The sequence below is a fragment of the Rhinolophus sinicus genome, chromosome 7, assembly GCF_057876585.1.
Source record: "Rhinolophus sinicus isolate RSI-liver-muscle chromosome 7, RSI-T2T, whole genome shotgun sequence".
In the NCBI taxonomy this organism is placed as follows: domain Eukaryota; kingdom Metazoa; phylum Chordata; class Mammalia; order Chiroptera; family Rhinolophidae; genus Rhinolophus; species Rhinolophus sinicus.
Genome location: NC_142507.1, coordinates 51,298,018 through 51,406,249, shown reverse-complemented (window position 1 = coordinate 51,406,249; position 108,232 = coordinate 51,298,018). Strand labels below are relative to the sequence as shown.

The window sequence follows — 108,232 nt, the reverse complement described above, 5'->3', positions numbered from 1 at the left end:
CAAGTGTAAAACATGCAATCACGTGCAATGTCTGCTCCAGGAAGTAAGGAGTTATCACTGGAATCACTGGAGGCCTGCTGTTTTCCTGAAGTGCTTGCATATTAAACATACATATATATGTTTAACATACATGTATATGTTAAACATACATGTATATGTTAAACATATATATATATATATATATATATATATATATATATATATATATATATATATACATATACATACCCACTGCTAGTGCCCCTAGGCCAAGGCAGGCAGGTGCACCTGGAAAGGTCACAGCACCAACCGGTTGTGCTCCCACGGTGGTGCCCCTTTGAGGCCTCCAAATGTGGATTCCACAGGGCAGGGACCTTGGGTCTGCTCATGATGCATCATCTCTCCCAGAGCAGGGCCTGCCACCTACTAAGTGCTTAATAAGTGCACAGTGATTGAAGGTTTTCTAATGCAAGGTCCTGGAAAGCTGAAGAGGAAGAGAATAAAGTGGGTAAGATTGGAGGCCGCCTAGAGTATGAGGAACAGAGACAGACAGAGATAGATAGATAGATAGATAGATAGATAGATAGATAGATAGATAGATAGAATAGAAAATGTCCAAGAACCAGATTTAGTGTGCAAAAGCCAAAGAGTTCATTTTTGTTCAAGAAATTCAACAGAAGAATCAGGGAAGGTGAGCCAATAACTCTAAGGAGCCAGGTCTGCCTGCACAAGATGCATTGCCAGGTGCAGGGTTCTGTTGGTTCCAATGATTTGTTTCAAATGGGATACTTTGTACAGAACCAGCCAAACACTGTCAAGAAATCATATAGAGATAGCCATCAGCATACCCATGCACACTTGAGTTAGGAGAAAGACCAGTCAGTAGATCGTGTGCATCCAAAGAAGGAAAAAACACAGTTCAAAAAGGAAAGGGAAAAGGAACAAATGTCTGGGACCAGCTTATACACTCCCCTCCAATTCATTAGCTGCAAAATCCCGGGATATTCTGGCCAGTCTTCTCTGGACTTGATTAAGTAGGTCACCACCGAAAACAATTACAATTGTTAGGAGACTTTCTAAACATCTTGGAAGTTTAGCTGCCAAACATGTGAGATAAGGGATCCATGGGTAATGTTCACATTGTCCTGTTTTACCTCAAGAGGGCTTAGTTGAGTCAGGAGGTCACCACTCCTCTTGTTAGAGTATCAGGTAGGTGTGCAGAAAGTTCGTTGTGCTGGTAAAAGCAATACAAGGGAATAGAAATTGGCATAGCTTCGAGTGAAGTCAAACTAAGAACATACAAAGAGATGCCTGCAGCTTCTGGCAAAAATGGAGTGACACAAATCAAGTTTACTCTCCTGCCTGAACTCTCACCCTTTCCTCTCCCCTCAAAGGAAAGAAAAAGAAAAATACATGAAAGACTGGTTTCCCAGGCACTGGAAATCAGGCAACAAAGGACAGCAACCCTGAGAGATGAGAAACAAACAAGGTGAGCCCCACTGTTGGCCCAACTTTGCTGCTTTCAGAGAGTTTCCAGGGTGGAAATGAGGAGGGGGCCCTGAGACCAACTCCTTGGACTGTAGAGGTGAAGCCGAATGTCCATGGAGAGCAAGGCAGCTGGAGTTCATGGGACAAAGATCCAGTGATGAGAAATGGACACAGAGAGAATCCAGGCATATGGAAAGTCTCTTTCAAGTATTCAGCACAGTAATGATCAAGACATGTATGTAAAGAAATTGCCTGAGGCCAAGGGAAGAAACTTCTGTAAAGATCAGAAGGTTCACTGCCTGAAGCTTGCACAGGACAGGAAATCATACTTATTCCCACCAGCCAGACTGGACTACTCATAATTCATGGGCCACTGGGAACAACACTCAGGAAAGTCTTGCCTCAGTTGTGGAAATAATCATCCTGAGACTGATCTACCTCAAAATTCATAAAAATAAGCTCCAAGGGAATCAAACTGTTGACAAATCACTTAACTGTACTCCAGAACAAAACTCAAGAAGAGTTATAGGACCACCAAAACAGCCAGTACCCAAGAAGGTAAACTATGACAATGTCTGGCATCCAATCAAACAATGGAAGGTAGGCAAAGAGGCAGGAAAACAACCCACAATGAGGAGAATAATCTATTAAAACTGACCTAGAACTGGAACAATGTAAAAAGTAGCAGAGATGATTTTAATACAGTTATTATGACTGTCTCCTGCCCAAAGATTCATTAGAAACGTGGAATCCAACTTTAGAGATGGAAACAATAACATCTGAAAATAAATTCACCAGGTGGAATTAACTGCAGATTAGAAATTGCAGGGGAAAGATAGGGAGCATAAAGCCATGAACAACTGAAAATATCCAAAATGAAACACACAGTCCTAAAAAAAAATTTTTTTGAAATGAACATAGCATCAGTGAATGGTGGGACAACATTAAGAGGCCTAATATACGAGTAACGGGAGTCCCTGAAAAGACTGGGGGAGAAGAGACAATTTTTGAGGAAAGCATGACAGAAAAATGTCCCATCCTGACAAAAACCCACCGATCCAAGGAGACAAATGAACACAACCAACGGAGCCCAAGAAACATGAAGGAAACCGCATCTAGTCAGCTCGCAATGAAGTTGCTCAAATATATTGAAAAAGAAAAAACAGTCTCCAAAGCAGCCAGGGGAAAGAGACATGGCACATTCAGAAACCAAAAATTAACATCACGGCAGATTTCTCATCAGAAGCACCGCAAGTGAGAAGACAGTGGGGCAACATCTTCAGAGGACTGAGGGGGGGAAGTCAAGGTAGAATTCTATGCCTCCCCGCCCCACACCCCCAAAAAAGTCTTTCAGAAATGAAGGTGAATGATAACATTTACAGAGGCACAAGAAAAGACTTCATCACCTGGGAAGAGGTGCGACGTCGCTTGAAGGCGGGCCGTGGTACGTTACAGATGCGTCCTCAAAAGCCCAAAGCGGTCGCTGACGTAACAAAGGAAGCGGGAAGCGATGGAATCCTTTGGAAACTTCCTTGGAAATCTCGTAAATGCCTCGATGGAGCAATGGCTCTTCCGGGGTTCTACCCTACAGAAATCCCCGTACGAGTGGCCAAAGACGCGTGTGCAAGAATGATGGCTGCAGCACGCTTGGTAACCCTAAAATCGCAGAACCAGCTCAACTTGAAAAGTCTATGGAAAGGGTTCAGTCAACTAGTACAAATGAAGACTTCCGGATGCCCGCCCGAGCTCTTTCTGCGAGGATCCTGTCTGTGGCGCACAGGACAACAGAAGACAGGAGGGTAGGGGTGGTGGAGGAGGCCTCTGTCCGCCTTTACGAGAGGGGACGTGCAGAAGAGAAAGACCCGCAGCGGCTCTACTTCCAAAAGTTACAGACGCGTCCCTGGGTGGGCTCGAACCACCAACCTTTCGGTTAACAGCCGAACGCGCTAACCGATTGCGCCACAGAGACCACGGCGACCGCACCCTCAAGCCAGCAGAGAGCAAGCGCTCCGTCACTGCCAGGTGGAGCCACTCGCCTGTTGCCCGACGGCCGTGCCCCCGGCTCCAAAGCCTGGGAAAACCCGACACGTGGGAGTCCACGCTGCACGTTGGTCGCCTTTGAAACCCGTGCTTTGGGCGATTCAGACGGCAGCGGGGCAACCGGATGGCCTCGCCGGGCCTTGCTCCCCACCCGCCTCAGTACCAGGGCCCCGGCGGACGCCGGTGTCCGCGACCCCCCGGGGCCTGAGCCGAGTGGGGCCGGAAGGAAGCTGAACGGCCCGTGGGCTCCCGTGATGGCTTTTTCCGTTTGCTCCGGCTGCACCCGACCGTCTAGGGCGTTCTGTTTTATCATCACCTGTCAGAATTGACGGGAAGGGAGGGGAAACGGAGAGCGGGCACGGAAGAGACAAGCATACGAGCACCGGCGGTTGTCCGAGAACCAGGCAGCGCGGTGATTCGGGTGGTTTTACGTCAAAAGTCACCGAGCGAGGCCCAGTGCCGTCGCCGAGGCTGCGGCGCGCCGTGATCGTATAGTGGTTAGTACTCTGCGTTGTGGCCGCAGCAACCTCGGTTCGAATCCGAGTCACGGCAGTGTCGTCTGTCGCACCTGGCGCTGGTTTCCCTTTTACACGAGTTCGAACCCGCCCAGCCTGCTCCTTTCCTTATCCGGTGGCCACAGGCCCAGCGCTTTCCGCTGCCCATCACGCGCCACCTCGTCGCGGGAAGGGAAGGACCCCCTACACCGCACCGACCTGGGGAGCGGGTCCTCCTCCACTCCGTCTCTCGGCACAAGGAAACTCAAGCACGTCCTTTCCCTCCGCTGGGGCCCCCAAAATGCCCGACTCCTTCGTGCCCCCAACTGCCCGGCAAGGACGCTCATGCGTTGTCATTGCTGGAAAGTGGTGCTTCTGTCTTACTCAAGTTCCGAAGGATCTTAAAGACCCGATTTTTAAATTTTTTTTTAAAGTTTTCATCAGATAAGCGGCACCTCCTCCGCAGACCTTGTTCAGCTGTTTCAACCTTGGCTCCTGGGACTGCTCGGGGGACTTCGGCAGTCCTGGGCTATCGGTCTCCTTATTCTCACCGTATCAACCTCTCTACGTAGCCGCCTCTCAGGGGTTTTTAAATGCTGCGGGCCGCCACTCACGCGCCGAATGGTAGCGGTCAGGATCGCGCAACTGGAAGGGTAGGGCTTTCACCCACTAAGGTGGGGGCAGTGCGGGTGAGGCAGGGGGCGGGGTGGGGTGCGGTGGGGGAAGAGCCCGCCTCCAGGTCGGGGCCGCGGAGCCTCGCTGAAAGCGCGTTCCGTCCCCGGCCTCTCGCTTCCCGCACGCTTCCCTACAGCCGGGAAGGAAAAGTGCTGCGGCGTAAGGTGTAGCGCAGCCGGTCTCCTCGAGGCGCAGCGCGGTGCCACAGGGGAGGCGTCGTCTATCATGAGCCGCGGGGATACCAGGCGAGAGGGGGGATTTGACTGTGGTACCTGATGCCTGGACATTCTGGTGTTGATTTCTGCTCCTGCCTTCCGCTTATGGCAGCGGTCGGCGTTTCCCACTTTGTGCCTATTTCACGCGGTGCCTTTGTTGGGTCCACTCACGTCACCTCCCTACACCGTTTAGTCGACGGACAAGACAGCCCTGGAGGACTTGACCCAGCCAGCGCTCGCCTCCCTGTCACCTTCCGGGCGGGGGTCGCCCTCGGGCCCCTCTTCCGAAGGCTTAGTTCGCGTTTCCTGTGCGGGCCCCGCCCGTGGCTAGGGCGCGCGACCAACTCGCCACCCTCTCAGTTATTCGGGGCTCCGCCTGCTCGGCGCCCCTGCGGAGGCCAGGAGCGCGGGCTCGCGTGCCGCCCACCGGGATGTGACCGCTACACGGCCGTGTAAACCTGATCGAGACGCGGAGGAGCCCCTGAAGTCCCTCGTGCGGGTCGCTGGCACGCAGGAAAAGCAAGAGCGGTGAGCCCCTAGAAGCGGCCCGCCCCTGCGTCCCTTCCCCTGTGCGATTGAACACTCGGTGCGGGGAGCACGCGCCATCACACCTCGGGTGGGGTGGGGTGGGGCGATGAAGGCACATTGTTGCCGGAGGGCCGCTGTCTGGGCGTAAAAAGCTTCCCTGACCGGGAATCGAACCCGGGCCGCGGCGGTGAAAGCGCCGAATCCTAGCCACTAGACCACCAGGGAGCCGTAGGGGACTCTCTTGCCTCCTTAATTCAGAGCCGACGAATACCCCCCCTGCGTTCCGGGAGGCTTTGGGGCGGGGGGCGGGTAACGGCTCCCGTCGTCCAGGAATCTTTTCATAAGGCGGAGTTCCCTCCCTGCCCTCTCCACCAAAGGAGCCCGCAGACAGCCCACCGAGCGCCCCGAAGCCCCCCAGGTCCACACGTCCCGGAGCGAGTTGTCCCGTCCTGGCCGCCTCTCCGAACCGCCCGGGGACGCGCCTTTGCGAGGCGGCCGCATGTGGAGGGAAGGTCGCCGGCGCCGGGCAGTGGACTAGGGGCCCGGGGAGAGGTGCCGGAGGGTGAGACCCCGGGATCGCCAACCTCAGAAAAGATTCTGAGGCGTGCGGGAAGCGAGAGGCCAGGGACGGAACGCGCTTTCAGCGAGGCTCCGCGGGCCCGACCTGGAGGCGGGCTCTTCCCCCACCGCACCCCACCCCGCCCCCTGCCTCACCCGCACTGTCCCCACCTTAGCGGGTGAAAGCTCTTTCCTTCCAGTTGCGCGATCCTGACCGCTACCATTCGGCGCGTGAGTGGCGGCCCGCAGGCATTTAAAAACCCCTGAGAGGCTGCTACGTAGAGGGGTTGATACGGTGCGAATAAGGAGACCGATAGCCCAGGACTGTCGAAGTCCCCCGAGCAGAGTCCCAGGAGCCAAGGTTGAAACAGCTGAACAAGGTCATGGGAGGAGGTGCCGCATATCTGATGAAAACTTTAAAAAAAAATTTAAAAATCGGGTCTTTAAGATCCTTCGGAACTTGAGTAAGACAGAAGCACCACTTTCCAGCAATGACAACGCATGAGCGTCCTTGCCGGGCAGTTGGGGCACGAAGGAGTCGGGCATTTTGGGGGCCCCAGCGGAGGGAAAGGACGTGCTTGAGTTTCCTTGTGCCGAGAGACGGAGTGGAGGAGGACCCGCTCCCCAGGTCGGTGCGGTGTAGGGGGTCCTTCCCTTCCCCCGACGTGGTGGCGCGTGATGGGCAGCGGAAAGCGCTGGGCCTGTGGCCACCGGAGAAGGAAAGGAGCAGGCTGGGCGGGTTCGAAGTCGTGTAAAAGGGAAACCGGCGCCAGGTGCGACAGACGACACTGCCGTGACTCGGATTCGAACCGAGGTTGCTGCGGCCACAACGCAGAGTACTAACCACTATACGATCACGGCGCGCCGCAGCCTCGGCGACGGCGCCGGGCCTCGCTCGGTGACTTTTGACGTAAAACCACCAGAATCACCGCGCTGCCTGGTTTTCGGACAACGGCCGGTGCTCGTATGCTTGTCTCTTCCGTGCCCGCTCTCCGTTTCCCCTCCCTTCCTGTCAATTCTGACAGGTGATGATAAAACAGAACACCCCAGACGGTCGGGTGCAGCCGGAGCAAACGGAAAGAGCCTCACGGGAGCCCACGGGCCGTTCAGCTTCCTTCCGGCCCCACTCGGCTCAGGCCCCGGGGGGTCGCGGACACCGGCGTCCGCGGGGGCCCTGGCACTGAGGCGGGTGTGGAGCAAGGCCCGGCGAGGCCATCCGGTTGCCCCGCTGCCTTCTGAATCGCCCAAAGCACGGGTTTCAAAGGCGACCAACGTGCAGCGTGGACTCCCGCGTGTCGGGTTTTCCCAGGCTTTGGAGCCGGGGCACGGCCGTCGGGCAACAGGCGACTGGCTCCGCCTGGCAGTGACGGAGCGCTTGCTCTCTGCTGGCTTGAGGGTGCGGTCGCCGTGGTCTCTGTGGCGCAATCGGTTAGCGCGTTCGGCTGTTAACCGAAAGGTTGGTGGTTCGAGCCCACCCAGGGACGCGTCTGCAACTTTTGGAAGTAGAGCCGCTGCGGGTCTTTCTCTTCTGCACGTCCCCTCTCGTAAAGGCGGACAGAGGCCTCCTCCACCACCCCTACCCTCCTGTCTTCTGTTGTCCTGTGCGCCACAGACAGGATCCTCGCAGAAAGAGCTCGGGCGGGCATCCGGAAGTCTTCATTTGTACTAGTTGACTGAACCCTTTCCATAGACTTTTCAAGTTGAGCTGGTTCTGCGATTTTAGGGTTACCAAGCGTGCTGCAGCCATCATTCTTGCACACGCGTCTTTGGCCACTCGTACGGGGATTTCTGTAGGGTAGAACCCCGGAAGAGCCATTGCTCCATCGAGGCATTTACGAGATTTCCAAGGAAGTTTCCAAAGGATTCCATCGCTTCCCGCTTCCTTTGTTACGTCAGCGACCGCTTTGGGCTTTTGAGGACGCATCTGTAACTTACCACCGCCCGCCTTCAAGCGACGTCGCGCCTCTTCCCAGGTGATGAAGTCTTTTCTTGTGCCTCTGTAAATGTTATCATTCACCTTCATTTCTGAAAGACTTTTTTGGGGGTGTGGGGCGGGGAGGCATAGAATTCCACCTTGACTTCCCCCCTTCAGTCCTCTGAAGATGTTGCCCCACTGTCTTCTCACTTGCGGTGCTTCTGATGAGAAATCTGCCGTGATCTTAATTTTTGGTTTCTGAATGTGCCATGTCTCTTTCCCCTGGCTGCTTTGGAGACTGTTTTTTCTTTTTCAGTAGACTTGAGCAACTCATTGCGAGCTGACTAGATGCGATTTCCTTCATGTTTCTTGGGCTCCGTTGGTTGCGTTCATTTGGCTCCTTGGATCGGTGGGTTTATTATTTTTGTCAGGATGGGACATTTTTCTGTCATGCTTTCCTCAAAAATTGTCTCTTCTCCCCCAGTCTCTCAGGGACTCCCGTTACTCGTATATTAGGCCTCTTAATGTTGTCCCACCATTCATTCACTGATGCTCTATGTTCATTTCAAAAAAATTTTTGTTAGGACTGTGTGTTTCATTTTGGATATTTTCAGTTGTTCATGGCTTTATGCTCCCTATGTTTCCCCTGCAATTTCTAAACTGCAGTTAATTCCACCTGGTGAATTTATTTTCAGATGTTATTATTTCCATCTCTAAAGTTGGATTCCAGCCCTTTGTGTATGTTCCAAGTTTCTACTTAACTCTTTGGACATATGTAACACAATCATAATAAGTTTTAAAATCCCCTTGCTATCTTTGACATCGTGCCACTTCTGGATCGGTTTTGATTAGTTGATTATTGTCCTCATTATGGGCCCTGTTTCCGTGCCTCTCTGCATGGCTGGCATTCTTTGACTGGATGGCAGACATTGTCAAAATTTACTGTCTTGGGTACTGGCTATGTCGGTAGTCCTGTAAATCTTTAGTTTTGTCCTAGGGTCCAGTTAAATGACTTGTGGACCGTTTGATCCCTTTGGAGCTTGCTTTTACGTTTTGTTTTTTGTTTGTTTTGTTTTGTTCTTAGGTAGGTCAGCCTAGAGCTGATTATTTCCACGACTGATACAAGACCTTCCTGAATGTTGTTCCCAATGGCCCATAAATTATTAGTCCAGTCCAGCTGGTAGGAGCGAATATGACTTCCTCTGTGATCTCAGCCTGTGCAGAAGATGTAGGAGATAGATCATGATCATTGTCATGGGCGATTCTGGATCTAAAGGTAACCTGAAGTGGGCTTGGTCTGTAATGTGACTCAAAGGAGAAAACCGAGTCCTGCTTCGTTGTGGTGAGTAGTCTTTCAGGTAACAGTAGAACTCCAGCCATGGTTTTTCCGAATGGAAAAATGCAGCGTGGCACATTCCCCTTTTTGGTTCCAACAATAAATTTCGCGAAAAAGAGGCTGTTTCCGCCCGGTTTCGAACCGGGGACCTTTCGCGTGTGAGGCGAACGTGATAACCACTACACTACGGAAACAAAGCTTATGGGCCGCCCTAACGTTGTATCCACGAAAACTTTAGGACCTGTCACAACTACCGTATTCTGGCCAATTTTTGAAATGAAAAACGCTCGGAGAAGTATCAGTGATCCCTCAGACCAGGACACAGGGGCTCCCAAGAGACTCTTGCTTGGGGTTCCACGCTTACCCCCGAAGCAAGGACCCCGGGGACCTCTCAGTTTGGCTATGGGATCCCGCATCGATCGTGGGTTTCCATTCCTGAACTCATCCCAGTGGTGGGGGGCACAAATCGCCCCCGCTGATGCCTCGGCTCCCGGCAGCTGCAGGAGCCGGCGGGTTGGGTGTGTCGCCCCCGCGCCCCCAGCAGTGTGGACCCAGCCCCTCTCGGGCTGGGGACACACGCCGCCGGGGCCCTTTTCACAGCGCCGGCGGTCAGTGCTCTTGGCTCTTGACGGTCGGCCGGTGCCTGGAATCTACCCAGGAACCGGAGGTCCCGCTCTCCCTGCCCTCCCTCTCCTCTGCTCCGACGCGCGGAACCTGCGCGCTCTTTCCACGCAAGCCCTTGCGCGTCTGTGCTTCTCCCGAGTCCTCTTGATAACAGTGTGTGTGTGGTGGGGGGTTTATTTGGTATACTTTGGGTAAAACGGACCCCTCCGGTTCCTTCATGGGCTGCTTGCTCTAAAGCCATTGACAGAGGCCTGTGGCCATGACCATCTAACCGGTCCAGTAAAATCTAGGGCAGGGAATGGAGGCATGGAAAGCAAGCACAAGAAACCGTTTTAAATGGCACAGAGCTAAAGAGTGGCACAGCCGTGACTGGGCAGGGGGGCATCACCTGATACTCCTCATTTCATAGGCACCTATTCCTACCTGGAATTTCTGAGTCTGAGACTTGAGTGCGCTGTCCTGGAGTAACCCTCTTTGGCTCTGCTGCCAGACCTGAATAGGCTAGGGTGACACTTGATGTGACCACAGTCACCTTCATAGATGCAATTAAGAATTTGAAACAAGGTGAAGACAAAAGCCCTAGAAAACCAGATTTTTAAAGTTGTTCCCTCTTTTTTTTTTAAACAAGGCACAACTCAAAGTGGCCCATGCAGGGATCCAATGGGCAACCTTGGTGTTAGCAAGGCTCTCTACCAACTGAGCTATCCCGCCACTCTCAAGTTGTTCTCTCTCTTTCCTACATCTGAATGCATGTATTACTGTGTGATATTGATTGGATTGTACTTTAGCACAACCACTTTCCTAATATTTGGCAGTTTCTCTTTATATTCTTAAAGTTATACCTTCCCTGTTACCTGGTAATATTACTTCTATTTACTTCCCATGAAAAATGAATGCGTACATCAAAAAAGGAGCATCTACAAAAACATTTATAACAATGCCATTTGTAGTAGGCAAAAAATGGATAAAACTCAAATGTACATCAACAGGAGAAGTGATATACAAACTATTGTATATTCACATAATGGATCAATACTCCCTCGTTAAAATAACCAACTATAGATCAGGCAATAATATGGATAATTCCCCTCAAACAGAATGTTCAGCAAAAGATGCCTATCAATAAATATTTTTGCATTATGCTAAATGAAATAAGTCAGTCGGAGAAAGACAAATACCATACGATCTCACTTATAGGTGGAATCTAAAGAACTGAATAAATGAGCAAAGTAAACAGAAATAGTCTCAGAGATACAGAGGAGTTTTAATACAGAGTTCTTTAATTAGGGATTAGACAGCATAAATTGGTGAGTACTATATTGCCACAGGGATACGAAAGACAGTTTGGGGAATATAATCAATAATATTGTAAAGATTTTGTAGGTGTCAGCTGGGCGCTTGTCTTATTAGGGAGACCTCTTCATGGACGGTGTAGATGCTTGACCACTGCACTGTACACCTGAAGATGAAGCTGAATAATATTGTTTGTCCGCTATAATTTAATATATATATAGTCACGGGATATGGAGTATAGTATAGGGAATAGAGTCAATGGACTTGTAATAGATATATACGATGTCAGAGGGGCAATAGATTGGGGGAGGGGGGTTATCACTTTGTGAGGGATGAAATGTCTAACTATTGCATTGTTTGGTACACCTGAAACTAATAAAAAAAAGAATTATTTTTGAACACTTAAAACATCTATTTTAATGTACCTGTTTGATAGTCCTATGTGATTCCATGTTTGTGAAGTATCAGAACAAAAGAGTGGTTCCCTCTTGGAGATATTTTGACGGGAAACTTCCTGGGTTGATAGAAATGTTCTATACACCCATCTGATACTTATAAAGATTTATACATTTATCACGTTTCACTGTATACTTTTTATATTTATATTTTTGACATAAAAAATAAGGTCAGTTATTTTTAAAACTAGAGAATTCTCAAAAAGAATAATTGTTTTAGGTTTTGGTTTTACTCTGAGTTATATATCTATATATATACATATATAGATATAGAGATATATACATATATAGATATATACAGATATGTACAGATATCTATATATAGATATATACATATATATATATATAATGTAAAATCTGTGCAAAAGACTTTGATATAAATTAGAACTTTTTACATTTCCTAGGCAATGCTAGGACTTTGGGACATGTTAATTCCACTTACTCTCCTCCTGATTTTTGAGCTATTGACACTGATTTTATTTCAACATATATGTATTTAAAATCACATAGGCATTATTCTTATTGTTCAGAGGGTAATATTTGTTTGCTCATATTTGACCCATCCATTGCTCTTCATTCCTTCCTTCCTTTTCCACATTTCCCTTAGGATCATTTATTAATAACTTCTTCCCGAAGAGTGGCCTTTTGCATTTCCTTTGGTTAGGGCCTGCTGCTTACCAGGTAAGACTTTCAGTTCACTTTCCCTTGACAGGTCGTACTAGGTCAGGGATTAGGAGCCCCATGGTGGGCTGGAATTACACTACGGTAGCCCTTTTAAATGTCTTCTTTTTCATTGTTTTTGCTGAGAATTCAGCTCCCAATCTCTGGACGATGTAATGGGAATTTCCCCCTCTGGGTGCTGCCATGATGTTTTTCATTTGTCTTTGTTGTTCCGCAGTTTTGGGTGTAGTTTTCTTGTCCTGTACCTGCTTGAAGTTCATCGATCTGCTTGCACATGTGGTTTGATAGATCATCATGTTTTCTCCTCAATGGCCCATACTATCTTTCAATATTGTTTCTGTCCCATTTTCTGGCTTCTCCAACCTCTGAGATTTGAATTACATGTATATTAGGCCTTTATGACATAACCTATATCTTTTTTATACTCTTGTCTCAATTTTTTCTTCCTTTTAGCCCTCTCTTCTTTAGTCTGGAGAGTTTCTTTCTACTTACATATTTCAGGTTAATAATCTCTCTTCAAATGGGTCCAAACTGCTATTAAACTGATCTACTGACATTGTAAAATGATAACCAGTATACATTTTATCTCTATAATTTCCATTTGCTTTTTAAAATAGATTCAATTGCTCTGGTGAAAATTTTTATCTTGGCATCTACTTTCTGAACAGCTAAAACATATCATTTTAAGTTCCTGTCTAACAACTTCAATATCGCAACCCCCTGTGTGTCAGTTTCTACGGTTTGCTTTTTGCCTCTTGCTTCTGTTCCTTTATGGTTCTAGAATGTTGTGACTGAATGATGAGCCCGTTGTGTGAAAATTAATGGCTAGTTTGGATGATTTCCTTCTCTGAAGATTCTTCGCCTTCTCCCCCAGGGCGAGGGGCGGGGTGGGGGGGGCAAGGGGCAGCAGGGCAGGTCAGCTCAATCCAATCCTTGACTGAGCTGATTTGCAGCTGGTTGGCACTCCTGGGAAGTCTCAGTCTACACTGAGTTTGCTCATGCACTGTGCTACAGACCTCTAGGGCTCCCACCTGAGACCTTGGGGTATTTCCTAGCACCCCTCCTCCTTCATGGTGAATTCTGAACTTCAATTTATATCTCCTTAGCACCATGATACTGCTGAAAATTCCACTCTCAGCCACACTCTGCCTGTCTTCATAGCCTCTTATGTGCACATACCGTGTTTCCCCGAAAATAAGACCTAGCCGGACAATCAGCTCTAATGTGTCTTTTGGAGCAAAAATTTACATAAAACCCAGTATATTATATTATATTATATTATATTATATTATATTACCTGGTATTATGTTATGTTATACTACATTAGATTACATTATATTATATTACATTATATTATATTATATTATTATATAAGACCGGGTCTTATATTAATGTTTGCTCCAAAAGATGGATTAGAGCTGATTGTCCAGCTAGGTCTTATTTTCAGGGAAACACGGTAGCTTAATTTGTCAATATGTGAAGGGGAAATCTTGCACCAAGCATCCAGCTCACCTGTTAACCCACTCCAAGTCTTGGCTCCTCAAATCTGAACCCTTGCACAGCTCCACCTGTCTTTCTTCTTTTCCGTCCAGAAGCATGAGATTACTTCAAGTGTTGCTGTTTTCTCTGACTCTTAGCAGCTGCCTTCTCCCCAGTTTCTCCGTCTCTTGTTCTTTGCCAAGAACTGGCAAACGTCCTGAGGGGGAAAGGCAGAGAGTTACTTTCATTCTAATGAGCCCTTCTCTGAAGCTGGTACTGTTTGTCCTAGCTACATTTGCAATTCTCCAAAGACTTCAACAGAATTCCTTTAAACCAGACTTTACTTACTTATTTTCAGGGTGAATACTGGTTTGCTACAGATATTCCATCATAACTAACAGAGGAAACCTACAAATTCCAGGTAAATTAAATTTTCCTACTTTGATTTCTTAAGAACAACAAAAAAGAAGGGGTCATTGGTACATACTTTGACTTTCCTTATAATACTTGGTTAAGTCAGACTGGATATTAAAAGCTCTTGCTAGACTTGTGTGCAAAAGTTTGCCTACCATGAGCTAAGCAATCGTCACACCTGTCCCAGGTCCAAGGATTTGATGAAGTTGGGTTCAGTCCCCTTGTGCATTGTCTACACCTCAGTTAGATCACCATCAAACCTTTCAAGTAACCAGTTTTTCAGATCTGGCCACTAATACTAATATGGGGGAAAAGAAGCCAACCAAACCATTTAACACTCCTCGTTTATTCTGGGGAATGTTGAAAGTCAACAGTGGTGCAGTCAGACGTGGAAACAAAAGACATAATAAGAACAACAGTTTCCTTAGAGCTTTACTGTTTGACCAGCATGGTTCCTCAGTGCTTTACCCTGTAATCAGTTATTTAGTCCACATAACAATCCTGGGGTAGTGTGGCCATTACCAGCCCTTGCTGCAGATGAGAACACTGTGGCACTAAAAGGCAGCTAACCTGTCCAAAGGTCCCACCCCTGTGATGGTGAGAGCCAGCACTCGGACCCAGGCAGTTTGCTTCCAGAGCCCTTGCTCTTAGCCATCATAGTAACTGAGAAGACTTCACTGAGATTTGCATCCCCTCCTTCTTGCTCAAGCTCCAAGATTTTGAAGAGAAAAAGATTAAAAGGCCTACAAAACACTCAGAACTAATTAATGAAATAAAGAAGAAGAGGAGGAAGGGCAAACAACCATTTAGTCTTCCCCAGAAACAGACTCCATGGCTCCAGGGATGATGCAATCACATCTCCCATCCCGAAGTATTTATAAGCCTTGATTATTTGTTTTTAATTTAAATTTTTTTGTTGGGATATAATTGACATATAACACTATATTGGTTTCAGGTGTACACCATAATGGTTCGATATTTGTGTATTTTACAAAATGATCACCACAATACGTCTATTTAACATCTAGACGCATACATTTTTGTTTTTATTCTGGGGAATGTTTAAAGTCAGAATGTTGTAATGAGAACGCTAAGATCTACTCTTTCAGTAACTTTAAAATATACAATACAGTATTATTAATTACATGGCTATGCTGTACAGTACACGCCCAGGACTTATAAGTGAAAGTTTCTACCTTTTGATCCCCTTTACCCACTTTGACATCTACCCCCACCTCATGCCTTTGGCGACAATGAATCCACCAATTGAAGGAATAGGAAATAGATAGGTGTGGGCGAATGCATTCCCTGAGAAACATCCTTCCCCTCCTGCCTCGTCCCACTATTCTTCCTACTAGAGGGTCTTTCCAGATGTGCATGTTTTCTTTGGACCTGAGCTTGTCTGCAGTACCGGCAGGGTCTGTGGCCACGACGGCTGAGGTGCTCCTTCCCGAGAACCACCTCCTTTTTCTTGGTCGAATAAGGATTTCAGCCGAATTATTATACATTCCCCCAAACTTTGTTGGTCAAATGTGAATGGTGCTAGAACGGAGGTTCCTTAAATTTAGTCACCACCGCCTCGGGGTCGTTCTGGGTCATCCTAAGGCCTGAGCCGCCCAGACCTCGACAAACCAGCTGTGGAAACTCAGCAGCCCCACGTTGGAGGCATCTCACTCAGTGTCCTCACGACCCTCCAGTCTCCTCCTGACCAGAGAGAAACGCATCCGTGCATCCGTGCTTCTTGCATTGATGGAAAAATATACCCTGGTCTTCCTCTGAGACTGTGGAAACCCATTAGAATGTTCTGCTGGCATTCATGCAAGGGGCGGAGGAGGGCAGGAAAGCGATAGGAAGGAAAGATGGTGAGGTGACAGGGGCTGGGGCAAGGGGATGAGGAGAAAGAGAGCAAGAAAGGAGAGATGAGAGAGAGGTGGAGCAATAGAACGGGGGGCGGAGGGACAGGGAAGAGGAGGAGGAGGAAGAGTGACATTCTCAGGGTAGTTCAGTTCACCGGCCCCATCACAACAGTTCCCCACCACATCCCCACCTCTGACCTTGGGCTCCCAGACCCGACAGGCCCCTCAAGGGCAGTCTCCCCATCAATCGCAATGCCCACCTCATTTTATTCTCTCCCTGACCCTTGTCAGAGCCCGGTTCTCCGACTTTCCTGGCCATTCTGTGATCTTTCAAGACCCTTCCAAGAGATTTATCTTCTTCTTAAATGAACCAGAGTCCATTTCTGTTCCTTGCAGTCATAAACCTTGACTGATCTTAAAGTTCTTTTGGAGAAGATCTTTGTGGTTTGTTACTGCTCCGCTTCTTGGTCTTCCAGAAGGAAATTTTGTCTTCTGCAAGTTTAAGGAGAAAAAGTTCCTCTCCATAACGAGAGTAGCCTCTGTGCCTCCTTCCTCCTTGATTCGACCTTCATCTAGTCTCTAGGAACAAAATACCTCTTCCAGTCACACCGGGTGTCTTTCTGTTTTTTACTCAGCAGATTTTTCTTCTTTTAATGCTAATTTTTCTGTTCTGTGTACTAGATAAGGGAAGAAATGGCTTTGGAATAAAATAAGTAAAGGTGAAATGAAATACACAGATTATTATTTTGAGATATAATGTAGATTTATATCTATTATACATGTAAATATTTAGATTGGTGTATTTTGTGTACATAAGTATTATATACACTGTAAGACAGCTTAGGTACACATACCCTATGGCCCAGCAGTGAATTCCATGAGTACCTTATTATACGTTCATTTAAAAAAAACAAACATGCAATTTCCAGGTCATGATATATTGAGAAATTGAAATGGAATGAACTTGGCCAAGCTCTCAGAAAACAATCTGTGGCTGTATAAATGTTGATGGTATGTAGTTGGTTTTGAGTCACTACAGGTGAGTATGGCCTGGTGTGTCTGAGTGTTTTATATGAATGTTAAATGGTTGATCAAATTATATTGTAAATTTAACAAATGTACATTTGTCATAAGAAAAAATTACAATAATGAAAAAACCCCAGACGTGTATGAAGAAGACCTCTGCCTCCTAATCACTCTCCACTGCTGACACACCTTTATATATCACACGTAGGCTGTTATGGTGGCTTTAGCGTTTGATGGGTGTTATGTGGCCAAGGGACTCAAGAAGTCCCACGTCCTGCTCTGGGACAATCATCTGCCCTCTCTGGGCAGTGGGAAAAGTCTGAAAGCAACGAAAAGGAAAATAACATTATTATTTTCAGAAATTTCACCTCTGGACAGGAAACTGGTAAACTGAGGCAGAATATGTGATTTATGGTGGAGGCTTAGCGGGCTCTTCCTGGCCCTAAGCAGAAAGTGAATTTTACCTCATTTTCTGAAGTGCAAGTGAAATGACAGAAGTCAAAGGAGAGAAGCAGAGGAAAAGCAAGTTGATAATCACCCAGGCAGGTCAACTGTACTTTTAAGTCTTGTCTAATCAGTAGAAGCAATGCCTTGGGATTGTTAGTAGAAACTATGGGTGTAAACACTGCAAACTGCTTATACATGTCTGGTGAGTAAAGCAAGCACTCCTGGCAAAGGTGGTATATGGTATAGTGGTGAGCGTTCTGGACTCTGAGTCCAGCAATCTGAGTTCAAGTCGCCGTAGGGCCTTTCCCCTTAGTTAAAATAAAGACTACTTTTTACTTCTCAAAGAGGGCCTGCCTTCCCGCCCCCACGTCCACCCTCGGGTCCTCTTTCGGTCCTGGAGGACGCCCCGCGGGACATACGCTGCTCCAGGCCCCGTGTCCTTCTGCTCCCGCCGCCGACTGCGCTCTTGCCTCCTGCTCAGGAGCAGAGTCCCGGACACCCGGTCCTCACAGTGGCGCGCTCCCTACGGACATGGCAGGGAATGCCGGTGACCGAGCCTGTGGGGCTTCATGCAGCTCCGCCTGCTGCTGGGCAACGGAGGCTAAGGCCTAGCGACCGAGCTAGTGCCAGCCTGTCAGGGTCACCCTCAGGCCTCGGGGATAAAAGGCAGGGGCTGCGTCCACTGAGTTCTGGCCCACGAGGGGGTCTGCACACAGCACGTTGTTTATTGCGCAGATTGTCTCTTTATGAGTAAATGGGAAGCTTGAGACACTGTGACCTGGCAGTGCTGTCATTGGTGACTAATTATGGGAGTCCAGGGGTTCGAGACCTAAATTGGAAGTACTGTAATTTACTTAAATGACCAATTTTATTCTGAATTTTAACTTATTTTATTCTAATTTATTCAGATTTTATTCAGACTTTCTAGCCCTTAGTCTCCATTGGACACTAAAGCCACCATCACACTAAACTCAGTAACCTGACTCCAGGCAATTGCATCTTTGGTCCCCAGCTTGGGGACTAGTATAAACAAAGCTGCTATGAAGTCCCTTTTGTGAACATGTTTTATAAATTCCATTTTTAATTCTTTAATACTAACTTATTTTGTGAATGGATTTTCCATTGACAATACAAAACTCATTTAAATGTTACAAAAGCCTGAAGCAGAAGTCTACACTTTTTTTTGTTATATTTCATAATGTAAACAATAATATAAATGGAACCAGAGCTGTCTTACCAGAACCGTCTTATACATCTTATGTCTCAAATCTTTAGAATGTTAAAACAGCAAAATAACCTCTGGGCTGGGCCTAAAGCAACCTTGTGCCTTGCAAAAGAACTGTTCACAAAGAACAAGAAAGCAGATATATTATGATTACTGGAGTGATGACTACTGAACTGAAAATGTAAAACTTTGTTTAGAATTAACATCACTATATTATGTATGTTATCTGCATCAATAGAAATTTCTTCCTTCTATTCATGTAATTGTTCCCTTTCGTTTCTCATAAATACCATTGCCTTTGTCACCTAATTGGAACATTGTTTGGGCTTCTGCCTGACTCAATGATTCCTGAAGAGCTATTTGTATTGATCTGAAATAAATGCTTGTTTGCCTCTGACTTTGAAAGGCCTTTTTATTTTTAGGTTAACAATAATTAAAGGGAAAAAGCTTATTTTGGATAGTTTCCTATCAGCACATAATATAAGCCATACACTATGCTAGGTGTATTATTAGATTATCTCAGATAACCTATGCAACCGTATGAAGTACTTAATATTGTTATTTTCATATGAGACTTGCAAAACTGAGCCCTAACATTAAGGACCTGGCAGAAGGTCAAACAGTAGACAAGTGGTGGAGCAAGACTTGAAAGGAGGCCTCCCAGAAGTTGTGCTCCTAACCACAAGCCCAACCTAATGTCTCTGTAATAACCTCAGGATGTCTCACAGGCCTGGAAACCAATATCCAACCAGTACTGGTCTGCAACTTTTGGTCAGAAACTCCTCCATCAGGGATCCGAAACATAGTGCAGACAGCCCCAGGACTGAGGAAATCCTTAAAAATCCTAAAAACCCAGTGTTCTCAGCAGTAAGGCACTGAACGTTGACTTCTCGGTTCAGATTTGTACATATTACATGAACAAGGAAACCTCCCGCTGCAGGGAGCTCATGCTCTTCATCACGCTGGATCAGTCCGTAGGACATACAGTTTTCTACTGGCAATGTCCTGAATACTCGATCGGCTTCCTGTGTGTCTTAGTTGGTTTTCTTTGGACTTACCCTTATGTGCCACCCCTTCCACATCCCGGCGCACACTCCCAGACCGCGGGGGTCTCAGCAGTTTCTGGGGCTGAGCGGACCTGGGGTGCCATCTGCGAAATAGCCACGAGGGGGCGCGATACTCCTTCCTAAGTCCCTGATTTTCTGTTTGGACAGATAATTATTTGCCAGGATGTGGTGGATCAGAAGAGGAGGTTAAGAGAACACACCCCGGGAAATGCCCACAACTGCGAACACTGGATCTGGGGTTTTCTTCTAAACTAGCTCAATATTCCGACATTTTCAGATAGGAAAAAGCTAGTTAGGGGGGAAGACCGCCCAGTTGCAGCCTCTGGACAGGGTAGGCAGGTGAGCATGTGGTCTGGCTCCTCGCGGGACTTCTTGTCACATGTCTCTGGGAGTGTCACAGGGAATTGTATCAAGACTCACATCTGACTGCGACTCAGCCGCTTGGCCCATGTGTGCAGCATCTCCCGGGCACCTGGGTCGGGCTGCTCCCTACTGGACAAGATGTGCGTGTTGTGTGTCCGCGTAAACTTTCCTCGGGCCAACGGCCCTCTGGATGCTCTCATCAAGCTTTCGGTGTGAAAAACACAGTGATTTTCGCCGTGCGGGTAAGGCGGGGATAGTAACTCAGACGAAACAAGCGCAAGAACGCTCCGCGAAAACTTTAGCAACGCGACCTAAGAAGTCAAAGCAATAAGCATCTATAGCATGTAGTGAATCTGTGTTTTAAACCTCAAAATCAGGGGAGAGCGCGAACGCAGTCCCCCACTACCACAAATTATGCAGTCGAGTTTCCCACATTTGGGGAAATCGCAGGGGTCAGCACATCCGGAGTGCAATGGATAAGCCTCGCCCTGGGAAAACCACCTTCGTGATCATGGTATCTCCCCTGCCAGGTAAGTATGAGTTGGACACCTTCCGCCCCACCACAGCCTCATACCCTTACACTGTTCACGCACGGTCACTTTGCTCCCCGCACGCCGGAGCCTCCCTAGCCCTTCCGCACAGCTAGGACACGCAGTTTCAAGCAACAGTCCGGGACTCGCTCCCACAGCACGGGAGATCGTGCCGTGTTCAAGCAGCAGATGCCGAAACAGCAGCCCCTGCGCTGCCACATCTACATAGGGCACTCCCTACCCGTGGCGTCACCGGAATAGTCCATGCTCGTGGCCCTCGGCTGGCCGGTGGGGGAAGTGACGTCAGCCTCTCCCACTTTCCCTCCCACCCTTTCTGCCCAGGCTTCTTTTGCCGTTTTGTCCTGTGCAGGATTTTGTCCGAGACTGTTGAAGCCGATGTCTTTCTTGAAACTGCTTGGCCAGGTGGCCTGGTGGCCGGCGTAAGAGAAGAGAGCAGCGATCAAGGGCGGGACGTGGGCTGAAAGGAAAGGCTATTCCAGTGACGCCACGGGTAGGGAGTGCCCTATGTAGATGTGGCAGCGCAGGGGCTGCTGCTTCGGCATCTGCGGCTTGAACACGGCACGATCTCCCGTGCTGTGGGAGCGAGTCCCGGACTGTTGCTTGAAACTGCGTGTCCTAGCTGTGCGGAAGGGCTAGGGAGGCTCCGGCGTGCGGGGAGCAAAGTGACCGTGCGTGAACAGTGTAAGGGTATGAGGCTGTGGTGGGGCGGAAGGTGTCCAACTCATACTTACCTGGCAGGGGAGATACCATGATCACGAAGGTGGTTTTCCCAGGGCGAGGCTTATCCATTGCACTCCGGATGTGCTGACCCCTGCGATTTCCCCAAATGTGGGAAACTCGACTGCATAATTTGTGGTAGTGGGGGACTGCGTTCGCGCTCTCCCCTGATTTTGAGGTTAAAAGACAGATTCACTACATGCTATAGATGCTTATTGCTTTGACTTCTTAGATCGCGTTGCTAAAGTTTTCGCGGAGCGTTCTTGCGCTTGTTTCGTCTGAGTTACTATCCCCGCCTTACCCGCACGGCGAAAATCACTGTGTTTTTCACACCGAAAGCTTGATGAGAGCATCCAGAGGGCCGTTGGCCCGAGGAAAGTTTACGCGGACACACAACACGCACATCTTGTCCAGTAGGGAGCAGCCCGACCCAGGTGCCCGGGAGATGCTGCACACATGGGCCAAGCGGCTGAGTCGCAGTCAGATGTGAGTCTTGATACAATTCCCTGTGACACTCCCAGAGACATGTGACAAGAAGTCCCGCGAGGAGCCAGACCACATGCTCACCTGCCTACCCTGTCCAGAGGCTGCAACTGGGCGGTCTTCCCCCCTACCTTTCGTCCTTTAAATGTCTAATCTTTTCTCAGGCTTTTTTCTTGAGTGTCAGCCGCCTTGCTTGATGTCTTGCTTCCACGAAGCCTTACCACCATTGCTAGCCAGTTCCCTGGACACCAGCCCACCCTTCCTTCCCACCCCAGAGCAAACCTCCTCATGCTTCTCGTTTCCTCTCCCTGCACTTCTCTCAGGCCCTCTCTTGACTTTCATAGGCAGAAAACAGTGGCTCTCACCCTTCTCGGAATAAGGCTTTTTATAATACAGTACATTGAAAGTTACAAGATTAAGTAATTTCAAATCCGGAGGCTACCACAGTCTGATGGCAGAGAGAATGAGGTAGCTAGTACTCAAGCTGGGTGGCTGAGCTTATCCCAACCCACCTCCCAGGCCTGTACCCCAGCGGACCCTAGAGTTGACGTGGACAAAAACAAGAAACCCTGGGTTCCGCCAGTCTCAGAGAAATTGAAACTACTGGACATTATTATTCTTTACTATCCAAACAGAAAAAGTAGTGGTCTCTGGGCCAGTTCCAAAAGGAAGGACTACGCGTCCCTTCGAGGCCACCGCGGGTACCCAATCCAAAGAAAACCTAATAAAACGCAGTGGCCGCTGGGTCACGCTCAAGACCTTGAAATTAGGACTCGTGCGCGCTGCAAACTGAGTTTTGGATGACGCGAAGAGGGTGAGCTTTTCCCCCTTGTAGCTTGGGCTCAGTTGCCCAAATGTAAATTTTCTGAGCCCGGACAGAAAGCAGACTTGGTACATTGCTGATGAGGAAAAAAGATTTGTACAGAGTTTGCTCCCGCCCGGGCCTCCTGATCAGCACTAAATCACGGTCCAGGCCTGTGATCGTCCTACTTCTGAGTTCAAGCAGAGACCCGGGTGGTGAACTGAATGCTGCGCCGAAGTGAGGTCGGGCCTTTTAGAATGGGCTCTCTTAGTGCTCAAGTCCACCCAGACGGAACCTCGGACGTTCAGGAGAAAAGGATCTTTTTCAGTCCATCCCAAGAGGTCCCACCAAGACTTCCCACGGATCCACCTCCTTGGTCCTGTAACTGGGGTTTTCCAACTTTCCAAGACAATCGTCGGTGCTTTTCTCCGGGGTCTTTAGACACAAGCGAAAGTTCACAGGGCGCCAAGTGCACTTTCTGTACCTCAGCCCTGCGCGTTCTCGCCTCTTCTCTCGGGGCTGTTGGGGAAATGAAAAATCTAGACTCAAAGGAACATGCATATGGATAGGGTACTAGCTGAATTTATTATTGGGGTAAAAAATATCAGAATGCACGCCTGCTGGCAGCCCGCACGTGGCTATAAAGCTATAGGGGACCTTCAACTCTATTTACGTGGAATTACTGACACAGTTGTCATCGTCCTACTCTTAGTAAACAGTGTTACTCAGTTTGTTCCTCTGACGTTGTTCTGTACAATCCTTTATTACGTAGTATCTCTCACAGTTGCCTCCAATAGCACATCTATATGGTACAAACGGTCTTGTCACTTTCTCCAACATTCCCCTGCAAGGCACGCCCCGGGAGGGCTGGGGCGGAGTCAGGGTCCCCCTGGCGGATGCTTTGCAGCCTTTCCTCCCCTCCTTGCGGTACGCCGGGGTTGTGCGTCCCCACCGCGAGGATCGCAGGTGCCTCGCCCACCTGCTCGGAGGTATGGGCTCGGGAAGTCGCCAGGGTTAAGGGGCGACATCTCAAGGCGTTGCCGTCTTTAACCAAGCGAGAAACATCGTGTTTCGGACTCGAAAGCATGCACCGTACACGCTCACGGTCGGAGCGGTGGCAGACAAAAAGACGGCAAGGGGCAGGTGATCGACTTACTTAATAAAACTGGCATTTTAGGGTTTCTGTTGGCCTTTTTCTTTAGTGGCTAGAACGCTCGCTCGCTCTCCCTGCCCCTCACCAGCCCCCACTCCCCGCTTTCTTCTCTGCTGCAGCTTTCCCTGTTCAACACCCGCCCCCCCACCACCCGCCCGCCACCCCGAGGACCGACGATCCCAGACAGAAGCTGCGTCACGGTCTAGGGTAGGGAGCTCAGTTCGGTCCCAGCGCGCACGTATCCAAAGTCGGGACCTTTGCTGTGCTCTCAATCAGCTCCGGGAATAAAAGCGTCTGCCTTGGAAAAACCTTTCTGGTTTTCGCATTTCGGGGGGCCTCGTAGAACTAAAAAGCTCTTGGTTTCCCTAGGAATGCAACCTTCCTCGAGCATTTATTGAGTGCCAGACTCTCCTCGGGGAAAGGGGGTGAAGGGGGTGCGGGTGCGGGCTTCATCGCGAGCAAATTCCAGGTATTGCTGGCTGGAATCCTAGAGGCATCGAAGCCGGGAGAGCGGCGGGGGGGGTGGGGGGGAGAAGGGGGAGGCACAGGCGGTTGGTGTCCTTCCCACCCGCGCCCGCCAGGTCCTGCGGGGGCCCACTGTTGGCGCGACGGGTGAAGCGAAGCTAAGAAAGGGAGATGAATGACTTCAGCGGGAGAGGCTGCCGTTGTCACCTGGGGCCCGGCGACTGAGGCGGCGAAGAGCGGGCGGAGAGGCCGTGGATCCCCCAGCTGACTCCCGCCAGGTATCAATGTCCAAACGTACTCAACGACACGACTCTTAGTCTCGGCGTCTCCCGCGACCCGATTTCTAGAATATTAGAACGAGGATGTGCCCGGCCAGGAGTTGCAAAAGAAATTTATGGGATCAGGGAAGGAATTTGAGAAGACAGTTCTTTGTGTCTCTGTGGCGCAATCGGTTAGCGCGTTCGGCTGTTAACCGAAAGGTTGGTGGTTCGAGCCCACCCAGGGACGGTCCCTTTTACTTCCTCGAAGTCCTTCCTATTTGCAATTGTAGATACTAATCTCTGAGTGACCTTACCCTTGGAGTCCTCTGGACCTCTGTCCCCTTTAAATCAGACTCCAAATTATGCTGTCCCAAGACTCAAGTTAAAAAAAAGTGCCTAAGAGAAGGAATTTTTCAGCAAAGGTATTTTTTTCAAGGGAGCAGTGTCTCGGGCTTCAGAGTTTACATCCCAGAGCCACTGCGCTGATTCCCTCACTTCCTGAAGCTGGGTTTTACAACTGCACATTCTGAAACCTGAACTTCCCAAGAATTGGGAACAAAACCCCAGTCTTCACTTGTGGTGAAGCTTCAAGTTATGGGTGGAAATTTTGTTTTTTCCACGATGTGATTTTTGACCCAGTTATTGAATTTTCTGTGCCTCAAGTTCTTCCTCTATAAAAGGGGGCAAATAGGAGTACTTCCCTCATGGGTTAATCTAAACTTTAATGAAATTGACACATAAAGCATTTGACTACTCATTAAACATTAGGTACTATAACTCTTTTCAATGGCATCTCATCACTCTTTTCATTATTTACCTCGTCCTTCTAAACAACTGCATATCCTTTCGTGGTATGGATGGCCCATTATTTATTTAAACATTCCTCAATAAATGGTCATGACATTGGATCTAATGTTTAGTGTTACAACAATTCCTTAAGAACATTTTTATACAAATATCCTTATCACTTCCCTAAAATCGATTCCCGGAAGTGAATTTACCTGATCAGAGCATTTATGCATTTCTAATTTTGCTAATTCCTGACTACCCTGCAAAGAACTTGCACCTAGTCACATTCACACATTCTACGGGAACACCTCTTTGGCAACCCTACCTGGCATGTAACAGCAGTACAAACCCATCACTTTGCTTGGGGAATGTATTGCTTGTTGGTCCCACACATTGCTCTGACTCTTGTAGGTGAGGGGCTGGTGCTGTGATGGTCCCCTTTGTTCTCTGGATCCCTGGGGATTCTGGGGAAGGAGTTCACAAGGTTGGACTCAGCAGACTGTAGAGGCACTCGCTGTCCCCAATGTTCCTGTGACAGATAGCCCAGGCTTGTCCTGCTGAACAAGAACCCAGAACAAACTCTACAGAGTGGGCCCTTCATGGTGGGTCCTGAGCCAAATAAAAATTGGAAGGCGGATACTTGTAACATTTTCGTCAGATTGAGATGTTAGATAATGGATCTGATTTTCTTGTCACAGCTCTCCATGAGACTCCGGTCTCAAGGACTTGAGTTGCTCAAATCCCTGGCCTGGATTACTCTTTTTTGTTGAATTTGGGGCGAATAGAGGCAGTTCCTGAAGTCATTTATAGCAGTTTAAAACAATAGTGACCACAAAGGCTAGTTAGAAAGCAGCTGATGTCTGTCGGAAATTAAGTAAACACAGATGGGAAGAAAAAACTGAGCTACGCCCAACGTGGGGCTCGAACCCACGACCCTGAGATTAAGAGTCTCATGCTCTACCGACTGAGCTAGCCGGGCGCCGCTGGAGAAGCCCTTCTTATATTGGTATACCTTCTTTTAAGGGACCGGGTGTGCAGTCAGGATGTGATCCAGAATTTTGTAGACGCAACACCAGCCTTTACTACCAAGGAACCCGAAGCTTTGACAGAGTAACGGGACTGCGCAGAGCCAGGCGGGCTTGCGGAGGACGCAGGGTCACTGATCCCGACGCCTCGATGTTTCCGCCAATTTTTTTGGGCCGGGTCACTTTGAGAAGAACCTGGCATCTGGGACCCGCAGTCCTGAGGAGGCGGCGAAACAACGCCAGGGAACCAGGATAAGAGGCGCAGACAGCTCGGCACGCGGAGCGGCGCCGGGACTAGTGCTCCGGATCCTTGGGGCTGCTTGCAGCCCCTGCTTCCTTCTTCTCCACCCGAAGCCCCTTTTCTCTCCTAATCTTGACGACCCGCGGGTGTTGACACGACACTGTGGAAAACAGATCCAATTCGCTATTCATCTGGGGCACGAGTTTGGTTTTAAATACTAGAATTTTTAAATACCATATTCATTACATACAAAAGTACCGCGGATGTCAACGCGGACAGGATTCGGAGCCTCAGGCGCACGGGCTCGTGGGAGGTCTCCCGTCCCCTAAGCGTTCCTTTCTCCAGCCTCTGGAAGAGGCACTGAGCGGGGGAGTCCCTGCTCCGCTCAGGTGCAGCAGAAGGTACCTGACTCTGCAGCCTGGGTCGCCGCTCCAAGGCTCGGGATCCCGCCCTGAACACTCTCGCCAGGACTGGTTAAGCTCCCCTAGGTTGGCGAGACGCGGCGTGAGCTGAGTGGAGACAATTATTCACCCACTGCATTGGCTGCACTTCTGGGACGCTGCCTCGCGCAAAAGCGGAAATATAAACGTTTTCCACCCTTAAAAAGTTAAAATACAGAGCCGCCAAAGCCAGCTACACCCATGTGCCGTGACTCGGATTCGAACCGAGGTTGCTGCGGCCACAACGCAGAGTACTAACCACTATACGATCACGGCGCGCCACCCGCAAAGCGACGGATTGGGGCTGAATTTAATGCCTTTTGAGTCAAATACATACTTTGTGCTGCTACTTCACTTGTTCAGTTCGAGAGATCCGTTTAGGTCAAAATCCCATACAAACGTTTCCATTCTGCAATCTCCAACCCCAGACGCCTGAATCTGGTTCTGAGCCCCTGAATCCCGCGGTGCCGGCGCCAGCATCACCCCCTCCGCCAGGCGGCGGCGCGCCCAGGTCCTGACTGAGGCCAGAGAGCGGCGGCTGCGGCCGGGGGACAGTCCCCAATCGCCCCTCCTCATGTATCTATCTTCTCTCTATCCCCTCCAAAGAATCAACTTCCCCCCCACCCCCCCGAGGATTTCCCTATTTACATCTCCAGCTTGGACTCTGGAATTGAGATATCTGTCCCCGGAATGGTGGAACCGGAAAATAAGTGGAGCTGGTGAGCTGCGGAAGGGGGTGATGGCCACCCTTTATTTTTTCTTGCTTCCCGAACTGCGGGAGGTAACTCCGCGAGCTCTGTCTCGGTAACGCGGGTGCTTGGGCTGACTTCCTTACTCTGACTCAGTAAATCAGAAACTTTGCCTCCGAGAATTAAGTAAAACAAACCTGCCAATCGTCTATTTCAGAAACTTCCTTAAAGACCCCCAAAAAGGCTATTATCACAAACTGGTGCGAAGCCAGCAGCCGAACTCAGCAGACGGACTTGGCTTGGGGGTGCAGCTACAAAAAAACCTGGAGATTCACTCTCGGGAGAGATTCTCGCAAGGACGCGTAGGGTGGGCAAAGACCCTTTGGGGGGTGGGGGTCTACTCAATTTGGGAGAAAAGCAAAAAGCTAAGGATGCGTTGGCCGGGAATCGAACCCGGGTCAACTGCTTGGAAGGCAGCTATGCTCACCACTATACCACCAACGCACACAACAAACATTGTTGGTTTGATTTCTTATGAGGACTAGCTCGTCAACTTTTGGTCCCACATTTTCTTTCCTATTTTGAGATTCATGTTAAAAGGAATTTTCAACACAGAGCGAAAGAAGAAAGAGGAAAAGAAACTCTAGACTTTCTCTTATAATCATAATGAAAATTCTGTGGTAGTTTCTTATTTCACCGGTTTAAGGAAAGTCAATTCTAGTTTATCGTTTGAAGGGGACCTCTGAAACCCAGGGGAAGAATTAAGGCTCTACTGCGCGAGTTATTTCTATACACTTGTGATTACGCATTTGAGAATGTTTTCTTAGGACAAATGCATACTGGTAAAGTTGCAGTTGAAAATATATGCACATTTTTAAGCTTTAGATACATATTACAAAATTGCTGGGTGGAGAGAGATCACCAATTTTCACTATTCGATGAAGTATTACCAAATTACATCAGTCAATTGGATATCGTCATTCTTTTCATCTTTACAAAAATGCAAGATAAAAATATGGAGTGCCATTTAATATTCATATATTCTATTACTATTGAAGTTGATCATTTTTCATACCTTTACCAGTTATTTGTATTAGTTTTGACACTAAGTCATATGCTTTGTCTATTTTTTCTATTGGGTATTTGTTAATATAATTAATTTATATTACTGATTATACCAGTTTATCATTTGTCTTTTCATATTATTTATAGGATTTTTAAATAAGCAGAAGTTTCCTGTTTTTATGTGCTCTGATCTGTCAGTTTTATCCTTTATGATTTCTGTGTTTGCTTTTTTATCTTGGAAAAGTCTTCTCTGGCCCAATATTAAGGTAACTAATCCTTTTTTTTTTTTTGTAGCTTTTGTTTTAGTTCTTGCATTTAATTCTTTAATCCATTAATATGAAGTAGTAATTCCACTTCAAAGAATTTATCCTAAGAAAATATCTAAGGATACACACAAAGATGTATCTACACAATGTTCATCAAAGTGTTATCTATAAAACCAGAATTTTAGGGGGTGGGGGGCCTAAAAGTCCAGAAATACAATTGAATAAATCAATTTTGATGAAAACCCACATGAGTTTTTTTTAAATGATTTTTTACATTGTCCATTGCTGGTGGGAACATAAATTGGTCTGACCTCTGAGGAGGGCATACTGGCACTATCCACAAATGGCCATACCTTTTGAATCAGCATTTCAATTTCTCACAGATATTTCCTATACGTGCAAAATGATATATATGCAAGGTTATTTATGGCAGCATTGTTTGTAATAACAAAGGTTTATAAAGAGCCCAAGTGTCCATCAATAGGAAGCTGGTTCGATTAATTATGGAATATTCATACAATGGAATACTAGTGCCATGAGACAGAATGAGGAAGTTCTTTATGTCTAACCTGGAATCAGTTTTAAAATACATCGTTAAATCAAAAAGGAAAAGTGCAGAAAAGATTGTATAGATTTGATATCATTTATGCAAGGGGAGGAACATATTTAAATATATACTTATTTATGCAGGTACTTCCATTTGCATAAAATATTAATGACATTATAACTAGGAAAAACAATACTAATCATTTAAAAGGAATTCTATAGATTACTAAAGAATAAAAACATTGTTCCCTGACCGGGAATCGAACCCGGGCCGCGGCGGTGAGAGCGCCGAATCCTAACCACTAGACCACCAGGGACGCTGGTAGGACTGCCTGATAGAATGTATATAGTTCCAATTCGTGTTTCTATTTATTCTTATTGATATTGTTTCAATAAGGTAGGTTTCTGAGGTGTTTTTTGGTGGTAATACTTGGACCTTCCCCATGTCGAAACTACTTCCTCCTATTTCTTTTTTGGAGTAGAAACCCCGTGAGAGAACTGCTAGGCCTGGCTCCCAGAGCTGAGGGAGGATCGTTTACACATGATCAGTCCCCACAACCAGAGACGAATGTTCGGAGAAAAGAGCAAGAAAGTGAGAAAGGAAGCTCTCAACTTCACGTAGTTGCAGTGATTCCCTGAATTGTGATCAGCAGGAAAATAAAGGTCTCCAGTTGGGGCTTTGACAATTGACCAGGAACTTTTCCTTAAGGAATATAAAGGCTGTTGTGTGAGTGCCACTAGGAGAACCAGGTCTCACACCAGCTTTTTTCCATCTGCTGTGAATTTAGACCAAATTCTGTTGGCCAAAGCGATATTACAGACCAGTGAAGTTGCTCATCCTACGGATGCTTGGTGGTCAGCAGGATCTGAGTATAACTCACTGATGGGCAGGGTTTTGGAGCTTTAAAATTTTTAAATAAGGAGAAGGAAGAGAGGGAATGAGGAGAAAGAAAACTGGGGTGCAAGTAGGCATGTAGTCTAGGGAATGAAGGAACTTTTAAAACCAAATCCATCAATGTATGCAAATTAACTTCATATGAGAGGGAAAAGAATGCAAATGTGGAAAAATGTTAGTTATGAATCTAGGAGAAGGAAGATGAATAATGAACTAATTAAGTGTTCATTAGTCTATCCTTTCAGTTTTTCTGTAGGTTTGAAAGTTTTAAAAATAAAAAGTTGAGAAAAACAAAAATGAAACAAATAAACAATCAAAAGCCTCCATTAAGATCTTGTTTGGTCAGATGACTGCACTGTGATTAACTCTTTGCTCAAGTTCGAATAGAAATTTTTAATGGCAACACCTCCCCATCTTAACATCAGAAAATACTTTTGATAATAAATGAAAAAGAGAATTCGAAATTAAATAATCAATGATGTGTACATATCAGCAGGGTCTGATAGGCAAAAAATGGGTGGTAAAATTATGGGGTCTTTGTGGGAGTTTTTTGTTGTTTTGTTTTGCTTTTAAAGTATCAGTGTTAAAATTTTGTTTAGGAAAAATAGTAATCCTCAAGTCATCCAATCTTCACCTTCCTATGGGTTTAAACGCCAAAAATTAGGGAAAAGAGTAACTAAATGCTAGACATTTATTTTCACAAAAACCAAGTTATCCTGTTGTTACATGTCACCAAGGAGCCCAAGAGAACCCACCTCCTCTTACTGCAGCTCTGTTCCCACTGGACAGCTACCTGTAGCCCCCGCCAAAAAAAAAATGCATAACCTTCAGAGTAGCATCTTGGAATTGTACCCAGGCTGGGTACAAGGTAACGGATTTTTTTCTCCATGTCAGAAATCGGCCTCTTTAAGTTGTAGTCAAGTTCATTTTCCTCGATTCTTCTGCCACCTGCTGGTAATTTTTGGTAGCACATGAGAACCTAAGAAGGAGCTCTGGGAGCTAGACCACCTTTCAACACCAAAGCACCAGGAGTAATCTCATCATGCAGGATGGGATTTAAGCCTCCTCTTCCTGGCACTGCACACCTAAAAATGGATGAGGGAGGAGTGTGATTCATTCATTTTATTCCACCATCTGTTTTATTTTTTCCTTTTTCAAACATTTACAGATTATGTGCCAGACTAGGTACTGAAGATACAAAAATATACTTAAAAGAGCTCACAATCTAGTGGAAAACAAGATAAACAAGTGAATAAAAGAAAACAGATCAGGGAAGATTGATTAGATATACTTTTCTCTAGTCCTCCTACTACCATGTTTCCCCGAAAATAAGACCGGGTCTTATATTAATTTTTGCTCCAAAAGACACATTAGGGCTTATGTTTAGGGGACGTCATCCTGAAAAACCATGCTAGGGCTTATTTTCTGGTTAGGGCTTATATTTGGAGACACATGGTAATACAATGAAAAACTCTGGACACTCCATATGAAATAAACATAAGAGGCTCTGAAAGATGGAGAGAAAGAGGAAGACCAGCTAAGGGCCTCAGAACTCAAGGAACCACACAGTGGTGATTTCCTGGGGTTGCTTTTTGTTTGCTTTTTTGTTTTGTCTTTTTTGCCTCATATATCACAGACTTGGAGCTGACGAAGCCAGAAACCTGGAAATGCCAATGGGTGCAGCCAAAAAAAACAAAACAACCAACAACAAAAGCCTGCTCTCTTTAGCCAAAGGACCAGGACAGAGGCAGCCTAGCAAAACTGAAAACTTTTAGATAATAACCACTCTACTCCAGCCAAACACCACAGAAAAAACTGTGGCTCACCCCTACCCACACCAGCAAAAACTGAATGGGGTGCCTAGACTTCACCCTCACCAGGCCTATAAAGAGATGTTTCTCCCCTTCCCTGCTGGATTGGTATCCAGGGAAAATTAGTAGAGAGTCAGTACTTTTACCAACACCTGGTGATAACAAGGCCACCCCCATTCCCCAGTCAGTGGAGGCCATGTAGGGAGCAATAAAGAGGCACTCATCTCTCTCAGACAGGCTGGTATCAATGAAGGCCTAGTGGGGAGCTGGAACTCCTACTCTGCCCAGCAGTAATGAGGAACCCCTCTCCTCAGGTGTAAATGGAGGTCAAATGGGGAACCTGGACACCTACATCTACCTGGCACTCCCTTCCCCGCCCCCAGCACACACGTTTCCTCTGCCTAAGTAGTATCAGAGAAAGCCAACTAAACCTAAACTTTTAAATATGATCCAGAGCACAAAATGCTCAGGTTTTAATTAAAAAGCACTCAGCATACCAAGAATAAAAAATATCTCAAACTGGATGAAAACAGACAATACCTATACAAAAGAGATGTTAAAATTATCTGACAAAGATTTTAAGGCAGTCATCATACAAATGTATCAACAAGCAATTACAAACATGCTTGAAACAAATGAAAAAATACACTGGCCCAGCAAATAAATTGAAAGTTTCAGCAAAGAAATAGAAGATATAAAGAAGAACAAATTGGACATTTTAGAACCAAAAAGTTAAAAAACAAAAACCCACCCAATGGATGTGCTCAACATCAGAATGGAGGGGACAGAAGAAAGACTCAGTGAACTAGAACACAGAACAACAGAAATTACTTGATCTGAACAACAGATGAAACAGAATGGAAAGAAAAGAACGAAGTGACAAGGACTTGTGGGATTATAACAAAAGACCTAACACTGTGTCATTGGATTCCCAGGAGAAGATAAAAAGAATAGGACTGAAAAGAGACTATAAAAAGTAAGGCTGACAACTCCCCCAAATTTGCAAAAGGGATAAACCTACAGATTCAAGAAGCTGTGAAAACCCCAAAGAGGATAAACCCAAATAAATTCATGCCTAGACACATCATCGTCAAATTGCTGAAAGCTAAAAACAAAGAAAAAATCTTGAAAGCAGTGAAAAATGACACCTTATCTGTGGGGGAAAAACAATTTGAATGACAGCAGATTTCGTATCAGAAACATGGAGGCCAAAAGAAGTGGCACAAAATTTTTCAACTGCTGAAAGAAAGGAACCCAGATTCCTATATCCAGAAAAAATATCCTTCTAGAATAAAGGGGATACAACTCAAGAACAAAAAGACAAGCAATTCAATTTAAAAATGAGTAAATGATTTGAATAGAATTTCTCCAAAGAAGATATTCAAATGACCAGCAAGCACATGAAAAGAGGCTCAATGTCATTAGTCATTAAGGATATGCAAATCAATACCACAATAAGTTACCACTTCGCACTTTCCAGGATGGCTGTAATTTTTTAAAATGGAAAATAACAATGTTAGTGAGAATGAGAAATTAGAACCCTTGTACATTGCTGGTGGGAATGTAAAATGTTGCAGCTGCTGTCGAGAACAGTTAGGCAGCTCCTCGATAAGTTAAACATAGAACACAATCCAATAATTTCACCCCTAAGTATTTATTCCAAAGAACTGAAAACACATACTCAAACAAATAGCTGTACATGCACATTCATAGCACATGCTATTCACAATATCTAGAAGGTAGAAACAACCCAAATGTCCATCAAGGAATGGACAGTTAAACAAATTGTAATATATACATGCAATGGCATATTTTTTGGACATAAGAATGAATAAAGTACTGACATGCTACAACTTGGATGATATCAAAAGCATTATGATATATAATGAAAGAAGCCAGACACAAAGGTCACATATTATATGATTTCATTTGTATGCAATGTGCAGAATGGACAAACCCATTAAGACAGAAAGCAGATTGGTCATTGCCAGAGGTCTGGGTGTGACTGCATAATGGGTACAGGGTTTTCCTTTAGGGCGATGAAAATGTTCTGGAACTAGATATTGGTGATGGTTTCACATTTTGAATGTACTAAATGCCATTGAATTGTGCACTTTAAAATGGTTAACATTGTGAAATTTATATTATGTGTATTTTACCACAATAAAAAAATTAGTAAAGCGGAAATCCTAGAAAGATGTTTTTTTTTTAGATGTAGACAAAATTATTCCGAAAGTTATATGGAAAGGCAAAGGAACTAGAATAGCTAAAACAAATTTTGAAAAAGAAGACTTAAGTGGGAGGGATCAGCTTACCTGTTTTACTCAGGATTTTACCCAAGACTTATTAAAAGGCTACACCTGTCAAGATGGTGTGGTAGTGGCAGAAGGATAAATACACAGATCAATAAAACATAACAAAGGACCCAGCAGTAGACCTACACAAATATGTGCAACTGATTTTTTTTTTTTACAAAAGTACAAAAAGTAATTCAATGGAGGAAGAATGATTTTCAATACACATTGCTGTAGAACTTGGACATTCATAGGCAAACAAACAAAAAACCCTCCCTGAGTCTCAGAGGTTACATAAAAACTAACTCAAAGTGGATCACCAACTTAAACGTGAAGCATAAAACTTAGGAAGAAACTCTTCATGATCTAGAGCTAGACAAAGATTTAACATCAAAAACACTTTCTGTAAAAGGAAAATCTTATAAAATAGACTTCATCAAAATTAAAACACATTTGCTCTGCCAAAGACCGTTATGAGGATGAAAAGACAAGCTAGTGATTGGGAGAAAACATGTGTAAACCACATATCTTAGGAAGGAGTACTCTCTAGAATAATATATAAAGACCTCTCAGACTCAACAGTAATAAAACAACCCAATAAGGAATGGTCAAAGACATGAAGAGACATTTCACTGAAGAGGATATGTAAATAAATAAGCATATGAACAGATACTCAGCATCATTAGCCATTAGGAAAATACAAATTAAAGCCACAATTAAATATCATTACATACCTATAAGAATGGCTAGAAAAATAATGACATCAAATGCTGGTGAGAATAATACAGAGAAGCCAGATCATCCATATATTGCTTGTGGGACTATAAAATGGTACAGCCACTCTGGAAAACATGGCAGCACGACGGAATTAAGTTCTACCCAAATAGTTAATAGAGAGTTTTTCCCTCTGCAAGACCTCAAGATAGAAACAAACATAAATTAAATAAACAGAACAAAATCTAAGAAGGCACACACTGTAATGGAACTACTTGATGGTCAGAATAGAATTACTTCAAAGTCAATGTGAAATACTCTTGGAGCTGGAAGAGCAGAATCTGTTTGCCTATGGTTCTGTTACAGCTCTGAGCTAAGTATTGACTGAGTACTCAAGGTCGATTTAGCAAATGTCTACCTTGTTCTCACTGCTAGCCACAGTAAAAGGTGGTTCCCCGGTGATCCAGTGGCTAGGAGAGGTTCCCTCTTCATCTTTTTTCTTTCTTCCAATTTACCGTGTTAATATAAGACCCAGTCTAATTTTACTATAATATAAGACCCGGTCTTACGTTAATTTTTGCTCCAAAAGACACATAAGAGCTGATGGTCCGGCTAGGTCTTATTTTCCAGGAAACACGGTCTGTTGAAGACCCCAGGACATTTGTGCTCTAAAGTATTCCCACAGTATGGATTTGCATCATTTGATGTCTGCTGTATTTCCTGTAAATTTTGTAGTTAGCTCTAGACTAGAGCTTGATCAGATTCAGACTGAAGGGTTTCTTTACAAGGGTACCTCATAGGTCGAATTGTATACTCCACCTATGACCAGCAGGACATAATGTTTGTTGCTTCTCTTGTGATGGATAACAGCCAGTGTTGATCACTGCCTAGAATTATTAATTCAGTAGAAGTTACAAAAATGTTGATATTCTAACTATGCCATTCCTTCTTCATTCATTTGCTGGAAATTTTCTATCAAGAGAAATTTCCCCCTCATCATGAGTTCTCACAGGGAAAAAACAGGATCGGATCAATGCTTGATTCTTTCCAATTACTAGCAGTTTTCAAAATGATGAGTTGATCTCCTAGCATTCTCCAACAGTAACCAATAAATTTGTATTTTTAAGTATCACTGTGAACTCACAGATTTAAATATATCAAATATGTTGCTGATAGTGTCCATTTTGACACTCAAATTGCCCATGTTTGGCCAGTGGAAATTATTCTAGAAGCTTCTGAGTCCTTTTAATACAATTTTAACAGTCCGTTGAAAGCTTCCTTGCTTATCTTGGACAATTCCTGCACCATACCTGAAGTTAGTCATTTCTCCAAGGAGTTCCTTTTAGTGGGAAATAGTATTTAGAGAGCTCAGTCTGAACACTAGGTGTGTTCATTGCTACTGAGTTATTATTTTTAGACCTTTTTAGGATAAAGCTGGGAAACGCTTTAGGATAAAAACACCATGAGCTCCAAGTTATATTTCCCATTTAAATTCAGAATTACAGAGTTTTTACTTACTTTCATCAACCATAAGTCTGTATCTCTTTATTCTACACCAAAAATCCTAGTTCACAAAGACACTAATATTAACACTCATTCATTTTACCCCACAACACATCTACAATAGTTTCAGAATAATAATACCAACACTACCACCAACAATGTGACTACTTTAAAATATTTTCACATTTCTTTGTGTCCTTAGGGTATATCTCACTTGGGATGACATGGTCAAATTACTGTGTTTTGAAGTCACTTAAATAGCTGGACTGGGGGCATTTTACATTTTTGTGATAAAAGCCTTATGATATGGCCTCATGTGATTGAGTGAAAAACTGTATTTGTCAGATATGTATGTATAATAAAAAGAAGGGACTTGTGTGGGCCTCTAGATTCTGAATTAAATGTAGAGTCAATGAATGCAGAGGCCTATGTGACACTTTCTGGAATTAGCCTTGTGTTAATTTCACTTGGCAGGTACTGAGAGATGATCCCAGATGCCTATGGCTGCAAAAATATGACATGGCTGAATTCTGTGGGTTCAATACATTAAAAGGTCACAAGAATGTGTTACTTCACAAAATCATCTGAGTCTCGTTTTCTCTCAGTGTATCTCACCAAGTCCACTCCCCTGTGAATTAGCAACCTTCAGAAAATTATATCCCCATTCTTTATCCACCTCTTTGCCTCTGTTAGTCTCCCCCTACCCTCACTCCTAGCCACTCAGAAGGGGTGTGTGTGTATGTTTATGTGTGTGTGTGTGTGTGTATTGGAGAAAAGGAGGGAGGAGAAATTTGCTTTATAACTAAGGGAATGAAATGGAGGCAGTAGGGGGATAGACAGCTGCGAGGACCTGAGCTGCAGGACTGAAACAAACTCTCATCTTAAACAACTTAGAGCTCAGATTTCTTCTTTGGACAGCTGGCTTTTTCAGTCGTTCTGCAATATTCTGCAAAGATGGGGGAAGGGCTGTGAACTATACCTCTGCTACCGTGTTTCCCCAAAAATAAGACCTAGCTGGACAATCAGCTCTAATGCATCGTTTGGAGCAAACATTAATAAAAGACCCGGTCTTATTTTAGTATAATATAAGATCGGGCCTTATATTAATGTTTGCTCCAAATGACGCATTAGAGCTGATTGTCCAGCTAGGTCTTATTTTCAGGGAAACACAGTATCAATCGTATTTAAAGTCAGCTACCTCCTAGATATACTCCGTAGAAACTAAATGCATATTCAATATAGTAAGAAAGACAGTGGTGAATGAAAGGCATACAAATTGCCCACTCTAATTTTTAAAGGCCAGGAGCTCACTATTGACCATGCTGGAGGGCTGCCTGGAGTAGGCAATGACTAGTCTCATATAAGTTGGAATGAGAGATCCGACTTGCCTGTCCTATTTCTGTCCCCTCTCCCCCGCGTGGCACCTTATACTTCATATTCTCTCTAATCCTCCCATCCTCCCCACTCCCACACCCTACCCCCACCAACACTCCTGGAATTTTGGACTTAGCTATTTTTAAAACAGTCAACTCAGTAGCCACCTCCCTCCCCCACTCAGCTGTCCAGTGCTCCTGCCAGCCATATACTCCCCCTTCCCCCCCACACCAGACCTTCTCTGGCTCCCTGACCTCACTGAGATTGCAGCCGGTTTGGAGACCTGGGGGAGACATGGAGAAAGACGGGGATCCCCTGACTGGAGATGACTAACAGAGTAGGCAGTCATGGCTGGAGAATTGGACATCAGAGTAATGTCTGACCTCTGGAAACAGTAAGTCAAAATGAAATTGCAATTCCTTTAATAAGCTTTTGGTTTGAAGTTAAGACTTTCATAAACTTACGACATCTACCTGGATGTCTCTGGTCCAAAAGCTAGGATCTCTTCCATGCTAAGGTGCCCCAATCTCCATTTCTCCTGTCTTTCTTTCTGGCCTCGGGCCTCTGCCCATTTGAAGTTTCATCCTCAGGCTCTCCTCTGGCAGCCTTAGCTCTCTTCTCATCTTGTTACCTCAAGACTTCTGATGAAGTGTCCTTCTTTCGGAGGAGTTTCCCACATCCCCTAGTCTGTGGTTTTCTCACCAAGGCCAAATTTAGCCTCAGATGATTAGTCACTGATACTCTACCTTGCCCCTGCTTAGCAGTGCCCTCCACTCTGGGCTTCTGAGGGTGGGGGCCACTCCTTGTTGTAAATGCTTTCTCCCCACAACTCTAGTCCTGCCATCGTATTCTCCCTCCTGCATGACTGTCCCCCCATCATTTCCTTACCCTAAGGGGAGCTGGCAGCAGTGAGCTGGCCCCTCCCCAAGCTCTGTCCTCAGCCAAAGCCTGACAACGTCCACGTTTTCAAAGGGAAGATTAATGGAAAGAGTGATTCTTCAGTCAGGTTTGAAATATTCAAGAACTGCATGCTTGGGTTGCACCCCATTATTCCACAAGCGAGGGGGACTTATAATTGCAGCTCTCTAGAATAGATGAAAGAGATCGGTTCCCTTTCCATTTGAATACGGAGGAGATGGCTATTCCACCCTTACTCCTTCTTGCTGAACATTCTGACACAAATGAAAAAAAGAAATGAATGATCCCTGGAAGGTGTCCCCTCCTGATGAGGAGGAGCAAATAAGAGGTATGTTTCTGAAGTATTTCCAGATCTTTATTCTATTGGGGAAACCACTGGAATGACTGAGATCTGATCAGTCCCCATGATTCCTCCTTTTTTGATATTTCTGCTGTTTGGTAGCTTAGAATGGGGCAATACAGTGGACTCTGCCCCTCCAGTCCACTCCACGCTCCTTCCACCCCCACCTAGGGGTATTGCATAAGGGACCTGAAAGTGGCCACAAGAACAGGGCACAGAGGCTTAACAGCCACACTTATAGTCTGCTTAACCTCTCGTCTGTTTATCCTCTTCCTGATCTTTCCAGATTCTCTTCGCATCATCCTGAACAATCTTCACCTCTCCTCTTTCCCCAGGCCCAGCCAAATTTCTTTTTTCAGTCACTTACAGGTCGGCGGGTCAAAATTCACTAGGTAGGAGGGCCATCAGCTGGAAAGAACTGGAGCCCGGGGGAACCTGGCTGGATAGGTATGGGGGAGCCAGGCCAGTCCCCTAGTCCGCGGTTCCCCCATGGCAGTCCCCCAACTCTAGGCGCTCTCACTCTCCTGCTGCTGCTCTGTGGATATGGTAAGGCAGGGCTAAGGAAGGGTCTGGGATGCTACGGGGTAGGCTGTATGGAGGGGTGGGCCTGTGTCAATTAAGAGATGGGTGCTGAGGGCTCACAAGCCCCACTCTCAAACAGGAGCATACTATTTCCCATTCAACTTGGGGAAGGCCACTAGGAAAGCCCTTGATGGCCAGGGACAAGAGATCTAGCGGGTTTACACACTTTTAGCAAAACTGAGTGAAGACACGACTAGGGAGCTGGGGAGTGGGGACGGGAAGACCTTCAGTGGTTCTAGGAACGGATGGAACCCCCTGATGCGATGTGGGAGAGCAGGGCCCTGGGGACCGTCTCACCATCCTCTGTCTCCTACCCTCAGCTAATTCTCAATGCAAGATCCTCCGCTGCAACGCTGAGTATGTATCGTCCACCCTGAGCCTCAGAGGTGGGAGCTCCCCAGGAGCGCTGGGAGGAGGGGAAGGAGGCGGCGGCCGGGGCGCAGGGCTGGGCTCGGGCGGCCTCTGTCGAGCCCTCCGCTCCTACGCGCTCTGCACTCGGCGCACGGCGCGCACCTGCCGCGGGGACCTCGCCTTCCACTCGGCGGTGCACGGCATCGAAGACCTGATGATCCAGCACAGCTGCTCCCGCCAGGGCCCCACGGCGCCGCCCCCGCCCCGCGGCCCTGCCCTTCCCGGCAGCGGCCCGGTGCGCTCCTCCGGCCCCCCCGCCCCGGACCCCTGTGACTATGAAGGCCGGTTTTCCCGGCTGCACGGTCGCCCCCCGGGCTTCTTGCATTGCGCCTCCTTCGGGGACCCCCATGTGCGCAGCTTCCACCACCACTTTCACACCTGCCGTGTCCAAGGAGCTTGGCCCCTGCTGGATAATGACTTCCTTTTTGTCCAGGCCACCAGCTCCCCCGTGGCGTCGGGGGCCAACGCCACCACCACCCGGAAGGTCAGGACTCGTGCTCCCCCAGGCCCTCTCATGGTGCCCCCACGGTACCACTCCCTCCCACCCACTGGTCTGCATCTCCCTCAACCACTCCCACAGCGGGAACCACTCCCTCCTACCAAACACTTGCTCTTGCAAATCACTTTCCCCTGGTGGGAAGTGCACTCAAATTCAGAAAACACTGAACAGAAAGTTGGTGGGGAGAGAGCTGAGGAGCCCTGGATTGGCGTTCCAGAAGGGAACCTTTTCCTTCCCCTGTGGGAGTGGCTCAGCGGGAGGCCAAAAAGGAGAGAGGGGTTGAGCCGGGATGAGGCAATACTACAACGTTAAAGAGAAGAAGGGATCCCGGAGTGAGGGCCACGCTAGGCCTGGCATCTCTGCGGGAATCAGACCCCTGATTGGGAGGAGGGGAGGGGGCAGGATGCCCTGAGCCCAGAATGAACTGCTTTCCCTCTTGCCTTCACAGCTCACCATCATATTTAAGAATATGCAGGAATGCATCGATCAGAAGGTCTACCAGGCAGAGGTCGACAATCTTCCTGCAGCCTTTGAAGATGGTTCTGTCAATGGAGGTGCCCGCCCTGGGGGCTCCAGCTTGTCCATTCGAACTGCTAACCCCGGGAGCCACGTGGAGATCCGCGCTGCCTATATTGGCACAACCATAATCGTTCGGCAGACAGCTGGGCAGCTCTCCTTCTCCATCAAGGTAGCGGAGGACGTGGCCAGGGCCTTCTCAGCTGAGCAGGACCTGCAGCTCTGTGTTGGGGGGTGCCCCCCAAGCCAGCGACTCTCTCGCTCAGAGCGCAATCGTCGGGGCGCTATAACGGTTGATACTGCCAGACAGCTGTGCAAGGAAGGGCTGCCAGTCGAAGACGCTTACTTTCATTCCTGTGTCTTTGATGTTTTAATCTCTGGTGACCCCAACTTTACGGTGGCAGCACAGGCAGCTCTGGGGGATGCCCGAGCCTTCCTGCCAGACTTAGAAAACCTGCATCTCTTTCCCTCAGATGCCGGGGTTCCTCTTTCCTCAGCGACCCTCCCAGCCCCACTCCTTTCCGGGCTCTTTGTTCTGTGGCTTTGCATTCAATAATTAGGCCAAGCCCGTTTGGAAATGATTTGGGGGCAGAGATTGGCAGGGAAGAATATAAAGAATCACTGAAGGGAACAGTGGGGACTAGGAGACACATGACACAATGGCATGTGTCCAGAGTCAGATAAGGCTGTAGTCCAGGGTCAAATGATCGCAGAATAAGGATTCTGGATAAGGTTTCTGCATTCCAGACCTCTGTCGGGATTCTCCACCACTTTCCCCAGGCCCCTTTATAATAAGCAAATTGTTCCAGTCCATCTACTCCTGAGCGCACCCCTAGAAGCTTAGAGGTTATGGGGGTCCTGATGGTCAGCAGAAAACTGAAGGATGGAGACTTTTAAGGGGAAAGCACTGAAAGAGGAAGACACGACTGTTACCTGTAAGAAACTCAAAATCTAATGAGATTTTTCTCTTGGAAGGTGGAAAGAGGAGGACATGATTCTAGAAAAGAGTCTATTTGATGAATATATGTGGGTAAGATGTGGTCTGCTCTCTCAGGTCACAAATGCAGTGGGGATTGTCTAGGTCTTAGGTGGAGGGAATCTCTGCCTTTGGAGAATGGTACGGACAGGAAAGAAACTACCATCCCCACCCCTAAGTAATCTGTTATTAAAACTATGAATTCTTCACATCCTCCTCTGTTGCCTATGTTGAATCTCTTTACAGATGCTTGGATTGGAGTAAAGGCAATGTATTCACTCCACTGAAAGAGGGCTCAGAAGCATCAGATACCGTTTCTGCCCTCAGAAAGTTTACCAGCTGGAAGGGAGACAAAACTGATTCACATGAAGGAGGGATGAGTGTGTAATTATTCACTAAATTCTACGGGACTGAGAATTCAGATGGGAAGATGGTGGATGAGAACTCAAGAAATAATAAGTAATAAGAGGTGGTTGAGGAGATGGGATTTGAAGTGATCTTTGACGATTGGGGAGGGTTTGAATTATTAACATTAAGGATCTTCCAGGCAATGGAAACCTCTGGAGTTATGCATAGATCCATGACGCAGTGAGGAAACCCGCAACACTCACATGAAGTAGAAAAGAAGTAATGGGATAGAAGGGCAGAAGCCTGTTTAGGAAGCTCCTTGAAAGTGGGGCCAAGGAGTTTAAATTCAATTAACAGCTAACGTTTACTGAGAGCTTAAAACCTGCCAAGCAATGTTTCGAACACTTTTAAATTATTCATTCATTTAATGCTCACAGCTCTCTAAGGGAGTTAATATTCTCCTCTCAATAGAAGGAAACTGAGGTACAGGAAGATTAATCAACTTGCCCACAGTCATACAGCTAATAAATGGTAGAGCCGGACACTAAACCCAGCCATTTGGCTCAAGAGCCTTAACTCTTAACCACTACACTACCTTGTCAAGGTTCTCTGTCACGGTTGTAGAGCTGGGCAGGAAAGGGGAGCTGCAGCGGTGGCTGCCACCACACAAAAGCTACTTTTTCCTTGTCATATGAAACCCAAAAGGGAGAACTCAGGGGAGGGGGGGAAACCCAAAGTTGAAGGAATCGAGTTTGTAGAAGAGAAGACAGAATAGAGGCTGTTCTAGTCCAAGACGCTCTATAGTAACAGTGCTGCTCTCTACAAAACTACGAAGGATGTTACTTGCACAGTCAGTGTTTCCCCCTTTTCCCCGGCCTCAGTCTCCCCCTTCAGGGACTCCACCATCTAGGGCCTGCCCTTGATCTAATCACATATTGACACTTACCTTCCCCCTCTTCTCTCAGTCTCACTCACCTGACCATATACACACTGGCCAGTGCTTACCAGACAGTGGCATCCTACCCGGTCTGCCACTTCAAATTTCTTTTGCAATTCTTCATCCCCCACTCTCTCCTCTCCACCTCCTCTAAGGACCACAGCCACTCTACCATTTCCTCAAAGCACAGTCTCTTTACTTTCTGAAATGACTTTCAGCTAATCTAGAAAACAATCTAATGGAAGAAAATGGGAGGAAAACTATCTAAGGCTCTCCCTTCACTTACAGATAACATAGGCATTCTAATTCAAAACATCTTTTTTCAGAAACTGCTCCTTATGTTGGTTCTCTTAACTCAACAGTAATTTTATCCCTCAGGTGTAGGAATTTCAAGTAAGTTAAGAAGAATTCATAGCCAACTGGTGAATGAGATTCTTTTATGGCACCTGTCATGTAATACTGCTTCCTTTGCCCAAATTTAGGGTTAGCTCTGTTACTAATGGAGCATTTAAAAGGGGTAGCTCAAAATAAGTACATGAAAAGATGCTCAACATCATCAGGCATTAGGGAAATGCCAATCAAATTAAAACCACAATGAGAAAATACTACAAACCCACCAGAATGGCTTAAATTAAAAAGCTTGACCATATCAAGTGCTGACAAGATATGGAGCTTTCACATGCTGCTGGTGGGAATGTAAAACAGTAGAACCACTTTGTAAAACAATTTGGCAGTTTCTTTAAAAGCTAAGCATACACTTACCATACAATCTAAACATTCCACTCCTGAGTATTGGCCAAAGATAATAACATGTATCTGTACAAATGTTCATAAAAATCCTGTCTGTAGTAACCAAAAACTGGAAACAAGCTAAATCTCCATCAACAGGTGAATGGATACACCAGTTGTAGCAAATCCATAAAGAAAATACCACTAAGCAATAAAATGAAATAAACTACGATATACAAGTACACAACAACATAACGAATCTCAAAATAATGAGAGTGAAAGATGCCAAACAACAACAAAAAAAGAGTACATACTGTTTGCTTCCATTTATATAAAATTACAAAAAATGAAAACTGTAATGACAGAAAAGAGATCAATGGCTGCCTGGGGTTGGGTGGAGAGAGGGAGGAATGGATTACAAAGTGACATGAGGAAATTTTGGGGAGTAACTTGTTCATTATCGTGAGTGTGGCAACAATTTCATGGGTATACATATGTCAAAACCCATGACATTATACACTTTAAATAGGCGTGGTTTATCATACATCACGTATGCCCAATAAAGCTGTCATTTTTAAGAAAATGGGTAGCCCACCTTTCCCTCCTCCTTTGGTGGATCAGATGAAGGCTTAGAATGACCACAGCATAAAAAGAAAGATTAGAACAGACTTTCCTTTTTCTAGGAAAACGGAAAAGAAGGGGATGACGGGGTAAGGGAAGAGAATGTTTAATGATTTTATATTCTTTCTGTCACAAGAATTACATTCCTTTCTCCAGACTGTCATTCTCTAGGTCAGAGACCATAGAAAAGACATTTTCCAGTTTAAAAACGTCCATCCTGTGCCTCATAATTCTGTCTTTCCACTCTACCAACAGTCAGCAGGTGGCGTTGGTGACTAAAAAGCATTAGTGGGGATGGAGTAAGTCTCCAGGAAAAAGAAAATTAATTTCTTAGCTCATCTGATATGTTGCCCATTTGAGAGAAAATATTAATAAGCATTTGGCAGAATTGGCATTTCAGAAACAAACTGAAGATAGGTTCATAGGACACTAAATGAATTGTTTAAATAAATTATTATAACTTCACAACAAAGGGGTGTTCAAGACATGAAACAATCAAAATACTCTACTTGGCGCCACATGGATATTATTTACACAGTGACAATAACGTAAACACTGACTATTGATTTAGTCAAAATTGTGATATAACTCTACTGGGAGGATGAGGTAAGAGAAAAGGGAAGGCAGGGATACAAGATGTAAAATGCTTAACATTTCAATTATTATAACAAAAAAAAATAGATATGTCTAATATTTCCAAACTAAGAAATATATGGTTTAGAAATATGAAGTAAATACCAGATGAAAAAGCTGACAGAACTGGAAGAGACGATCTCAGTCGAGGTACCGGAAGACTGCTATTTTTTGTGTAAGCATTAAATACTATGTGATTTCAACTACATTATAGTAAATTATTTTGACCTTTAAAAGGGAGAGTATTTCCACCTTGGATGTCCTGAACTTTTCCCCTTCACTTCTTAAACTGTGGCCACCTCAACCGCTTCTCAGATCCACACAACCCTTCCCAACCCACTTTACCTCACCTTGTATGCTTCATGGCAAGTTCCTTCCCACATTTCTTCTCAAGGAAACAGAAGTCATTTCCGCGGTCTGCAGCAGCACCTAAGGAGAGGAAAAGGCAGAACGTTACAAAATAAAAGGCCTTCCTTAAGTTTTCTGCCTGCTTCCAAACCACGTTATTCCTCATCCTCCCAACAGTTAATAGGAAGGAGTAAATTAAATATGTTTCCTGAGATAAAATTTGTGTGTGAATGGAGAGTGGGAAAGTGAAAGAGAAATCAGGAAGGTTAACTAGATTCTCCACTATGGGCTATTTTGTAATCATTCTTTGCTAGTGCTGTATCAAAGAACTAATATTTTTAATATCCAGCGTTTTGTGTAATCAGTCTTTGATACAGCACTTTCCTTCTACTCTGACCTCTGAGAAATTAGTAAGTCGGATTTAAAACAAATGAATCAGCCTTTTCATTTTGCCTTCTCACCCCACCTTACCCCAGCCAAGAATTGAAAGGCCCTTTACTGAAATAGAAAATGTTCTGTCATGGTTTTATGTTCTCTTTATGGCAGTCACTGACCTGGATCTACCACAGCCAAGCCTACAGCCAGGGCAGTACCATCAGCTTCAGAGAGAAACCAAAACCAGAAGGATGAGCAATGCCATGGGTTATATATGCTACACATTAGCTGATCAGGCTAGAATAATCCTATGGATTGAGTTTGGAACCTTCTGTAGAATTTTTGAAGCACCTAAACTATGCCAGACCATAAGACAAGATGGTTCCCACCTTTGGGGAGCTCAGTTTGCTGGGAAGGAACAGACAGATAAACAGATAATCACAAGATAAATGACCAACATCATAACATACAGATGTATGTCCAACATGCTGTGGGAATATAAAAAAAGTAACAAATCTGCTTGGAGAAATCAGAGAAATCTTTACAAAGGAGATGACTTTTTAAGAATCAGAGCTGCTCTAGTGGAAAGATCTGTGAACCACAAATCAGATGAATTTTGTCCTAGCTGTGTGAACTTAGGCAAGTTATTTGAGCTCTGTGAATCGCAATATACATTCTACAAAATATCTGCCTGCCTATCTAGTGAGAATCAAATGTTTGTGCAATTGCATTATAACACACATGCATAGCTAGCTCTACAGACACTATAAATGTTAACAAAGAAAGTATTGTTAAATGTTAGATAAAAAAAATGTTGGATAAAAAACAAAAAACTGTTTTAATATGCGGTTTCTTCCTCTCGGTCGTGAACACCACATTCCTTCCTCTACTTCTTTTTCTCGTAATCAAAGAATCATCTTCACCACTCAGAGGAGCAGGTTGGGTCAAGTTTCAGGTCTCAGAAAAGCATGTGTTTTTGAGACAATTCTTGGCCGAAGGATCTTGACAGTACATTCATTTACCCACTGGGTGGCAGGACTGAGCCAACTGGATCACTGAATTGTGTAAGAAACTAAGAATTTCTCAGAAAAAGGGAAGTCGGGCTAAGTACGAAATGTACCATTTCCTTCATATTTATAAACATCAGCACAGTCCAATTTTCCCCTCAGAAAAACAAGTCATTACCTCTCACCTCCTTACCGCCCTAGGCTTTGAAGAGGGACTGGTTATAAGTTACAGTATAGCAGAAGGAACTCAAGTTCAGGTTTAAAGCCTAACATTGATAAGAAACAATACTAAATTCTGAATGAGTGGTACATTCTACTCCCGAGACATACCTTTATTTATCAATTCAATTTGTAGTTAATAATATATTTACTCTATGAAATGTAATCTGCTAGATGCTATGAAGAATACAGAGATAAAAAAAAAAATAAGGACATAGTTCCTGCTCTCCAGGAATTCCTTATCTACGAGAGAAAAGGAAATTTACATGTAAGTTCTATGTGAGAAATATAAACAACGTGCTATCGAGTACTCAAAAGAGAATGAGATCCTATTTGGTTGCAAGGTGAAAGATGAAGGGATTGGGAATCGAGAAAGGTTTCGTAGAAGAAAAGTCATTTGACTGTCTATTGAAGAATGGGAAGGATTTCAAAAAGCAGAGATGGGCGGAAAGTCAGGCATTCCAGGTACAGAGAAAAGCATTTTTAAAAACAGCAGAGAAGGATGTATTAGGGGAACACTGAGTACTCAGTGTTACTAACATTTATAATGTACGTACAGCCAAACACTGAAGTTTGGCTGAGATATAGGGTACATACAGGAGGAAGTAGTGGAAAATGAGACTGAAAGTTTGGTTTATGCCAAATGTGAAGGCTTTAAATGCCAAGTTGAAGTATTTGAATTTGATTGTTAAGCAATAGGTTTTGGAACCTTGCAGGAACAGATTGGAACTCAATTTTGTTAGATTAGTCATAGTCTATAAATTACAGCAGAAACATCAGTTAAAAGCTATTAAAATAATCTCGGCAAAACTAACAAGGACATGTACCAGAGTGGAGGCAGTGGAATAAGAAATAAGAGATGCATTCTAGAAACACTGGAAAGGTGATCTCTACAGAATTTCCTTTGCTAGTTGACTGGATGTGGGGAATGTCACAGAGGAAGGCACCAAAGACAACTCCTGGATTTTAAGCCTTGATAACCGAGAGAATGTATAATGGTTCCATTTAAAAAACAAACAAAGCGGGGAGCCCTGCGGTTGCCATCTGCTCACGGGGCCTGGCCATGGCACTGTAGCTCTCCTGGGAGCAGGGCATCACACCGAAATCGAAATCGTGGCAGAATTCTTCTCATTTGGCATCAACAGCATTTTAGATCAGCGTGACATACGCATACATCCATCTGAAACCTTTACTCCAGTGCAGAAATACAGACTCACCTTACTTGTAACTACTGATCCTGAGGTCATGAAATACCTAAATAATGTGGTGAAACAACCAAAAGATTGGTTTCACAAGTGTTCAGTTCAGAAACTGGTGGTAGTCATCTCAAATACTGTGAGGTCCTTGAAAGATGGCAATCTGGTATTAAGTGTGACAAGAAGTCAAAGAGGACAGTACACCCAGAGAAAAGTCTCAGAAAGCTATCCAAGATGAAACCGGTTCATTGATCAGACAGATCACAGCTACAGTGACATTCCTGCCATTGTTGGAAGTTTCTTGTTCATTTGATCTGATTTATACAAAGATTTGGTGGTACCTGAAAATGGGAAGAGTCGGGACCACAGTTCATTACCAACTCTGAGCGAGTCTGTGTTCCTTCCTCGCTACCACAATCCACACAGTAAACAGCATGGTGACCTGCAGAATCCCTGTCAATGACTGAAGATGAGATGAGAACAACAATGCAATTCTCAAATGTGATTTTCCTGAAACCAAGTCAAATGTAGTTCATATGTTTTATTTCATTGGTTAATTTTCAGATGTGGAAAACTTAATGCATTTTACTGAACTGTGCATAACTGTCCCATTTTTTGGTTCCTGTTTAACTTTCCAGAGGGTTGACATAATTTTTTGTACACTGTTCAAAATGGAACCAGCAGACTACATCAGCACTGTAATGTCAATTCCTTTTAAAGGTGGTAACTGTAGATGGAACAACTTTTCCTATAAAGCTAAATGCCTTCCTAAATCAGAACTTTTGGTTAAGTAGCTTGACTCAGAATATAGGTAGGGAGATAGCTAAATATGAAACACCACAAAAGAAATCTGAATATTCAGAATGTTTGTTTAGGTCCTAAAGTGACAGATAAGCCATAAATAACAAAATATTGCTACTAGGTCCTTTTGCCATTTATTTCATTTGTATAGTTTCCATATTGAAAAAACACCTCCAGTTATTTGATTTTAATTTATATTACTTACACCTACAAAGCTATCAATATTTCTACTATTTAAATTCTGGTGACCCAGAACTCAAAAACGTCTTTTTGTGTTTTATAAAATCAAGCTTTAAATGACAATGATAAATAAAGTTAAATATGTATGTTAAAAAAACAACAACAACAACAACAAAGGGAAGAAATGAGTTTGAGCACAGGAGGAAGATTATGAATTCCATAATGGACAAATTAAGTCTGAAATGCCAGCTGGAATTTTGGAGACAGACTAAAAGTATAGTATAGATTTTATACAAGTGATGTACAGATAGGCTGTGCGGAAGAGCAAACTTTAAAAAAAAAAAGAGAGAAGGACCAAAGACAAGCCCTTGAGTAAAGCTTTCAGGAGGCACAGAAAAAAGGAATTGCTACAAAAGGAGAAAAGGATAAAATCCAAAATTTTTAAAAGATGGCAGTTTTCAAATTATACAGGAGTCAAGAAGAATGAGGCCTAAGAAACCACTCTGGTTTCCTCTGGAAACCCTGAAAAAACCATTTCAGTGGTAGAAGTCAGATTACAAAGGGACAAGTTTAGTCAACAGAGAAAGAAGTGTAAGTTATTTATTCTCTTGAGAAATGTTACAGGAAAGAAAACAGATGTGGTGATAGCATTGAGAAGGCATTAAGATTTTTTAAAATATAATAACAAATTTAACAAATATCTTAAATGAGTCTGCAATAGTTCTGAATAAATTAATTCATCTCTTTTCCCCAGCTTTCTCTGAAGTCGGACAACTCCTAGACCTCCATTCTTTCCTCACCGTAGTAGAGAAATAGTCCCAATAAACATGAAATTTGGTTTTCCAAATGAGGTGGGTTTTTTTGTTTTGTTTTTGGTACAGTAAACATACGTATTAGTTTCAGGTGTACAACGTAATGATCCAAGATTTATACATATCGTGAAATGATCACCACAATAAGTCTAGTTAACATCTGTCAACATAATTACAGGATTTCTTTTCTTGTGATGAGAACTTTTAGAATCTATTCTCTTGGCAACTTTCAAATATGTGATATAGTATTTTTAACTGCTATACATTATATCCCCAAGACTTATTTTATAACTAGAAGTTTGTGCCTTTTGACTTCCTTCACCCATTTCACCCAGCAGCCCACCCCCCACCTGTGGCAACAACCTACCTGTTCAGATGAGGTATTTTTAATAATTAAAGCTAAACTAAAAAAATAAAAATATCCTCACAAAGCATCCTAGAGACATGAACTCTAGATTAAGTATTAAGAAGCCTGGGTTTGGAGAGTGACTCCACTAGCTGTTTGTCCTAGGGCAAATCGCTTAAATAAAATAAGGGAACTGTTGATGTTTTTAAAAGAATGCTAGTGTCGTCTTTAACTCTAGAGCTTTATGTCTTGCCCTGAATCCTTTATACTGGAGATCAAACAAGATACGATGTGCTTAAGCACTGCTCAGGTAGGACAACATATTGAAAAGAGTACATACAGTACTTTAGATCACACACAGCTGGGTTCAAGATCTTGCTCCATTTACAAAATCCATGACTTCCGGCAAGTTACTTAACCCTTTGAGCCTGAATTAATCAACCCTGAGTCACAGGGTTATTGTGAGAATTAAATGAACAATGTAACCTTAAATCCTTTCTGGAACAACATGACAGATGAACTTACAAATAAAATATCATTGAGATAATTATGTAAAGGGCTTTGTCCATTACAGGTGCTCAATAAATGCACTTTGGACTCAAAATGCCATACAATTATTAATGCATTCCTATTTATCTGAGTGGGAGGCACACACACAGTTGGGGAGTCTCAGTTCTACACTACCTTTCAAACCTTTATTTGCCTCTAATCTGGAGGTGACAGAAGTGATTAAAAGGACAAAGAAAGGAGTTTGTTTTGCCTTAGGAACTGAGTCTTTAGAGGTCTTAAAGGTTTGTCAGGCCAGAGGTTAAAGAAAAGAGAAGTGCAACCAGCCTCTGTCTCTGACTGGTAACAGAGTGCTGAGGGCGCGTCCCTCCCTTTGGCTTCACAACTCAATCACCTCTGGGAAGGCAAACAACAGTCACCACTTTGTTTCCTGTTGGCACTGGGATTGAACAGAGTGGGGAAGGAACAGGTAAAGATGATCTCACTTGCAAAACTCCTGCACTCAGCCCTACTTAGCTCCTGTCCTTTTTCTCCCCTGCACCCCACAAGTGTTTGCATCCTATTTTCAGGATAGGAGTTTACAAGATTCTTTCTTCCTTCCAACCAGGAACTGAGAAAGAATCAGGGGGCAGACTTGTATCAGAATACCGGGCTACTAGGTGAAAGGTCGTGAACAACCCTGTCCCAGAGAGCTCCATTTCAGAACATGCCTTGGCTACAAGCCTGGTAAGGCAGTTGCTGCTGCCAAAACAAAATAGTTTTTTTGGCATTTAAGGGAACCCAGACATAACAGAGAGCAAAGTGATCTGTACTGAATTCTGCAAAATGGGAAAGAAAGAAAAAACTGAAGCCCAAGAGAGGAGCTTAGAGCAAGACAGAATCATACTCAGATTTTTTAAAACTCAAAAATTCAGCATTCAGAGATGCCCAAATAAATATCAGCATTCTCTTTTTCTAAGATGTCCTAAATCAACACCACCCTGGTCTATTAGGTTAGTGCAAAAGTCATTGTGGTTTAAAAGGTTAAAAATAGTTGAAAAAAACGCAATTACTTTTGCACCAACGTAATATTACTACTCTGGCTCTCCTCCCATCCTCTCAAAATGTACATGGGTACATATCACCGCGTTTAACAATATTGAGTCATGTATTTCTTTGTAAATATTTTGATGTTTCACCTTTATGTACACTTTCATACCCATCAAACTAAAAATTCTCCCAAAAGCCATAATTTTGAATTTCAAAAATCTCTTTAGTGAGTTCCACCTTCCCTGCTCCAGAAAATTCAGTCAATGTTGCATACTGATTGAAAACTCAGGCTTCACTGGTTAACTTTCTAGAACAGGGTGTTGCCTCAAATTCCCACAGTCTAAGGATCAACATGTTCCCTTTTCTGTTGGTGGTGATTGGGGTGTGTGTGAGTGTGAGTGTGTGTGTGTGTGTGTGTGTGTGTGTGTTCTCCAACAGTTTTGATGCCTGATTCTTGGGCTTGCTTAATATTGGAGTTGAGCTATAACTTGTTAGCCATAGGGTGTCAACCCAGTAGGAGGTGCGAAGAAGAGGATCTTTCAGAACCACAAACAGCCTTCTTTTTGCTGAGAGGGTAGGATTTCTGTACATTTTAATGCTTCTTTTACTTCCCCATCCCCATTGGGGACATTACCTTCCTCTTTCCAGCACAAGAAATGAGGTAATAATCTCCTGATGCCCCACACAGAAATGAGAGGGTCTCAGGAATCAAAGAAAAGGGGGGGAGAATCCCTGTATCTCTGCAACAGTCACCTTCCTGCATTTATGAAGACGTTCTCAGGAGTCAGCTCCTAAAGACATCTCATGGCCAGCTAGGGGACAACCTTTCTGACAGAAAGCCAAATGACAACACAGGATGAGTCAGGGTCTCTTTTAATTTGAACATATGATGTTCTAGTGACTCACCTCTCTTCTTTCATTTCTTACAGATTTCTAAACGGCTTAGGAAAGGAAACTTTGAAAAAAGAGGGAAGTTCTTCCTTCAAACAGGAACACAGCTATCTCCCCACTGGACACTTGTCATAAACAAGAGAACGTTCCTGCTTTTAATTCGTAGGCTGTGAGGTGTGCGGGCTACAGATACACGTACATGCCATTGATGGAGTTGGAGAGGGGGGATGAAGACAAAGAGTGAAAGTAACTCGGAAGAAAGTGAAGAGTGAAGCACCCATCCTCCCCCTTCCTGAAGCTGTGTGGGGGGTGGGAGTGAGAAATAATCAGAGCCTTCAGAACGCACCACACTAAAGAGGTCAAAAGGTAGCTGGGAGAACATAAAGTGTTCCCCAACTTTGCAGGTAGAAACTAAAAAGATGAAGGAATAGCAACAGGATGTGAACACGCCCTTACTATTTCCGTTCAAGAGAACAGTCTGCAAAGTACAGGGTAGGGGGGGCTGAGAAACAGCACAGGCAAGAGGGCTAGAAAGGGAGGAGGCCAATCGTTTACACATACCCGCTTTCCAATGAGGGCTGAAGCGAGACTTAACATCTGTGACCAGTTCTGGTTTGTTTTGTTGTTTAACAAAGATGGGGAGCAAGAAGACAAAGGGGATCTTCCCGAACAGTAACATCAACATTCCCTGTCCTCCACCCCATCCTCAAGTATTCTTGGAGCTCTGGGATTGCTTTTCACACGACTAGCGATTTGTGGGCCGGGAATAAACGGGCGCTTCTAAATTAATTCTCCTGGCTAAGGCGAGGCACGAAATCCCTCCTAAGCACGTTCTCCTTTTACCTTCAAACACCGCTCCCCGCCCTGAATCATCTGCACCCGCCTTGCGAAGGCCGCTGGCCCTGGACACATTTTTAGGGTCAGCGAGGTCCTCTTTCCTCCGGGACCCAAGGGAAACCGCGCCGCAGCCCTCCGCCCCCTCCCGCCGGCGAGGCAGCGGTGCACAACAACCATTTTCCCCGCCAGGAGCACACCGTGTCCACGCGCCGCTGCGCCCTCGCTGATTGGCCGGGCTCCTGGTAAACAAGGCCCGGGCAGCCAATGGGAGGGCTGTGCACGAGGGCAGCACGAGCCTCCGGGCGAGCGCTCGCGTGGCCCAGCCAGCCCCGCGGATATATAGCGCTGTTTCCGGCTCTCGCTGGGAACTCCACTCTCGTTTTTCCAGACGGAGTGTAGTCAGCCAGCCGGCCGAAACCCAGCGCGCTTCTCCAGCTATTGGGGAAAGCAAGCTTACTTTTTTCCTTGAAATTCCTTGGCAGAACCAGCAGCTTACGTGGGTTTTGACATCTTTTCAAAAATTGAGTAGAATTGAAGAGTGAGATAATCTTAGATTATTGCAAAAGGTTCTTGGATTTAGGGTTTGTTTTTTTCCTTTCTTTGGTTTCTAATTCTTAAGCCAACCCAGCCCAATCATGGTGATGTTCAAGAAAATCAAGTCTTTTGAGGTGGTCTTTAACGACCCTGAAAAGGTGTACGGCAGTGGTGAGAAGGTGACTGGCCGGGTGATAGTGGAGGTGTGTGAAGTCACTCGGGTCAAAGCTGTCAGGGTCCTGGCTTGCGGAGTGGCCCGAGTCCTCTGGATGCAGGGATCCCAGCAGTGCAAACAGACCTTGGAGTACCTGCGCTACGAAGACACGCTTCTCCTGGAAGACCAGCCAACAGGTGAGTAACCCAGACGTGCTCTGCTGGAGGGTGAAAGCTGATGTGAGAAGAAGATTGAAATGAATAAATGGAGCCTGTCCTAAATATTTTAAGTTGCTCCGGTGGAGTGCTTTGAGTTCTGTGCTGCGGCTCTCTTGTAGTTTTAATTTGCAACCCCCCTAACCGGAAAAAGTGATTAATACAACTTCTTAGGGTGCTGTGTTCTGGTCCTGCAGGATGTTGCCTTAGGTCTTTAAAAATATTTTGTGCGCATAAGTTGCTTATTCTTTGTTTCCTGTTTGAGATGATAGTAGTTTAACCCTCAACCTTGCAGGGCTTTGCAACTTTCTGCCCAACAACATGTATCAGAATTTCTCATTTAAAAATATAAGGGTGAAAACTAGGGTACTACAATACTCTTGCATGCCACCCAAGAATGCCTTATCACAGGGATGCATTTTAAGTGTAACAAGAAACCTAACAGCTACTCACTTTTCTCTCCCTTCAGGTGAGAATGAGATGGTGATCATGAGACCTGGAAACAAATATGAGTACAAGTTCGGCTTTGAGCTTCCTCAGGGGTAGGTATCAGCTAAATGCATCTTTGGACTTTCTGTCTGTAAAAATCTTCCCCTCCTTTGATCACCTTCTGTTCCTGGAGAGCGTGTTTAAGTTAATTATAATATTTCTTTTTACTTGACACAGGCCTCTGGGAACATCCTTCAAAGGAAAATACGGGGGTGTAGACTACTGGGTGAAGGCTTTTCTTGATCGCCCCAGCCAGCCTACGCAAGAAACAAAGCAAAACTTTGAAGTGATGGATCTAGTGGATATCAATACCCCTGATTTAATGGTGAGGTTCATTTGAAGATTGTATGGGTCTCAGGGATAAGTCAAATGTCTTGGGCATTAGATTGAAGCACCTCAGGGAATCAAGTCCTAAGTCATCAAGGTGGGAGGGCTGCCTACTCTAGGTAGGCAGGGGAAAGGAAAGAGAAGCAGAGAAAAGGATCTCTAGAAATTCTCAAAAAATCTTTTCTCCTCCATTCTACTTAGGCGCCTGTGTCTGCTAAAAAGGAGAAGAAAGTTTCCTGCATGTTCATTCCTGATGGGCGGGTGTCTGTCTCTGCCCGAATTGACAGAAAAGGATTCTGTGAAGGTAAAAACCTAGAGCTTAAAACAGTAAACTGATAGAACAGAAACGGTGGGTTTGGGGGTGAGGACAGGGATAGAAGAAAAGTCATTAACTCTACTAAGCATCCATTTTTATCTTTCTGATCGCTAGGTGACGAGATTTCCATCCATGCTGAGTTTGAGAATACATGTTCCCGCATCGTAGTTCCCAAAGCTGCCATCTTAGCCCGCCACACTTACCTTGCCAATGGCCAAACCAAGGTGCTGATGCAGAAGTTGTCATCAGTTAGAGGCAATCATATTATCTCGGGCACTTGTGCGTCATGGCGTGGCAAGAGCGTTCGAGTGCAGAAGATCAGGCCTTCCATCCTGGGCTGTGACATCCTTCGAGTTGAATATTTCTTGCGGGTGAGTGAGTGGGGCTAGAGAGAGACATTGTTCATCTGTCAAAAGACCAGGGATGTCTTCTCTAGACCTGTAGTCTAACAAAGTGTCTTCTTCCTTTTATAGGTCTACGTCAGCGTCCCTGGCTCCAAGAAAGTCATTCTTGACCTACCCCTGGTAATTGGCAGCAAGTCGGGTCTGAGCAGCCGGACGTCCAGCATGGCCAGCCGTACCAGCTCTGAGATGAGTTGGGTGGATCTAAACATCCCTGATACCCCAGAAGGTGAGCCAGACCTCATGTCTTTTCTACCCCTCTGGCCTGCTTGGGTTTGTAAAATTGTGAAAATCCTTGGCCAGACTTCTTATCCCCATACTTTTTCTCTCCAGCTCCTCCTTGCTATATGGATATCATTCCTGAAGATCACCGACTGGAGAGCCCCACCACTCCTCTGTTAGATGATACAGACGGTTCTCAAGATAGCCCTATTTTTATGTATGCTCCTGAGTTCAAGTTCATGCCACCACCTACTTACACTGAGGTGAGAATTGTCATTTTACCACTATGTTTATCCCAGGCCTTCTATAGCATGTTCACTTGGAGGGATTGCTAAACTGGGGGTTTTCTTTTATTTCTAAAAACTGAAGGATCTTTTGTTTCTTCCTCCCTGCAGGTGGATCCCTGTATCCTTAACAACAATGTGCAGTGAGCATGTGGAAAACAAGAAGCAGCTGTACCAAGTGTTTCTTTCCACCTCTCTTCCTGGACTCGAACTTTTCCAGAGACTGAACAGTCTCTACAGTGGGCGATGGGTCCACCCTAATCTCTGACTCCCCAGTGTAGGAGATCAGCAGGCAATCTCCTGGGCCCTTAAAGGGTGTGCACTCGTCCTCAGCCAGCGAGATGTGATATCGGGGTGTTTGCTGGATGGGTTTAAAAACGCTAGAAGAACTCAGGCCCACCCCCTCCTCTCAGATCTCCTTGAAAATTGAGGCATCTTCAGTAGTTTCGAATAATGGGTAGAAGTGGCCTTCTGTCATGGTCTTCCCAAGTTTTTTTGGAGGGGAGTATCGATTGTTATCACAATATCAGATCTCGAACTTTGTACCATCAGGACCATGGCCAATTTAGCAAACTGGGAAAATGAAAAAAGTCATGGCCAAAACTTTGGAAAAAGGAGGTTCTCAAAATCATTGTTGCCCTTTGTCTCTACACTTAACAGAAAAAAGAAAAAAAGAAAAGAAAAAACTTGGCCTAGACTTGGGGGAGAGCTTCTTATGTGAATTACAGGGAAGAAGCTCTAAGGTTGTCTTTGCTTACAATGTACTTCAATCTGGTTTAAAGTAGTTGTAACTATGCCCCACCAAAGGTCTTAAAAGCCATTTTTAGAGCCTGTTGCACTGTGTTCTGTTGCAAACATCTTCATGTGGGAGAAGGTGTTTTTCTTACCATGTGACTCCTTGGAATTGATTCTGAGGGGATGTTTTTAGCACTTTAGTTCTTGTCATATATTTTTTTTAATTTTTTTTACTATCTCAAATGTAAGATAAAACTGGTCTATGTCTCTAAGGGTAAGCACAAGGACAAAAAAAAAAAACAAAAAAAAAGTATTACTTTTGAGACTCCCAGTGTATAGAATTCTGTAATTGTGACTAATTATATGAGAAGGGTTGCTGCTATCAGCTATCAGCTGTGCCCACTGTGACGTTTCTAAACCTTAGGAGGAACTCGAGATCGAGATGCTCCAACACTGATCAGAGCCTCCAGCCTTGCCATAAGAAACTAGAGGGCAGGTGTTCATAGAAGCCCCAGGGACCCCTTCCTGCTCAGTGTTAGGGGGCCCGGGATGTTGACAGCCCGCTCACTGAAGCCACTAGCACTTAGATTCTCCCTCAGCCTTAGCACTTTGTTCACTAATCTGTGTCAGCACTGAGCTTCCACCCTTTTCTGAGAAAGTATGTGGGCTGAAAGTGGTTTAGCTTTTTGTTTGTTAATTGTGTACCTTTTTTGTATGATAAGAAACTATATTTTGTACTTTACCAGATATATTTTCACCCCAGGTGGGGGTATTCTTTGTAAAAAAAATAAATAAATAAAGGTGTGTTTTTTTTAATGGCAAAAACTTGTTTTCTTGTCTGTGAGATGATGCTGGAAAAGTTTACTGGCAAGTGTGCCCGAAGGAGCATTTCCCTACTTCACAATTCATTCTTGAAAATTCTGTAGAGAACATTACAGATTAACCCTAATGATTCTACTCAGAGTGAGGGGTGGAAGGTGAAAAGGAGGAGGAATCGGAGCTACATTTAGTCTTTTCCAATTCACTAAAGAACTCGCTGGGATTCTGGTGGTCTCAGCTATTTTCTACATCCATAGCTAAATCATTACTGGATTCCTTCAATTTTGGAATGTGTGAGCTGCTTTAAAAGGAGCTCTTGAAATACAGGGAAATGAGGTTTGTTGAGGGTATTTGGTAGGAAAGGTTTATGGTTCCATGTTTTACAATTTGGCTTCAGTTTCCAGTGTAAACCTGGTTTATACATAATAAGACAAGGTAATTACGATTTAAGGATTTAGAGTTAGGAGTATTAAATTATTTGAAGGCTGCTCCCATTTTTATCTCTGCAGTTTCTACCACAGTTCTATCTAAGCACATAATCATAACTCAGTAAATGTTTGTTGAATATTCAACCCCACCCTAATCCCTTAGGCTGTGTATGCTTCAGCAGTTCCTATTTCTTGTAGGGTAATAATAGATTGATACCATAATCCCACCTCTTATTTGAAATGATTTTTATTCCTAAAGGAGTGACTAGGATGAGAAACCTTGAGATCGCAGGAGTTAATGTACTTTTCTGATTTCTGGGTTGTTTAAACATTTTAGATCCAGTCCTAGTCCTTATGTGGGGTTTGGCTTTTCTGTGGGCCTCTGCATAACTAACTCCAAACGTCAGACTTCTGGAAGTTCATAAAATCTATGTGAATTGAACAGAAAGTGAAATTGATTCTTTTCCACTTCAATCTTTGTTTGTGTCTGTCTCATTCTCAGTAGCTCTTTTGCCTTTTCCTGGCTCTTTGTGGGTTTTTCCTTACCAAGGTGTCAAAGTCTCTAGCTCTTATCCCATGATGACTCTCACCTTTACTCTCACCTCTGCTTCCTCCTTTAACTTACCTATTGAAGAATTTAGTGGCTCCTCCCTTTTCAAATCTGTGACCAGGAAACTAGGTCAAAGTTGATGGAAAAGTTTTTTTCTGCAGCTGATTTTGCAGAGTCTGGAGGCGTGGAACAAATAGAAGAGCAAGCCAGAGGGCAGGACAAAGGGATGGAGACACCATGGCGTAAATTGTGTGCATGGCCTAGCTGCTGGTACTTGATCTGAGAAGAGGATGGCATGGAGAGGATAGATACCTTACACCCAGATCTGCTAGAGATTTGATCCTCCAAGGGCCAGAACACATGCATCCCCTCCTGATACCTAATACCTCAAATCCAGTACCTTATGAGAGAACATTCGATAGTCATGGAAATGTTCTATATTTGCAATAACACAGTAGCCACCAGCCACGTGTGGCTATTGAGCTCTGAAATATGGCTGCTGTGACTGATGAACTGAATTTTTTTTTTTAATTGGGGAATATTGGGAACAGTGTTTTTCCAAAACCCATCAGCTCCATGTAAAGTCGTTTTTCAATCTACTGTGTTTCCCCAAAAATAAGACCTAGCCGGACAGTCAGCTCTAATGCATCTTTTGGAGTGAAAATTAGTGTAAGACCGGGTCTTATATTTTCACTCTAAAAGACGCATTGGAGTTGACTGTCGGCTAGGTCTTACTTTCGGGGAAACATGGTGGTTGCAGGGGAGCGCAGCTCAGCTCCAAGTCAAGTCGTTTTCAATCTAGTTGTGGAAGGCACAGCTCACTGGCCCATGTGGGACTCGAACCAGTGATCTTGCTGTTCTGAGCACCAACCTCTAACCACTTTACAAACCTGCCGCCCACCTGTGGCTCAGCTCCCAGCTCAAGCCATTGCTTCTCACTGGGCCATGTGGAAATCAAACCGGCGACCTTAGTGCTATGAACACCCTTCCCTAACCACATAGAACCAACCGGCTGCTCTGAATTTTAATTTTTGTTCAACTTCGTTAATTTACATTTAATACGCTCCATGTGATTAGTGACTACCATATTGAACAGTGTGGCCAAGATTTAAGGAAGGAAATAAGTAGCTCTAGCTGTTCATCCAGATGAAACTCACCCTTCCCTTACAGACTTCAAAAAGCCCCACTAGACTTCCTTTGCCTTCTGTACACAGCTTCTACCTACCCCAGGACTTTCCCTGCGTATGTGCTCACTTAAATCCACTTCCCTGGGTACTGGCCCAGCTGATTCTCCACTACCGAAAGTGGGCAGATATTTTGGGTCTTCCTTCACCATGCTCTTCTCGTATGCCTTTTAATTTTTAAAGTGCTATCACCTGCATGTACCGCCATTCGAGGAGATCCAGTTCTTGGTACCATTTATTCATTAGGTCCAATCTGGTACAGGAAGATTTGAGACAGGACAGGAAGAAAACTACCTAAAGAGAGAAGAGAGCTAGAGAAAGTGAAATGAACAAGAGAAGGGTAGTTACTTCCCCATCCTGGGTCCTTGGCTACCTGGATATTCCTGAACAGACTGGAAACATAAGGATGTAGTAACTTGGCTGAGGCACTGGGAGACAAAAGTGAGTGGAAAGGACCTGACTGAGCACCTGGTCAACAAAAAGCAATCCTGGGAGCTGCAGGGTACAAAGTGGGGTGAATGAGTGACTTTTGTGCAGTTCTTTCAACAGCATACAGCGCTTTTCCTGGCATTCTTTCCTTGAACCACCTCTAGATGACGGAATGCACAAGATGGATATGGAAAATATTTTACCGACCTTCCAACGGCTGAGTCCCTGTCCCAAGCACCCTGACCTCAATAGTTTGGGGCTGGGAGAGCAGAAACTTGTGTCCTATTCTCTGTTCTGACTCTACCTCTGCCTCCCTTTCCTAAGCTGAAAACAAAACAAAACAAAAACCCCTCGGAGATGGCTGCAGACCCAATAGATAAGTCTACAGCCTAGAAAACGTCCAAGGATCAGCCTTCCTATTAATATTAATGAGAGATAGTACAGTGTGGGAGTTAAGCACGTGTATCCTGAGGCCCAACTGTCTAAATTCAAATCTTACTTCTACCACTTGACAAGCTGTATGACTTTGGGCAACTTTTTAAAGCTCTCTGCTCCAGTTTGTAAAACGAGTGATCGATTGTTACAGTACCTTCCTCGTAGATTACTGTGAAGATTTTAAAAACATATGTGAGGTGTTAGAAGAATAGCAAGTAAAGTGCTTGTTATCTAAAATAAAAGAGGAGGGATACCCACCGCCACTGGCACCTTGAGGAGTTCACTGCCAGGCATGTCCCAAATTGTTCTTCCTCTCTGACCTGTCAGAAGCAAGGCCGTTCTTTCTTTGTTCCTCTGGATTCCCTTCCTGTGGTTGGGGGACAAAACAGTCTGAGAAGAGGTCAGTGTCTAGAAGCTAACTCAGCCTGGAGTTTATTTGGTAGGGGACAGGTAGCCCACTGTTGGGACTGCCATCCCCAGGCCGGGATGGGCCCTCTACCCATCCCTGGCATCTCATGGTATGTAGATCTGGGGGCACTAGAATGTGCTTCTCAGGCCCCTGGGACCTTCTGAATTTAACTGAGCTTTCTTAACTTTTTAGTATACAACTCCAGGGGAAAGCTTCCCACCATTTGGAGTGATAAACTGAGGAACAGAGAGTGTTGCATATACAATGTGACACTACAAAGAACTCTCAGACTCCTTATTTGAAGGTATTGCATCTGATTGGATTTTCGCCCCCTGAGGTGGACTAGACTGAGTAGCACAAAAACCAGTGGAGATGAGCCCACTGATGAGACCCAAGTCAGCCTATTTAGACTATTCCTGTTTTGTCCTGACCTTGGCTTGACCCTGTTGTACTCTCCATTGGGCCTGTTATGTAAGAAGAATAAAAATAAACAGACTCTGAAGGCTGGGATTTTTCTGATTACCAAGTGTTTGGTCATCCCCGCAATGAAGTGATGGGAGAAAGAGGAGGACGGAGAACACAAGACATAATTGTGAATCCCACGTGCTTTGAGCCCTGGGATGTCAAACAAGGTCTATTCTCATTCCTTATTGGGTGACGAAGCTGCCAACTATCTTTCCAAGTCAATCAAAGGGTCAGTAAACAGGTTCTTGGAAATGTCTGGCTGGGCGCCTAGTTTGGATATTTTTAACCTCCTGGACAGATGGACAGATGAAGGGTTTCGGTTGCTGGGAGGGGAGTTGGGGTTAGGGTCATGAGAACTGTGTTTCCCTTTTATGGCTCTCTGGCTAAAGTGCCCTCCATCGCCACTTCACCTGTCTAAAATTCGGACTTCCTCCTTCATTTATCCAGACTCACAGGATTTCTCTCCATTCCTGGTTTTTCATGCTTGACTCCCCTTCCCACTGTGAGGAATCTTTGATTTCTGTTCCAGACCACAAGATATGTTTTCAGCTCCCTATCCGTGTAGATCAAGGAAAGGGTGGTTGGCCAGTGACACATGCTTCTTTGCTCCCCTGGAGAAAGGTGTATTCTGCCAGAGGCTTCTCTTCAGCTCTAAACTCTCCAAATTCTCCTGCAACCTCATGCACCCCACTAACCCCACAACTCGTGGGAACAGAATTTGAGACCTTGGGAGCCCAGATCTGGGCCTCATATTCCTTTGGAAAGTAGAAGAAATGTTGGTAGAGGTCAGAGGCAGCAAACAGGGGGTCCATAAGTGGAATCAGCTTGCAGACATTTAGAAACCTGTACAGTTTCTCCCTAAAAACTTCAATTGGTTATAAACATTGAAACACCAAATTTCACTAAACTCTACTGTTCGGGCTTCTCTTAAATGGCAATCATTTGCTAAGACTGAGCCCACATTCCTTCACGGCACCAACCTGCGGGAGCTGAAGGGGCCAGGCAGGCTCTTATTTACAAGTTCTCACCGCTCCCTGCTGCATTGCACTCACCTGCTTCACTCCTTTGTACCTACCTGCCTGACTACTGTCTGGTGCCTTAGATTTGTCTGAAGTTGTCACCTCTGCTCTAAGTCGTGCTTCTCATATATTTCCTCTGAAGGACCCCTAAGATTAGGGAGAATGAACTATTTTCCCCGGGGTTTCCAGAGCAGTCCAACGTAGCCTGTCACAAGCCAGAAATCTCTTCGAAATATGTATTTTAGATTTCAAAAGTGCACTATTTCATTTATGCCATATAATGTATTTGTGTAGTTTAAGTATAAATATACTTTATCTCCCCCACCAAATCTCAAAAGTAAAATTGACATTCTGGAAGATGGGCCATGTGTATTCTGTGGCTCCAAGTATTCCTCACCACGTCACCCATGAATAATCCAATAATCACCCATGAATAAGCAACATGTGAAGCAAAGACATGACACTAAAGACATGAGGCAAAGAGGGACATGGAAAGAAAGATATGGAGAGAGAGTGGAGAAGAGGAAAAGACTCTCACAGTCATTAAGGATGTGTCTGAGAGACACGCTCTCTCTCTCTGGCCATAAGTCACACCTCCTGGCCTGGCCCAGGCCAGCTCCTGAGGGGTCCGTGGACACCCCTGATAAATCTGGACAGGTGTTAGAGTGGTTGCTCAGAGTGAAAAGCAAGTCTCAAAACAGAAGCCAGGCCAAGTAAGGGAAAGGTGAGAGGCCAAGAGCAGCCAAGTATGATTAGACAGGAAGGATTGTCAGGGGTCAGGAGAGAGGCTTGGGGACAGGGAGAGGAGGGCCTTGAAAAGGGCTGGTCAGCATTTGCCCTTTCTCCCACTGAGCCTATCTTTGTTTCACCTCCTCTTACCACCCCTGCTGGAGGAAAATGAGGTAAACGAGTTACTTTGACCACCTTAGATGATGGAATTTCCTCTCCAGAATAGCTACATCTCTGGCCATAACAGAGTTTAGGAGGATAAGTCCCGGGGCATCTTTCCCTGTCCAAATGGGATTTCACCTATTCTCTGCCAGATAGGAATCCCCCAGATCTGTGTCCTGGACTTAGGTGAATTCCTCCCCCGACCCCCACACCCCCCTTCCCTTTTAGTAAGGCTAAGACAGGTCTAACTAATCTCCCTCCTATTCTAGTACTTTCAATGCCGCCTTGAGTGTAACGATGTCAGGGATAGGGTGGGGATATTTTCTCCCTCTGTTCATTGTATACCAAGAGAAATGGAATCACAGGATGTGAAGATGCAAGGATAAGCAGGGGTCCAGGTTTGGGAGGTCTAGCCTACATCTGAGATCTGGGAGGACAGAGGTTTGAGAACTGAGACTAGTCCCACACTCAGAGGTCAGGGGGACATAGCCCCACCGTGCATTGGTCAGGACTAGGTTTGAGGAATCTCTGGATTCCTTCCCCCAGAGTCCTGGGTTCCCAAGGTGATCACACTTAGCCCCTCAGGTCCTGCAGTTAGGGTTGTTCGATTGTTTTCCCAGTGATTCCCATTAGGGTTCCTGGGGGACCCTCCCTCCGTTCCCTCCAGGATGCAAAACAGCAAATTAAGTCCTGTTGGGTTTTTCTAAGGTAACGCTAGGCAACTGGAACTTCTTATTTCCAGCTTTCTCATCTCAAACGACCTTGGGGAGACAGTGCACCTCACTAGGGAAAAGGTTAATAGAGAAGGGGTCACCCCTGGTCTGGCCAGACTAGGTAACTGAGCTACAGCATTCCTGTCTGACTCACTTCTGTCCTCTGGCCAGACATGATATATGAGGGGAGAGAGAGAAGACCTGCCCCGCCGGCTCCCTCCTTCCTCAGTCAGAAATATCTTGGTGGTCTGCTTAATTTGAGTCCCAGCCTGGAGATCGTGACCTTGAACTCTTCTGCAGGGGTTATCTCCTTTCTTGCTAGTTGATAGAATTGGTGATCCTCCTGCTACTCAGGCTGAAGCAGGTTCTTGGAAAAGACTGGCTAGATGCCTGAGTTATCTTTAGCTTGCCCAAGCTGAAAATAAGGTGGGAAATCCAGAGGATGGAAGGAGTTCAGCAAAAGCTGGACACGTCCTGACCTTTGTCCTCAGAACCATTTGGACTCTTGCAGGTGGAGCAACATGAACTTGAAGGATTCCCAGTGGACATCCTAATCCAAAATATGTTTCATACAGGAGGAATTTGAGACTTGGAGACCTGACATGACTTTTCTGAGGACACAAAGCTATCAAGCGGAGAAGCTAGGACCATAAACCAGTGCTTTGCCCAGCTGAGATGGCAGCCCTCTCCCGTGGCTTTGTCTTAACCAACCTATTCCTGCAAGCCACCCTTCCTTCCATTCAAAGTTAAAAAGGAAGATAATTGTCTTTTTCCTCACCAAACCGAGGGGGTCCTACCCACTGACATTTGACCCTTGAATTTTCTTTGGTCTGCACTCCCAATCTTCTAAACTGCACTTTGCATCCAGGTCTCCTATTCAGCCCTGAAACTACTTGGGTCCCTGCACTTAAATTTGCAGACCCCACTCTCAAGCTTCCTGCCCAAGATGGGAGGGGGCCAGGGGGCTAGGAACATACGGTAGGGAAAGATAGGATTCTTGCCGGAGAACCTACCCTGGCTGGGGCCAACGCAGCCCAGGCTGTGGGCGTAGAGTAACCTGTTCAACATAAGCAGGCCCCAGCAGGTACCGAGTACAGGGCTGAGCAAGCGATGTGTGGGTCCTCTCTACATGTTTACAAGCAGGGCCTCAACCTCTGCCCTCTCATTTGGTCCTCCAGAGGAATAGCAGCCCTGTCTGACAGAGCCTGTGGAAAGTAGGGGAAAGGTCAGTGGAAATAGTCTCGCCCGTGCTGGGAAAGGCTCTGGAATCTGGGGAAGCTGCTGAGTCCCATGTCTCTGGCTTTGTTAGCAAGGTCACCTGACAGGAGGTGCAAGAAGCCAGACAGGAAAGAGTCCAAAAAAAATCCGATCTTTCCGATACTTGGTCTCTGAGGCAGTACAACCGATCTCAAGTGGTAATTGTAACCTTTGTCCTCCTTTCCCCCATTTCATGGGAAAAGGGTGGTGGTGTATACAGGTGGGGGGCAGGGATTGTTCTAGTCCTCCTCTACTGTCTCTTGTGGAGAATCGGCTTTGTTCCCATTCTTTTAAGTTCCCAGGCTGGCATTAGGTGGGATTTTAGAGGGCTGGATGTGACCCCAACACAGACAGTGATATAGCTAAGTTAGGACTGGTATGTGTGTGTGTGTGTAGGAGAGAAGGGCAAAAGGAGATTTTCCAGGTCTTTTACTTTTGTTTCTTATCCATTTCTCCTTAGCTGTAATCACAGGCTATAGTGGGACTGTGGGGAACCCCAGTGACAGGTCCTCTGGCCCTTCCCCCCACACACACACTTACTCACAACACCCCAGAGAGCTAAAAAGGGAAACATGTCAATCATCACAAATTGCTCAATAACTCTAGTACGTTCTATTTCTATCCCTGTTTTCTTCTGTCCTTTTGGCTTCTTCTACCGGAACACCTACAACCGTACCCATACCAGGCTTGTAAGGTGCTTTCCCTCAATGCAGTCTGAGCCCCTATTCATTCTTTACAATGGGATCAGAAATATCTGACGTTAGTCACTGTCACTCGATGCTGTAGGGAATTCAGTTTGCCTGCCTGAATATGGGTGGGGCATTTCTTGAAATTTCTCCTGCTTCCCATCATTCCTGTTTTCAAACGTTTAGTAGGGTTGCTCTGACAGCTTCCCAGCGATCAGCGGCCGCCTTCCTAGTCAGTCCCTATTGTGGACACGCAGCTAGCCCGTGACTGCTGCATGCCAAGTGGCTGGAACCAATCAGCTCCTCGAGGGCTTCTTCAGAAGCCAATCAGAGCTCAGGGAAGTGACCTCACCCAAGGGAGAGCTGTGTGGGCGAGAAATCACCTCTTAGAGCTGTGAGTGTCCCGTGTGGGCGAGAAATCACCTCTTAGAGCTGTGAGTGTCCCCAAGTGTCCCCTCCTCCCCACCCTCCTTACTTCCTGTAAAGCTATGCTGCCGACCCCCTTCCCCCTAAGAAGGGAGTGAGAAAGCCTAACTAAATTGCAGAAAGGAAGAACCAAAAGAGAAACTGCAACTCAGCCACACAGTGGCTTCTAGAAGTGGACAATAGAATATTTAGGGGGCTCCCTCTGCACAGATGTACCTTTCAAAGTGGGGTCTCCAGGGCCTGGAAGTTGGAAGTAGGTGCCTGTGCTGAAGAATGGGCACCTCCTCCTGATTCCCTCCCCGCACCTGGCTTTCTTGACTCGCCCCACAGAAACAGCTGCAATCATTCTTTGTAAACAAGGACAAGATCAAGGTCACATGTGGGAAAGAAAGGGCCTGTGTCCTTGTGAACACAGGCGAACAGACACAATCGTGTCCCTGGGGCCTGAGGACCAGAGGCTCAGAAGCCAGCTGCTGGTCTTCAGGGCGTGAGCTGTTCTCTTCTACTCACCCTGCACATCCCTGCAGATGAGCTTCCCGAATGTTCTGGGCAGGACTAGATTGGGAGCAGGTGTCAGAGGACAGGAAGGGGCAGAGGACAGGAAGGCTGTAACCCCCGGCGTCTCACACTAGACTCTGACAGGTAAGGAGAGAATGGTTCAGCCAGGCACCCCCTTCATTCCTCCAGCTCGCTCCCACCACGCCTCATCCTGCACACAGAGACAGATAAAAATACTTTATTTAAAAATATAAAACTGGCCTTGTTTCTCCTAACTGCTCCCACCCCCAGTGATCTTCACAAAGAACTATAAAATAAAAAAAATGGATAGGGGCTGTCTCAGCTCGAACAACGCCGGTTCTTATTTCAACCCTCTCTCTCCATTTTATACATTTAAGACGTTGGTTCTCTGTCTTTTCCCCCAAGACAGCAGAGGTGATACAAGGGTAGAGGGAGAAGAAGGGGAGAAAAGAGAATCATTCTTCATTTCTATCTCCAGGGACCAAACAGGTTATCTGAACTCTGAGCACATGATTTGCTTGTCCACAAAACTAAGTAAGAGGGACGATTACTCTCTGTCCCCTAAATCAAGAAAGATATGAAGGTCCAGGCTGTCGTGTAGGGTCCTTCGTCAGTATATAGCCTCATCCATATTGTCATCACTGTCACCCCCAAAGTCCTCTCCATTGTCGAAATATGACATGATGTAATCGGTTTCCTGAAACAGAAAATAAAGAAAAGTCAGGCACGCGTTCGGCATGGTCCTTCCTCCCCGTGTACCAGGCCCCCTCCCTCCCAATCACACCATTCCAGGCTTGGAAATCCCTTCCCATAGTCGTTCGCTCTTGAAAAGAGCCTCGGGACAGATAGAGCAGAGGGCACTCTCCTTTGGGAGCGTTGTCTCTTCTGGTCCTCCAACACTGAAGAGAACACCCTGATGGACAGAGCTGACATTCCCAGAGCTCGTGAGGGCAAGAGGGCAAGAGAGAGGGAGTAGGTGGCGGGACGTCCCCTTCACCTCTTCATGCTCTTCTTCGTCATACTCTTCTTCTTCCTCCTCTTCCTTCTCCTCTTCTTCTTCTTTCTCCTCATCTTCCTCTGAAGTTACTTCTTCCTCCTTCTTCTCCAGGGTCTTATGTGAATAGGAAGACAAACTCAGACTCAGCTCACGGAAGGGAAAAACAGAAACACACAGGGGCCAGAGAGCAGAGGAAATGGATCTGGGGCCCAGGTGGTCTCTATGAACATTTTCTCTTTACCTCTAGTTTCTGTATTGTTTCCTCCTTATCTTCTGTGGTCTTAGGGGGCCTCTTGGGGAGTAGAATGGTGGTCCCTGGTGCGGGGATCAAAAGGTGAACATCAGAGAGCAAACCTCCTTGTTTGCTTCCTACCCACCTTCCTGTAGCGAACATGTTCCTCTGCTGCCCTCATGTGGCCACCATGGCCACCAGCAAAAATACTGCGTGGTTTGGGTAGGAATTGGGAGGGCGGGCAAGACCACGAGCAGCCTCGGCCCTACAGCTCATGAAGGAAACCTCCTTTTTCCCTGCACTCACGCTCCTTCTGTAGCTTCCGCACTCGGATCTTCAGCTCCCGGGGTAGACGTCGCCAATCTGGGAATAGTGGGAATGGAAAATTCAGTAAACTCTTGTCTGGGGTCTTCTAAGAATGGTGACTGGTTTTAAAGGAAAAATAAGAGTTGGGATAAAGGTGAGAAAGAAAGGGGTTGGGTCAAAGTTTCTTGGAATAAAACTGCGTCTTGGATGCCTCCCGGGGAGTGAGGGCTATTTAATAGGTTTTGAGGTAGAGCCTGGGAGTGTTTATAAGCACATCTAAGGATTGTAAATACTGAATGGAGTGGAGTGGAGCGGGGAGAGAACAGGATGAATGGGCTGGTGGCTGGTGGCTTGAGGCATCTCAAACATTTGAAAGAAGGGCAGTCCATGAAAAGGCTCATCACCTACCAGGGTTCCAATCGATGGCATTGTCAATCGGCCCTGACATCTGATATTTGTCGGAGTAACGCTCCACATCTGAGGGGTCAGAAGCCAAAGGTCAGTTTTATTTTTTCAGAGCCCTAGAACAGGCCCAGCCCTCTCAATATTCAGGAATTGTCTGTTCCCCCTCAGCCCAAACCCAGAGCCCAGGGTGTCAGCTTCAGTGAGGACTTTCAACACTCTTTGCCTGTCCCTTTGCCACCCCAAATTACAGTGTTTTTGTTATCTCCCTTAACCCAAAGGCATGACTATATTGAGGGGTAGTGTGGGACAGTGTAAGACGAGAGAGCTGTCTTCCCTTTACTCCTTGTTAATGGGGATAATTTAGACAAGTCTTTCCTCTCTCTGAGCTGCAGCTTGTAGGGCTTCAACAGGAATGTACTGGTTGTCAATATACTGAATGACTATACTTCCACAGAAGTTGGTGAATATCTACCACCTCAAGTGCCCCCTTCTCCAGTCTCTTCTGGTCCCCCTAACCTCTCCACCACCCACCAACCAAAGAGGTAATACTTTAGTTTGCAGGGCTTCTCAGAGACCCAGCGCCTGCCCCCCTTCTGATTGGTTGGTGCCTGTAATATCCAGATTGTTAAAAATTATAATACATCGCCTCCATTTATACCTGTGAAATGGACGTCTTAATACTTAACCTCCTACTGTCCCAAGACTATCGTGAGACTCAAAACAAACTATGGATATTGTCATGCATTTCAAATGCAGGGGTAATTATTATGATCTCCCCAGTTAGACGGACTCCCCCATTAGTCCGGTGCCTCTTCTGGCGTCTCTGGCCCCCAAGGGTGCTGAATATAGGGCACTGCTTACAGAAGGCATTCAGAACACAATGACGCTAGCATTCCAACTGACCTCTCTTGGGGACAGCTGGCCGGATGAAGTAGGGGAGCTGCCTCATGGCCCCTCGGAGCTCTTGCTTCAGTGCCAGGACATATTCCCCTTCCTCTCCTGAGGGCAGAGGCACTGGGCGGAACTCCAAGGGCTAAGGAGGCAGGCACAGTGGTCAGTCCAGGGAGAAAACGCCAGAGTACAAATCCAGGAGGGTGTGTAGCACAATTCAATCCAATGCTCCTACTGAGCAAAGGGCCAAAGGAAAATGGAGGGGGGGGGGAGCAACACAGCATTGTGAAAGCTGGGGAGCTGGGAATGTGGGAAGTAAGGGTAGACACTTCCTTGCCTGAAAAGCATCCCATGTGAGTTGGAAGCATAGAGACACGGAGGGGCAAGATGAGGATAGTTTTATGATGGCCCAGGAGAAACCCAGGCTCATACATAGTCAGCCAGGGGTACTTGGGAGGCTTGGGAAGGGAGGGAAGGCACTCACCGGGAAAAGTGGAGAAGGTTGCAGGGTGGGTGGAGGCAGAGCATCCCCCTTCCCAATGCCCACAGCCTCCATGTTGAAGGTCAACTGGCCCCGGCCCCGACCCCGGCCCCCACCCCGGCTGGCCATGGTGGAGGGGGCCTGGATAGTCAGAGATCCAGTGAGAAAAACCTGATAAAGACAAAAATGAAAAGTACAGTAGAATGGATAGGAAGCCAGGGAGGTACAAGACACTCAATCTTTTCTCCCTTGGACCTGAAAAATTTTGACTGAGAAGGCATAGTGTCAGGCAGGGTATTTCTGGAACTGTAAATGTGGATGAGATATGGTCCCAACAGGACAGATAATTGCAATATAGTATAACTGTAGCACAAAGGGAAAAGTGATTAGATCTTTGGATAAAACTTCACTACATCTCTAAGAAAATTTGATATTTATCACCATCTGCATATCTACAGATGATCTTTGAATTTTTTCTCTCCCTGGCTTTTCAAACCCAACCAGGCCCCAATTCAATCCAATGCAGTGCATTTCAACTAAACATTTATTAAGCATCTACCATGAAAATAGTAGTGTGTCAGGCATTGTGGGGACAGAGGGATAAGTTGGTCTTGCTGTCAGTAGGGAGGGGGTGCGGGAGTGGGGAGAAGAACCATTACAATCAAATTAAAATCTTTTTAAACATCACTTAGAAGCACAGAATCTTAGAATTGGAAGGACCCATCAAGTTATCTAGTCCAAACTCCCTCCCAGTGCAGTACTCTATTCCATAAGTTAGTCATTCAGCTTCTGGTGACATATTCCTAAAGAGATGGTGTCCAGTTTTCTCCATTCCAATGTAATCAATTGCTGAATTGAAAGTTCCCCTTGCTACTGAATTGAACTCTGCCTCTTGTCAACAGTCCTGAGGGGCCAGTCAGAGGCAATCCTGCTTTAAAAAAATAATCTCCCCTCAAGAAATCATCAGATACATAGTCAGAGATACAAGTGCCAGGATGCTCATCAAAGAGCTATTCATGGTAGTAAAAAATATGAAATAATCTAAAGGGTCCAAGAAGAAAATAAATGGTTCAAATATCCACTTTAGACTATTATATAGCCATAAACATGACTTCAAATAATATTTAAAGGCAGAGAAATGTTCACAGTTTAAAGTGGGGGGGAACATAAAATTGTATTTATTGTATGGCCCTATTTATGTAATATACACACACATACACATATATGCAGAAAAGAAATTGAAAGGGTACACGTTAAAGTAATAATGGTTATCACTACATCATGGTTGCAAAATAATAGGCATTTTAATTTATATTTTTATGTTTCTGAATTTTCTAGAATAAATGTGTATTACTTCTATGACCAGAAAACAAAAGGGATGGTTTTCTTTATTTTTAAGAATGCTATCATTAGGACAGCGCTCCCTCTTTGACAGTGGAAGTGTGGAGTGCATTTCATTGAGCTATTATATTTGTTTAGAATATTTGTTGGATATTAACTGAAGGACAAATATCCAAAAATGGAATGATGTGCGAAGTGAGGTAAGGAGTTCTCTTACAAAAGACGTTTAAATAGAAGTTAGATAACAATTTACTAAACATGGTTTATCAGAGGAAGGATGCATGTCTACTGTAGAGGATTCACTATGATCCCCATTGTCTAGCATTGTGTCTGGCATATAGTAGATACTCAATAAACATCCATTGAATGAATGAATGAATCAATGAATGAATGAATGCATGGTTTCTAAGGGCTCTTCCAAACTTGAAACCTTGTGATTCACAAAGCCTCCCTTCACCATCCCAATCTTCTTAGCTTTCTCCTTTCTCTGGACTGTGGGAGCAATTATATTATGAACCACTAATTTAAGAGATCTTAATTATATACTATATTGCATTTTATTTTGTCTTTTATTAATTGTTTCCTAATTACGCTAGGAGTTTAAATTCTTCGTCCCCAATCAATTCCATTCAATTAACTTTTATTGGGCACTGTGTATTAAGTACTAGAACCTGCCCTACAAAACCTTGTAGTCTAAGAATAGTAACATTAAAAACAGCGTGTACTTAAGTACTCTAATACAGGTATGCATAAAATGCTACCATCAGACTGGGGAACAATTAATTCTGCAAAAAAGGTGATCCAGGAAAGCTACAGGTAGGAAGGAGGTAATCTTTCAGCTGAATCTTTATAGGTAACCAGGAGTCTATTAGGCTCTTAGACAGGGGAACAATATTAACAGATTTGGGGGAAGGTGATGCCATTGCAAAGAGTCAGAGGTACAAGAATAAATCTTTCTCACTTTCTGCTTTACCATCTCTCGCCTATGCACAAAAGAAAACTACAGCTCTCTGGTATACAATCAATGCAGCAAGTGGGAACCCAGAGGAGAAAGGGTAGGGAGCCAGAAGGGGGGCTGATCCAACAGACAGCCAGAGAGCGTTGTCTATGTATCTCGCAGCTTTGCCCTGGTGAACTAGTTCGGGAAATGTGGGACCGAACCGGGTCAGAGCCACCAGGTCGGTGCCTTACCTGCTGCCCCTCCCCCACGCGGAGCCAAAGCCGCAGCCAACTTGAAATTTCCTCGTCTTCCTCAAACGGGTGGCGTTCTAGGTCCGCCTCCCGGAGCTCCCCATTGGTGAATTCTCCCGGCCAATCTAGGAGAAGCCGAGGAGGGAGGCCCGCCCACTTCAAGCAGAGAAGAAGGAGGGAGGAAGAGAGTCGCCGGAACCCAGGCTTAGGGAGCCCGGCACGGAGAGAGATGGGATTGCAGAATTAACCAGGGGTCAGTTATTTCGACCTCATCTTGGATGGAGGAGACCCTGGCTAGAGAGAGTTCACAAACGGAACCTGACACTCAGATCTCACCGAGGGACTCAGTTGAGAGAGCTCCCACAGAGAAATGAACCCCTAGGCAACCTGCTCATTAAGGAACAGTCTTTTTGTCACTCTGGTTTCACAGTTTGGCCTCTCCTCCATTACTCCAACCTTCCCTTCAGTCCTACACTGCTTCCCTCTAGCACCACCAATGAATACTTTTTTAAAAAAAATTTTTCCCTGTGGGTTGTTGTCTGTGAGAAGTTGGGAAGAGGGTTTGAAGAAGGAAAAATTAGGAATCAGAACCAGAGTTGGGGAGGCAGAGCAGGAGCCCAGTGTTTCCTGCATCTTCCACTGCCTTCCAGCTTCTCCTGGCCCTTGGCAAGGGGGGAGCAGGGCGGTAGAAGAAGTCCTACTTTCACAAGAACAGAAAGAGGGAGTTAGTCAAGAAGAATATCCCAGATGTCGAGAAAACGGCCCTGGAATGAAGCCTCTGGACTTGGAAGGCTGTGTGCAGGTGTAGTGACAAGTGCCCAGTCTTTGGAACAGGACAGAGCAGAACTATGAGGCTTTGGAGAACTTGCTTAGCTTTACTAAGCCTCAGTTTCTTTGTAACAAGAAGATCATTCCTACCGTACAGCGTTGTGGGGATTGGGTATCATGTATGTAAAGTACTTGGCACATTGTTAATGCCCAATAAATGGTAGCTAGTAAAAATGGGTAGCTGCCCTGCAAATAGTTCTCTCTCCCCCTTCTTCAGAAACATTATTTGTAGTATCTTATGTCTGTCTGTTGGCCTCCAGCCTCTGAATTCTCTCAGGTTAGTTTTCCAAATCCTTAGGATTTTTTTTCTTCATTCCCCCACTCTCCCTGATGCCTTCCAGCTGGACACAAACTCATTCCTAAAATATGCAGATGGAGCTATGGTAACCATGGAGACAGGGCAGGTGGCAAGGAGAGGCAGAGACAGACAGTGAGAGAAACCGATTGCGACAGATAGGGAAGGGTGAAGACTTAAGGAGCGATTTGGACAGAGACCTTCAAGCAAGATGAAAAAATAATGAGACTAAGTGAGACGGAAAGTAAAGAGGTGCAGTGAGAAAGGATGTGTCACAAGGTTCTCTCTTTTCTCTGCCCCTTTTCTATCCCCCACCCCGAATATGGGGAGGAAACGTCTGAAAGCCCCTTGCTGTACCTACAACTGGCCCCAGATATCCTCCTCATACTTATCAAAGATGTCTGCACAAGGAGCTGAGGTCCAAGTTTATCTGTATTGTGTGTTCCATTTTGGGGGAAGTAGAGTGAGGATGTACCGCTGTGTCCGACCCCAGCTCTCCCTGACCTTTAAACCATGAGATCTCTTGCCTCTCTCTGCACATTATGGACTCCGGCTGTGGATAAACTCGCCTCTCTCCACCCCTCTTCAGTGTGCCCTGTGCGGTTTGTGGTAGGTCAGGTCTGGCGCACAAGCGCACGCACATAAACACACCAAGCGCGGAGAATGGGGATCTGAAGCTCAACGAAGAATTGGGGTGGTCCCAGGCCGGGTCGCGGAGGAATCTCCTAAGGAACATCTAGGTGTGTTGGGGCCGAGAGGGAGGTCGGCTAAGCAAGAGAAGTCAGGATTGGAGCTTCTAGGTTTAGAGGGCTTATATGTGCATGGGTGGGGGAACGGTTTGGTGCCCGACGCCCCCACCCGCAGAGACTAGGCTATAAATAGCAAGGCAGAGCTCCGCCCTTCGCACCCCCCCCCCCCCAGCTTCTCTCCTCCCGAGCCGGCGCTGTGCCCGGGGCGCACCGGGAGGAGGGACCACGATCCTGTGCCTGGGCGCAGATACTGACACCAAGGGAATCCGGGTGCCCCCCCACGCCATGTGGGCCCCTGGGAAACTGGCTCCACCACCCCGGTTGCCCGGTGGCCCTGGCCTCAGTCCTGGCCGGGCGGAGATCCTGCGGACATTCAGGTATCTATTTGGACTCACAGCCTGGGAGGGGAAGAGCAACGAGTGATGGGGAACATAGCAGGGCAAAAGAGCCCCCCAATTCTCCCCCCACCCGTTTTAGGTCCCAAATGCAAGCTGCTTCCCTCCCCCCACTCAATTTATGGGGCTGTGGCAACCTAAAAGAGGTTAGGAATTGGAATCTGTGTGTGAATGTAAGGGTGCATGTGCGTGGGTGGGTGGTGTTCAGCATCCTAGAAAGGGGGATTCCAAGTGCGGATAAGAAAAGGGGGATGCTGGAAAGGTCTGATAAGCCGTGGGGTGAGGGTGGGGGTGCGGATATCTCTGCGCGTGCACGTACGCATTTGCACGCGCGCTCGTTCTTTAATGCGGGTGCACCCTTCCCACCTCCTCAGGCATGCGCTGGGGGGAGGGGTCGGCTCAAAGGCATGAGTTAGTAGAAGGACCGTGTGCCTTGCAGTGAAGATCTCCCCCGCCCCGCGCCGGGTCCTTCCACCGGTGCCTCAGTTTCCCTGCCTGACTCCATCAATAAATCTCTCTCTTTCTCGCAGGGATTGGCTTCGCCATTGAGCCCTCAGGCCTCTGCCATCCACCACCCCCACACCCCTAGCCTTCTTCGGCAGGTCCCAGGCCCCGTTCCATCGGTGCTCTCGCCCCAGCCGCAGCTATGCTGCACACCGAGGGCCACGCTCTTCTTCGGGCTGTGGGTCAGGGTAAGCTACGCTTGGCCCGTTTGCTTCTGGAGGGGGGCGCCTACGTGAATGAGGGTGATGCCCAGGGGGAGACTGCGCTAATGGCTGCCTGTCGGGCCCGCTACGATGACCCCCAGAACAAGGCGCGTATGGTACGCTACCTCCTGGAACAAGGCGCGGACCCCAACATCGCAGACCGCCTAGGGCGCACCGCGCTCATGCACGCTTGCGCCGGGGGTGGGGGCGCCGCAGTAGTCTCGCTGCTCCTCGCCCACGGCGCAGACCCCTCAGTCCGAGATCACGCGGGCGCCTCGGCACTTGTCCACGCCCTGGACCGCGGGGACCGCGAGACCCTTGCCACGCTGCTGGACGCTTGTAAGGCCAAGGGCACGGAGGTCATCATCATCACCACCGACACCTCGCCTTCGGGCACCAAGAAGACCCGGCAGTATCTCAATTCCCCACCGTCCCCGGGGGTGGAGGACCCCGCTCCCGCTCCTCCTAGCCCGGGGGTCTGCACGTCACCTTCGGAAATCCAACTGCAGACTGCAGGAGGAGGACGGGGGTTGCTATCCCCTCGCACCCAGGAAGAAGAGGAGAAGCGGGACGTATTTGAATTCCCTCTTCCTAAGCCACCCGATGAACCCTCCCCTTCTGAACCGCTCCCCAAACCACCCCGTCACCCTCCGAAACCACTAAAAAGGCTCAACTCCGAGCCCTGGGGCCTAGTGGCTCCTCAACCGGTCCCACCCGCAGAAGGGAGGCCGGGGATGGAGCGCCTGACCGCCGAATTTAATGGCCTGACCCTGACAGGCCGACCCCGTCTTTCCAGACGTCACAGCACCGAAGGCCCGGAGGACCCGCCCCCGTGGGCGGAGAAAGTGATGGGTGGAGGTCCCCTCTCTCGCCGAAACACCGCACCAGAAGCTCAGGAGTCTGGTCTCCCTTCAGGGCTGAGGCAGAAACTGAGCCGCATGGAGCCGGTGGAGCTGGACACCCCCGGAAATCTTTGCCCTGACTCGCCGGAGTGCAGCCGCCCGTCCCTGGAACGCCGCCGATACAGCGCCTCCCCGCTGACCCTCCCTCCGGCCGGCTCGGCTCCCTCCCCGCGCCAGTCCCTGGAGAGTCTGCCAGGGGCTGTATCTCCGCTGAGTGGGCGGAGGCGAAGTCCTGGGCTGCTGGAGCGGAGGGGCTCCGGGACATTGCTCCTGGACCATATCTCGCAAACGCGGCCAGGTTTCCTGCCCCCGCTCAACGTCAGCCCCCATCCTCCCATCCCCGACATTCGCCCCCAACCCGGAGGTCGGGCGCCTTCGCTGCCCGCCCCTCCCCAGGCGGGGGCGCCAGCCTCTCCCAGGACCAAGAGAAAGTTGGTGAGGCGCCACTCCATGCAGACTGAGCAGATCCGCCTGTTAGGGGGATTCCAGAGTCTAGGCGGGCCAGGGGAGCCAGGGCGCTGAGAAGAGTGAAAGGAGCCAAGGAGGGTGGGGGATCAGGACTTTGATGGGACAGGCGAAAGAACCAGCTCACACACACACCACGGACATAAGGGTCTCTTGCATGTGCTCATGGGCACGGTGCACGCACACATGGGCAAACGTGTCCACAAGCACAGTTACTCTTATTTGCAGGGAAGGGTAAGTACTCTATTTATTGGGCATATAGACACATGCATTCATGCCCTGGTCACTTCACATGCATATGGGATTAGTTGGGTACCAACAGGCACTGCAAACACTGGGCCACTTGTGCTAGGGCCCCAAATGGGTCCCAAACTCACTTGCATTTTTGTTCAGAAACAGTATGGAACCCCTACTTATGGATAGTCTCCAATCTCTTTGCTCTCCCTACAGAAGCAACCCCTTGTTTTCCATATATGCCCCGCAACACAGCCCACTCATGATTTTGAACACTCTACCCTCTTCGTGAATATTCCACCCTGTTCTGCAGGTCTTGCTTCTCTCTCCAGGCCCAGCTCCTTATTCACACCCTGCTTCCAGCCCTCACCACTGCTCAAGATATCTTCTTCACTGTCCTTGGGGGTTTCCAGCAGCAACCCCTAGGCTCAGTTCTGCTGCTGCTCTTCCTGCTCTCAGCTTTACTTCTCAACTTCCCACTTTTTATTCCCACCCTGTTCCCCCAGCCAGTACAACAGGTTGTCTCATTTTCCCAGGGGGTGGGTCATGGGCTCTAAGCTGCTCTTCTGTGTGTCTGAGCTTATGAACACCCCCACAGGTAGAAGTGGGGAATAACCCTAAATCACTCCTCTCTCCACTTGACATATCAAATAAATGTGTTCAGAAGTCTCTGTTTTGTCACTTCTGCCTGGGGGTGTGGGGTGTGGGGAATGAGGAACGGGGAAGGAGGGTAATGCTAACTAATGAGCTAGGGGATACTTAGAGGTCCCACTCACTTTCTTTCCAGGAAACCAACTAACCAACTGTGGTTGTAGAAGGCAAGTGTCCAGTGTCCTAAAGGTTTTAAGGCATTTGATAGGCTTTCATTTCCCCCAGTCTCCCCTATGTCCATCCTCAAGTTCTTTAAGATTCCTAGGAAGAGTCCCTCCCTCCACCATCAGCAGACGTATCTCAGTAGATTAACTGTCCCTCTTTCAAGCTTCCTATTTCTTGAGCACTCCTAAGTTTTTCCTCAGGGTTCTAACTTTCATCTCACCAGGTTCATTTCATCCATTTTCTTCTGCTTTCTATTTCCTCATCCTTGATTTCAGAGCCACAGTAGGGTAGAGAGAGACATATTGAGAGGGAAAGAGAGGAGAAAAGAGGAGTTAGTATATAACCTGACCTAGGTAAAAATGGCATGATATGGTCAACTGACAAAGGATATGTGTGTGTGTGTGTGTGTGTGTGTGTGTGTACGCACGCGCATGAGTCATCAGAAGACCCTAGCCTGACAGGTTCTATGAACAAGGGTACCTGTCTCAATCTGCCCCCTGGACCTCTCAGTTTGCTAGTTTTCTGCATATATTCTAACTCTTCCTCACTCTAATGGGAGGTAAGAGAGCAGCCCCTTTTACTCTTTCTTACTCCCCCCAACTTAGAACAGGTGAAATCAGAAAATTACCCAGCCATGTGATATAATGAAAAGATCAAAATATTGGGCATCAGAAGACCTATGTCTGACCCTCCCCTTTGCCATCTCCTAGCTATTAATTTTGGGCAATTTTATTTAGTCTCATGGAGTATCAGTTTCCTTAACCATAAAATGCTAAAATCTAGTTAGTGATTGTGTTTATTAAATAAGACAATGCACTAGGTGCATTGCATACTGTCTGACATATAGTAAGTAAATATTGGCTCATTAAATGTCAGCATCGTTCGTTCATTGCTTTAACTCCACCACCAATTGCATGCGATCTTGGACAAGTCACACCACTTCTCTGAGCCAGTTTCCTCATCTATAAAATGAGTAGTCAGACAAATGATCTCTAAGTATCTTCTCACTCTACAATTCCCACAGACTTGCTTCCAGGCCTATTTCCCCCCACGCCCCAGCCTCGCCCCAGGGAATTTCTAGTGTTCCCAAAGACGGCGCCCAAGCTAAGCTTCTTTCGGGTGGAGGCTATCGCTTTCTCTCTTTGCAATTGGGTGCTCAGAACCTCCGCCCTCCGCAATAATTTGCCTACGGCTGAGCTGCAGCCCGCCAGCTCCCGCCAGCTCCCGCCCCCCTTTGGTGATTGGCATAGGACCTGGCTCGTCCCCGCCCCCGCTTGATTGACGGCTGGGCTCCGGCACCGCCTTCAGTCCCTGGGCGCTAGCTGGCGGGGGTGGCTGGGACCGTTAGCTCGCCAGGCTGGCAGGCTCCCGGCCGCTACTCCACTGGCGGCAGGGATGGAGACTATGCGAGCTCAGCGGTTGCAGCCTGGAGTGGGCACCAGCGGGAGGGGCACTCTGAGAGCACTGCGGCCTGGAGTGACTGGGGCCGCGGCTGCCCCCGCCACACCCCCCGTGGGCCCCCCGCCGGCCCCACCGCCCCCCGCACCGCCCCCGCCGCCCCTGCTCCTGTCCGGGGCCTCCGGGCTGCCACTGCCTCCCGGCGCCCCAGGCAGCCCGGCAGTCCTGCGGGAGGCCGTGGAGGCCGTGGTGAGGAGCTTCGCCAAGCACACGCAGGGCTATGGCCGAGGTGAGTGCGGGTCTGGCCTCCTGCGGGACACCCTCTGTACGGGAGCCTTGCTCCCACAGTCCTCTGGATCGCTTTTCCTGGCGTAGAGCCCTCACATGCATTTCCTTTTGGGGAGTTTCCTTCTGGGCTACACACACACACACACACGCACGCACGCGCACGCACACGCACACACACACACACACTCATACACACGCCTAAGCCTCTCACCCCCTCCCCTTTATTGAGTTACTACTATTTTCTCCTGGGATTCCTTGTTACAGATAGAGCCCTCTTCCCAACCTTTTCTCATTCAGAAATAGAATCCCTCCTGTAGCGGTAACATCTCTCTGCCTTTGAGGACGGCTCCCTATTGTGTGGGATCCTATCCTTTATCTCAGATCCAAGACGTTTCTCATCCATACCGTCTCAGTCTTTCTTCTGTGATCTCAGCAATTCCTGGATTCCCCTGTACGCTGACACCATCTCCTTGATTTCTTAATTCTTTTCTTACTTAGCGTCACTCTGAACTTTCCAATGCAACTTCAGATTTACTGGGAAATCGGTAGTGCCTTCACAAGTCACTTATAATGACTGTGTTTTTAAATCTGGACCCATACTATTGAGCTCACACCAGCTTCCTGTGACTTAGTACCTCACTTTGGTGTCTTTTTAAGTATGGAGCCTCTCAACTCAGGCCTGTCTGTCTGGCCCTGTTTTCCTGGCCCTTGCCCAGGAACTGAGGATAAATCCCAGGCCTTGGCTCTCTCCATGTTAAATTCTGTGGAAATGAGCCAGGCAGAAACCCGATTTCCATTAGAAATGTTCATTTTAAAGATGCCTAATTTCTAGGGCTTCTGAGAAGGGAGATTTGAGGATTTTCTTTGTTGTTTTTGTTTAACCAGTGCGGCATTTCCTGAGTTTGAGCTCCAGATCTATAGTGTAATAAGGAATATATAGTGAGGGGTGTGGTATATAGAATTTAGGTCTGGAATTTCTGAGACATCACTCCTCTCTAGTTGGGCAGGTCCTGCCTGACCTGGAAGTGACTATATCTTTACCTTTCTAGCTTAGTAATAATGTAGAGAAATGTTACAGGGCTTTCTCTATAGACAGTAATTTTTTTTTTTCCTCTCCCTAAAAAAGTGTAGTGAAAAGAGCACACACATGGTTTGGAGTCAGACAAGTCTGGATTAAATCCCAGATGAAATTTCTGTCACTTGCCAGCTATGTCTTTGGGGAAGTGACTTAACCTCACTGAGCTTCAGTGTCCTTGAGGGTTATGGGGATTAAATGAGATATTGCACCTGACTCTTGATGGGCACTTGAAAAAATGATGAGTGTTGTCTCAAATTAACTGGTTCATAGTTCCTTGGGAAGAACATGTCTCATTTTGTCCCACTCTTAAATCCTGACAGTGTAAACCCAAAGATTCCTATGAAAACAGATTTTTAGATCCATTTTGTTATCTGTGCCCAATGATATGTTTACCGTCAGTTTCCCTTTGTTCAACACTTTGAATTCCTGCCGTGGGGCGGTCACTGTGCTAGGTGCTGGGAATACAAATGAGTATGATTCTGGAATTCGTCAGGAGGGAATACAGTTGTTTTTCTAGCTTAATTCCTACATTTAACAGGGCTGTGATGGAACTGCCATCATCTATTGTCCTACTGCTTCAGATTCCTTTGAGACCAAGGGAAGGTCTGCCTCAAGGAGTAGCCAGGAGTGGTCACTCTAAATGTGAATCCTTCCTCTTGGAAACTTACAGGCGTTTATTAAAATTGTAGAGGAGTTACCCTTTTTCTTGTCTGTGTTACCTGGAAAGCCTCTGGTTTGGTGTCTAAATTGAGTGTCCTGTAAAAACTTTTTCATTTCCTCAGAAAAGATGAGGGAACAAGGGGATGGAACTGACAAAGAGCAATCAGTCGAGCTTCAGACTCTGCGGCACGTCTCTCTTCCAACCTCCTTACCTCCCACCACCGTCCTCATTATTTTTGAGTTTCTCATTTCCAGTCTGGGTGTCCAGCCAGTACTTTGGGAGAGTTTGGCAGATAGTTCAGCTTCAGGCAAGCAGAGACTCTCCCGATTTGGCTCAGAATTCCTTCACCACATGGAATCACTTATTCTGCTTCGATTAATAGGCAAAACTGCCACTGGCATGCACCCACATACCCTTGTGACTGATGGTATGGTATTTGGGCGCTGGCTCTGCTCCCCTGAATATAATTTACTTTGGTCTTTGCCCAGACCATTCCCCGATCCAGCAGTGCTTTACTGCCTCATCTTCAATTCACATCCTTCATCTTCTGACTGTGCCAAATTCACCTTTTCCAGCCGTGGTCTTTGGCTTTACCTCCACTCATGTAGGATCTCAGCATTTATATATTTTTTAAAAACCTTCTGTTATTTCACCTGCTTGTCCTATATCTCCCCTCTCCCCCCCCCACCACAATATCCCTGCCCAAGATACACACATAGCTCAGTATGTTGTAGGATCGTAGTTTGTAGTGCGTGGGATTTGGAATCAGGGAACCTGGCCCTGTCAAGGAGTGGCTGTGTGATCTTGGATAAATTGCTTAATCTCTTTAGGCCTCAGCTGTTCTGCTCATTCGTCTAACGAATATTTATTGATCACCAGCTGCTGTGGTGAACAAGACAGACACTTAGTCCCTATCTTCATGGAGCTCACAGTCCACTTTACAGAGCATGTGCGAGGATTAATGGCGAAATAAAGCAGGGCACTACAATAGAAAGAGAGCTGGCTTTGGAGGCAAACAAATAGTGGCTCTGAATCCTAGTTCTGCCACTGTGGCCTGTCCTTAGCTTGTTCACTTTTTGTAAAATGGATAGTAGAATACCTATCTTGATGGGTTTGTGTGGATTAAATGAGATAATGAAAGTAAAGGCTGCAGCACATAGCACTCAATGAGTCGTTGCTATTATGCATTTGGAAATGCTTTGCAGACTGTGCACATTGCAGCTATTGTTAGCATTACCATTCCCTGTACCCCGTTTTCCCACATGGCATTTAGTCCCCTTCTCCTAATGTTTGACAGCTGGCAATCTCTAAACTGGCATGAATGAGTTTCCTTGCTAGGTAACTTCTGCATTGCCCTATTCAACCCTGTTTTCTTTTTAATTATTGCTCTCCATGTTTATCACAATATGGTTATGTGATTGGAAATTCTGCCCAGCTTTCCACTAGGTTGAACAAGTGAAGCTTGTGAGGCATTTTCTGTTCAGTTGTTCCTTTTCCTCAGAATCACAGAATAGCTTCTTTGCCTGTAAGTGACTGTGGAGTTAAATTGATTGGTCTGAATAGTTCCAATTTTTGGAATGTTGCATTACACCCTGTATTAGTTTCCTGTGGTTGCTCCAACAAATTATCCCAACTTTGGTGGCTTAAGACAACAGGAATTTCTTCTCTTGCAGTTCTGGAGGACAGAAGTCCAAAATCAGTATCATTGGGCCCAAATCAGGGTGTTAGCAGGTCTGTTCTCCCTGCAGAGCCGCTAGGGAGTAATCTGTTTCCTTACCTCCGCCAGCTTCTGGTGGCTGCCAGCAGTCCTCGGCTTGTGACTGCATCACTCCACTCTCTGCCTCCGTGGTCACACTGCCTTCTCCTCTTCTGGTTTCATCAAATATCCTTCTCTAAGGACATCTGTGATTGTATTTAGAATCCACCTGAATAGTCCAGGACAATCCCCCCATTTTAAGATAATTAACTTAGTTACATCTGCAAAATCTTTGCCACATAAAGTCACATTCACAGGTTCCAAGGATTAGGACATGGGCATCTTGGCAGGGTGCATGATTCAGGCTACCGTTGTCCTTTCCCAAAGTCACTGTCACTTTGCAGTCCCTCCCTTCCAAAGATTCTGTGTACCTTGGGCTATTTGGGGGTACCTTCTACAAATTGAAGTAGGAAATATCAATGAAATATTGTTAACCAGCTTTTCTATCTTCAGAATAACGTGAATTAAGCCAGGATAGTTTATTCAGCCATCCTTCACCAGAGAGAATCTTCTCACTCACCTTTCCATTTCATTATCTATTAATCCATTCTCCTCCACCACAAAATTATTTTTATGATATAAAATGTTAGCTGTAATTTCCTGTGCTGTTGTAACATTTTTACTCTGGTAGATATGCAATCTGTCCCTCTCATCCCACTTAGACAGTCATCTAATATTTTATCTCCCAAGAGCAAAAGTGAAATTATTCTCCTTTTGTTGCCGTTCAGCGTCATGGTACAAGTAATTAAATATTCCTCGCTATCTCGGTCTTCCTTGTTCCTTTAGCACAGCATCCATCAGTGACTCCCAAATAGCAATTGCAGCTGTCAAATATGGATGTCTTAGTCATCACGAAACTCCTACCTCCTGTTCTTTAACCATCCTTACGTAAACCATTAGATCCACGGTTCCTCACTGAGAATCTTCTGAAAACTATGGGCACCACCCTCTCCCCACACACATATAAATAGTCATATGCACACACACATAATTTTGTTAGAGTTTTAGGGGACTTTGGAACCCCCATGAAGCTCATCCTTGCACGACACCTTGGGCCCTGGGTTAAGATTCCCAAATTGAAAAAACATTGGCATCAGGATATGTACATTCATGCCCCTAACTCTGCCACCGCTGTGTGACCTCACTCAAGTCACTTACCCTTCCTTAGCTTGAGTTGGACTAGATGACCTCTAAAGTCCTAAAAATTAATGAGGCTATGAGCATTTTCATATGCAGATCACAATTAATTGATTTTTTTCCTGAGCACGTACCCAATTTTCCATTTTATATTTATATTTGTGAAATAAGGCTCCCTATTTCCTTTGCCTTTAAGTAATCATGAAAAAAAAAAAATAGTCCTGTACTGGGTGCCCAAAGGGATTTAACTGGATATAGAATAGACATATGCTTTTTAGTGGGACCTTCCCCATTATAGCGGTCTCCTCCCTTCCCTCTTTATTTCAATATTCTCCCTGTTGTTTGCATGTCAGGAGAGCTGTCATCCAGTGCATTGTGCTAAATTGTCTCAAACAGAGAACTGGGGCTGAAAAGATCTCAATGGAAAGAACAAAGATGGCTAAGCGTTCTGGGCAGCAGTGACCTTTGAAGAGCCCCTGCCAAAACTAAGGGTGGGAAAGAGAGTTTCCTTTTCATGCTGTCTTTTAATGGAAGAATGAACATTCTAAAAAGTCAGTTTAATATAGGGTGTTAGAAAAGAGCTTATGCTGCTTTTCAAACTCTGGCTGGTACACGGAGGCCTTGCTCCAGTTAAGAACAGGTGAAATAACAGTTATAAGTGACCACTAGATTTTTTAACACCTTGCTGGCAGGGAGTATGTGTTATTTATCTTTGCATCTCTGATGTCTCAAATTTTTGTGCTATTGTGTGCTCAAATTTTTGTTTAAAGTGTGTGTGGCAACCATGCAAATGTGCTGTTCCCATCTCCTGGGGCAGGGAGCATAATTGACTGACAGCCGTAAGCTGCTGTCCCCTCTAGGTCCATTGCCACTTGTGCACTGAGGCTGCCTGTCCTACAGGCTGCTCCCAGCCAGTGACTGAGCACAGCAGGGGTTCTAACTCGGGCACATCCTGGTGAGATGTGGGGCTCCTTTGGCTTAAGGACTTCCCACTGGCCTGGCCAAACCTTTCTTGGAACAGCACATTTGCAAGGTTGCCACACACACTTATGCAGTCTCTCGTATCCAAACCTCCTTCTTTCCTTCTCTCCTTCCACAGGTGGCAGACCTTCTGCATGGTCTGAACGCTCTCCCTTCTCCTCCTCCCTCCCTCATAAATCCCTTGCATGTCTCCCTCATCTTAATGTCTTCTCCTTGGCAGACCTGAACTAACACAATATAAAAGAATGAAGGAGTCCTCATTGTAACTGAGAGTAGAGAGTGGTCATGTTGGAAGAGAGTGGAGAATGCTTGTGATAACTTCCTATGAGGCTTTAGTTAAAGCCGTTTGAAATGTTTGGAACCTTAGTCAAAGTGATCCTTTCCAAAGGCAAACTGACATCTTCCTTCCTTCCATTGAAAACCCTCCATTGCTTTCCATTGCTCTTAAGATAAAGCAAAAACTTTATTTTGTAAATACTCTGACATGGCCTCCAAGGTCCAACCTGGTCTGGTTCCGGCTTCCTTTTGCAACCTCATCTTACATTACACTTCCCCTCACTCTCTCTTTTCCAGCCACACTGGTTCCTTTATTCACCATGCTCCCTGCTGCTGCAGAGCCTTTGTACACGCTGCTCTTCCTTCTGCTCGGAGCACTATTCTCTCACCTTCGCCTAGTGAATTCATATTCATAGCTACGCTTATAAATATCACCTCATCAGGGCAGCTTTATTTGGACCTTCTTAACTAGGTCAGATGTTCCTCTAACATGTCCCATCACCTAGCCCTCCTTTATAGCACGTATCACACTGGCTACTTTTCATTTGTGCGAGGTTATTTGGTTAATATCTCTCTCTGGCTTTAGACTGTAACCTACATAAAGGAAAGGAACAGTATATGGTGTTGCTCACGATTGTAGCCTACCTAGCACCAGTACAGAGTCTAGCACACAGTAGGTACTCAATAGATATTTGTGGAATGATTGAGCCCAAGTATCGGGGGAGGAGGGGAACTGTTCTGGAATACAGTGTCAGCTCTGGAGTTTGATTTTACCCTATCTACAACTAATGGGTTAGCCAGTTACTGTTTCATAGATGCTGGCAGAAGTCAAGAGACTTCTGGATCAGAGACAAAGGACTTTGTTACTCACAGCACAGCAAGTAGCATGAGCAGCATGCTTGTTTGTATCGGTTCCCCTTGCCTCCCAAGCCTGATGTGGGGGCCGCAGGCAGACGCTTGCACAGGCCATGAGTTATGTTACACAAGAGGAACACTAAGTTTGGGGAACCTGACATTTTATAGCAAACAGTAAGCAAGCTTGTGACCTATCTGTCAAGGTTTCTTGCTGCAAACACAGCCCTGAGAAATGGCCCAAATAAAGAGCAGTCAGGCCCTTGAAATCTTGGCAGACCCCGCAAGATGGAAAGGAATGCAAGAGACCTGTGGAAGAGTATCTCCCAATATACAGTTTCTCCAAAAATTATTTATGTCTAGGGAAAGCCTCAGAAGAGAAATTCATTTCTCTCTGTCTTTCCCTTCCCCGCTCCCTCTCTCTCATACATAGTATACACACAGTATTCCAGGATGGAAAAGAAACCTGGCCATGGGTTTGCTCACCAGAAGGATAGGCTTGAGAATAGCTAATAAGACCGTATTTCCTTGAGTGGCAGTATTGCATGATGGTTAAGAACATTGACTCTGGAACCAAGATTGCTTGGGTTTGAATTCTTTCTCTGCTACTGTCTAGCTATTATATCCTTGGGCAAGTTATTTAACCTTTCTATGCCTCGTTTCTCTCATCCGTGAAATGGGGATAATAAAAGTACGTGCCTCATAAGGTCATTGTGATTAACTGGGTAAAGCACTTAGAGAAATGTGTGACATACAATAAGTGTTCAGTAAATGTTAGCACTTATGATTGTGGTGGTGATTATTATTCGAGGCCAGCTGACCAGTTGTGGAATAATCTATTTGCACTTCATCAGGCAGTGATAATGGCCTGCTGACTTTGGAAACTCTGCCTCCAACATTTAAGTTATTCACCTTTGGTGTCTAGGACTCATCAAAATGTGAACTAGAGAGGTGGGGGAGGAGGGCAGGCGTCCTCTGCTCTTCCTATGCAATTACTTAATTACAGTCTAGGTTTGTTAGTTGTTAAATGCTTTCAAATGGTGATAGGTAGGGAGCTAAGGAGAGTAGACTCAGTGTCGGTACCGGTTACACATACGGTGTGGAAGCAGAGCGCCCCTGAGAGGTGCTCTCATTGCTGAACTTCACCACTTCTCTTTTTGTAGTGAACGTGGTGGAGGCACTTCAGGAATTCTGGCAGATGAAGCAGTCCCGGGGGGCTGACTTGAAGAATGGGGCTCTCGTGGTTTATGAGATGGTTCCCTCCAACAGCCCTCCCTATGTCTGCTATGTCACCTTGCCTGGGGGAAGTTGCTTTGGGAGTTTCCAGGTAAGAGTTGTGCCGGTAATGGCTTTCTCCATCACTTTGGCCATTAAATCTCTGTCTGAAATCACATATGTGAGGACCTGAACCAGTTCTGGGCAAATCATTCTGGTAAACAGCTGTGGTACATTTGACCACAAAAGAACCTCAGTTCCTGCTTTCCTTTCAGCCTCCAATACCGCAAACCCACTTTGAATGTGGGCAGTTATGAAAATGCCCTTACTTGGTATATCAGACTTCCTACCCCATATTCTGATCTGGCTTTCCAACTTCCTGCCATCTCTTTTTGAGGACACAGACTAATACTCCTTATCTGTCCTTTTTCATAGGCAATTACTAAGGAAAGCAATGTTTGAGTTCTCTAAGAGATCAAAGGGGAGGTACCGGGTGGTGAAAATAGTACTCATATAAGAATTAGACCCAAAGTCTCATTTCCCTGACTTCCATCAAAGCAAGTCAGGTAACTTCTCTGGGCCTCAGTTTCCCTACCTGTAATATGAAGGAGATAGGTTAGATCATGTCTGAAGTCTTTCTAGTACTAGCGTTCTCCAGTTATACAAAAGACGTGTAATACATGATGATGAAAAGAGAGGTGGCTATTACAGCGTAACGAGAAATTTGACTAGCGTGAATGTTGTCACCAAAAACAGATTTGTCACGTTGCAGATAGGAAGGTAGCTTTCCGAAATGTCAACTTAGAGTCTGGGTGGGAATTCTGAGGAGAGAACAAAAGCATAACGCCCGCTATGTGCTTCCATCGCACCTTGAACTTCCCCTATCATATCACGTATCACAACATATTGTAACTGATTGTTTCTCTCTCCCAGTGGACGATGCTCCATGGAGGCAGAGAGAATGTCTGTCTTCTTCCTTGTTCAGTTTTACATTCCAACCGCCAAACTCACCACCCAGAGTGGTCACTTAATAAATCTATTGCACGAATCAGTGCCATCGCAGATCAGTTCCTTTCTCAAACACAAACAGTCCTAAGGAAGCTTCATTTCAAATCAGGTGACTAAGTCTTTTCCCCTCAGAACATCAGCTCTTTCAGAGAAATAAATAAATGTCCAAGGATGACTAATGTTTATGCTTTCTCTTCTAGAGAATAAGATCTTTCCTTCCTTCTCCCACCTCATCATATTATTGAAGAAAGATTTGATTATTTTATGGTGATGCTCAAAGCTCGACCATTATAGTAATTTGATTTCTGTTATTTCCTGAAAGAGTAGAATTATCTATCATGGCCCCTTTTAGTTGCTCTCTTTTATATCCACTTCAGCAGGTGACATTTCTCCCGCTGGTTTTCTTCACAGATAAACCTTTTCAGAAACAGCACTATACAGTAGAATGGGCAGCGGGTTAGTAAATAGAGAAGTAGAAACAGAGAAATTGAAGAAGCAAGAAGGCTTAGCATTAATGTGCCAAGTCCATATGCCGTCTCAGAGAGACTGGTCAATTAAAGGAAATTGGGAACTATTGATATTAAGGATGGTTAAGTAGCGAGCATATCCTGGTCTACTTTTTAAAACTGTAATATCACTTTTCTTCCTTTTCTCTAATCCTAATCATAAACGACAAAGGGCACAGAGGCCTTTGAAGCAGCCAGTGAAAATGAATTATAAAGGAATACTACTAGAAATCTGGTCGAGTTATTTAAGACCTCTGAAGATCAGACTTGTTCTGTGACACCTACTCGTATGCTGGATACCATGTGAAAACATGATTTAAAACATTATTTTTTCTTGTTTTCCTTGGGTCAGCTTTCCTTCCCCTAGCCACTCCTTGCTTCTAAAAAAAAAGAAAAAGAAAAAGACTACCAATTCCTTCTTCAGACCTTGGATTCTACTCAGGGATAGCTCCTTGACTCACTACATTATTGGGGGAACTGGCTGCTCATAGCTAAAAATCAAGTCCAAGAATCCCAGATGGGTGCTTTTGATAGAGACTTAGAGGTCTCCTCTATAGAAGCAGCCTAGATGCAGTTTTGTTCTAATCTTAGGTTACCTAGAGGGATAAAAAAAAATCTTTCCTGTCCACAGAACAAGAAAACAAGATGCAGATTTCTAACAAGCTGGCCAGAATCTGGCTTTTGGTAATTAATTCTGTTGACAGTTGAAACGGGGCTATTTTTCATATCCAATACTTATATGCTGACTTCAGCAGCCTTCCTCATTCTGCATTTGAGCTACAGCCATCTCCAGTTCCTTAATGACTTCAGGATGTTGAATCAAAATGATGTTTCCAAATGCCCTGACCTTTTTACAATAAAAACTTTGGAGGCGGTGTTGAACAAACTGAGTTAACCAAAGAATGTCCAAGTGTCTTCTGTCCCAAGTGTTTCCCTCCCATTGTTCCTTTTCTCTCTTCGATGCACACTTATTTTCTTTCTCTCTACCTTCCCTAGTTTTGCCCCACAAAAGCTGAGGCCCGGCGGAGTGCTGCAAAGATTGCACTAATGAACTCTGTTTTTAATGAACATCCTTCCCGAAGAATCACTGATGAGTTCATTGAGAAGAGTGTCTCTGAGGCCCTGGCATCTTTCAATGTAAGTTACTTGGAGTTGGAAGGAAGGAGAGTGGGGATGGGAGAACTGGCTGGTTGGGAAGTCTTGTTTTCTTTCCTATCTACATCTCTGTTCTTTCTGTTTATTTCCCCCCTCTGTCAAATCTTTTGTATTATATGCTCCCTATGTCTCAGTCTCTATTCTATATATGTGTTTGTTTTTGCTGTTATGTTGTCTCTTGATCTAGAAACCTTGAATCAAAATTTATGGAATTTTAGAGCTATTCCAAAATAAAAATGGAATTTTGCTTTTCCCAATTTTGGTTGAAGACCGTAGTCCCTTCTTCCTTCTCTGTTCTGTTCTTTTCTTTTCTTATATGACTGTTTTTATGGTCACTTGTCTCCTGCCTCCATTACTTCATCTTATGAATAAAGAATACTTTATAATACAGTGTCTTGTCTTTTTTCCTTTCAAGGAAGGGGGAGGATAATTTATTTACTCTGTTTAAAAGGAACATGTGCTCTTTCAGATGATGACGACAATGATGATAGCCATAGCGAATCCTAACTGAGCATTTACTTTGCGCCAGAGACTATGCTAGGGATTTATATGTATTTTATCTCATTTGAGCTTCACAACAATCCTATGAGATATAAATACTATTATTACCCCTGTTTCGTGGATGAGGGAACTAAAAACACAGAAGTGAAGTGTTTACCTAAAGTGACAGAGCTAATAAGTGATAGAGCCAAGACTGGAACCCAAGGCGACTTACACGTTTTTCTAGCTTAGAGTACATCTTAGAAGTTAACACTGCCTTCTTCTTTCTTCCCACAAGTTCACTGACAGGGTGATAAAGCCAGACCAGTTTTCTGTTCTCTTTGCATTTAAGATGTAATGACATATTCTGCTTCAGTTACGTGTTTTGTGGATTAGTGTTGAATATTTTAAACCATACGTTACCTAGGACCCATCTGTTTTTCTCCCATTACTCTTTGCCCCAGTGAGCAGTGTCTGCAGGGAATAAATACATTTTTATATTAATCAAAGCCAATTAAAATGAAGAAAGTGCATTTGTCACCCTTGTCACCTAATATATTATAAAATGAAATATTAGTTTGGATCATAGAAAGTAGTGGTTATGAGCATGGGCTCTGAATTCGTTGTTTTGGAAATTATGGTTCTACTAGCAATGTGACTTTGAGCAAGTTACTTTATCTAAGTCTCAGTTTTCTCATCTGTAAAATAGAACCACGATTATACCTGTCACATAGGATTATTGGATAAAAGAGAACATATTCAAGCACTCAGTACATGTTATCTATTTAGATGCCTTTGGATGCAAGTAATAGAAAATCTCACTTCAAATTGACTTAAGGGAATAAATAAAGGAACTGAATGGATAGGAAGTCCAGAGTAAGGCACATTTCAGGGCTGGTTGAATCCATGGATCAAGAATGTCATTATCTACTGTCTCAAATTCTTTCCATCTCTCCACTCATTCATCTTCTAGATACTGGCTTTGTCCTTGGGCTGGCTCCCCTCAGGGTGCAAGGTGGCTACAGAATTCTAGACATTAAATAGATATAACTACATTCAGAGACAGAAAGAGACCATCATCTCTAGAGTCTTTAGTAGAAAAGAATCTTATCCCAGCAGATCTCCCCCTTCTACCTCCCAGTGGCCAGAATTCCCACCTTAAAACCAATTACCAACTCTCCCCCCCCAAAAAAAAACACACAAATTACAGGCAATTGCCCTATAGGGGATTAGGATTTACCCACTGGAGTTAGGATAAAATCACTTCCCTGAGGCACATGGGAGATGAGTAGACACTAGAACAAAATTAAGGTTCTAAAGAAAGGAAAAAGGCAATAGATGTTGGGTAGGTCACCAGCAGTGTCTACTCCAAAGTACAGTAAAAGTAAAGAAATAAAAGTAAACCGTTATTATTCTCATGCCGCTTTTCCTCTTTGATTAACCCCCCAAACTGAGAACTTAATGGATTTCTTATGAATATCCCGATAGAATCCCCCTTCTCCAGAATAACAATTTTCATTTGGTCGTAACCATGGGGAAAGAGAGATGACCACATTCTTTGCTTTTCGCTTTTGTTCTTTATAAGTCCTGAATCTGACACTATCGTGTACTGTGTCTTGACAAATCACCTAACCTCTGTGGGTCTGAGTTTCCTCACTGGTAAAATAAGTAGGTTGAATTAAATGAACTCTAATTCCTTTCCAATTATATGCGAATGTGCTTACCACTTATCAAGTATTCTGTGATTAAATGCTTATTGAACAGATGGAGTTCATTTATAACCATGTTAGGTGTAGAAGTGTTATGTGAGGTAGAACTTCCCGACTGATGGGTCATGCCACTCTGATGTACTCCAAATGGGTTACAGATGTGCCATAATGTTGATCCCCTCCACTCTCAGGGGACAGAGCAAGGCCTGGGGCAGACAGTCTCCTCTGCCCCACAGCCTCCACTGGTAAGGTGCTCTGCCAGCACCCTCCTCTCTATACCCAGCTGACTGTACAGATATGATCATTATTTTCTATGTGTCATATCATGGACAATTTTGGAGGTACTGAATAAGGTATCACTTTGGACAATTCTAGACAAAAATGAAAATTGTTGCTTGCTTCACAGCCTTAACTCCTAATAGTGAAGGTTACCTTTGTCCTTCCTCCCTCTGGTTTTTCACTTCTAAATCCCCCACAAAGATTAACTACGTGCGGCATGGTTGTTTCTCATGAGCCACAAAAACCATATGGGTTGCTCTTGAGTAGTTCTGACTTCTTGTTGATTCTAGCACAGTGAGAACAAATAATAAGTAATAATAGTAAGTGGTATATTTATGGTGGACTTATTAAGTGCCTGGTGTTATTTTAGGTGTGCTACAAATACAGTAAAACCCCATTGTAATGCACCCCACAATGTACCCAATTTGGATATAACTTAATTGGTTCCTGAACTCTACCCTGTCCCCTTTCTCAAAGATAGCAGAATAAAGTTCTTATCTTGGGAGGTTGGGGTGTGGTGTGGAAGTAGCTAGAAAGAGCAGGCAACTTCTGAGGGAACAGGAGGAGGAAGTTGGGTCCCTGTGTTCCCGGTAGTCTCCTGGCCTTATTTTCCTTGATCAGGTTGACAAAAATGTCACCAGTAAACCAGAAGAGACTCTTCTTTTGGAAGTCCCAGCCAGCCCCAGGATTTGGAATTATCCTCATTAATAATAAAGCATCACCAAATAGCACCAAACCAGAGCCTACACCAGAACGAATTTCGGTTGTGTAACTGGACACCAGGTCCAGTACAATAATGCACCCACATTTTATATGATCGATGTTTTTAGACCATATTTATCACTTTTCAAATTTAAAAAAGTTAAATATATTTAATTCTCAAAACAATCCTATAAGGTAGATCTATCATTACTCCCATTTTACAGATGAGGAAACTGAGGAACAGAAAGGTTAAATGACTTCACCAAGTCCACAAGAGTAGTAGGAGCTCCAGTCCATGCTCTTAACTTCTATATGGTATTGGCTCTTTGTGCACATTAGGCTTGCAAGTAGGACAATGTGTCTTAATTCTACCCCTGCAGGGTCATGTCACCAATAGATGACACATAAGGTGAATGTCTAGGAGGCCAGACTGCTACCCAGAGCTTGCTGTGCTTATGGATCCTACTGTCTTCCTTTAAAATGCATTTGCTCAGTTGTCCTCTAGGCTAGTCCAATGAACTCACCATGTTATTTTGGCTAAATCGGGGCTCTTCTCCATGTCTCAGTGTTCCCACTGTAAAATAGGGAAAATCAGGTTGACCTTGCTCTATCACCCTAGTTACAATGTGCAATGACTTTGGAGTCTTCCAGACCTGCACTGACCAGTAGAATAGCCGCTAGTCACATGTAGCTACCGAGGACTTGACGTGCTATAAGCATGAAAGAGACACCATCGTTGAAAAACAATGAAATATTTCATTAGTATTTTTATATTAATTACAGTTGAAATAATATTTTGAATACATTGGGTTAAATAAAATATGCTATTCAAATATATTAATTACATTTTTGTTGGACAGTGCTGCTTGAGGTGATAATGCTGATTGAAAATCTATCTTTTGCTTTCCTCTGTTACCAGGGCAACAGGGAGGAAGCTGACAACCCAAATACAGGGATTGGTGCCTTCCGATTCATGTTGGAATCCAACAAGGGCAAGTCAATGTTAGAGTTCCAGGTACTATTTCACCTCCTTCCCTGGCTCTAATAAATCTCATAACGTGTCAGCCTGTGTGTGTGTGTGTGTGTGTGTACATGTATGTGCCTCCTACTCATCTTTTATACTTTGATATTCAATTGCAAAGGAAGGGAGAGAGGCTGTTAGAATATTTTTCAAAATATAAATACCTTCCTTCCCCCCAGGGGCATATCAGAGTTGGTATACGAGAGGCCTCCACAAATACATTTTGTAAAGGTGACCCCCGTAATTCTGATGCAACCTCCCAATATAAATCACTGTCCTGACACTTCTTATTTTCTTCCCCCAGGAGTTAATGACAGTTTTTCAACTGCTGCACTGGAATGGCAGCCTTAAGGCCATGAGGGAAAGACAGTGTTCTCGACAGGTAAGAGATCCCATGGGTGAGGGGAGTCTGGCAGAAGGACTGTTTTGAGGTGGCTTTTGTGTTAGAAATAAGCAGGCCTATGGGTACCAGGTTATGAATATTGAAAGCCTGACTTAAAGTGCCCTCTTCACTCTTACTATCTTTCCTATTTAAATCTTAGCTGTGAGTCTTTTCGGCCTTGCTTCCCGCTCCAGGAAGTTTCCCTTAAGAATCTTCTTAGAGGACTTACGTTGACTTCAGTTAGGACTCCAAGGCTGAGTTCCTAGTCCCACTTGGGTCAATGTGGTATGAACCTTGACCTTGTCGGTGACCTTCACATTCCTCTCCCCCTCCAGGAAGTGTTGGCTCATTATTCACACCGGGCTCTGGATGATGATATTCGCCACCAAATGGCATTGGACTGGGTGAGCCGGGAGCAGAGCGTGCCAGGTGCACTGTCTAGAGAGCTGGCCTCTACTGAACGAGAGCTGGATGAAGCCCGGCTGGCAGGCAAGGAGCTGCGCTTCCACAAGGAGAAGAAAGATATTCTCATGTTGGCTGCTGGGCAGTTGGGCAATATGCATTCTTCCAACTGCTAGGCCTCCACCCACATACTCTTCGTCCTCTCCAGGCCCTTTTTTATATGTCCTTTCTAAGACTTAGTGTGATTTCTGTACATACTTTCTCAATTTTATACTTTAAAATATAGAGATATATATATGTGTATAAATTCTACACCTGGATTCTACACCTGGATTCCTATTTGCTAAGAGATCCCTTTTCTTACTTCTAGTTTTTGGATGTAGTTTAATTTGAAACATCTCCACACCACTTTACAAGAAGAGTAGGCTGTCTTTGGAGCTTTGTTGGCTCTTACACTCCTAGTAACTATGTAGTCATTTCAGTAGCATGAGATGGTGGACTAAGTGTTCATGTCTCCTCCTTTGAAAATTCCAGGGAGCTTGAATAAGGGCTCTGTGCCCCCTACCCCATTCCTGCTTTTCTTAGACTCAAACAGGTTATGATGAGTCTGAAGCCTTTTGCTTTGGTTTATCTTGAGTTGGGCCTACTTGGTACAGAATTGTTCCTCCAGTAACGGTATTTCCTAACTTACACCACCCCTCCCCACCACTCCCTTACTCCCCTCTCTGACTCCTATTGGTCCTTCATTTTGAGGCTTCTTTACTTTATTATTTGGAAGGAAGTGGAGATATGCTTTCTCGTTTTTAAAGCATTCCTGAGAAAGTGCCCAGGAACAAGAGGAAGTATAAACACAATGTGTAGGGGTTGATCACCTAAGTTGCATCTGGGGCATAGATACCATACCGGTAGTCCAGATGTCTGGACATACTCTACACTACAGAAGGGGTCAGGGTTGAAGTTGCTTGTTTTCAGTATTTCACTTTCCCCTCCTCTTCCTCCTCTGCTCACACAGCTTAGTTAAGCCCTGTATTTAGACCTTCCTGCCTGCAGAGATTGGTAAAAGTTAAAACCTATTTCCCTCTTCTCTCTCCTCCCATCATTTTGTTCTTTGGAAAAATGATCTGTCCTATTTGGAGAGGGCCATGTTCCTCTCTCTGCCATGAAGTTGCTGCTGTCTACTACCTTAGATTCACACTTGTTTTCTCTCCTCTTCTGTCACACTATCACAGCATGAGTAGATCAGGAAAATCAGATAAGACTTTGGCATTATGGCACTTCCTAATTGGAACCTTGGGAGACTGCAGGAGGGGGAAGAACATCAGTAATCAGCTATCAGTGATTTGTTTTTAATACCGTTCTCTCCGCCCACCTCTCTCCTGGGTGGAAGAGGAGAGATGGGATCTGGAGTACAGCGAAAGCATTCACCTTTGGGAGTATTTTTTGTAGGTCTTCTAAGATATAATTCCCCCTCGTTTATGTAGTCTCCTTTATACTATAGTATAGCTCAATGCACTTTCTAACCTGAACTTGGGAAGTATAATGTGCTTACAATTAGACTTCCCATTTCACAGTTATACACTTTGCTTTCAGAAATAGGTTAGGAAACAGGCCACAGTTTGTTCTTTTGGATCAGACAGGGACAAGATGGAAGTCAGCTTTCTTGCTTTTGAAATCATCTTGGTGACCAGTACATATGGGATCAGAGGTAAGGACTCTAGCAACAATTGTTATTAGTTCTTGAAAGGGACTTCTTTGAATTCTCCACACCCCTTCTCTCTATTCCATGAAGCACATGTAGGGTTGGAGCAGAGGCTCCTAAATTAAAAAATAGGTGGATCTATTCAGTTTTTATTGATATTTATAATCTGGAAATCACAAACCCTCATTTCTCCTATGCTCCTTTCTCGGGGAAGTGTTAAGGGGTGTGAGTTGTGAGAAGAACTTGGCCTTGCACTTCCTGGATTTGTTTTTCTAGAATACCAACAAGTAAGATCTCAAAGGACTTGAGAAAAATTGTTCCCTGATCTGTACACTTTTGCTGTTAAAGATTTTACTTATCTTTTTAGTACTTTCTATGTATTTTATATGTATAATTTTATACAATTAAAAATAGATTTTTGTCTAGTGAGCCAGATTGACTCTTTCTTGAGACCTATGTATCAGAGGAGCTCGAAAATAACCCTTTCTCTTACATATAGGTATACTAAAAAAGAATTTTTATTAGTATTTTTTTGGGTGGTAGAAATAAAATTGTACTGCTGGGGAAAGACATTTTGCCTCCCCTTCTCCAGACATTTGAGGAGCCTCGATTTTGTCCTTAATCCTTTCTCTTTGAGCTCTACCCATACCACTGGCAATCTCACCCATTATGGTGGTCTAAACTGTATCATACACGATTCTCAAATAGATTTCTTCCACCCCAACCTGTTTTGAGTCTTAACATCTATATTTCCATATAGTGGACATCACCACCTGAATATAACAGAAGCTCTGTGAACTCACATATCCAAAGTAAAATCCACTTCTCCATACATGCTCCTGATTCCCCAGATGTTATTGGAATTATTATCTACCCAGTTATCTAAGCTAGAACCCCAGATCCATCTTCAACTCTTCCCAACCATTATCTAATAAGCCACTTACTGTTGCGTTTACCTCCTGTGTAAACATTCTGATCTGTTTTGTCTATATTTGTTGCCTTAATTCAGTCCTTTATCATCTCTGGGCTGGACCACTGCCTTCATTTTTAACTAGTCTCTGCCTTCATTTTTAACATCCTCCATATTACTGTCAGATTTCTTTCTAAAATACTTATGACTGTACCACTCCTTTGCTTAAATAATCACTTAGCTATCTTCACCTTTAGCAGTATTTCCCAAAGTTTTATATGTGAACCCTTACTATTACCTGTGATGATTTTGGGTGGTAGATGGGCAAACATTTTTCATTTTTACTAGTTACGTTTTTATCTGAATTTATAGTAAAAAACATAGATTTTCCACGTATGATATCTAAATTTAGTGTAAATTTGTTTAAAAAGTCAGTCTATTTAAGGAAAAATGCTAATAAAAATAGAATAAGGCCCATTTACAAATGTTAGAAATAATGAATATGCAAATACTTGAAGTAGGGAAATTTATTTCCTTCAGGATAAATTCCAGAATCCCCAGCATGGCATGCAATTTGGCCTTAAATTGTATTTCCAGCTTTATTTCCTAGTCACACAGCATCAAGCATACAGAACTTCTTGCTATTCTGATAATCATTAATTCAATAAGTACCAAATGTCTACTTTGAGCCAGGCACTGTTCTAAACTTTGCGAATATAGTTGTAAATGTGAGTCTCTTGACATAAGGATTACATTCTAATGGGAAAAACAAACATTAAACAAATTAGAAAGTAAACAAGGTAATTAAGGATTCTGATTTAAGTTCCGTGAAGGCATAAACAGAGTGAAGGAGAGGATAGAGAAGACCCCTTTGGGTGACCATAGTATTTTAGGGAGACACAAAGGATGGGGTTGAACTAGCCATGTGAAGAGCTGGAGTAAGACCATCAGAAACAGAAAGCTGCAAAAAGTCCTGAGATGGGAAATAGTACAATACAACAGTTGAGGGAAAGTGTAGGGAGAGCTTAATATATGAGAGGGAAGAATGATGATGGAAGAGGTTGGAGACATAGGCAGGGCAGGCTGTGAGTTTGAACTTTATTCAAAGTGCAAAAATAATTCAAGGAAGGGTTTTTAATAGGGACGTGACCAACTAATTTTGAAAAAGATCACGCTACCTACTGTGGAGAATAGATTAGTGTCTCCTGGTCTCAATACAACTGCATTGACTGGAAAACTACCAAATCTTAAAGGCCCAGTTCAAACCGAAGCTGTCCCTTACATGGACTTGCCTTACACCCAGTCCTATTAGGCACTTTCTTTGTACTGCGGGAGTCCTTTGTGATGGCAATTATCACTTACAAATGTAATTATGATTGTTGAGAATGCAATTATTTTTCCTTGTATTGCCAGCACCTCCTCTAATATTAGACACACACATATATAGGCATTCATAACTGTTTGATTAAAAAATTAATAAGTGAATCTGCAGTCTACTATTGTTTAAGGCCTATGTCAGGGTTCCAGAATTTGGGGGCAATTATGGATTTTGCCTCTTCTCCTAGGTTTTTAAACGTGAAATACCCGCATGCTCCTCAAAAAAGCTAACGCTCCTATTTTGTTTGAAGCCATGACTTTTTTCTTTCTTTCTTTAATTCCCCGAGGTGGTGGGAAGAGCTTGGGAGTTTAACTTTAAAAAAGAAAAAAAAAAAAGTTGGTTTATCTGTCTCACCAATCCTATTTCAAGACAATTAGGTTTGTTAGTTTCTTTAAGAGAGAAACTCGGTGCCGTCACTGTGTGTTCCAGAAGCAGCTCTTTGAGCCAGCATTGCTGACTGAACCATTTTTTAAAAATGCTTCCATCACAGATCCGGCTGCTCCCAGGAAAAGGGGACAGGCCTGGAAGTTTTGAGAGAAAAAACTTTTATCAACTTCCATTTCCTAGTATGGGGTGAAAACAGACGGAAGGCAGCCATCTACTAAAGAAATTAGGCTGAGCATCATCAGTAGTTTTTCTCCAAGGCAGCCCTAAATAGGAGGAAGACACCATCTCCGCCTACCCCCTAGCTTGTCTCTCGCGGTAAGACTGTTTTCAGCTCACGACCTGCTCAAAATGGCTACAGGAACACTTCCGGCCCTTCCCGGACTAAGCCCGCCTCCAGGGCGTATTTTCACCGCACCGATGGGCGGGACTTAGAGTAGGCTTTTGATTGGTTATCTTGACTGGCGACCTTTCCCCTCCGCGACAGTTTCCCGAGATGCTTAGTTCCTGAGCGGCACCGACGAGAATTAGAACGAAGGCAAGATGGCGGACGTGCTGGATCTTCATGAGGCCGGGGGCGAAGATTTCGCCATGGATGAGGATGGGGACGGTGAGGACGGTGGAGGCGGCTGCGGGAAGCGGGGAAGGTGCGACAGAAGGGCGTACTAGGAAAACAATTTCCATTCTTCTCGGCAGGGAGGGTGGGAGCCGGGGAACCGGGTTTCGGTTGGAGTGGAGGCTCCGCCCCTTTGGGGGCGGGACCGGGAAGGGACTGGGATTGGAGGTGATGGGGGTCCGCTTTCAGATATTGTCTTGGGAGAGAGACGATTGTGTTGTTTTTGTTACTTACTCTTTACTTATGGGGCGCAGAAAGCATCCACAAACTGAAGGAAAAAGCGAAGAAACGGAAGGGCCGCGGCTTTGGCTCCGGTGAGTGTTTGTGGGGAAAGGGGGGTCTAGAAAGGCTACGGGTTTTGGAGTCCCCATTCTGATTCATGGGGAACGGTGGGAGAACGAATTTCCGGTGATCTGGTGTATGTTTTTTATTAGAAGAGGGGTCTCGAGCGCGGATGCGTGAGGATTATGACAGCGTGGAGCAGGATGGCGATGAACCTGGACCACAACGCTGTAAGTAAAATGGAGCCTGTAGGTATCTGTAGGAATTAGGGACTAGTAAAATAAAACCAGTAGGAAAGGGGTCAGAGATAGCTTAACCAGTCTCTGGAGTTCACACTCCTGTGATCTTGCTTGAAGTTTTTCTCTCATGGGCTGAAACAACCTCCCTCCTTTCCCCAACAGCTGTTGAAGGCTGGATTCTCTTTGTCACTGGAGTCCATGAAGAAGCCACGGAAGAAGACATCCATGACAAATTTGCAGAATATGGGGAAATAAAAAATATCCACCTCAACCTGGACAGGCGTACAGGATACCTGAAGGTATCCAAAGTTACACTCCATTGCCTCTCTTCCCCCATAACCCTTGGACAGCATTGTTAGATCTCCCATGTTTGGTGTGGTTGGCCAAGAGCAAAGCTGAAATAAAACAACATTGGAAATTGATTTTGTTAGGACAGAAACAGAAAAACATATTGTAAATACAGTAGGGATATACCGGGGGCGCCAAAAAAATGTATACACGTGACTTGTATTCATCTTTTGTTATCGGTATATATTGAGTATTGCGATTTTAATACCGTTTTTCCTTTCTTAAAATGTTTATATATATTTTTTGGCACTCTCTGATATATATTCATTGTTTAAAGTTTATACACATAGACTGTCCTGCTTGAGTAGAAAACTGCTTGGTGGAATAGGAGGGTTTTGATATCTGCCTTTTCACTTGCCCTAGGGCTATACTCTAGTTGAGTATGAAACATACAAGGAGGCCCAGGCTGCTATGGAAGGACTGAATGGCCAGGATTTGATGGGACAGCCAATCAGCGTGGACTGGTGTTTTGTTCGGGGTCCACCCAAGAGCAAGAGGAGGTAAAGTGGAGAGGGGCAAACAGCGTCTTGGGGAAGGGAATACGAGTGAAATGGAATAAGGACATTGTATTGTGTCCCTCTGATGGACCTCCCCCCCTTCATTTTCCCTAGAGGTGGCCGAAGACGCAGCAGGAGTCCAGACCGGAGGCGTCGCTGACAGGTCCTCTGTTGTCCGGGTGTTCTCTCCAGAGATTCCAGCCTTGGAGACATAGGGCTGGGGTGGAACTGTTTGTATTTAATCTCTTACCTTATTGCTTGGTGTTTCTTTTGAGTTACGAATAAATGTCCCGTTCTTGTTTTCTACATTTAAAATTACTTTCCTGTTCTAACATTGGAAGCTCTGAAGTGCTATTTCCAACAAGGTAGTATGTGTCACTGTAAAGATACTTCTCCCAGTGACTGAATTCTCTGTGAATTTCTACATTAGACATAGTCTCAAGTCTCAAAGGGTCAAAAGTAGAGACACTGCTTAGTATTTCTTTTCCTTGGAAGTAAGAATAGGAAGAGCAGTGAGATGTTCTCAGGATATTAAAGAATAAATTATTCTGTTCCTGTATACTCTGTCCGGAGCAAATGGATGTTACAGAATGTTTCTTTCATTACTGCTGCTGTTGCTGCCACGTTTGTGTATACTTCCATCTGTCTAAGGGTCTGAACGTCCCGTCGGGGAGTTCTTCCAGACCCTCCGGGAGTTCTTCCAGACCCTCCTTCCCTGGAGGAGTCTATACTAAGTTCTTGGTGCCCTCTTCAGCATCCAAGCGCGAATGCCCCACGGAGGACAGAATCCAGAGCAGCATTGAGGAGACCAAAGAGGAAAAGGATATGGCTGAGGCTGGGAGGGACTGCAGTCAGCATGGCAGGAGAGACCCAGCAGGTGATGAGATGTCCAGCAGAGGCCAGAGGTCAGCAAGCCAAGCAGGGCCAGTCGCTGGGCCCACAGACAAATGCGGGGGTGATTATTTAGACAGTGGCAGAGGGCATATTCACCTAACCCGAGTATAGGATGAATTAATGGATGGGCAGAGATAGTGAGATGGAGCTCTTTCCCTGCAAGGAAGAGAATGCTGCAAACCCTCTTCCCCTTCCCAGTTTGGGACTGTGTGTTCCCCCCCTCCCCCCGAGATTATGCTGGAGAAAAGGTTTGATTGAGGTGCTGTGTTATATGAAGCTAGTAAGTCTACTTTAAGACTTGATGGTGTCCCGAGAGTAAGGGAGAATACTGATCACCTCCTTAACCCTTGACCAACTAACTCAAGTTCAGAGGATGGCTAGAGGCTGTTTGGAATTGAAAGCATTTAGTAAAATTGTGTGTAGCATCAGGTACTAGAAGTATGGTTAGGATCTCGATTTGACTTGATAAATAGCCATCATAAATGAGGCTAACAGCAATAGTTCCAGGGTATGAATTCGGGCCTGGGGATTGGAGTCTCATCTTGGCTCTCCTTCCTTGTCTGGGGACTAGACACACTGAGGACATTGTAGTTGTAGCAGATGGTTGTGGCAGTCGATGGCAGCAGAAAGAGGCAGGAGAACGTGAAGAGGTTATAGGTAGTCTCTTGCCATTGAGCTTTAAAGTTGCCTTTGGTGACGCACTGAGTGAAAGGGACTGGGCCCCTCAACCGGTGCTGGAGAACAAACAGCTGGAGTGGGCTTGAGGACTATTAGAACTGGTTCCCCTTCCACCTCCTCCCAAGCTACCCACCCGTGTCACACTGTTTCCTAATTCATCCTGGTATCTATGCAGAGCAGTACAGTTACAGTTTGTCCGTGGTGGTGCCGTATTTAACGGTTAGAAATGTATCTTGAACATCTTTATCTTCCCCTTAGGCTGTGGAGCTAACCATTAAGTTTGTTATATCCTGGGACTTAAAGAATCCTGCCTTCTCAAGTACTATTTGAAACATTGCACTTATAAAAGGATAGCTTTATCACCTCACCAACATTTTTAGCTGATGTGATTTTCCTAATGTGTTTGTGACTAATTCTTTAGAAAAAAAGAAATCTTGTATAAATTGAGTGCTGCTAAAATTTCAGGCCATTTTGCAGCCACTCTGAAATGACCTTTAGGAGGAGGAGTATATACAAGAACTATAATGGTGAAACTGATAAATAATAAAATTTTAACATTTTCCAAATGCTGTTGGCTGCCCCTCCACCCTTTTGGTAAATTGCTGGGTTTTTGGTTTGAATCAATAAAGTATTTTTCAGTTTTGAGCTTGGTTCAGGTAAAGTAGGTTGAGTCACTTAGTTTGATAAAAGGCAAGCTCTGTAGCTGTCAGGTTCCTAGATATTAGATATTTGGAAAGTGATTTCAGCAGGCATGAGGGACTTTTAAGAAAGATGGTAAAATATCAGCCATAGACACGTGATTTTATGAAGTGCTTGGAATTATGTTCGTGCTACTCTGAGCTACTTGGGAATGGTCTTTCCTTTACCCCTATCTTGAGTTCTTATATTTCTAGGTCTTTTTGGTTTGTTTCTCTTGTTTTTGTGCACTATGCCGAGAAATATTTGACACATTGTGAGGAGGGATTTAAAAACAGGCCAGGCTCCTAGACTTAAGTTTGATGTATAGTCCTACTTCTGCCTCTTCTTTTCCCTGTTTTCTACACAATTTACCACCTATTGTAGAAACCTTCCTTTCAACTGTTTGATACTTGGAAACTTGAGCCTATAAAACTAATTTCTAATTAGCCCAACACTCCCTCATCACACTAACAGCACACTTAAAAAAAATTTTTTTGCTATACAACTATTGTACCTAGACAGACAGTCCTTCAGGCCCTTCTAGGCTGATCTGGACTGTGAGTAACCCCTCTTTTCCAGGTTCTCCCCAAATAAAGGGTTCCTTCAGGAAAAAAAAAAATTTTTTTGACACTAATATTTTAAATACAACATATGGGCAATGCAGAATTTACACAAGAGGATACTAATTTGCAACTAAAAGTATCACCTTTTGTACATGTATCATAATGTTACCATTAGTTTGCCATTGAAGCACATGGAGATTGCAACTGTTAGATTGTCAATTGTCCAAACTGTAAGAAAGGATGAAATTCATTTCCTAAGTCATCATCTTGTGGTCCAGGGGTTTCAATGATTTAGCCAGTCACATAGCTAGTTAATGGTAGAACCTAGACTCTGAAAAATCACAGCAAAGTAAAACAAGCAAGCAGTGCAACAAAAACAGGCTTCTAACTCCCAGTCCCCACCTAAAATTTCCTTCATATAAATAAATCATTCCTTTTGTACTTGAGGCAAAAAGTTGCTTTTTAAAGTTTGGGGTAGCAGAGGTCCTGTTTGCAGCATACTTTTGGAAGATGTATGTCTTAGAACTATAGTTGGACTAACTTTTTGGTGTATTTCTAATAATGTGAGGATTTACGGATCACATTTTAAATCTGATTACAAGAATAATGCATTATCATTCGAGAGTTTGAAATTTTAGCCCCCTTCCAGACATAACCCTAATCTTGAGATGCTGCTCTACCCACCCCCCATGGTAGTAGTGGTTTTTGTTTTGAAGAAAATTACTTCATATTTAGCTTTTTTCTAGATTCTAGTTCATTTTCATATTGAGATTTGATTAACTGGTACTCAGGTTCACATGCTCCCTTTGTTTTTTTCCAGTTTTGACACCCAGTCCACAACAAAGCCAGAGTAAAAAATACAAATCTGATTATGTCACTCTACTTTTTACTTTAGTATCTGTCCACTGCCCTCAGGGTAAAGTACAAGCTTAATATTTGTGATCAGACTTCCCCTCCAGGCTCATTACTCACCATTTTCTAGCCCTCAACTTTAGCTGCAACCACTCGTGAGATCCACTGCCCACCCTCCCTAGCATTCCTCCTGTTTTAACTTGTCTAACACCTACGCGTATCTTTCAAGAATCAAATTTTAGCATCTTTGGGAAGCTTTTCCCGACTGTCCAAGAGTGAAGAGTGGGTCAGACACCCCTCATTGTTACTTAGCTCCTTATGCTCACCTTTAGCATAAGGCTCCACTGTACACTGTACTGTACTGCTTTGTGCTAAGGTGTCTCCTGCGCTCTTCTACATTTCTAGAAGGCAGGACTTTGTTGCTCTATCTTTAATAGAGCATTTGAATGTACCTGGGGCTGATGCACATTATTTTTTGAATCATGAATGAATATACCACAAAATTTTCCCAGAGCCTCTGGCTTCACTGTCTTCTTTCTAGACCCCATATGTTTCCTCCCTGCTCTAGAGTTTTGCTGCAACAATCTCCTGAGGAAGGATACAAAAAGGGGGAAGCGAAGTAAAAACTGAAGGGAAGAAGCACAGATAAAGGGTACTGCTTTTAAGAGGTAGGCTCTTAACAAGTTAACATGCAATGATCTTAATTAGCAAAAGAATTACCAGATGCTCCCCCCCCACACAGGATTAGTGGCTGACCATTGCCAAGCACACCCTTTGTCTCCGTGGGCTCATGTTGCCGTGCCCAAATTTTTGTCCAGTTTAGCCCTGAGTCCAGACAAGCCACTCAACCTGGGGCAAAGCAAGCAGGAAACTAAGTCCCCTGGCCGCCCCCAGAAGTTTCCCTCCAGCTAAGCGAGGTCCAAGTGGGTAGAGTATTGCTGCCTGGAAGTCGAGTCCAGTGACCACAGGCCGGGAAGCTGCAGCATACCATGGCCGTTAGTTTCAGGAACAGGAGTGTCTGACATGCGATACTCCCCGCCAGCCATTGAACAGCGATATTCTGGGTGATATCTAGGGGCATAACCACAAGCGTAAACCGGCAGCTGCTAAATGGGCAAACAGTCGCCCTACTGGAGAGGGGCGAAGCTGGCTGCATTGCGGCTGTCACAGCACGGCCAGTTCCCTGCAGCGGAAGAAGAAAGCACAGTGGTCACTCCCACTCGGACCTTGGCTGCATCAGAGAAGGTGGGCAGCTCTGAACCCTCCACCTCCACTCCTGATCCCGCCCAGGCCTCTCCCCCCGCCCCTGCCACCGCTGCTGACCCCCAAAGTGGTGCCATTGCCTGTAGACATGGTGACCTGGAAGGGGAAGGGGGGGGATGAAGTGTGAGTCTGAAGAGGTTCCTCGGCCACTGATTCTTCACCCTCCTTTTTAGGATCTGGAGCTGGTTATTGCGAAATTCTTCCTAAAGCCTCTGTCCGGACTC

At 45.2% G+C, this 108,232-nt stretch overlaps 6 protein-coding genes, 1 long non-coding RNA gene, 13 other non-coding genes and 1 pseudogene across 27 annotated transcripts; 10 read left to right on the top strand and 11 right to left on the bottom strand.

Moving 5' to 3' along the window:
• Nucleotides 1-3,362: 3,362 nt before the first annotated feature.
• Nucleotides 3,363-3,436, bottom strand: TRNAN-GUU (transfer RNA asparagine (anticodon GUU)). The gene has a single exon. It is a non-coding gene; the product is annotated as a tRNA-Asn (tRNA).
• Nucleotides 3,437-3,987: 551 nt separating this feature from the next.
• Nucleotides 3,988-4,059, top strand: TRNAH-GUG (transfer RNA histidin (anticodon GUG)). Its single transcript has one exon. It is a non-coding gene; the product is annotated as a tRNA-His (tRNA).
• Nucleotides 4,060-5,572: 1,513 nt separating this feature from the next.
• Nucleotides 5,573-5,644, bottom strand: TRNAE-UUC (transfer RNA glutamic acid (anticodon UUC)). The gene has a single exon. It is a non-coding gene; the product is annotated as a tRNA-Glu (tRNA).
• Nucleotides 5,645-6,766: 1,122 nt separating this feature from the next.
• TRNAH-GUG (transfer RNA histidin (anticodon GUG)) lies at nucleotides 6,767-6,838 on the bottom strand. Its single transcript has one exon. It is a non-coding gene; the product is annotated as a tRNA-His (tRNA).
• Nucleotides 6,839-7,387: 549 nt separating this feature from the next.
• TRNAN-GUU (transfer RNA asparagine (anticodon GUU)) lies at nucleotides 7,388-7,461 on the top strand. The gene has a single exon. It is a non-coding gene; the product is annotated as a tRNA-Asn (tRNA).
• A 1,888-nt stretch (nucleotides 7,462-9,349) lies between these two features.
• Nucleotides 9,350-9,422, bottom strand: TRNAV-CAC (transfer RNA valine (anticodon CAC)). The gene has a single exon. It is a non-coding gene; the product is annotated as a tRNA-Val (tRNA).
• A 1,689-nt stretch (nucleotides 9,423-11,111) lies between these two features.
• On the bottom strand, nucleotides 11,112-54,438 carry LOC109451559 (uncharacterized). 2 transcript variants are annotated; one of them, XR_002137988.3, is made up of 4 exons: nucleotides 54,306-54,438; nucleotides 46,102-46,180; nucleotides 13,794-13,977; nucleotides 11,112-12,646 (listed from the first exon to the last, which is right to left on the bottom strand). It is a non-coding gene; the product is annotated as an uncharacterized LOC109451559 (long non-coding RNA). The 2 variants fall into 2 exon arrangements; XR_002137987.3 differs by having other exon boundaries at nucleotides 11,112-11,323.
• Nucleotides 20,533-20,696, bottom strand: LOC141568761 (U1 spliceosomal RNA). The gene has a single exon (XR_012491958.1). It is a non-coding gene; the product is annotated as a U1 spliceosomal RNA (small nuclear RNA).
• Nucleotides 21,433-21,596, top strand: LOC141568760 (U1 spliceosomal RNA). The gene has a single exon (XR_012491957.1). It is a non-coding gene; the product is annotated as a U1 spliceosomal RNA (small nuclear RNA).
• On the top strand, nucleotides 24,763-24,836 carry TRNAN-GUU (transfer RNA asparagine (anticodon GUU)). The gene has a single exon. It is a non-coding gene; the product is annotated as a tRNA-Asn (tRNA).
• On the bottom strand, nucleotides 26,285-26,357 carry TRNAK-CUU (transfer RNA lysine (anticodon CUU)). Its single transcript has one exon. It is a non-coding gene; the product is annotated as a tRNA-Lys (tRNA).
• Nucleotides 27,289-27,360, bottom strand: TRNAH-GUG (transfer RNA histidin (anticodon GUG)). The gene has a single exon. It is a non-coding gene; the product is annotated as a tRNA-His (tRNA).
• TRNAG-UCC (transfer RNA glycine (anticodon UCC)) lies at nucleotides 28,206-28,277 on the bottom strand. Its single transcript has one exon. It is a non-coding gene; the product is annotated as a tRNA-Gly (tRNA).
• On the bottom strand, nucleotides 29,896-29,967 carry TRNAE-CUC (transfer RNA glutamic acid (anticodon CUC)). The gene has a single exon. It is a non-coding gene; the product is annotated as a tRNA-Glu (tRNA).
• On the top strand, nucleotides 38,448-42,692 carry HJV (hemojuvelin BMP co-receptor). Of its 5 annotated transcripts, none has more exons than XM_019739857.3 (4): nucleotides 38,449-38,635; nucleotides 39,859-40,045; nucleotides 40,402-40,976; nucleotides 41,440-42,692. In XM_019739857.3, the coding sequence occupies exons 2-4, from the start codon at nucleotides 39,949-39,951 to the stop codon at nucleotides 42,061-42,063; spliced, it is 1,296 nt and encodes a 431-aa protein (XP_019595416.2). In that variant the 5' UTR covers nucleotides 38,449-38,635; nucleotides 39,859-39,948; the 3' UTR covers nucleotides 42,064-42,692. The 5 variants fall into 5 exon arrangements, with proteins under 5 accessions (XP_074175182.1, XP_019595416.2, XP_074175181.1 ...); XM_074319080.2 differs by having other exon boundaries at nucleotides 39,835-40,045; XM_019739858.3 differs by having other exon boundaries at nucleotides 39,786-40,045.
• On the top strand, nucleotides 48,764-52,130 carry LOC109451546 (mitotic spindle assembly checkpoint protein MAD2A pseudogene; annotated as a pseudogene).
• A 113-nt stretch (nucleotides 54,439-54,551) lies between the features above and the next one.
• TXNIP (thioredoxin interacting protein) lies at nucleotides 54,552-58,260 on the top strand. The gene is made up of 8 exons (XM_019739862.3): nucleotides 54,552-55,184; nucleotides 55,672-55,744; nucleotides 55,869-56,016; nucleotides 56,220-56,322; nucleotides 56,449-56,705; nucleotides 56,808-56,964; nucleotides 57,069-57,220; nucleotides 57,353-58,260. Exons 1-8 carry the CDS (start codon nucleotides 54,935-54,937, stop codon nucleotides 57,386-57,388), a joined length of 1,176 nt encoding a protein of 391 aa, XP_019595421.2. The 5' UTR covers nucleotides 54,552-54,934; the 3' UTR covers nucleotides 57,389-58,260.
• Nucleotides 58,261-68,407: 10,147 nt separating this feature from the next.
• Nucleotides 68,408-74,188, bottom strand: POLR3GL (RNA polymerase III subunit GL). Its single transcript, XM_019739882.3, has 8 exons — nucleotides 74,051-74,188; nucleotides 71,522-71,689; nucleotides 71,050-71,179; nucleotides 70,150-70,218; nucleotides 69,742-69,798; nucleotides 69,445-69,518; nucleotides 69,204-69,317; nucleotides 68,408-68,903 (listed from the first exon to the last, which is right to left on the bottom strand). The coding sequence occupies exons 2-8, from the start codon at nucleotides 71,645-71,647 to the stop codon at nucleotides 68,817-68,819; spliced, it is 657 nt and encodes a 218-aa protein (XP_019595441.1). The 5' UTR covers nucleotides 71,648-71,689; nucleotides 74,051-74,188; the 3' UTR covers nucleotides 68,408-68,816.
• Nucleotides 74,189-75,661: 1,473 nt separating this feature from the next.
• On the top strand, nucleotides 75,662-79,294 carry ANKRD34A (ankyrin repeat domain 34A). 2 transcript variants are annotated; one of them, XM_019739854.3, is made up of 3 exons: nucleotides 75,662-76,299; nucleotides 76,400-76,463; nucleotides 76,848-79,294. In XM_019739854.3, exon 3 carries the CDS (start codon nucleotides 76,964-76,966, stop codon nucleotides 78,446-78,448), a length of 1,485 nt encoding a protein of 494 aa, XP_019595413.2. In that variant the 5' UTR covers nucleotides 75,662-76,299; nucleotides 76,400-76,463; nucleotides 76,848-76,963; the 3' UTR covers nucleotides 78,449-79,294. The 2 variants fall into 2 exon arrangements, with proteins under 2 accessions (XP_019595413.2, XP_019595415.2); XM_019739856.3 differs by lacking the exon at nucleotides 76,400-76,463 and having other exon boundaries at nucleotides 76,073-76,299.
• Nucleotides 79,295-80,748: 1,454 nt separating this feature from the next.
• Nucleotides 80,749-98,855, top strand: LIX1L (limb and CNS expressed 1 like). Its single transcript, XM_019739865.3, has 6 exons — nucleotides 80,749-81,128; nucleotides 89,032-89,195; nucleotides 91,594-91,734; nucleotides 95,842-95,937; nucleotides 96,248-96,325; nucleotides 96,661-98,855. Exons 1-6 carry the CDS (start codon nucleotides 80,837-80,839, stop codon nucleotides 96,901-96,903), a joined length of 1,014 nt encoding a protein of 337 aa, XP_019595424.2. The 5' UTR covers nucleotides 80,749-80,836; the 3' UTR covers nucleotides 96,904-98,855.
• Nucleotides 98,856-101,569: 2,714 nt separating this feature from the next.
• Nucleotides 101,570-103,386, top strand: RBM8A (RNA binding motif protein 8A). Of its 2 annotated transcripts, none has more exons than XM_019739868.3 (6): nucleotides 101,570-101,708; nucleotides 101,969-102,028; nucleotides 102,152-102,226; nucleotides 102,398-102,534; nucleotides 102,947-103,083; nucleotides 103,195-103,386. In XM_019739868.3, exons 1-6 carry the CDS (start codon nucleotides 101,642-101,644, stop codon nucleotides 103,238-103,240), a joined length of 522 nt encoding a protein of 173 aa, XP_019595427.1. In that variant the 5' UTR covers nucleotides 101,570-101,641; the 3' UTR covers nucleotides 103,241-103,386. The 2 variants fall into 2 exon arrangements, with proteins under 2 accessions (XP_019595427.1, XP_019595426.1); XM_019739867.3 differs by having other exon boundaries at nucleotides 102,149-102,226.
• The last annotated feature ends 4,846 nt before the right edge of the window (nucleotides 103,387-108,232 follow it).

Excerpts from the sequence above, each read along its gene's own strand:
- HJV (XM_019739857.3), top strand. The coding sequence starts at position 39,949 with ATGGGGGAGCCAGGCCAGTCCCCTAGTCCGCGGTTCCCCCATGGCAGT. Across the intron at positions 40,046-40,401 it reads GCTGCTGCTCTGTGGATATG|CTAATTCTCAATGCAAGATC; the intron begins GTAAGGCAGGGC and ends TCCTACCCTCAG. Across the intron at positions 40,977-41,439 it reads ACGCCACCACCACCCGGAAG|CTCACCATCATATTTAAGAA; the intron begins GTCAGGACTCGT and ends TTGCCTTCACAG.
- TXNIP (XM_019739862.3), top strand. The coding sequence starts at position 54,935 with ATGGTGATGTTCAAGAAAATCAAGTCTTTTGAGGTGGTCTTTAACGAC. Across the intron at positions 55,185-55,671 it reads CCTGGAAGACCAGCCAACAG|GTGAGAATGAGATGGTGATC; the intron begins GTGAGTAACCCA and ends CTCTCCCTTCAG. Across the intron at positions 56,706-56,807 it reads GAGTTGAATATTTCTTGCGG|GTCTACGTCAGCGTCCCTGG; the intron begins GTGAGTGAGTGG and ends TTCCTTTTATAG.
- POLR3GL (XM_019739882.3), bottom strand. The coding sequence starts at position 71,647 with ATGGCCAGCCGGGGTGGGGGCCGGGGTCGGGGCCGGGGCCAGTTGACC. Across the intron at positions 71,180-71,521 it reads AACCTTCTCCACTTTTCCCG|CCCTTGGAGTTCCGCCCAGT; the intron begins GTGAGTGCCTTC and ends CTGCCTCCTTAG. Across the intron at positions 70,219-71,049 it reads GCCAGCTGTCCCCAAGAGAG|ATGTGGAGCGTTACTCCGAC; the intron begins GTCAGTTGGAAT and ends CTGACCCCTCAG.
- ANKRD34A (XM_019739854.3), top strand. The coding sequence starts at position 76,964 with ATGCTGCACACCGAGGGCCACGCTCTTCTTCGGGCTGTGGGTCAGGGT.
- LIX1L (XM_019739865.3), top strand. The coding sequence starts at position 80,837 with ATGGAGACTATGCGAGCTCAGCGGTTGCAGCCTGGAGTGGGCACCAGC. Across the intron at positions 89,196-91,593 it reads GTTGCTTTGGGAGTTTCCAG|TTTTGCCCCACAAAAGCTGA; the intron begins GTAAGAGTTGTG and ends TACCTTCCCTAG. Across the intron at positions 91,735-95,841 it reads AGGCCCTGGCATCTTTCAAT|GGCAACAGGGAGGAAGCTGA; the intron begins GTAAGTTACTTG and ends CTCTGTTACCAG.
- RBM8A (XM_019739867.3), top strand. The coding sequence starts at position 101,642 with ATGGCGGACGTGCTGGATCTTCATGAGGCCGGGGGCGAAGATTTCGCC. Across the intron at positions 101,709-101,968 it reads CATGGATGAGGATGGGGACG|AAAGCATCCACAAACTGAAG; the intron begins GTGAGGACGGTG and ends TATGGGGCGCAG. Across the intron at positions 103,084-103,194 it reads CCACCCAAGAGCAAGAGGAG|AGGTGGCCGAAGACGCAGCA; the intron begins GTAAAGTGGAGA and ends CATTTTCCCTAG.